The sequence below is a fragment of the Rhineura floridana genome, chromosome 3, assembly GCF_030035675.1.
Source record: "Rhineura floridana isolate rRhiFlo1 chromosome 3, rRhiFlo1.hap2, whole genome shotgun sequence".
Classification (NCBI taxonomy): Eukaryota; Metazoa; Chordata; class Lepidosauria; order Squamata; family Rhineuridae; genus Rhineura; species Rhineura floridana.
The window spans coordinates 60774162-60914951 of record NC_084482.1 but is presented as its reverse complement, the minus strand read 5'-3'; the positions used below and the strand labels follow the sequence as shown (position 1 = coordinate 60914951).

At 42.0% G+C, this 140790-nt stretch overlaps 3 protein-coding genes across 13 annotated transcripts; 1 reads left to right on the top strand and 2 right to left on the bottom strand.

The window, feature by feature from the left end:
- Positions 1-8463: 8463 nt before the first annotated feature.
- On the top strand, positions 8464-15147 carry LOC133382149 (uncharacterized). 5 transcript variants are annotated; one of them, XM_061621821.1, is made up of 2 exons: positions 8464-8539; positions 14148-15147. In XM_061621821.1, the coding sequence occupies exon 2, from the start codon at positions 14156-14158 to the stop codon at positions 15134-15136; it is 981 nt and encodes a 326-aa protein (XP_061477805.1). In that variant the 5' UTR covers positions 8464-8539; positions 14148-14155; the 3' UTR covers positions 15137-15147. The 5 variants fall into 5 exon arrangements, with proteins under 5 accessions (XP_061477805.1, XP_061477803.1, XP_061477800.1 ...); XM_061621819.1 differs by lacking the exon at positions 8464-8539 and adding an exon at positions 11573-11644; XM_061621816.1 differs by lacking the exon at positions 8464-8539 and adding an exon at positions 12167-12286.
- Positions 15148-20017: 4870 nt separating this feature from the next.
- On the bottom strand, positions 20018-99624 carry LLGL2 (LLGL scribble cell polarity complex component 2). Of its 6 annotated transcripts, none has more exons than XM_061616164.1 (26): positions 99461-99624; positions 82609-82712; positions 69033-69130; positions 67743-67824; positions 59963-60084; positions 58618-58776; positions 56963-57125; positions 56021-56153; positions 55134-55188; positions 54753-54907; positions 46475-46692; positions 44738-44805; positions 42528-42681; positions 42290-42394; positions 36274-36566; positions 34744-34882; positions 34214-34364; positions 32734-32850; positions 29145-29311; positions 28098-28359; positions 27271-27424; positions 25892-25935; positions 24798-24845; positions 22684-22726; positions 21935-21996; positions 20018-20779 (listed from the first exon to the last, which is right to left on the bottom strand). In XM_061616164.1, the coding sequence occupies exons 2-26, from the start codon at positions 82681-82683 to the stop codon at positions 20772-20774; spliced, it is 3075 nt and encodes a 1024-aa protein (XP_061472148.1). In that variant the 5' UTR covers positions 82684-82712; positions 99461-99624; the 3' UTR covers positions 20018-20771. The 6 variants fall into 6 exon arrangements, with proteins under 6 accessions (XP_061472148.1, XP_061472147.1, XP_061472153.1 ...); XM_061616163.1 differs by having other exon boundaries at positions 99500-99624; XM_061616169.1 differs by having other exon boundaries at positions 20018-20776; positions 99500-99624.
- Positions 99625-109747: 10123 nt separating this feature from the next.
- Positions 109748-124953, bottom strand: TSEN54 (tRNA splicing endonuclease subunit 54). Of its 2 annotated transcripts, none has more exons than XM_061616161.1 (11): positions 124554-124953; positions 122415-122609; positions 121207-121270; positions 120217-120300; positions 119088-119186; positions 116946-116998; positions 116494-116592; positions 115429-116078; positions 112512-112572; positions 111455-111571; positions 109748-110949 (listed from the first exon to the last, which is right to left on the bottom strand). In XM_061616161.1, exons 1-11 carry the CDS (start codon positions 124592-124594, stop codon positions 110799-110801), a joined length of 1614 nt encoding a protein of 537 aa, XP_061472145.1. In that variant the 5' UTR covers positions 124595-124953; the 3' UTR covers positions 109748-110798. The 2 variants fall into 2 exon arrangements, with proteins under 2 accessions (XP_061472145.1, XP_061472146.1); XM_061616162.1 differs by having other exon boundaries at positions 122445-122609.
- Positions 124954-140790: the final 15837 nt, after the last annotated feature.

Here is a 140790-nt window from a genome sequence, read left to right as displayed (position 1 = left end):
GAGGAGGGGGTGATGCTTCCCCCCTCACCGCGCACACGCAGACAGCTGAAAAGACAGGAGAGAAGGGGGGGAAGGCGGGCAGTACCTGAGGGGCAGCTAAGGAGGAGCGAAAGATTGCGTGCCCGTTTGGCCCCTTCTTAAAGAACAGGCGGGAAGAAGTCCCTTGCTCTGTCAACTTTCTCCCAATGCCGCAGGACCTGTATCCCTGTATTGCTTCATGAGAAAACGCAGTCTTTGTTTGGACATTACCCTAATAAAACATGAATTAACTACAGCCGTTGGTCTGGTTCCTGAGTCACATCCTGGGCCTGACAATACCTCGGCACAATCATTAACCAAAATGGAGACAATAGTCAAGAAATCAGAAGACTGGGGAGGGCAGCTGTGAGAGAAGTAGAAAAGGTCCTCAAATGTAAAGATGTATCACTGAACACTAAAGTCAGGATCATTCATAGTATTTCCGATCTCTATGTATGGATGTGAAAGTTGGACAGTGAAAAAAGCGGATAAGAGAAAAATCAACTCGTCTGAAATGTGGTGTTGGATAAGAGCTTTGCATATACCATGGACTGCAAAAAAGACAAATAATTGGGTGTTAGAACAAATTAAACCAGAGCTGTCACTAGAAGCTAAAATGATGAAACTGAGGTTATCATACTTTGGACACATAATGAGAAGACATGATTCATTAGAAAAGATAATAATGCTTGGAAAAACAGAAGGAAGTAGAAAAAGAGGAAGACCAAACGAGATGGATTGATTCCATGAAGGAAGCCACAGACCTGAACTTACAAGATCTGAACAGGGTGGTTCATGACAGATGCTATTGGAGGTCACTGATTCATAGGGTCGCCATAAGTCGTAGTCGACTTGGAGGCACATAACAACAACAACATGAAGAGGGTTTTCATGGTAAGCAGTATTCAAAGGTGGTTTACCACTGCCTTCAGCTCCCTTACTAACAGGAAAAGCCTACTGGATGAGATTTGAAAATGGCAATGTGGCAAAGAGGAATGTTTGCCTCCTAAACTAAGTGGCAACAGCTCTAATTTCTGCTACAGTTAAAACAATGAAAGTAAAATAACTCAAAATAACAAATGCTAATGACAAAAGGACAAATCTTTTATTTTGCCTTGAATGTCAGGTTTCATTGTCTAGTTTTATGAACTGGTGTGGGGAATCACATTTTTCTTTCTTTCTTTCTTTCTTTCTTTCTTTCTTTCTTTCTTTCTTTCTTTCTTTCTTTCTTTCTTTCTCTCGCTCACACACACCACCACCATCACCATCCTAACACTTGAAATTCTTTACCAACACCTGTATTTGAGGGATTTGAGATCATCTACCTGTATTAACATTAGACAAGTTAACTGAATGTGTATGAGGTTTGGTCTTTTTTCCCCAGCACTAGCTTCAGCTCACTCCCAGGGAAGATGAAAGGTATCACCATCATGAGAAATGGAAGAAAGTGGCAAGAAATCTGGGATAAGGTTTGGGAAGGGGGAGGGTAGTGGGTCATTTCCCTGGTTCTGCTAAATTCTGGCTTACAAACAGGCACTGTAGAATAGACATGGCCACTGACTGGAAACGGGAATTTTAGGGAAGATGGAAGGAGAGTGCATGGAGGACTAGATTTGGAAAAAAACAAAGCATGACAAAATACCTGCGTATATCTTGGTCTTGACAGCTTTTATTATTTGGCATGAACAGCCTTTTCACTCTCTTCTACTATAGAATCAGCTTGGATTTTACATACCTGGTATGGATGCATCAGCCTGAGGACTGCAAGAAAGCCCTTGACTGTTCCTTTGGCCATTTGGCTTAGAAAATTCATTTTGCAATTTAGAATCTGGCTGGATAGATATCATTGTTTTCTTACTTGATTGATTACATGACTGTAGCTGTGATCCACTATTGCCCAAGCTCCCAAGAGAAGTACTTTTTGGCTTCACCAATTGATGAACCCTGGGAAATACAACGGCAAACTTGGCATCAGTAATATTGTTTTTCTCTTCCTCAGACAGTCCATTGGAATTCATCAGCAAAGGTTTTAGGAAGTCTTCCTTACAAGGAAAATTATTTGAAGACCTTCCTCCTTTTTCCAAGTCTTTGTCCATGACTGTATCTTCATCTCCAGGTTGATCATATTCTAATAAGGAACATGAAGATCCTTTTTTACACAAGTTCTTCATTTGCTCTCCTGTTGTGTCATAGAAAGCCCTGCTACATCTCTTAGTTAGCCCAACTGTGCCAACAATTCGGATAGCTAGTCTTCTCCTGAATCCAAATGATTTGTTGCTCTTCTTCTTCTTGCCAAGCTTCTTGAAGAGCCATCCTGAGATGTCAACTGCACGCACTGCACTTAAGAAACGATCTTTCAAGCTGGCTTTCTTGGGAGGTTTATGGCTAATCCAATGGGTTACTTTCCTAAATGCTGAAAGGGTTTGCAGAGATCTGGATCTTGTTTGCTTAGATATTAAGTCTTTTCCAGCAGCATCTTTGCCAGTTTGTTCCTCTACCGCCTCCTTTTCCTCTCTTGTTTCCAGGGTCTGATGTGATGCCATTTTTACATTTCCAATTACTTTTCCAACTTTCTTTTTCTTCTCAATGGAAAGCTTTTTGGTGTTAAAGTTTGAGCTTGAAGCAGCAGAAAGACTTGATCTTGATTCTTTATTCTCATTAGCTCTAGAAACCATTTTGTCATTTCTTATGGTACACTTTTTCAGATGAATGCTTTGTGTCTTTTTCAAACCAGAGCCAATTTCTGCAGCCTTAGGACAAAGGTTGCTGTCGCTTGTCAAAAGTTTGGTACTAGCAACCTTGTGCCTGCTCTTTAGGTTTAGAAGAATTTGGGACTGTGAAGTCAGATGACTGTATCTCTTTGCAAACAAAGCAGCTGCATCCACTCTTGCATCTAGGCTTGTTTGGTCTTCTAAACACATGCCTTGTTTGGATGAATTCAGCTTATTATGAAATTGACATTTGTGCTTTATTAGTTGTGGTGAGGCTGTGGTTTCAGCTCTGGTCATGTTGTCATTGACACTCACATTGTCCTCTGCCTGGTGGTTCTCTTGAAAATTTTTGTTCGAGCCAACCTTGAGGGTCTTTGATCTCACAGTACCAGGGAATGGTCTTTCCTTGTTGCTACTTTTGCTTTTTGCAAAGCTGCTCATCTCAATTTTATCCTCTTCACTTCCAGGTCTACTTTGCTCATAGTTGGAGTCTTCTTTGCCACTTTTCTTTTTTGACAGATTTTCATGTTCCTCATCATCACTCTCTTCCGCTGTGGAGCTTCCACTGCTCTTGTCTGAATCACCACTTGGTTCATCACTATCTCTTGGTGTAGCTTTTCTCACCATAGATCTTTTACCCTTTTCATCTATCTCAGAATGACTTTCTTCATCCTGAGCTTCTAGTCTTTCAACAACAATCTCTGAATGTCCTTCACTTTCATTGGTTGGTTTGTGAGGTTGTTGGCAGTCTCTTCTTTTGCCTGTCAACTGATTTCCCTCAATATCTGAGAACCATTTCTTACAACAGAGCTCTTCAGCATCATCTTCCAAACAGCTTTGTCTATGCTCTCTGACTCTGAACGTGTCCTTTCTAGTCTCTTTATCTCCTGTTCTTTGGTTCCAATTGTATTTATCTTGGGAGTCTGATGAACAAGATGAACCTTCTGAAGCCACAGGACTTGCTTTGGAAACTATTTTGGCCAACTTCCTAGTATGAGTCTTCTTACACCCTTCACTTTTTCCTCTGGCAGTCTTATCACTGGCTTTACAGTGAGGCTTCCTCTTATACTTTTCTCTGCTTTCAACATAATTTCTTCTCTGGCCTGATTCTTGCTTCTTCCAAAAGGGACCTTCTCCATTTTCTATTGTGATGAATTCAGTATCAGGGATATTTTTTCCCTTGCTTGGTTGCTCCTTACATTTCCTTTTCAAAGTCTGTTTCTCCTTGTCTTCAGATTCACAGCTTTTGACGCTGGCATTGTGCCATTGTCCTGAAATCTGATCATGTTGCCTTGTGTCCCTTCTTCTGTTCTTCTCTCCCTTCCACATTAACTGCTCCCCATGTCTTCTATCAGAATGACCTTCTTTGACCTTGGACTCTCTCTTCTCTTTTCCTGCTTTCTTGAAGCTACTCTTCCTTCCTTCATTCAGCCTTCTCACTTCTTTCTTGCCCTTTGCTGGGCCTGGCACTGAGACAACAGGCACCCTATCCTCATCAGAGGACGTGTCTTCAGAATTAGTTTGCTCATTGCTCTTTCTTTTCTTCTGCCTTCTGTCTTGGCTTTTTGACTCTTCAACATGCATTTTCTTTTTCTGAGAAACATGTGCTGTTATCTTCTGGGTGTCATCCTTGGTTTTCTGTTCTCTGGATGTTTTGTGCTCTGCCTTAGGTCTGGAAGGTGCCATTCATCCTATATGTGTAAGCGCATCATCTATGAAGGGGGAAAATGCCATTTTCTTTGTGTAATCAGTGTGCAAGTAAAAAATCCTTATCCATGGATCACCTACAGAAGGAATAGTCAATTTCTTATTCCCTTAGGGCCACTCTGTTCTCCACTAGTCTAGGAGCTGGAAGAATATTTTGTCACATTACCCAACTCCTCTGCTGGTGGGGGAGGCTCAATTACAAAATGGATGTCACACAGCAGTAAGGGCATCACAATTATGGAAGTGCTGCTGTGGCACGACTATGACAATAAAAACAAAACTGACACAGAAATGTTACAATGAAGTGTGGAATCTTTCTCACACATGCACACAACCTTAAAAACAAATTTATTTCCCTTCCAAGTGAAACTGCAAACAAAACCTTTGCCAGTCCTGGTGGTGGGGCTTTAATCTCCATATCTACTGCAGCCTACCCTGAGCTTTTTGTGGGATAGATAGCTAGGCTATGAATGTAAAAAATGAGATGGCTAGCCTGTGGCCTTCCAGATGTTGTTAGACTACCTCCCTTCAGCCCCAGCCAGCTTGGCCAATGTTTAGGGATGATGGGAGTTGTAGTCCAACATCTGGAGGGCCACAGGTTGGCCACCCCTGTAATAAATAAATAAGAGTGGCACAATTTGGCACACCTCTGCTCAACCCACATTGAGAAATTGTGATGACATACAAAATGGCAGTTTCTGTTCTTGTTAAATAAGGCAGAAAATACAGGCTGGGAGTTGCCTAGCACAATGGGTTGCATTCAACATAGTGCTAAGCAGATCTTTCCAGCAGTGCAAGGATTTCTCCTGGTGTGACAGAATGATCTCCCCCTCTCTTCCTCCAGCATGCCCCCTAAAACTGTTCTGGGGTTCCCTCAACCCTCCAGAGCAGATGTGGGGACAGCACAAGGCATGGGCAGAGGGAGGAGAGAGGGGAATTCACATTGAATTTTTAGTTGAATACCGCCTATTATCTCACTATAATGAAATATGTTAAACTAAATGGTCAACAAGTACAGAGTAAAATTAAGTGCCAAGTATCCATTGATTTGTTCTCATCAGGAAATCAGTGGCTATCACCCACCACCGTGAAGTGTTTACAAAGCAAGGATGGATACTGGGAAGTATGAATTGTGGTCTAAGCTCAGCAAAACAATACTGTGCACTCAGCAAAGCAGAAGCATAATACAGACCAAGTATCAGATTCTGTTTCAACATGCCAGATATGAGAAAGCATATCAAAAATTATTAGAAATCAAAGAAAATTTTAAATCAGAAAACTTGGTTTAATAGATATAATTTATACTGATTTTGTTACTGTTTACACAGGAATTTGTTTCATTTCGTCCTTTGTTCTTGTTTAAAAGGCAGTGGCCTCAAAAATTCTTTGTAATTTTTTTTAAATTAATAGACAAAAAAGTTTTTAAAAGATAAGGAACTTGAGATCCTAAGAAAACAGTAAGAAACTGCAATGTGCTAGCTTTTGAGTATATTGAACATTTTCACCTGCAAAATAAGTGAAATTCTGCAATATAAGGATTACTAAGAATTAAATGCTGTCTTAATCTTGCATGTATGGGAGCAATGCAAGTCCTCCAAAAACACTTGGCCTATGGTAATCTTACGTTAATGAAGGTTGGTCCAATATAATTATTTTATTTTGCATCCATCATAGTTTGAATCAGCTCTGAATACAAGTCAGCTTTTAATATTTTAGAAGACTACATTTTCAGGTTTCCAGTCCAAAATCAGTTAATCTTTTTTCATTTTTAGTTTAGTCTAATTGACCTTATCCAACTTACCAGTCTCCTCTTACCCAGTTCTAATAATGGGATTAGCAGTGATGAGATCAGGAAAAAGTAATTGTCTTGTATAGCCTAATGCTTTAATGAGCGTGTTCCTTAATTCTTCAGCTGTCTGTAGAAGCCCAGTCTGATATGCCCAAGCACATCCACTTTAATAGCAAGCTTGGGTTCAACCAGGATGCCTATGCAGTGAGGGAACGGGGAATATGAAGGCATGAATAATTCAGGATTTCCAATGGCATGGCTGAACTCTTCAACCAATAACGGCACCAGATGGCTAGCAGTGGCATTGGGAAAATAGAGACAATGGACTCTAGTGAAGAATGTGCTAGATTCAGACACAATAGTAAAACGTGAAGCTCTGAAAGACACCTGCATTGCTGCTGGGACTAACCATTATGAGTTTATAGACTGTAAGTTTTAAAATGCAGCTTTTAAAGCAGACTTTAACTCACCATGAAAAAAATGGCCAAGAGTCCTCTGACACCTTAAAAAGTAATGAATTAATTTTGGTGTGATCTTTCATGGACCAGAGCCCACTTTGTCAGTCATAGATGGTACTGCATACACACATGGAGACAGAAGAAAAGATGGAAATGTTTTTACAAAGTAAATCCAGAAAGACTAAAAAAACCAAGAGATAGATGTGACCCATCATTATTACAATCAAAGTCTCTTCAAAAAGATCCTGTTAGAGTGGGTCCAACTGGTAATTAATTGGCAAAACAAGATGAAGAACTTTTAGAGGTACACATTGAATTATTTTCTGAAGCTCCATCTGAAGCCCAGTCTCTTTCTGTTCAGTCCAAGCCTGATCGTGCCCAATCTGCATATTAATTCCATACCAGCAATTTCAGGCTGGGGCATCTTTTTGAAAGTTTTCTGCTAAAGCATCAAAACTTCCATGCATTAAAAAAAACAAAAACAGAGCAATGTTTTGTTCCAGCTGTTACTGCTGTATTGGACATTTGGGAGGGGGACCTCCCACGATTTTTCTATTAGGAGGATAAAAACAAAGAGCCTTGGGACACCATAAAACCTAACAAATGTATTATGGCATAAGGTTTTGTGGACTAGACTATACCATAACAAATTTACTAGTCTTTAAGATGCCATATGACTTTTTGGTGCAAGAGACAAACACGGCTATGCCTCTGACAATTGTTAGGAAGAGGTGAACGCTGGTCCCCAAAAGCACTAGGAGTAAAATATCTTGACCTCAATAAACGGATAGATGGCAGTCTTGCTACCTGGGTTGGGGACATACCTGCACTGCAGGAGATATTGCTCCCTTTATTTCTACTTAAAACAACAATTAAATGATGTGAATTGTACTTTCACTGTTGACTTTCTGGCAGATTATACAATGGGAGGCACACATATCTAACTGCATGGGGAAAGACCATGAAATCGACCAGGTATTTGTTGTGGAAGAAGGCCTTGCTGTAATCCAGACACTACTAGAAGCCTTGGGGGGGGGTGTCCCTTATCTCCCCTCACAGCTACATGCTTGCTTACTTAGGTGATCCTGAACCCTGTGCAGTCTTTCAGAGTGTCATTTAATCTGGTTTATGAGCAGCAGAGGTAGTTAAATCCTGAGCAGAAAAGCAAATCCAAACTGTTTTTATTCAAATCAAAATGCAACCCTCTCCTCTAGCCTTTCCATTTGGAGAACTGAAAAGATTCAAAGTAGAAAAGGTGGGCTGTTATATTTCCTTGTATTTGATAGCTTCCTTTTTTTCTAGTGGAGCAAATCTGAACCCTGAAGTTTATCTGTCTCAGATGAGGTAGGATTCTGCTCATTGTACTAGAAGTTTGGTGCCGACCATGCCATGCATGCGCTTAGTAAAGTTCACAGGGCCAGGTTGCCAAGCCTATTCGCCTTGCTCACTGCACACCTACAACTTATTTCGTCTTTAAGCAGCTACCCCATTTCTCAAAGAAAGATCCTACTTGCTTGAGGGAGGGGAAGAGGTAAAGAATAGCTGATTTGTTTCTTTTTTGTTGTTTTGTTTAAAAAGACAAGATAGCCCCCCCCCCCAAAAAAAACCCATCGTTAGAGTCGTTAAGATAAGGCATTGGATGCTTCAGAGACGCTTTGTGCATATTGGGTGGGGCCTGTATTTTTTTTGCCAAACAAGGTTACTTTGCCAACATCCGCTGGGGGGGGGGCAAGGGGGTAAAAAAAAGCTGATGTCGACTTGCACTTTCCCTCTCTTATCTTTTCAAACCAGGAGAGGTGGATCTCACTTGTTTGCTAGCCCTCCAAAGAAACCAACAGGCGGCTGAGAAGAAACAGGTTAGTTCACTATCTCCTTTTATTGTTTGTTTGTTTGTTTGTTTGCATGTCCTATTGTATTTAAAGAAGAGCAGGTAATTCATCTGAAATAGGCACCCACCCTCGGCCCATTTACTTGAGTTTCCAAATTCTTGGTACGGCCCAACGTTTCCCATCAAAATCTTGTACCTTTAGATATGAACCCAATATAGAGAAGAAAAAGGGGGGGGAAACAACTGGACAGCTACCATATGAAGGCTGCAATCCTATACTCGCTTACTTGGGAGGGAGTAAGCCCCATTGAACTCAGTGGTTCTTAGTTCTGTGTAAATATATATAAGATTGCGCTACAAGAAGCAAAGGCGTTTTGTGGCCACTTCCCGTCCACCACTTTAGCCACCTTCGTTTGCCCTGAAATTGAATTATTCTACTGCACGCACACAGACCGTCTTTTACGCATTCATTGGAATTGGGGTTAGCAAGTGAACTTAGCTTAAACTCTTAACATGTATTAAATCCGAAGTTGTGCAGAATCTAGAAGTGGCCTTGCTCCTGTACAGGCGGTTTGTCATCCATGTTAGACGGATAGACCGATGGGCAGGAAATGTAGGAGAGACGGGGAAGGCGGTGCGTTTCCGCCGAGCGCCCCCTAAAGACTGGCTTCTTTGAACGACAGTAGGCAAAGAGGTGACGGTGGCCGCACGGAACCCTATTTTATCCTTATTTCAAGTTTCAATGTGGTGGCTGTTGTTTTCAAAAAAGGGTAGACGCATTGAAGCTACCATAGCTGGGACTTTGTTCACCTAGTCAAACCAGAAGTCCCCACCCCGGTGTTCTTTACGATTCTACCTCTTTTGAGGACCCCCTGAAAAATTAAATGGATGTGGGATTGGCTTTCCCCCTCCCCCTTGGGCCCTTGTGAGGAACGTTTTAAAGATCTAAGGTCACAGCCACTCCACACTTTCCTAAGGCTCCTTTGGAGGTGTGCGTTTCCCCACCACCCTCCACGCGCTTGTTATGGCCTCGGGCAGAGTTGCAAGCTGATGTTCGTATTAGCGCCTGGTCCGTGCTTCTCTCAGATAAGGGAAGAGATTGAATGCCCTCCGCTGCAAACTTTCCCTCAAAGGCTGTCGGAGAGGCTGAGAACTCTAGGTCGTATTTTGTTTGTACCAGTTTTAAAAACCAGAACCACGAATGAGGATTGAGCGCAAAAATATGGACATTTAAACCGCGGCCAAAAAAAATTTTTTTTAAATGGCAAGCGCAACTTTTCCTATCCTAGAGCAAATTTGCCAGCGATGGTCACGGAGCCAGAATGAGAGTCAGATTTTGCTTTAGTTTACACAGGCTCAGCAATTTGTACATTAATGTGGCATCGATAGTCAGATGATTGATCTTCAACCGTATTCGCAGGCCTGTTTTAATTAGCTGGGTGGTGGTGGTGGCGTTGCAGGTGCTATCGCCGTTCCCAACCTCCACACAATTCAATTGAAGGTCGGACAGACGTCCTGTGGCGGCCGGGCCGAGAGTGGGGCGGGGCCTGCCACCGCGATACAGCTCTCTCTCCGCAACCCCCACCGTCGTTCATTCATTGTAATCCAATTGATGACAACCTTTTGTTTTGCAAATGAGAGCGTGGAGACTGGGAAAAGTGAGAAATCGTTTAGGCAGGCTTCCGTAATCCCCCGCCCACGTTAATATTTGAAATTAGGTGTGAAAAAGGGTTTCCGCGGAGGGCAACGGGTCGAAAGCTATGCTTTACCTTAAAGCTCCTCGGATGACCTTGAGCCAGTCACGTTCCCTCAGCCTAAATCAGTAAAGTTTTCAGCTTGTGTTCTTTGATGGAAATACTGTAGGATAAACTGGAAACTTTGCTGGGCCCAAACAGTACTATAACTTTTCTCCAGCAATACACAGCAGGGTGTTTATTAACTGTTTAGGTGTGCAGGGCAGGTTGCAGTTCCTGTGATTGCCTTTGTACATTTTACAGATAGGGAAACTGAGGCTGGTGGTGATGGGAATTGATTTTTCCAAAGCTACCCAGGGAGTCTATAACTCTGATATGCACTCTATTTATGTAGCCCCACAGCCCAAATGAACAGAATCTGCTAAATAATGTACAGTGTACTGAGGAATTCTCTAAATCTATCCGCAACCTAGGCTAGATTTATATGATAGATGATATCCTTAAAAAAAAACACCAGTTGTGAATTCTGTTAAACCGTTGTGATCAGGCTCTTGATTTCTGGCATAGTTAGAGTAGAGAGTATTGCTCAAAATTGAGTCAGGCCTCAGATGTCATACTCTAGTCTAGTTAGACTATCTTTCATAAGCCAATGCAATTTAGGTCCTGGAACTTGAGAACTATCCTCAAGGTGTTCCAAACCCAAATGAAATGCACAGGTTCCTGGGGTTGGCAGAGAGCAGAAGTAAAAAGAAACATGGTAGTCTTTTGCAAAACCAGAGGTTAATTTGGGGTGCTGTAATGGGTAAAAAGAATAAACTGAAACCAAATTGTATAGTATCACCTAGTGGTTGGAGGGAATGTAACCATCAAAATGCAAAATCAGTCTTCAGTAGGTGGAATATTTACGACCTCTGGTTGTCAATTCTACCCTGAATGAAAACCAAAGGTAGCTATGTTGATCCATAAAAAAAAGATGCTAGATCCAACTGTTGGTCAATACCTTTATTGGGACCAACTAAAATATGACAAAAGTGTGGTATTGTTTTCAGTTCTCTACGGCATAGTATGCTCTGTTTTTCTTTTCTTTTTTAGTATTGTTTGCTAACTCAGATTCAGATTGATTTAGGGCATTGCCACAGGAAAATTTTCTGGGAAGTCAACATGACTGCCTAGACTCAACTTCAATATTCCCCCTTGCCTTCTCACAAACAGCTGATTCCAGCTAAGTACCACTATGTTTCCGTCAAACATAGATGCTTTCTGAAATATATCCACTGCTAGTTTATTTTTTAAAAAATGAGGTGCTGGTACTCATGTCCTGATAAAAGGGCTGTGGCTGTTAGCACAAAATGGCTGTCATGGGCAGCAAAAAAAGAGGTGACTGTACTCTGTCCCAGTGAGAACCATCACACCAAAAGCACAGAATTGCAACAGAATTGGTGGGCAGAATGTTAGAGTTTAGCAGAGGCTCAATCTGCATGTTCCAAACGAAAAACACATACATGTACTGTGTACCATACAACTTGCAGACTATTTGTGAACTGTTTACTACTCTAAGTGTAATACCTATAAAGTTTCTGATTAAGGAGGGATGGAAGGAAGGTGGTTTATAGAACTATGGAAGTTGGGTTGCCACCTTTTTTCAGCAGGACTCCTTTGCTTTCAAGAACTGCTGAGTCCTGCATGTCTTACAGCTCTTAAACATAGAAGCTGGGGGGGGGGGCAAGCCTAAGAAGGTGGCAAGATTATGCTTTCTGAAGGCTGATGGGAGCTGGAGTTCAAAAGCATTGCAGAGCCACAGGTTCCTCATCTCTGGCTTAGCCTTAGAATCTCATTTCTAAACATTAACTTCAGTTAATAATTGTACTATTCTTCCCATATATATATATTATATATATTTAGCCTGCTTCTCCCTTTCTGTGCTTTACTCCCCACTGACCCCTGCTGGCTGCCCACAGCTTTAGAGTGATAATGCTACTCTTAAAAGAGATCCAATCACATATTCCTCCAAGAGAACCTGAGGCGGATTGCTAAAATATTCATGTCCAGGGAGAGAAAACCAGAGCAATTAAGCAACACAGGTTGGAAAAACAGTTCCCTTTAATATTTCACTGGCTCTTTGTTGCCTAATTGTCTGCTACCCTGCGAGGCTCCTGTTGTAATGGAAGCCATGTCTCCCATTCTCCCCCCACCCCAAATCAAAGGGTCAGGCAGCTCAGTTGAGGTGTTGTTTGGCCACGGAGGTTAGGAGCTCATGTTGCCCATTAAATAGTAAAGCTCTGCTCCTAGGAGTCATCTGCATACAACTCTTCTTTATTGATATAACAACGACATAAACCTGCAGAGCTGTTTGGGTGACTTGGTTAGGCTCTCTTCTATTTTCTGTTCTGCCTTCCGAACATTCGCACAAATAATGTGAAAGTGTCACATATGTAAATGCTGTAAACAGAGTCTTAGGACAAGATGACAGGAAATGGAAACGGAGGTTAGAAATGGGGGGGGGCACTAGAACTACTAAAGTGCTACCTGAGGGCTTAATCCTGAAGCAAACACAGTTGATTTACTCCCAAAAAAGCACATAGAGATTTTCAACTAACAGGATTAAATGTAACAAATGAATAGCACAACTCAAGGGTACAAAATGAGATCCTCTTCAGATTGGAACCTTATATGGCATGGCACAAAGGGATGTGGCATGCAGTGGAACATGGAAACCAGGAGACCACAGACTCTTATTCAGGCATTAAACACTGCAGCCCCCTGTGATGATGGGAGGACATCTGATCCAAAAGGGCACCCGTAGGACTTGGAACCAAGATCTAGTTTGAGGCAGTCGGCTCTGTTCTAGAGAAATCAAAAAGAGGAGGCCAAAGACAAGACGTTTGATATTGGTACAGTACAGAAAGCGATTTGCTTGTCTTATAATCTTACAAGCTGTTATCCCCTGATGAAGGCCTGTAGATAACAGGCTGAAACGTGTTGGGTTTTATCAAAAATAAAAGTTCCCATTTTCCAGCATCTTGGTCTTTGACCTCCTCTTTTTGATTTCTCATTTGGATGCTAGCCACCCTCTGCTTATTCTCTGTTCTAGAGCACACTTTTTTAAATAAACTTGCATCCAGTGACTATAAGCAAAGGAGGTGAGCACCAAAGTTCTGCTCAGTTGCCTAACTTCCCCCACCCAAGACCACTGTAAACGTTAAAACAACTGTGGGGAGCCCAGTTAACTATGACAATTGTTTCTGTCCCCCCCCCAATTTATGTTACACTTAGAAACACCTAAGACTTGCAACTCAGCCATTATGTTGCAAGTCATTTTTGTATCCCTCTCCAAAGGCTGCCATGAGGGGCATGGATATACAGTGGGTTGTAATGACCTCCAAACAGTGGTAATTGTTATGGGCTGCATTAGTGGGGTTGGTTGATCCAGGGAAGCCATTTTTAGTGACAGCTCCACAGTAGCTGACGTGCCGCGACCGTTATTTTATGATGGTAAAATGAAAGCTCTTAGTAACATATAAATTGTGCAGTGAGAGTCTGAGACACAGTATTGCTACTGTAAACACACACTGGGTACTCTAAACTTGCCAGCTGCAGCTTTGACAGGGGACCAGGTCACATATAAATGATAGTACACCATGGATTTGTGAACCAGTGTTGCAGCAGCTGTCCAGGTTACTGACATCAGACTGCTTATGACATCGGAAAACCTGATACCACTTGCCCCAACTGCTATGGCTGTCATGGCTTAGGCCAAGAAGCTTGCCTGAGACTTGTGAGATCTAGAATGTGTGGTTGCCTGGCAACACTACAGCTATTCCTACTGGTCAGTTCAGAGACCCAAAGGGGAAAAAGACACTAGATATTATCACCCCAAAGCAAATTGCACAATAGAAAGTTACTTGATTTAACTTTTCGTCCATCTCACTCTTTAAATCTCAGATATTTACATGGAAACAGCAGCTATGCAAGAGGAGAAAGCCATGCTCCTGAGTGACATAGGAGGGCCAAAATCCTGCAGGGAGAAGTTTCTTCGAGCATGGAATGAAAAGCTGAAACTCCAGCTACGTCCCACCTTGTCCTCTCAAATGCCAGAGCGTCAGTCAGCAATTCATACTCCAAATCAGGAGAAATGGACAAAGGACAAGTCCCTGTCACACTTACTCAAGAGGGCTTCAGGACAACCCAGTGAAAATGCCATTTACTACTTGATGGTGATGCCTGCTTCTGAGGCGCAATTGCACACAAGTCCAGCGAGTTGCTGGACAACTGGACACTGTCCCCAGCAGCTGCCTACAGGTCTAGATCCTGTAGACAAGAAACTGGCAAGTAACCCCTTGGATTTGGAAACAAATCCTGAAGAGGAATTCCTCCAGATCTGTGTTTCAGATTTGCTGCTGGAGTCCTCCATGAAGAAGAGGCCAAGGCTGCTGCCACCTAACAGAAAGATGCATGTGGAAGTGTTGTGGAAGAAACAGGAACTGCACCTTCGGCAAGAGTATGAGAGAAGTCCTGTCCCCCTGCAATACAATCACCTGATAGATACCATGGCGTTGACCAATCCTGATGACCTTACTGAGGTAGAGTCTTTCTATCGTAGATTCACTCCCGGGCTGAAACAACCGGGCTCTTGCAGGAGCACTAGACCATTTCACCCACAGGTGGAGTGTCACTCACCTCCCAGCACCACAGAAGCTTCCACCTGCCAACAGGGTGCCAGAAGAACTGCCAAGATGAGGTACAAGCTACATCGGCAGTTGAGTCTAAAGAGAAGTGCTCCCCTAGCTGACCTCACGATGGCAACCAAACAATCCTTGAACACGTCTCAAAATGGCCACCTCCCACCAAAGAAGCGATACACTCAAGGCTGCCTCAAAGAGATGTGCTGCAATATCGGCAATGTATTAGGAACGGGCAGTACTCAGGCTTAGAGGGGGAATCCTTCCCAATTATATATGTATATTAATTAGTATCACACCTATAGAGGTGTTTTATAAGTTTCTTTTGTATTTTTCAAATAAACTCTTTTTAACATTTGTAATTAAAGATATAGTCTGTACTTCCTGGTGTATTTTCACAATTTTATCCACACGCACTAAAGGACAAGCTCTTATTCACCCAGACACCTAGGTCAGAAGCATGTACTTAGGCAAAGTAGATCGACAAGTCTAATGTAGGGATGAGGAGTCTGTGACCCTCCATTTATTGGCCTCCAACTACTATCATCCCTGAACACTGGCCATGTTGACTGGGGCTGTTGGGAGTTGGAATACTACAACAGCTGGAGGGCCACAGGCTCCCCATTCCTAATGTAATCCTTTTCCTTATGGATATACAGGAGGAAAATCTGAAAGCAGAATCCCATGCAATTGCCCCACAAGAAATGGAGGAGGGGAAGGTGCAAGGTGGTTGCAGAGTTGTTCTTGCTCTGAATCAATTAACCCTTTTTGAAACAAGCTAAAATCCAGATTTTAGATTTTTTCCCTCCTGTGGTAGAATACAGAACTGACTGCTTACGGCAATTTTACCCACTTGTTATCAAAAGCTCCTGGGGGCTGATTTTCTATGTTTGCTTACATAGTACACAATGTACAGAAATGGTGCTGTGTGTGTCTAAACAGTTAACAGCTGCAATGTGGTGCATGTGCCATGCAGAAGCTGTTTCCAGGAACTCCCATGTAGAGTAGACCCCAAGTTACAAAGATGTGCCCAACAGAGTGAGGGCAAGGGAGATTAATATTGTAGAAATGCAGTTACTATCTAAAGTTGGTTGCAGAATGAGGGTTAAGAGCAGGGGTTGCTAGCCTTTTTGGACCAATGGGCGCATTTGCAAACCAGGAAACTTGTGGACACCATACATACACCACAAGCCAAGCACACACTACAACCTATTCTATTGGCTACAGTAGAGTGTTTCTTTCAAGCCTAGTTTCAGCAGGTGGAGGGGACCCACTGGGCACCGGTGAAGGCCTCTGCAGGCACATGTGCTCCTACAGGTGCCACATTGGTGACCCCTGATTAAGAGGGTAAGCAAAAGCCCAAACATAACTTGTTGATTGTGAAGAGGGATTCAAAGGCAAAGAGAGCTGACATCACACACAGTTACACGGAGAGTGTCCTAGAGAGAGCAACAAAGGCAGAATCATGATACAGCTGGAGGAAAGACCACCACAGATTTAAAAGGCAAAGAGAATGTGTTTGTGTTAAGATACCAAAGTGGAAATGGAAGCCAATGATGGATCCAAGGAGAGGTTTTCACACGCAGAATGGGAGCAGTGGATTATTTTGGATAGAGGTACGAGGGCTGAGATGTGAAACAAGCGGGCCAGAAAGATAAAGGCTGCACCAGTCAAAGTGGGACATGGTTTTGTGAACATGGGAGTTATAGAGGGAGAAAGGGAACTGGATCAGTTTGCCATGGACCTCTACCATTTTGTAGTCTGTCTCTTCATATTGCTGCAAGCCACTAAAAAGAAATGGCCAGCAGAAACAAGTGTGACAGCTTCCTCCCAGCCATCCTGGGTCCTGTGTTGCCCTTTATCAGCCTAAAAACCTTCCTTGGGTCTCCCTAAAGCCTCTAAGGGTAGCATAGTCTATGGCTTCTAGGTGTGGGAGCGTTTAAAATAAACCGAGACCACAACAAAATTTATGAAACAAAATCTAAAGTTTACTAAGACAAAATAATTTTTTAAAAAGGAACTACATGAAAATGTTACAGAAAAACCAATATATCCTGAATGAAGCAAAAGACAGAGTTAAATGCAATCTTCTTTTCCTGGGTCCAATGACATACCCTGGCCTGCATCCATATTTTTTGTTATCCTGCCTGCCCTCCTTGTTCTCTGTAGGACCCCACCCACCTTGTTGACTGGTGTACAAAAACTTTTGAAGTCTACTGAGTTCCTTCTTGAACTGAACCCTTCCAGGCTAGTTACCAATCAGAGGCTCCGCATAGCAGATTACAGGCACCAAGATGTTTGTAGCTTTAATTTCTCCACCCTCATACAGGAGGCTGCCGTCTCTCACACATACACAAAGGAAATGCCTTCTCATTTGAGCCCCAGGACAGGTCAGGTATAGCAAGCTAACCCTATAATCCCCAAATGAACAGACAAAATTTGCATTTTTATATAATGCACAGCAGTCCATAAAAGCAAAGTCCATATGGAACTGACTGCCTAGGGAGGTGGTGGGATCCCCTTCGCTGGAAGTCTTCAAGCAGAGGCTGGACAGCTATCTGCGGGAGATGCTCTAGCTGTGAATTTCCTGCTGTGAGCAGGGGGTTGGACTCGATGGCCTATAAGGCCCCTTCCAACTTTATGATTCTATATAAACTGTTCATTTCAGCAAAGTCTAATTCCTTCACACAGGAAGGAATGCCCTGAGCTGTACTGTATAGCTATACACAAGGCATGTCTAACTGCATAACTACTTTTATTGGAGTAAGCTTCCATGACCAACAATAAATATTGTATTTATTCAGGGCATTTTAATCCTACTTTTCCTCCAAGAGTTCAGGATGGTACACATGGTTCCCTTTCTCCAATGTTATCCTCACAACAAGCCTAAGTGTTAGGTCAGGCTGAGAAAGACTGGATGACCATGGTCTGGTCACTTAAAGCTTCAGATTTAAATCTGGATCTTGTCCCTTTTAGTTTAATAATTCAAGCAACACACCAAACACACATTTACACAAATTCCAATTTTAACTACTTCTGCTATTCATTCCAGCAAATACTGTGTTGATGCAAAACCCTGTTATGACCACTTGCGGTCAACTTACTAGTGTGTATCTGCTAGGATTACAGCTCCCCAGAATCATATATGACCAGTGAAGAAAACAAATCACAAATTGTGCTAAGTGGTCTTTTACAGGAAGTCAGAGCACATCATGCAAATTATACAGTATAAAGGAATTACAACACAAGCATAGAGCTGTATCGGATTTCTGTTGCCACCACATTTGTGTTCTAGCAGTGTTCATGCCGGGGAAACAGGAATAAAAGTGTTCCTAGCCAGTACTATTCCCATTTAAAACTTGCCATACCAAGGCAATTTGGGAAAGCGCTGACAAGAGTTAACTGGCTCATTTCCCTTTGATCAGGGATAGGGAACCTGTGGCCCTCCAGATGTTGTTGAACTCCTCTAACTCCCATCAGGCCCAGCCAGCAAGGCCAATGGTCAGAGGTGTTGGGAATTGTAGTCTAGAACATCTGCAGGGCCACAGGTTCCCCAGCCTAGCAGTGAGACAGTATGGTTTTCTTGCAGATAATAGATAAGATATGCATGGACGTCATGTGGTTCCAACAAAAAATGGGTGCAATCCAACATTGTGTGGACTTTCACTAGCACACTGGAAGTTCACTTTTCTCGATTGCTTTTTGAACCTCCCAAATCTGCTCCAGAAGGTCCCTCAACTCTCTGCATGCTCTTAGAACATCTGTTCCAGACAGTTGCAAGGAGGTGATGCCATATTGTTTGAACAGAAATCTGTTCTGCCCACAGGATAAAACAATGAAACCAGAAATGTAGCTCACTACAGGAACCAACTTGGGAAACTGCTTCAGTTACACTTGTGGCTCAGAACTACAGAATCATAGGAGATTATGGTACAAAGTTCAAATAGATGGAATAACAAGGCATCCATGTAATGTTTTTCTGGGTTTATACTATATAGGATTATTCCAAAACCTTTCTGAAGACATCCTGTGGGATGATTTTGGCCAACATGCTGTTTTTCTGCTCATCCCATCTTCTCATTATAGGAAGAGGACTTGATCTTTATTCTGCTGAGGATCTATCCAGTTGGATGGGCCTTCTCCTCCCCAATTTCTCCTCTTGAACAATAGTGGGACACAAGAAGGTGTAGGGAAAGCTATCCGAGTTCAGATTTTCTTCAGAAATCAAAGTTCTGAAGAGCTGTATAGTCTTGTGAGGTAGTTTATTCTTCTCATTTCACAAATTGGAAATGGATAAATTACCTGCCCAAGATTCTCTTACGACTGCATACATACCATACATTTAAAACACAGGACTTCCTCCAAAGAATCTTGGGAACTGTAGTTTGTGAAGGGTGCTGGGAATTGTAGCTCTGTGAGGAGCAAGCTACAAGTTCCAGGACTTCTTTTTTGCGGGGGGGATATGTGCTTTTAATGTATGGTATGTACACAGCCTTAGTCCATGCCAACTGAAAATGAACCCAGCTGTAATCTCTGTAGCAGCACACTAGCCCCTTCAGGAGTTAACCACCATATATAAAGAGAAGAATTTTCAGCAAAGTCTATTTGGCTACAGCCCCTAAAAGAGGTTTCACCTTGCCCTGTAGCAATGGTTTGCTTGCTTAAACAAAGGTTTGTTAAAAATTATTTGTGTCGTTATCACATATACTCCATTACCTCCTAATCTCGATGTTATATTATGTTTTTGATAATTTGCATAGATCATATTCCTTTATTTTGAGTTTTATTATGTTAGGAAGGTGCAGTAAACTGGACTAGATGATCTTCCAGTGGATTCTGTCAACTTTCTCAATCTAGGAGGTAGAGGGGCTATTAGACAATTCTACTGAAAACATGTTGAGGCTTATGCTTAGAGTGGTCTATAACATCCCCTCCAGGCGTGATCCGTTTGTCTTTCAGTCCTATAGCATGTGGGGAACTCATAGCATACAGGATGAGTTTCACATGGAAATTTGTGAAGGTCTGATGTAAATGACCTTTGAATTAAGGAAAGCATCACATGTATCTAAGTGAAGTGGATCACTTCCCATGCTGCAGCTGCAGCATACATTCAAGAGGATATAAAAATGAGAGAAATAGAAAGTTTCTTGGTCACAATAAAAAGCACATAAAGGTATTGGTTTATTTCAAGACAGTTCAATGTAGTGCCCATACACAAATCAAGTTAAATTTTATTATTTTTTCCTGATTTGATCAGCTACAAAGGTAAGATCCTACCTGAGTCTGCCAGACTATTTAACAGTACTGTAAAAAGGCAACCCCCCTTGCAATTTTCTCATTGAAAAAAAGTTACAGCAGCCACAGGGATCTAAAGTGACATATATTATTTCATTCAAGATTTTTTTTTAAAAAAGCACGCTTCTAAAATATCTCTAATAAACAAACACCCATTATGATTTCTTAAAAATGTACAAAAAATAATCTTATACAGAGGTAACAGTATTTATTTTAAAAAAAACTCTGCACCAAAGGCAGTGATATTTATAATTTAAAACCCATCCCAGTAGAAATTGTTTTTAAAAAAGAAACTGTGCAAACAACTGAAGAACTGCAAAACATATCCAGAGGCTTGAAGGGGAACAGGCCAAGAGAACCATAGCAGCCTCAGTGGAAGGCTGGCATGTCAAAGAGAAAATGAGGGCTTCAGGCGAGGCACAGTGAAGTGGATGACAAGGAGGCAAGTGGTCAAGCAAGATTCAGCCCTGCAGTTTCATCCAAGGCCATGGTCAGTGGATGCATCTTTCCAGGGGACAGCAGACCGATCGTCAGTAGTGTTATGGCACTCTTTCCAAATGTCAGACATCATGGCGACATTGCCAGAGCATAATCATTCTGCTAGGAAGAGAAAATGGCAGTTTCTTATTTTTCACAATGGAAGAGGCTGTTTCTGTATTATCTATTATCTAATCCATACCTCGCTTTTGTACACCACCCTGGAATTCCTTTCCATATGTGTGTGTATGTATGTGCATGCCTACATGCCTTGCAGGACCCAAATATAAAATTGAAACACAAACATTTTTACTGCTTTGAAAGTGCCAGTCGCACAAAACCATGACATTTAGCATCCTGAAGTAATGACTTTGGACAATTGTGTAATCTCTGCAGATGTCCCTACCCCCTACTCTATCATTGGTGGAAGCTGGCAGAGGAACACCCTGCATGATGGCCCCCAACTTTGACAGGTTCTACTACAGAATCTGGCACAAGTGGGAGGGAAATTGGATGCAGGAATGCCTGTGTCCAAGCAGATCTAATTTTCTCCAGTCTTTGCCAGAATTGTTTCACTATTCATAGTTAACTGTGAAAATGAATCCAAACTGAATAGTCCATTGTGCTTGCAGAAAGTGGTGCTTTTTGGTATATAGACCTTTGAAGGGGAAGAAATTAGGTCAGTCAAAAGGCTGCATTAGTAACTTTTATGTAGTGAACTCTGGCCAGGTTTCCAGCTATAACCAGCATTAAAGAGTTAAAATTGCAGAGTGCAAGAGAAAAGTGGGGACTAAATTGGCCAGGCATTTTTATGGTTTTTTTGCAGTGATGAGCAGGAATGGTAGAGACAGAAAAAGACCCTAAAAACGTGTTGGCAGCCACCATCTTAGAACCACCACTATAAGGCTGAATTAAGACACCAAAGCAGACCCCCAACATTGAAGTTTTGAGGATAGTTTCAGTTTCGAGAGAAAAAGAGGCTGAGCTAACACTTTACTAAGGTTAGTTATCAAACCAGGATCAGATTCTGGTTTGGTCAACAAACTATGATTTGCAGAAGCCACTGTTTCCCATATTCAGACAAAGTAAAAAACTGATTTATTACAACCTGTGGACAGTAGCACCCAATCTCCTATTCTCATGTGCAAGTGGAGCAGGAAGCATGTGGGTCCAAGGCCCCACTGTTATATATTCTCATAACAAACCATATTTTGTTATCTCTGAATGTATCTGACTTCCTATAGCAGTTTTTTAAAGAGTAAAGATATGCCCACATACCTCCTCCATTACTAAGTCTGTGTCCTAATTGAATTCTCCTTGAATTTCTGTCGCCGTAACTTCTGCAAAGATAAAGTCACCATATGGAAATCATTATGAGACAGATCACTTGAACCATTTTAGTTCTGGACACCATAATCTGCATATGCCCAAGGCAGTTTCTCCCCACCCCCTTCTATTTCCCCATTAAACCCCAAAAGCCAGTAGAACATGATAATCAGTATTTCATGGAGTCAGAATAAGCAGTTCTTCTTTTGCCAGAGTAGATTTGCATCTTCAGTGCCACAAAGTCAATCCATGGGAACACCATGGGGCCCAGTTCTCACACTCCTTCAACACCAGCTGACTTTGTATTCTGGTTAGATATGCATCTCTTCCTAGCCTACAAGTCCTAAAAATGAAGGGTTTTTTCACCAACTTAATATGTCCTGACCTAGTCACAAGACTGGGGTAGTGGGTATCTTTAACTCGAGCTGGGTGAAAAGATCTTAATTAGAAAGCAAGTATTATCTCCCAGCTCCTCATATCAGAACTTTTACATCCAGAAGTACAAGATCTGTTCAATAGAACATATAGAAGATTAAAGATTTGAGGATGTATAGGAAGCCCTTGAAGAAAGAACACAGTACTGAATGTTAGGTTTGCTAAACATATATTCTCAGATGTTTTCTGTCATCTCCCTTCTGTCACAGGAACATACAGTAACCGTTGTAACTTTCCAATAGAAGCCTGGGTGTAGGGACACTCACCCTCTTCCACCTTCCAGGGTGCTTTGGATTTCTTTCAGAACTTCTGTAAGGAAAAAAAGCAGTCATGAGAAATAAGTGCAAATATCCCTCTCAAGTTCTACTAATGATTCAAGAATGAATTATACTTCTTCTGCACCTCACTTTGGAACAGTTTATTTTAAGCCCCATCTTCCCAAAGACTGAGGCAACAGAACTTTTAAAGACAAATGTTTTAATGATCGATTTCATTTTCTTTTGCTGGAATATTCATGCTTCATTAATTTTATTTCTTGCTCTTATGGCTTGTAACTGTAGTTTTATGTTTTTATGACTAAGCTGCCCAGAGAACTGTGTTACTGGGTAGCATGCAAGTACCACAAACAAACAAACTTTAGTAATTCCCACAGAGCTGACAGAACTTAAGAGAACATAATAAGAACCTGCTAGATCAGGCCAGTGACCCATCTAGTCCAGTATTCTATTCACACCAACCAGAAGCCTGTGGGAAACCTGGACCTGAGTGCAAGAGCACTCTCCCCTCCTGTGGTTTTCAGCAGCAGATATTCAGAAGTATACTGCCTCCAGCTATGGAGATGTTATTGTTAATAAATGTCATCTTACTGATGTTGTTGTGTTAAGTCCACCATCTAATATACCAGTTTTGTGTCTCAAATATATTTGTTCTTAAAACAAATTGAAAGTTGAGCCGTAACGTTTTTGGGTGACTGAATTTAGTTAAACACTGTTGCACTAAATAATTGCACCAGTGTGCCAAGAGTGACACCAAACTTAGACAGATTTCACAGATATGATTCCAGCTTGCTCCATTGTACCTCAACAAGATTATTATGTGGCAAAAAAAGCTCACAAGCTTCAAGCAGCTAGAATGTGAGAGAGAAAATGCTTGAAAGAAAAGGAATTGCATATTTAGGTCTCAGGTCTGGCTTTCCCCTTAAGGCTTTGTTTAGTGAAGTCATGAACTTAGAGACACATAGCTCGCACTTTTGATTGCACAAACATCTAAACATGATTCAACTGGCTCAGAACGTCTATGAGTCTGCTCATATGACTATCTGGCATTATGTGGAACAGTAGCAAGCGTCCTCATGTGTTGATATCCAGCCTGTGGTGAGCCAGTTATGCACATCCCCAAGCTCAACTTTGCCACACCATAGAAAACTCTTGAACACCATTTGTAGAGTCATGCCAAAAGGGAAACCTGTGCATGGTGGCAGATGTGTGGAAATGGTTCACCATAGGCTGAAGCCAACATGAGCAAGGTATTTCTTTGGGTAATCATGTGCCCAAATGGTCACATGAATGGTTTCTAGGTATCTCTATTTGGAGCCATGTCTTCCCCATGAACCCTACACAGGTGGCTGAATTAAGTGATATACTAAGTTGCAACGCTAAAACATTGGCTGCTTCCACACCAGGCATTTATTGTGGAATAGTCATGCTTTGTTCACTCACTTTTTACAGGGCATTTGCATGACACTGTGTTCATGATCAGGACTGCAGTGAGGGGAGGGAGTTATTTAACTCTTCCCATAACATATAAAGGTCCCAGTGAAAATTTCACCCCTCAAGCATTCGAGGCTGGGGAAAGAGGAATGCCCACTTGGCTACAGAGACATCTACTACTCCACTTCCATCTTAAAGCAGAATAGCAATAATTGGGTGCCGGTAAATTGCCCATGTCTGGAGGCACCAAACAACACAATAAGGACAACATTTGTACGCATAGTGAGTTTACTTACTAATAACCACAACCCTTTTAACAAGCAAAACACTTTTGGAATCTTTTGTGTTTGCGCTCACAAACAATCCTATGTGGTAGATCACAATTTATTCCCATGTTACACATATGGAAGTGACATTAGAATAGCAATTGACAAATCAGGTCTCCTGGTGTAATATCCACTGAACTCTGAAAGTCTGCTGGAAACTGATCCACTAAGCACTGAAGAGCAATTCTCAGATGCCAATGGGCAACTGTGCACAAATCCACAGTGGTGTATGGCTGTTGGTATTAAAAAAAACCAGCCAGAAGTGAATAAGGAGTCTCAGGCCTATTCCCACACAAAGTCCATCTCGCTACCCCTATTGCACAAAGAAAATAATGTCTGTCTCACTCTCATCATTGAGCAGGGCGTGTTCCATCAGTCTGCCATGCATCCTTTCTGAAAGGCAATTCACAGATATGTTAAGGTAGCCAATTTCCACAGTACAGCCCCCCCCGAAAACACACAAAACCCTCCAGAAAAAATAGACATTAAATCTATTATGCTTGGCACATCCATTCTTCGAAGTTGTTAAAAGCCAAGTGCCGCCTTCTAAGGCAATTCTGACAATCCCTCACTCCTCTGAGTAATGAAGGTCACAATCCAGTCTTTCTCATAAGAGCCTATTTTAAAATTTGAAGCCAATATTGAAATAGCTGTACCAAATATACCTCAACACCAGAAAGCGGCTAGCATATAAAACCAGGAGAATAAGAGGAAGGAAAACCAAAATGCCTTTAGGCTGAAACGCGTTGGGCTTGGATTACAAATAAACTTATTTTTCTAGCATTTTGGTTTTCCTTCCTCATATTCCCCAAATATACCTCCACCACCCTTTGCTCCTGCAGCATAAAAAGCCATCTTCCATGTAAAAGTCTCTCGTCTAGAAAGAAAAGCAAGCAGAAAATCCCAAAAGATGGGTGCATTCTGAACTAGCCCTCTAGTTGAAGATCTTAACTTGCCAAGTTCACATGGAAAAAGGTGGTCCTTCACATAAATACCCTAGTCTCAAGCTTAGCGCTTTAGAGGCCATAGCCAGCATGTGCCCAGAAACAGACCAGTAGTCCATGAAGCTCTTAAGTACTGCAAACACATGATCCCTCCCTATCGAAAAGAGTCTACAGCCTTTGAGCTGTATCCTGAGCCAATTTGAGATTCTGAACTGTCTTCATTTTAGTTATTACATTTGTATCCCATCTTTCCTTCAAGGTGTTCAAGGTGGTGTACATGGTTCTCCCCTCCCCATTTTATTCTCACAACAACCCTGTGAGATAGGTTAGGCTGAGAAGCAGTGACTGGTCCGAGATCACTAGTGAGCTTCATGGCAGAATGAGGATTCAAACCCTGGTCTCCCAGGTCCAATATCTTAACTATTACATCATACTATTACTAAACAAGAAGCACTAGATCAGAAATTTAACTCTGAGCTTTAACTTTTTGCTTACCATCTCCACCTGGATCACCAAAACTCCACCCTGATTCCCTGCTACTGCAGAAGATAGGAAGAGCCAATAAGACAAATAAGAAAATTAGCATAGCAGCACCTACACTTGGAACTCTCTGCCTATTGACATTAGGCAGGTGCCTTTGCTGCATTCTTTTCAGTGCCTGCTTAAAACATTTCTGTTTAGGCAAACTTACCCAGGCACGAAGATGCTTATGTGTTTAAACCTGTTTAGTTTACTGCTGTTTAATTATTTTTAAAAATGTTTTTAATTACTTGTTTTTAAATGTTTTATTGATAATTTTAATGTTTTTGTAAACTGCTTAGATGTTTTTCACAATCAAGTGGTATATAAATTTGTTAAATATAAATAAATAAAAGAATTCTGACCATGGACTTCGCAAGTCAGATGCAACTAGTTGACTCCTAGGTTTATCCCACTAAGCTCAATTTTATTTAGATTGCAGCATCTATAAAAAGAATACCTGGAAATTATCATAGGCACACAGATATGTGTTCTTGGTTCACGGTGCACTACTTTGATGGGTACATACTGACTCTATAAAACTTTCGATATTATGCCACTTCAGACTTTAGGTGGAGGCTCATGTGATTGAATTTTCATTTTAAAAATTCCCTGCACATAGAAAGCTAGCATGTCAAGAAGAAGAAGAAGTTTAAAAAACATTCTACCTAATATGCTAACTTTCAATGTGCAGGGATTTAAAAATATACATGGAGGAATATTCCCTCATGGGAATCCCCCATCTATAGTCTGAACTGGTATAGTCTAGGCAGAGGTTTACCACATGTGATTAGAAGGTAGTTTTTGCAAGTAGCTAGAAGTGACCTATACCAGTGCCCTCAGCATTTGCTGCTACCTTTTGTCCTTCCCACTTGGCTCACACAAAAAATGATTACACAGCTAGATGACTGCATGTTCTACCCAGCTCAGGGGGTTATTTTGTGATGATTCACTCCACAGGTGCAGGAATCTCAGCACCAGTATGTACGGCAATATGGAACAAGCATTTCTGAAATTACTTCTCTTTTCAACAATGGCAATGAATGGAGGGTGGCAGGCAAGCAAAACCTTGCCAGTACATTGGGATGGTATTAGCGGGCAAGCAGAGACATTGTCAGATTATGTAGGTGTCTATAGCGGCAGGCAGCAGCCCCAACCCAAACCGTATCCAGAGTGACCATGAATTTCCTTTGTTGCAGCCTTCCCATAGTTAATTGAGTGACATATTCCATTAAACACACACACACACACAACAGTACAAAGCAGAATGTTACACCCTTTGTATCAACCACTCTTTTAGAATGCACAAAATGCCTAGCTAACTAGGTGAATGGAAACTTTGTAGGGATTCATACTTGGATATCCTTGAAGCCTTCTCCATGCTAGGTGTGTTGTGTACATGGCTGTTGCCTGTGTTTTCAGGTAATTTTACTACACATCGTGGTTCGACCAGCCACTTTGGGGATAGGGAAAACCTCTCAAACTCTGATGGAGAGATGAGATAGAACCCTGCAGGGGAAGATGAAGAAATTGCAAGTTAAGCATGCACAGATGCAGAAAAAGTGCCAAAATATGAAAATAGTGAGTTTCTCAAAAGGCATTTTTACAGGTCTTATCACTCAGAAGACTAAGCTTAAGACTGCAGTCCTACACACAGTTATTTGGAAACAAGGGCAATTGAAAAAAGTGGAATTAATTTCAGAGTAAACAAAGAATTGGGCTGCATGAGCACCTTCCAAAGTCAAAGTTTGGTGCTTGTGATTGGCTTTTAAAGTGATCGCATGTGGTATTTAATGTTTCTCAGATGGATCCCCAGGACCCCTTATGCATGGACAGATCCTAATACGTATACGCACATCTGATCCTCATGGAGTGCACTCTTGTAACCCTTCTGAAAACCTGGTTTTAAATTAATGCGTACAAATATAAAGAAGGAGGAGTCCTAAGGGTGTAACAGGGCCTCTCACAAGGAAACTAGTCAAAGAATAATTGGGGGTTCATTGCACAAGCTGATAAAGCTTTTGCCTGACTTGAATATTCCCACCCCTCACTTATGCATAGAAGGACAAAGGAATTTCTCCCCTTCCCTGCCCCACATTTTTCAATTTTGGACAATAAATAAAAAGGTTCCCAAGACCTAATATAGCAGAGCTTGGTAACCTGTGGACAACCAAGTTGTTACCTTGCCCATATCTGGTGAAGACACAGGAGGCGATGCCACTCACATCCTCCTTGCGGATACAGGGATAGCGCACCTGTATTTTGAGTGCAGGCAGGGAGATAATCTGGATGTCTCCCAGGTTTGTCAGAATAGCCAGGTCATTCTCACTGTACTCGGTCTTATTGCTGACGAAGTTGGCAACTGTCACCTTCCGCACCCGACAGCCTTCCAGGGCTGTCAATTTGAGTTTCAGTTTGGAGCTGACTTTGGGCAATGTGAAAACCTGCCAGTGTAAACAAGCTAGATGATAAACCCTTCATTCAGACTAGAGCCACCTCACCCAACCTCCAGTCAACCTGTAATGGGTTTCCTGCCAGCATGTGGCAAGGGAGCATGCTTAAGTCTAGTTGCCAAAAGGAAGCTGTGTAGTCTCCCTCCTTCAGCAGCAAACAAGCCTGGATTTCTGACAGCACAGTGAGAGAGGGAATAGCTAACCCTTGCTGCCTCTCACTGCGCTCCCATAAGGGATTTGCAAGCAATGAGGTTCTTTCACATGGCCAGGATAGATCAAGTCTAATGATCACTGCTTGCAAGCATCTATCCTCCGATACACAAACATCAGCAAAGAGTTGGTTTGTAGGCAGGATCCCTGAACAAAGTCCTCCTTTCTTAACCTGACTGCCACTTTCTAGGGAAACACCTATGGGCAAACATCAAATTATACAGGGAGTGTATGTAGCTGAAGAGCATCAAACACAGGGTTAGTAACAAAGATGACTATGATCTGCTCAGATGGGAAGAAGAAAAAAGGCAGGAATCTTTGCCACACACAAAACAAGCTTCCAAATTTACAGCATGCTTCCCCCACCCCCTTTCAAAGCACCGTTCAGTAGATGGGATAACTGAATATCACTCAAAAGCAAGCAAGTTCCAGTAAGGAACTTGAGGAAATAAATTCCCAGAAGTTTTCTGACTGCTATATTCCAATAGGCAAGGATTATGCGTGCACACGCTCACACACACACACCCCACACACACCCCACAGAGAGAGAGAGAGAGTATTGTTACCTTAAGCTGTTCTTCTGACACCACGAGAAGCTGATGGCTACCTTGCATGTTGGGGCTCTTGGAAAGGTCATGTGCTACTTCCAGCGGCTCTGGAAGAGGAGTGCTCTGGCCATCCAGAACAACAATTCCAACAACAGGAGCTCTGTGCATGAGTTGGATCTCTTTAGCTGGAGAGCAAAAGAAAGCACCCACCAAATAAAGAAGTTGAATCCAAGAACAAGCAAACTGCTGTACAATGCACACTTCCTCCTTGCAGAACACAATTACCGTGTCTAGTTGTCTGCCACCTTTTGCTTGGGGTCTGTAGCCCTTTAATACAAGGACTAGTTTCTGGACTCACAGAGCACAGCAGAAGAAATACCGGGAGGAATCCAGTGTTTTACGAATGGAGTTCTGTTCACACAGAGACAGCATTGGATATAACTCATTGTGGTTAGAGTTTCAGATTAGGAATGGGGAGATCCAGGTTCAAATCCCCCCATAGCCCTAAAGCTCACTGGCTGGCTTTGGGCCAATCACTGCCTTTCAGTCTAATCTACCTTATAGGGTGGTTGTGAGAATAAGGAGCAGAGGAACTACATATGCTGGTTTGAGGCTCGTTGGAAGAAGGGCTGGATACAAATATAACACATACACTTTAAAAAGTGGATGAGTTTAGAAAGGTGAGGCAGGAGACTGATAACATTTAAGAAGTGCTATAACGCAGAAACAGCTGTTATTTCCTGAAGGAGAAGACAAAGAGCAATAGAATTAACATTGTATGAAGCAAGGTTAGGTATTAAAGGCAGGGGTGGGCAAAATGTAGATTGGGATCTACTGGTCGATCTCTGGGTGATTAGCAGCAATCAATGAGCGTTTGACTCCCAATTGTTTAACAGCGAACACAAAGTGGGTTTTTCCAGCTAAGCAAGACTGCTGAAATTAAGAAGAGAGTGAACTTGTGTGAAACTACTGTGAGCTCAGTACCATTCCAGTACTGAAAACAAATTCCTAAGCTGAGAATGTACTCAATTGTGCCCTTTTAAAAAATTCTAACTGTATGTCTTTTGCACCTGACTGTGGTTGGTGGATCTTGGATTCTTGTAAAAGACAAAAAAGATCTAAAGTCTGCCTACCCATGTATTAGATAGAGGTTAAATTGTGACTAATGGCACATAATGCTCAGAGGGAAGCTGCTAAATCACCTTCCTTAGAAGCATAAGGAAAATCTACATAACCATCTGACAGACATGATTCAGGAAAGAATTCCATCTCATATGTCTGGCTAGGTTATCCTTCTGACTTTTAACACCTACTCTGCTTAGGAGGAAAGTTTTCTAGATTTCTATGACCAGTGACAAATGTTTCAAACAGGACTTCAGCTTGTTTTACAGTGACTTAAGAACTATTATTATTATTATAAAAATATTTCTATCCCGTCCTTCTACCCTACAATAGGGCACTCAGGGCAGCTCACAATAAAAACATACACAATAAAATCACAAAAACATTAAAACATAAAAATACATAATACAATTAAGAAATATAGAGGAGTGATATTGAAAAGGACTAAAGAGGTAAAATATTAAAAAGGGGGGAAATAAAATCAGTTACAGGCTCTATCTTCAGTCCCTCCCAAAGGCTATCCGGAACAAAATGGTTTTCAGAAGCTTCCAGAAAACCATCAGGGAGGGAGTAGAGTGGGCTTCTTGGGGGAGAGTGTTACAGAGCTTGGTGCCTATGGCTGAAAAGGCTCTCTCTCACGTGCCTGCCAGTCTGACATCTTTCATTCCAGGCACACAGAGGAGACCAGAGGCATCTGATCTTAAATCACAGGCAGGTACATATGGGCGTAAGTAGTCCCTCAGGTACATTGGTCCAAGGCAGTTTCGGGCTTTAAAGGTCAGAACCATCACTCTGAATTGGGCCCGGAAACAAATTGGGAGCCAGTGGAATCGATACAGCACAGGGGTGATATGCTCCCTGGATCACAATCCAGTTAACATTCTGGCTGCTGCATTTTGAACCAACTGCAATTTCCAAACTGTTTTCAAGGGCAGCCCCACATTGAGTGTGTTACAGTAATCAAGCCTCACTGTCGCCAATGCATGTGTCACTGTGGGCAGGTCAACTGTTTCCAGGAATGGGTGCAGCTGGTAGACCAGTTTGAGCTGGTCAAAAGCACTCCTGGCTACTGCAGCCACCTGATATTCATGAAGCAGGGCAGGATCCAGGAGGACTCCCTAACTGAGGACCTGCTCCTTCAAAGGGAGTGCAACCCCATCCAGAACAGGTTGCAGCCCTATCACTGGCACAGTTTTCCCCTTCACCAGCAACACTTCCATCTTGTCTGGATTAAGTTTCAGTTTGTTAGCCCACATCCAGCCCTTCACAGCCTTCAGGCACTGGTTTAGGATGAGCACTCCCATCCTGCTTTAGAATGAGCACTTCCTGCCTGCAATCAGATGGTAGGGAAAGACAGTTGTGTGTCATCAGCATATTAATGACATTGAACTCTAGATCCCCGGATGACCTCTCCCAGTGGTTTCTTGTAGATCTTAAAGAGCATGAAAGACCATGCTTGCGGGCTTCCCCCAGGCACCTGGTTGGCCACTGTGAGAACAGGATGCTGGACTAGATGGGCCACTGGCCCGATCCAGCAGGCTCTTCTTATGTTCTTATGTTCTTATGTTCTTAAATGGTCCCTGTAGGCCAGTGGCCAGGGGGTCAAACAGCAGTCTCCCAGCCCGACTTTCTGGAACCTGTCCATCAGGTAGGACTTGAGCCACCATAAAACAGTGCCCCCAATCCCATCCCAGCTAGATGGCTCAGAAGGATACCATGGTCGATGGTATCAAGAGCCACCGAGAGGTCCAAAAGCACCAACAGGGATGCACTCCCCCTGTCTGATGCCCAGCATAGGTCATCAAGCAGGGTGACCAAGGCAGTCTCTGTCCCATGACCAGGCCTGAAACCTGATTGGAAATAGTCTAGATAATCAGATTCATCCAGGAAAGCTTGGAGCTAAGCAGCCGCTACCTTCTCAATCACCTTTCCCCAAAAGAGGAGATTAGAGACTGGGTGGAAGTTGTTAAGATCCGAAGGGTTTAATGCATAGAAGTTAAAATGAATTCAGAATTTTTGTCCAAGGTCACATCAGCATTATTTTTTATGTAGGTATGCATGAACTAGTCTGTTTCCTTCAGGACACCACATTTACCTACCACAAATGCTTCTCCTAAAATCATCGCATCTGTTACCTGAGGGCTGGTATGGTAGGACAGACAATTCTGGTTTTGCTCTTCCAGAAGGCATACCCTGCTTCCAACACCCGACTCCGCAGCCAGCGCCAAGGCCCTGTCAAGATCTCAAGAGTCTAGAGCCTGAAGCTGGTGGCCTTCCAGATGTTATTTTACTTCAACTCCCATCAGCCCTAGCCAGCATGGCCAGAATCCAGGGATTATGGGAACTGGAGTTCAGCAACATCTGGAGGGCCACAGGCTCCCCATCCCTGCTTTATCACCAGGGCATTTCACAAATGTACCTTCAAACCTACGTTTAGGGACTGCCCTCTTATCTAAATTTAAATTCATCTGAGCTTTTCAGTCACCTTGCTCTGCTCTGACAGGCTCATCCATTCTTCTCTCGGCTGGAGGAACACGCAGGCAGAAGGCATAGACTGTGCCCCCATTAGTCCCGGCCCATAAGGAGGGGCAGTGCCGGGAACCTGGAACAGAGGAAAGAGAGACCATGAGCAGAATCCTCACACACAGCCAAATGAGGGAAAGCAAGACCATCCCTTATGTACTAGACTCAACTGGTTTCACCTACCCACAACTCTGCTTCAGCATGTGCATTAATTTGTGGATGTGATTTTTTTTAAAGTACACAGTATTATCAGACTGAATAAAGCATAGCATAATGCAAGGGCTTAAGAGAAACCTGCATAGCTATGACAGATGTGGACAATTTCCACATGTTTCTAGCCTTTATGGTGATGGAAAGAAAAGTGAAAATGTGGAAGCAGCCACTAAACTCATGGCAGGGGGGAAGGGAGAAGAGATTAAACCAGCCTGGACCAAGATTTGCATGTATGAGGAGCCCTGCGGGACCTATCTAGTCCAGCACCCTGATTCACACAGTGGCCAACTAGATGATTTCGGGAAGCCCACAAGGAAAACTTGAGGGGAATGGCCCACTCCCCACTGTTTTTCAGCAACTGATAATTCAGGAATATGCTACCTCTGAACCTGGGAGGTAGCATATTGCCATTATGCCTATAGCTTTTGATAGCCTTTATTCCCCATCAATTTGTACACACCCTTTTTAAAGCCATCTAAGCTGGTGGCCATCAGATCATGTTGCAGAAGCAAATTCCATAGTTTAACTATGTGCCAAATGAAAAAGTTCTTCCTTTTGTCTCCCGCTATTGAGCTGCATTGTTGGACCCCAGATTCTTGTATGACAAGAAAGGGAGAAAAACTCTCTCTATCCACTTTCTACATGCCATGCATAATTTTATAAACTACAATTAATTCACCACCCTTTTTACTTGTTTCAGAGTAAAGAGCTTCATATATTGTAACTAAGCTTTCTGTTTGTCCCCTCGAGCACTAGTATTCCCTTTTCATCAATGCCTTTTCCAATCCATTATCCAAAAAAATTCTGCAAAATCAGGGATTTTGCCTCTCAAGTAAACAACAAATGTTGCTCTGTATGCACTTATGTTGCCTGCATGTGACATTTAGTGCAGAAATGGATGCCTTGAGTATATCCAGCATATTAAAAATTACATTCACTGAAAGGGTGCTTTTCAGCCAACTGTTTGGAGACTAGGAACAAATTTAAAGTAGAACAGACATATCTATTTGGGAGCTGCAACTTTTTAAACAGCCAAACTAGAAGTGACTCAGTTCCCTTTCGGTTAAGAGGAGGCAACTGACAGTGACGAAGGCAAATGGCTCTGCATGTACCAGTGTGGCTTGCATTATTTCAGTCCAAGCGCTGTGCAGCCCATCATATCTCATTTCTTTCCATTCTCAGCAGAGGAGCACACGGCAAGCCCAAAGTGAGAAGCTGGTCTTACTCACTGTCTCTTAAGAAGGTGTCAGCAAAATACAAGGTGCGCACAAAGCCAGTGAAGGAGTCCTCTGCTGACCGCGCTTCAATCTTCCGCTGGACAGGAGCTAGTTCTATCTCCTGTAATGCATCATGGTCATGTCTGGAAATTCCCTCTTGTACCTTCCCACAAAAGGAAACAAGAAATAAGCGAGCAAACCCTTTTCATCAATTTACCATCTCTCTAGTGGGCAGATCATGACATTTAGATAACAAAGTGACCCTCTCTTTTGATCCAGCATGAGTATTAGCTGGCACCAGAAGGCAGCTTTATAAGAAGTCAAGCAACTGCATTCCAAATCTTTTGCACCTCTTTATGCAACAGAAGGAAGCCAGCACAATTTTCCCCTCTAGCTGCCTGCATCTCCTCCTCACATGACATATCAATACCATGAGTAGCAAGACAGATACAATACTGTAATGAAGTGGCTGTTCTATACTCATGAGGCACCAAAGCAAGGCTTTACTGAATACATGAAGCCAGAACAGCACATCAACTCACCTCAGCAGTTCGCCGCTTTCTGTTTGATACCCTGCTCCTTCGCATCCGTCGGAAGGACTGGCGGAGGGACTTCTTTAAGGATTTCACTCTGGAAAGAGGGCCCTCCAAGGCCAGTTGGTCACTGGGATGCAGGGTACACCTAGGATGAAACACACAAGACTGGTTCAGTTCCCGTTTTTAACCAGCTGTTATTGGACAACTTATTGGACAGTCATACACAGGAAGCCCAATAAGAGTCACTACATTTTGCAGCATAATGATGTGAAATGCTGTGCACAGGCAACTGTAGAGGCCTTTTGTTGCTTTATATCAGGGATGGGACCCTGTGGCTCTTCAGATGTTTGTTGGACTACATTTCCCATATTCCCCAGGGAATGCTGACTGGGGCTGATGGGAACTGGGAGCCGATGTTGCTGATGTAAAGCAACAAAGGACATTGCTGGTGCCCAGAGTTCTAAAACTTATTACTCAAGGGAAGCTAGCATTCAGAAAGTCAGAACTGTGCTAAACTGCATACTTTATATTGTTCACAGTATCCATTTTTGGGGAACGTTGAAAATTACTAAAGTGTGCCAGATTACCAGAAGACCCTAAAGGTATTCAAACAGCAAAATTCATTTAAGTGTTTCTAAACAGCCATGAGAACTAGACGTGAAATCTGCTGCTTTTTCAAAAAAAGTGATACGTGAAAGAATTCTAATTATACCATTATTTAGGATTTGCATAGCACTTCAACTGGGTTATTCTTGGCAATCCTTATCTCTCTGTAGGATACACCAGTATTAATAACTTCACAGAAATGTCCTCTACCCTTGTAGCATTCATGCGGAAAGTCTTTTCCCCATAATGATCAGGGGGAAGAGAGAGAGTAGCCTCCCCTTTGCCCCCAAAGCAACTGGGGTGTGTGTGACAGAGAGATGAACCTTGGACTTCCATGAGACGCCTGTCTGAGCTCAACTGTGTTGACTAAACTGTGCTCAGGAAACAACCTACCTTTGCCTTAAGGCTATCACTTGTATGCCGCCCTCTTCTGCCAGGAACGAGTCAGTTATTTTTGTGTGGTTTAAGGGACAGGCAGAGAGTTTATTTATTTAAGCTATTTACAAGCTGCACTTTTCATAGAAGTACATCAAGGCGACTCAAGGGGGAGGGTTTTCTCCCCCACCTGGGGATATTTCCAAATATGTTCTCCCACAAGTAGGGGCCTACTCTGGCCCCCTCTCTTGTCATTTGGGTGCACAAGGTGTCCATGCACTGGGGATACACTTTACTAATGAGGAGGAGCCACAGTAGATTTACGACTGAGGCAGAGAGAAAATGGTTTGCTTAAGTGACTTCTTGGCTAAATTGAGATTTTATCCAAGGACTTCCAGCTCATTGCTTGAGTTCTTAATTACTATGCCACACCAGTCAGACAGGAAATCCCTGTTGAAGCACATGGCTCTTGAGAAGTACTTGAAGTTATATGCAAGATTTTCACCTAAATCCTACAATTCTATTTCCCCCCCAAACATTCAGGAAGTGACTTACTTGACAAAGACTAGCCTCTTCTGCTGATGGTCAAAGAGCCCAAAGCCATGACTTGTACCAAAGGCCACAAGTTTCCATTCTGAGTGAAGGGCCAGTGACGTGACTACAGCTGGCGGTTGGCACTGGACCAAGACAAATGGCTGGAATCCCGGCTCAAACCGAACAGGCCCCTCTCTGGTTTTGAGTCTTTCGTGACCCTTCCACCTATAGCCTTCCTGGTCCTGGAGGAGGTCTGCTTCCGCATGGTCAACCACTTGTTCTGCTTCTTCATCATTTAGTTCCATTACAAGGACCTGGGGGTGGGGGGGGCAGAGAGAGGAGGTCATTCAGGACTGTGTTTTGAAATCTCGGCATTGCAAAACCACACAGTTTGTGCATGTGCAGTCCAGGACAGGTGCACTTCCTCCTTTTGGCTTTTGCTATTAAAGCTTTGAGGAACAGTTTTGCGTTTAATCCATATCCTCACTTGTTTTTAAATGTTATTTAAGCAACAGGGGAATTCTAGTTGTCAAATTCACTTTTTGATGAGTCTTAACACCTTCCTGTAGTGTAATATACTTTGAAGTTAAAAAAGGCAAAGAGAAAAGGGATGGAAGCCTTTAGGCAGCATGTTGTTATGTAATTATACAATACAGGCATTTACCAAGTGGCCATTGTAGCCCACTGTACATGTTATTAGCATTTTAAATGTATTTATACCATAGGTTTCAGGATAAATACTTACAAAGCAGCTTACAAAAGCAACATACACATCATATAATCCAGCTGTGGGAAACTGAGTTCTCTGAAATCTGGTAGGCCATTCTGACAAGCAGGCAGGGTCCTGCCCACCTGTCAACCTTCTGACATCAAGTGCCAATTTTTTGTTTTGTAGCATAGCAAGCCGCATGACAAAAGAAAATCCAAGCCATGCAAGTCATGAAGTTACTGCCTATCAGCTGACAGGCAGTGACTCCAAGCCTGATGTCTGCAGGGATTTGCCGTGCTACTGGGTTCCCCATAGGGCACTCAGTTGTGTGTCTGGATAGCCTGCTGAAGTTCCCACTTGGGACAGGGATCAGCTGCACTACCAGATCCTCATGGGGAAGTCAACAGCACAGCCACCCTAGCTGGCTTACTCTTATTGCTAGTCAGCTGATCAGTAGTGACAGTAGGCCTCCCTTGGCTATGCATAATTGGTGGTACAAGTTGAGGCTCTCAATTGTGCATTGGCAGTTACATCTCTACCTGCCCCACATGTCATGTGTGAGGCAGGTGGCATGGTTTGGGGAAAATGGCCTCATGAGCCAAATTGAGACCCATCCTGAGCCAAATTTGGCCCATGGGCCAGAGGTTCCCCACCCTGATATAATCAGTTAAAGTAGTAAGCTTAAAATATCATAAAACATAAAAACAGTACATGTAAATTATGCCATGGAGCTACTTGGTAAAAATCAGTCATCTAATGTTTTTGCCTGCAGCAAGGCAAAATCCATCCACTGCTTTTATTATTTCTGATCTAATGCCAATGTTTGACTCTCTGCCATAGTCTGACAGGATATTTTGGATGACCAGCCTACTACCAAGCAGTTACATGCACACCATAGTAAGTGACCCACTTGGCTAACGATAATCTCCCCATTTACCCATCTAACCATTCAAAGAACAATAAAATAGTAATAATTCAGAAAGTCATTCAGGTCATGACAGGCTGTTACTTTCTCATCACAGGTGGGTGGAGCAAGTTGCTAGGCTTGCGGGGAAGCAGCTAGTTTCAGTCCAATGTGAACTGTCATTTGAGGCCAATACCTACATGACTCAAGCAGGAGATTTTTCTTTAAAGTAGCATGGCTCCCACAAGCCCAGTGGGAAACTACTCAGAGGAGTGTGTTTAGGATGAAAACTAACAGATACCAAAAACTGGTTTACATTATTTACTAGAGGCTCTGCCCTTCATGCTTTGCGTGCCAATCTCCTCTGCCCCAGGTCGCCAAGGCACCTCCCCCCACTCTCCACCCATTCTCACCCACCCTTCTTCCCCCCTCCATGGCCTGGAGGAAAAGGAGGCTCCACAATAGCGATACTGAGGCTTCCCATGAAGCAGCTCCATGCCCAGGCTGCCGCCCGCTCTCCAGTTGGCTCATCCGGCTGCTTGCTTTCCCCACCACCACACAGCTCAGTGCGGTTTGGTCATATTACAATTTGCAGCACCAGTGTCTGCGGCAGAGCAAGCTGCCGAGTGATGCTTAGACTTACAAAAATATAGAGAGATTACCTGCCCTTCACTATAAGGTGCCAGGACAGGTCAGAGCAATTTTATAATACAATATTAAAGATGATTTCATAGAGCTCAATGTTAGCAAAGCTAAAAAGAAGAGAGGGTGGGCACATAATGAAGAGCCCAAGAGCAACCATTTTATAACGTGAATACTCGGTGAAAAGTTTTTCACTTCACAATGGAGGACACGCATGTATATTTTTTCTTTTGTTGTTATAGCTGAGCTTCTCTAACTGATATAAATGTGGTAGAGCACCCGTGAACCAAATATGTTCCATCACGTCTATGCATTGGCCTTCCATAGTCTACACAGAGGTTTTCAATAGACCAACGGTACTGGGGCAGAAACTGTATGGATCCACTAGACATGGTTGATCAAAATGTTTTCCATGGAAAGGGCTACTTCAACCCGAATTTATTATTTATTTATTTATTATTTCAATTTATATACTGCCCTTAGCAGAATAGCTCTCAGGGCGGTGAACAAACAAGATAAAATACAATATATCATAGTAAAAAATCACAAAAACATGTACAAACAAGCAACAGAAAGCACAACAAAAACAAAATACAACACAAATTAAAAAGGATACATGTTAAAAGTAGAAAGATTAAGAAAATTAAAAGATTAAAATGCCTGGGAGCATAAAAAGGTCTTTACCTGGCGCCGGAAAGATAGAAGTGTAGGCGCCAGGCGTACCTCTTCGGGGAGGTTGTTCCACAACTCAGGGGCGACCACAGAAAAGGCCCTAGATCTAGTAACCACCCTCCGGGCTTCCCGATGAGCTGGTACCCGGAGGAGGGCCTTAGATTCTGAACGAAGTGAACGGGTAGGTTCATAGCGAGAGAGGCGTTCCACAAGGTAATTCAAAACCAAGGATGCTCCCTGGTGCTGTTTGATAGGGAAGTAAAGAGCAGAGAGGGGGGAAAGCAGCAGGCTGGAAGCTAACCCAAAGATTCTGCATTGCCAACACAGCCCACTGACTAGTGAAAGGGTTTATCTAGTACCAGCTTACGCAACTTACAATTTTTCTCAACCTGTTCCATTATACGGATGTTGCGTTCTGCTGTTACGCGTATATTCCTACTATTATCAAAATCCAGCTAGCTCAAACAGCACAAGAATTCAGAGAGCAAATAGATTCAAACTCAAAACCCAAAGGTGAATAAGAGAAGCAGTCTTGAGTGGCTGCCCACAGCTGGCAGCTACATCATTGTAAATTATACAAAATAAAGGATGGAGAAACTTACAATGTGTGCTCTAAGGTAAGGCAAGGTTAAAACAAGAGTTTTGGTGTGCTGGAGGATGGCAGTGGCCCCTTCCTTGCATGCACTGGAGGGTGAACATGGGCTCACATCTATTTTTAAGCCAGGGATACCACAAAGAGCATGTTACGCTATCTGAACATGTACAGAATACTTCCACCTCCCACACTCCTGAATCCACTATGGTTATTGAAAAGTTATTCCAGATCAGGACTTCCCAGGAGGATCCCTACGCCTGTGCAGCCTCTGAGACGGGCTCCCGTCTTGGATGAAACTTATCCAGTTTAAATTCAGTCAGAAGGCTCTTTTCTGACTGGGAATAATTTCTTCCGGTTAAAGAAGAAACGTGAGATTTCCCACATAGCTTTGTTTTGATTGTTGGAGTCTGGAATTCGTCAGAATTGTCTGTCTTCCAGCAGCTCAGACAGAGCGAGGATTTTTATGCTAGCTCAGCTGGATAAGTGACCCGTTTTTTTTTATATACGGATTAACAGGCAAACATCCTCCTGTCTACATTCATCATTTTCTTATCTATACAGCTAAAGAGATTTGTCAAAGTAACAGCAATTGAGATAACCTAGGTGAGGTAAGACTTTCCTTTTTTTGTTCGCGGAGCTAGGGGGGAAGAAAATATAAATAGCTTATCTTTTTTTATTGCAAAAAGCTGACATGGAAAATGGCATTCTAAAGATTACAACGGGCGAGAGATTTCTGATTGGAGGAGATAAGAAATCTTTTTGATCTATGGCTGGGACTATTTTTTCTGATCTACTTTTTTTTTGATGAATCTGCTCATTCTCTCTGCTACTAGCTATTTCGACGCTGTGAACTAAAGCTGTTCTTACACTTTCAGGCAGATAAGAGATAAGGGCTGTCTAGCGTGTGACGTTAGTTTGTTGGAAAAATTAACTCCTTTGTAACTGGTTAAAGAAATAAGCTGCTCTTTGTTTGGGACATTGAAAATTGAAGGAGTTTTGTTCCTTTGGCTTTAAGAATGACAATTAAGAAGACCATGGATGTACAAGAAGGGACTTTATCTCTAGACATGTTTCAGAAAATAATGAATGGGATTAACTCAATAAAACAAGAACTGAGAAATAATAGACAAGCGTGGAGAATTGAATTTTACGAAATGAGACAGGAGCTGAAAGAAACTCAGGATTCTATGAGAAAGGAGAATAAAGATAGATCTGGAAAACAAAAAAAAGATGAAAGAGAAATTAAAGGCAAGGTTCAAACTATGGAGATTGGCTTAATTATGGACATGAAAAAAGATTTGGATTTCCTGGCTGTGATGGATCCTGGAGACAAATATTACAGTTTGGAATTCAGCGCTGTCCCTGAAGGAATTGAAGAGATTGGAGATAAAGATATTATCGGTTCAAAAAAATTCTTGGACTGGAAGGATCTGATGGAACTTGAAATGGAGAAAGTTAACAGAATTAATCCCTGTCTTGTGTCAATGGAAAAACCTTCAAGAGATGTACTAGTGTATCACGTGGAAAAGAGGAACAGAGATGCGGCTTTGCAACAATACTTCAGTGATACGTTTGGATTTGATGGCAAGAAAATATCTGTGATGGAGGAAATTCCTATCAGACTTTTATTATATGACTATGACAGCAAGATTTTTGGGTGCGTAAAGATGGAAGATGGAAGATGGACCCAATATGGATAATGACAGAAGAGCGATTTAAAATCACTGGACTTAGTAGATTTGATGAGTTGGATTAATTGGCATGTTTATTTAGTAAAAAAAATTGATTGACATATATCTCAAGGATTGGAAACTTCTCTGACTTTTTGTGGAAGATTAAAATGATATGATGTTAATGAGATTTGAAACCAACTAAGATAACTGTTGGAGGAAGGTGATTTTATAATCTATTAAGAGATAGGTCTGTTACATATTATAGATTTATAGTTGAATTATAGTGTTTTGAAATTACTGGATTTAGTAGATTTGATGAGCTGGATTAATTGGCATGTTTATTTAGAAAAAAAATTGATTGATATATATCTCAAGGATTGGAAACTTCTCTTTGACTTTTTGTGGAATATTAAAATGATATGATGTTAATGAGATTTGAAACCAACTAAGATAACCGCTGGAGGAAGGTGATTTTATAATCTATTAAGAGATAGGTTTGTTATATATTATAGATTTATAGCTGAACTATGACAAATCAGAAGTCAATATTTTTATATATATGTATTTTTTTGTATTGTATTAGTTATTGATTTGTGTTGTTTTCTTTTTGTATTATTTTGGTTTTGAAAATTAGAATAAAAATTAATTGAAAAAAAAAAAAGAAAAGTTATTCCAGATCAGAAGGCCCAGCATCTGAGCAAATCTGAGCTCCTGCATTTCCCAGTTGAGGGAAATAAGATAAAGTACTGACACATCTACGCTGCAAAGAAGTGTGTCTGTCTATGCTGCTGAATGGAGTGCATCCAACAGCCCATTCAAATCCTTTTGATGCATTTCAGTACCTGCCCTGCTGTTCCTGCTACAGCCAAGTAACCACTGTATTTGCACAGGAAGATCTTCTGGATCCCAAGCCTAGGGTCATCACTGTAAGGGTCAAAGGAGCCAACCTAGTGGGGCAGGGAGGCAAGAAAGAAAAGATCACATGAACTCTAAGTAAGATGTGCAACATTGCAGTTTCTTCGCAACTCTGTACAGCAGCCTTGGCTTCAGAAAGCTTCAGCTGATCTAAAACGACCTCACCTTGCGCAGAGGCGGCCATTCATCTTCTCCCATCTGGTTCATATTGTCATTGGGATCGGCATCTGTGAGGAACACCCTCACCGTACTCAGTTTATATAGGAGGTTCAGACAAACGCCTGATGCATTCCAGAATCGCACTGTGCCATCCTCATGCCTGACAGGAAAAAGAAATTAAAGGGCAAGCAGATACTTACCCACATCACTACCTAATTTCCAGGTATGATAACACACTGAATCTTTATCTGTCACTTAATCCAGTCAAATCCTACTGAAATAATTTTTTAAATATAGATATTAAAGAGCTATCCTAATTTTCCACTGGCTATTAGATCCAGCTAGCAGTTTACAAAACCTTCTTCCTTCATGATACCCTTTCTATGCTGACTTGTCTACTGGAGAAGTCACATGCACCAAAGACGTTTCTGAAGTATACTCAGAGTGCATGGATTGTTCACATGCATGGCTAGTGACTGCCTTCTGAGCTTCACTACTGCCGAGTACAAAGGGAGAATAATATATACCCAGAACCACAACCACCATTCCCCTGTGGCTGCAGATTGCAGGGAAAATCAGTAATGGTGGGCAACACATCTTTCAGGGAAGCTGACCTTATTAGCTTACTGAGGAATCCCGAGAGACTGAATACCATCAAGGCAGTTAATGGCTTTCCACATTTGTTTCCACACATTCAGTATATTAGTTTTTTTTATTAAGAACTAGTATTACAGCAAATATAACAAAAACAGGAAAGCACACAATATTCTTTTACAATGACAAATTATAAATATTGTGACAGGTAGCGCTCATTTTTAGTAAAGGTACAGCATTCTCCTCAGGTTTATTATACCACTAAATATGAACCACTAAATAATAAAAGTGGCCCAGTTTTCAATCCATTTATCACCAATTGTCTCCCTTCTCTTACTCTCAACTATGGTAAAATTAAATTAAAGTATTTTTTTATCAGACTGGGGGAGTTTTGTTCACTGTAAAAGGCTTTTTCTAGGTTATCCAACTGAGGCAGCAATCCAATATGTGTCTACTCAGAAGTAAGCTCCATTGGGTTCAATGGAACTTACTCCCAGGTAAGTGTACTGAACTGCAGCAGTGAAGTAAATAAAAGGATCATGCATTGCAGTAAGCTTTTAGAATTAATCTGACAGGAATAATCTGAATGGACATGATTTGTATAGAAATGGGTTTGCATAACATAATCAGATACATGTGGCGAGCCACCTCTCCATCAGTGGCCATTCCACTTGGCTACCTCATAGGGAGGGGCAAGGCAGCAACACCCACTCCATCAATTTAGCTGAGACCAATTGCCATTTTGGCTCCTCCCTTCTGAGAACATTCTTCCATGGTGACCATTCTGCCTGGTTGTTACTTAACAGCATGAAACAGTTAACACCTTAATTGACTTTTCTTCCTTCCTTCCCCCCTTTTGTATCATGCCTCTTAGTTTGTTAGCCATTATTTTGAAACTGTAAACCACTTAAAGTTCTAGGGTGGTATACAAATGTACCAATTAAGTAACACAAAAATCCACAATGCTACATTTGAGGCACCACACAGCTTCTTGCTTGGGTGAACATGCAATTTTCCCCACATCACTGCTGATCACAACACCAAGCAACATTTCAAAAATTAGTTTGGATCCCACTGGGTTTCATGAAGTCTGGTGAAGGGCTCTAACATTCAATCATCTCTCCACAGCATCAGTACATTTGGTTCTCAGGAACATCAAGTATTCCATCTCCTGTATGTTAATATTATCCTTTGAGCATGGCTGGCAGGTTGCCTGGACCATTAATTGGGAGAATTTTACCAGGGAACTTGACAAGAATCCTCCACAGGCCTTGCAGGAGTATTAATGTATTTCTGAAATTCTAGTTGAAAAGCAGCAATAAAGACATATTTCGTGTGCAGACCATGACATACAGAGGGACATCATCCCCTGCCGTTCACTGGATGTAAGACTTTTTAAATGTATATACAGAAATATATAACTGATTCAGAAGCGTCAGTTATCTATGAAGTGTCAATACTAACTTCAAAATGGTCAACAGTTTACTGGCTGTTGCACAAGTGACGACCCTTACCTTATATTGGCCAACAGTTAAAGGCTGACAAAGCAGAGGTGGTAACAGATTGCCAAGTCAGGGCCCCCAAAAGTTAACCTAAGGGAGGATTTCTGTTTTTATACTTACCCAGTAAGCAGTAAATCCCGCTGGAGAGGATCTGGAGCCTTGCTGGTGCCTCCGCTAATTGGCCACGGCTAGGAAAACAGAAATTATAATAGGGGTTCACATTAAATGGATGCAAGTCCATATACAGTGAAGAGGCAGAGGGAGCAGGAAAGCATTCAACACCAAATCTACACAGAGTAGGCTCTTCTTGGATTAAGGTGAGACATAAATTCTTAAGGTTTTACTAGCCAATTTCCTTTTGCTAAGATTTAATAAAAGGTTGGAGGGAATCCCTTAACCTACATTTCCTCTGTAAGCAGCAGCAGCAGCTGCAGCAAACTCAGAATATTTGCAAGCCCTAACTGTTGGAGCATTCTAAAACTGGGCCCACATTTACTGTAAATTCAGCAGGGTACAGAACAATTGTCTTATGCTTCAAGTGTCCTGAATTCTCCGTCATGTACACAAACATGCCCTATTTATTTATTTATAACTTATTGAATTTCTACCCCGCCCCTCCTCCTGAAGGAGCCCAGGGCTGCAAACTTAACAGAACAATTTAACAAAAAGAAAAAAAAAAAGATGTCTACATCTAGATGCGAGTGCAGAGCCAGAGCCCATTGTAACTGAGGGATCTAGAAATCCATGTTAGGGTGAGGAACATAGAAGCTGCCTTATATCAAGTCAGATGACGGAGCCATCTAGCTATGCTGACCGGCCACGGCTCTCTGGGGTTTCAGACAAGGGCCTTTTCCAGCCCTGCCTGGAGATGCAAGGACTGAACCTGGAACCTTCTGCAGGCAAAACAGGTGCTCTACCACTGAACTACACAGCCCCTCCCCTGTCATTCCCAAATTAAAATTATTACATTCTGAAATTCTGTAATAAATTATGCAAATAAATTGACAATATAATTCAGCATGTATAATTGGAGTGACATGATTTAATTCTATTTTCTGCACACAGAGAAAGGAGGGTTTGATGTTCATAGACTACTAGAATAGAAAAGTCGTGCAAAGGGAAAGGGATTGAAGAAAGAGGGAGAAGACGATTAGAAGCTACTCAAGCCAAATCCATTCCCCTCTTCCTTCACAGTAACCTTCTAATAGACCACTTTGTGTCCACGTCTTCAGATAAAACAGAGCACAAGCTCATCTTTCCCCCTTCCCTGTTATCTGAGCACTAGTAAAGAATATTCTTTAACATTGTAGCAGGGATGCTTACAGAGGCCTTGCAGGAATTCTTTTATTCCATGTTATAAAATGTATTCTAAATTCTCCTACAATGCCACAGTCAAGAGAGTCAAAGCAATGTAGCAGTTAGAGTGCTGGACTGGGACCTGAGAACCAGGATTCAAATTCCTACTAAGCCATGAAGCTCAGTGGGTGACTTCGGGCCAATCATTGCCTGTTAGCCGAACCTATGCCACAGGGTTGTCATAAGGATAAAATGGGAGAAGGCAAGCCACATATGCCATTTTGAGCTGCTTGGAGGAAAGGTAGTGTATAAATGCAATAAACAGAACAAGCAAGCACATTCTGGTCTGGGGGCATAGTTATCTCCAAGTACTCAGGATGGAATCAAAATTTCAGCATTGAAGCTGTGTCATTCCTTTTTCTCATATTCCTTTAAAAGCAGGAACCTTCTGCCTCCAAAGTGGGATTTCAGACACAGCATGAAATCCAGTATTAATATGACAAAGTGTCATCTGTTCACTTCAAAACCCATTCCAGCTCTACAGATGCATGCAATTCGTACCATATTAGAGAACTGAGAGTTCTGTTTGTTCCCGGCACTGATTATCCTTTCCCACAACTTTAGAGGGATGTTGGAGACATGGTGGGAACATGTGATGGCCGAGCAGTGAAGAGATGCAAGATATGGAGGTTGGACAGATGGCCAGCCTGCAGACGTCAAGTCTATGACTACCAGTTCTTCCTCAGCAAGCACCAGCAGTGCAGATGGGTCATCAAACTCTGCAGGAAAGGAATCAATATATAACACTTCTTCCACTGGGAGAGAGGCAGCAGGGAGGGGAGGAAACAACCATAAAGTACTTTTATCAACTGATACGAACACAAGTAGCAAGGTCTATCTATGCCTAGGACAGGGCAATATTAATCACAATAATATTGAAATCATCACATAATTCTTTCCCTTCCTACCCTTGCCTCTATTTTCACCCTTCCTGTTTTCCTGGGTCTAGTTTCAATTGCAAATCAATTCAAATCAAATCAAATTCAATTTCAGTTGCTTGGGACAGAAGCCAGTCATATCTGTTCTTTGTAAAATGTCAGGTATGTAGATGGCACTATATAAATAATCTATTGGATTTATTAATTAATTTTCTATCCTGCCCTTCCTCTCAAAGGAGTCCAGGGCGGCAAACAACCAAGCAGCAAAACAGAATTAAAAATAAAATAAAAACATATTTGAAACATTAAACACATTAAGAACATCTTAAAACATTTTTTTTAAAAAAGAAGTCACATGATGAGCAATGCTTCAGGGCTCAAGCCAAAGTGTTGATTGTGGCCTTTAAGCCCTTCACAGCTTGCAACAAGGTTACGAGAAGGGCCGCTGGTCTTTCTAAGCACCCATACGTTAAGGTCTTAAATGGCAGGTGACTCTTGGAGGGGGGGTTACTCAGTGGTTCACCCCAACTGTGGAATATTCTCCCAAGAGAGCCTTGACTAATGCCAAGTCTGATGTCATTTTGACAACAGGCAAAGGGTTTTTAAAAAAATTTTCCCAGGGTTTTTTAATCCTCTGTGCATTGCTTTCATGCTGCTTTGATTTTTTGTTTTGACTCCTGCTTCCTTTATACCATTCTTTTATATTATGGTGTTTTGATGTCTGCTTTCATGTTTATTTTACTGAACGGTTAACTTTTTGGAAGCTGCCCTGGAAACCTGTTGAAGGGCAGGGTATTAATTCATTTAAAAACAAACAAAGCATGTCTCTGAAGCCCAGTCCTCAAGTGTTTTATTATGCTTTCCAATCCTGTGGTGAAAGCAATGATACCTCACTTAGTAGGACTACATGTGTGCTTTATCCAAGGTTATCTGTGGAGTAAAAAATGTCACATGAAATGACCAAGAGACTTAGAAACCTATTAGATGATGCAACTAAGTGGGCTGAGGGGCTTTATTTTCACTTGTAGCTCTTTAACGGGCTGAAGACAGATGGCATTGTGCATGCTCAGCAATGATTCAGTTTATCTGTTTCAATAGTTAATAAAAAGTTTTTTTAAAGGCAATCACCCGGTTAGTTCTGAGTGAGACCATTTCTAGGAACGTAGGCCAATCCAACAAACTAAGCTGCTTAAAAAGTAGCAGTGTTGCTGATTCTAAGAACAGTTGATCTGTTTGGGAACACAAAGAATTTCATTACAAATTGAAAGCTGCTTCTGCAGCTGCTCCAGAAACTCATCATTTTGGAAAGCTAAATACTGTGATGTGTTACAGTCTCGCTGATTATCTTGTGTACTCCTCTATCTGAGCTTAGCAAAAGGTGGTTCTTCAAACATATGCAAATAGTATCTCTGCCACAAAACGGTAATAATGCATTTTAAGCAAAGAGTATTACAGTAATTTGAAAAGGGCATAGGCAGTTTGGCAAGCAACTGTCTGCTCAAGTTACTGCATACTGTTGGTAGCCTGTGTTTCCAGAAGACTGTTCCTTAAAACAAAAGTAGTCCCCCTCTTAAACCACCCTTGTGGTTTTATCATTTCAGTATTTGCAATGTTAAAACCACATGTTATAACAGAGTAGGACTGCACAGATTAAACCAACTAATATATTCCAATAGTCTAAAACATATGTTCCAATTTCTCAGGAAGCAGATTATTATACAGCCACAAAAGTGGCTGTATACTATAGCCAGGATGGATTTTTTGCATTTCGCAATGTTAAATCGAAAATACCCCCCATGCTGTTCTGATGCTTCCCATAAGATCATTTCAAAACAAAACCTTACAAAACGTATAGTCTTGAACTCAGAAACACTTGCTTAACAACCCTCTAAATTTTTATGGCGATACACAAAACAGTCAGAGAGAAGTGTAAAAAGACAGAGAAAACCAGATCCCGTTTGGACTTCTTTCTGTCAGAGTTCTCATAATCTGTTGAAATTAATTTAAAATCAGCCATATTCACAGAGTACCTGTAATCCTATTCCTGACCTTGCCCCATACTCTGACCTTCATCTTCTGCAGTTAATGCCTGGCTGATTTTTAATTAATTTAAGAAACTTAGCATTGAACTCAATGATAAGGCCGGGCATGCTTAGTAAGAACCAACTGTCAGTGTTCTAAAACCCAGACTCAGAGCTGCTTGGCTTGCCTTGCCTAATCAGGGGGCCACACCCACACCAGACTTAGATTTCATTTGAGACAGTCATGGCTTCCCCCAAAGAATCCTGGGAAGTATCGTTTATGAAGGGTGCTGCGAGGAGACTCCTATTTCCCTGACAGAGCTCCAGTGGCCAGAGTGGTTTAACAGTCAGCCGCTCTGACTGAAGGTCTGTGAAGGGAACAGGGCGTCTCCTAGCAACTCTGCACCCTTCACTTATTACACTTCTTAGGATTCTTTGGGAGAAGCCATGACTGTCTAAAGGGAAATAAAGGTCTGTTGTGGATGTGGCCAGGGACAGCTTTGGTTTAAATGTGGGTGGGAGGCTACATGTGCCTGCTGTAGAATAAAAAGGTGAGGGAAACCCTGAAGAAGATACTGTTCACAATGTTTTCCTTTTGGAAAGTAAAGGGGCTTCCCTTCTGCCCAGTGCCTACCCACCAAATCTCCTCCCCCCTCCCCTTCCTGCCCCCTAGGTCAGTTTCACCTAAGCATAATTGTATAGGAGTTAATCCCACTGAACTCAAAAAGCATGCAAATGGTCAAACCTCCCCTCCCCTCCTCCTCCCTCCTATCCCCTCCCCTTTCCTTCAGCCCTCCCTTTCCCCCTCCTCCTCCTTCTCCTCCAACCTCCCCCATGGTCAGTTTTACCTATCCTAGGACTACGACCTGGGAGATCAGAGTTCAAATCCCCACACAGCCATCAAGCTTACTGGGTGACCTTGGGACAGTCACTGCCTCTCAGCCTCAGAGGAAGACAACGGTAAACCATCCCTGAAAACCCTATTCATAGGCTCGCCATAAGTAGGAATCGACTTGAAGGCAGTCCATTTCCTTTTCAAACATGATTGCATGGGAGTAAATCCCCGTGAACTCAATAAGCATGCAAATGATCAAACCTGCCCTCCCATCCTCCTCCCTCTCATCTTCTCCCATTTGCCCCTTCCTTCCCCCTTACTTCATCCCTTCCCCTCCCCTCCCAATCCCCGCCTTCCCCCCTCTTCTGCTCCCCTCTCTCCCCTTCCTCTTTCCCTCTACTCTCCCACCCCCTCCTCCTCCCCCATGGTCACTTTTACCTATCCTAGCCGTGAGCACATGGGAGTAAATCCCACTTAACTCAATAAGCATGCAAATGATCAGAACTGCCTTTCCCCTTCTTCCCCTCTCCTATCCCTTCTTCCTCTTCTCCCCTCTTCCTTCTTCTCCTGCCCACTCCAGGCCTCCCTCCCCATGGTCAGTTTTACCTATCCTAAGCATGATTGCATGGGAGTAAACCCCACTGAACTCAACAAACATGTAAATGATCAAACCTCCTTGAGTGGTGGCAATCAGCCCAAATAACAGAAACAAGACACGTGCTGTGCTGATCTTGTTTTAGCAGGGTGGAAGCAACAATATTAAGATAGTTGATATAGTTCAGAAAGTCACTTTAAATATGTTTGATTTACTTTGCAATTTTAGTGAAGTTTCCTATAGTAAATCATTTTCTTTTGCTTCTGTTTCTGAGAATATGTGAAGTACAGCAACACTAAAAATAGCTCCAAAAACAATTGTGGAATAATGGCACTGACTGTTCTGCAGAACAGTTTCCAATGGACATAAGCGTGTCTCAGTTTGCACAAGATAAAACAGTGGGAGGTGAAATATATTCTAGCAAAATTCTAGGTGTGCTCTATGTTTTTAATTGACCATGCCCACCTTTCCTTAAGTGGAGTGGATTAAGCAGAGCACGCTGAAAGCCTGCATCTTGGGCAGGCCAAGTTTGTTTTTTCCAACAGCTGGAGTCATTGCTTAAATAGCAACATATTGTAATCCGTCTGATTTTACATCAAACCGCATTTTCAGATTCAACTGTTAATGTGTCCAAAATAGAAATACAGCATAACCTCCAGTTTGAAACACCAAAGGCTATCTTCACCATCATATGACATTGACCAATAAAAAGGCTGTGAAATTAATAAAAATAAATTTGACACAGATTTCTAGGATGAATAATGAGAGAAGTATAATTTTCTAGGTTAGATTCTCTGTAGAAACAGTAGTAAGAGAGAAGAGAAGCAACGTAAGAACACCAACATACATACAAAAATGTAATTCTCCATCTTTGGAGATGGCAGGTGTTGCCACCACTCACCATATGCTCAGAGGCACATGTTACCCAATTTTTCCAAGCTACACAAGGAAGTGGATTAGACTGTGAAAGACCAACCCAAATTGTGTTTGCATTTTGACAAATTTGTAGGGCATACAATATCTCAGAGAGGAGGTCAAGTCTCCTGCACCCCTGGTGCATTCACTATAGCTGCCCAATTTCCCTGCTTTTTAAAGTTTGATAGAAATATCTGTGGGCTATAGGCATATTCTTAAACCGCAAGGGTTTTTTTGCCTATTAGCGAATGTAAAAAAATAAATTTTATTGCATATAGCCAATAAGCCGGTGCAACATAGACAGAGAAAGGGGAAACATAAAACAAACAAGGTTAAAATCATCTATACAGGATAAATATTTAAAACCATAAAACAAAGGCAAGACTCCATACAAATTTAAACAGTTTTAACAAGTGCTGCTCTTATCTTTTTGGCGGCCAATGCAAAGTTGGCTACAGAAATTATAATATGCTTTTGTGAGGCCGACAATAAACTAATTACTAGTTTATCAAAGGGGATCCCCTCGTTCAAACTTATGAAAGAAGCTATGAACTTCTCTCTCGGGAGATGATATAAGGGACAAATAATCATATAGTGAACTAGATCTTCAGGAACCATACAGCTGTTGATACAATAACGTTCCGCATGCGGGGTGCCAGCATACCTGCCTTCGAGGAAAGCAGTGGGCATTGTTTGGAATCTCAGTTCAGTAAAGGCCCTGCGAAGAGGGGCGCAAGTCAAGATGTCAAAATAAGGAGCCAGAACATGGTTGGGTTTAATATAGGAAAACCAAGGGGAAAAGGAAGCGACTACTATCGAGGCTCTATCTTGTTGAGCATCATAATCAAAAATTCTATTGCGCAGCTCAATTAGCGAATGTGTTAATAGAAATACTTGGAAAACCTGTTGATGAACCACCATATTAAGAAAAGGATTCTCCCTTCTCTCACATACAGGAGAATCTCTCTTATGATGCGTGCTCCTATGTGGCATAGCAGGCACAATCTAATACAAAGAAAGTATGCTTTTGTCTTTAAAAGTATTGCTTATGTTCATAAGCAAATTTAGCCCATCAATGAATAGACACACTCATTTGATTAACAGACTAGGACTGCAATCCTACACATACCAGTTTGGGAGCAAGTTCCATTGAAAATAGTGGGACTTCTAAATAAACATCCAAAGGATTGGGCTTATACATTTCTAATCAGGAGATAACCTTTGTAAAGAGATGAACACTTTGTTCTTTGGAAGAAAAGATTCTTCAGGTTCCATTGCCATTGATACTTTCTCCATTGCTTATGGGCATTGTGATCCCCACAGAACTGGAATTCCTGAACTGCCTTTGTGCCTAAGGTGAGGTGCAAATTATATGAGGTGGTGGTGGCTAGAGCAATCAAGTGACCTCCATGCATCTACCGTACATGTTTATCTTTGTTTTCTATGGAACACTACAATAGGATGGGTGGTGGAGACGGAGAGAAGTAGTTTTCACTTTTAAGTTTTTATCCCACCCTATGCTGAAGACAACCTACTTAGAACACCCCATCACTTGCCAAATTTCAAGCACCAACTGCTTTGCAAGTTGATGTAGCTAGCAAAGCATTATAAATCACAGATGTTTTTATTAGAAGTCATCATGTAGCAATATTGCGCAGTCTTAAAGAACGACTCCCAATGGTGCATTTACTGAGGCAGAGACACCAGTGTACACTACACATACATTGCAACCTAGTTATAAATAGCAAACAGTTGCAAAAGATTGCTGCTTTTCCCTTTAAGTCTCAATGAAACAGCACCTCGGAAAGATGGATGCCCTGCTTTCATGCAATTAAAGAGAAAAGGCAGCAAATTATACACGCGTGCATCATTCACAATCGACATGACACAAGGCATTTTTGAACTGTGTCACCAGTTACATACTGTATTGTAAGACACCACCCCAAATAATCAACTTTGAAAGCATCCTACCCAGAGTATGAACACTGAATAAATGGAATAGCTTCCCAACACCAGCAGTGCAATTACACAAGCATTAGACATTAACAGAAGTGGATTTGATACACAATGAGTGACCCACTCTCAAATGCTACTCAGTGAACTAAGAAGCATGTGAGGTGAGCCGAGGCAGATTCCCCTTAGGTTTAGGCAGTCAGCCACAGGAAAGCTGGCCAGCCACAGAAACCTCAGACCACTGAACAACTTCCTGGAGTAAGTGTACAGCATTTATTGCTTCCTTCTTCAGTTCCCGTATGCATTGTAAGCATGGCCAGTGTGAGCAGCTGTGCAACTCAGACAATCACTAGGACACCAAACTTGCAGGAACTCCACTTGCACTGCCTCTCTTATCCTGCAGCAATAACCCTAGTAGGAGAGTTTGCTTCACTTGCAGGTGGATCTCCCTAGGAGTACCTCCTCCCTCTGCACAGGAATGCAACATGGCACCTACTGTTCTTTCTGTCTGATGGCAGTTGAAGAAAAGGCATGATTGGAGGTACAAGTTGGAGAAAGGTACCTAAATCACATGTCTATTTTCTTTCTTTTCCTTTAAGGCTTCCTTACATTATAATTCAAGGAGGGATGCCATGGACAAGCAATGGTGAGAGGCTCAGGGCTTCAGAAGCTTGTCAAAACTAAAAATAAAGCTCACTAGTCTGCAAAGCCACCTTGGAGCTTTGCATCCACAGATGTTGTTGGACTCCCAACTTATTCGTCCATGCCTTTGGAATCTGATGATGTTGATGCTGGTTGAGGTGTGGCTTAGTGTTGCTGTTTTGGTAATGGATATATGATTTTACCCATTTATATTACTGCTTAAATTATTTTTATTTTCCTTTATTATTACATTAATATCCCACCTATACTCTAAGGAGCTCAAGGTAGCATGTGTGGTTCTCATTCTCCATTTTTATCCTCACAATACCCCTTTGACATAGATTTGGCTCAGAGACTGTGACTGGCCCAAGGTCACCCAGCAAGCCTCATGGCTGAGTGGGGATTCGAACCCTAGTTTCCCAATTCCTAGCCCAACACTCTTAGCCACTACAGCACTACTGGCTCTCAATATAAAATATTAGTATTATATACATTTATAGTGTATCCTGTGTTATAAGGCAAGGGATATAAAATAATCAGCCCTAGGCAGCATGTTCTTTGGTCAGGGATGATGCAAGTTGTAGTCCAACAATATCTGGATTACTTGCTCTAGCACTATGAAACAGTGCCCTGTTTCCATGAAAGATTTACAGTTATCACTTTAAGTTGTGAAAACTACAATTGCTATCAGGATTCTCTATGTTTCTATGAAAACACTTCACACTCTTGGCCTTGAAAACGTGGAGCCTATGAATACAAAATTTTGTTCCATTTACTAGTTTACAAAAAAATTCAACACACACAGCTACTATTCTACAGGATCACCTGAAACTGGGCATTAATAATCTACACATTTGGTACTTCATCTCCAAGCAACACCCAGAATTGGGTCAAATGTACATCCACTCAAACACCTGAGGAATCAAAATCTTCAACATACCTGCAAATGGATCTGCACTGGCAATGACAAAGAAGTCTATCACCCGTGATGTGAAGTCGAAGGCTATTTGCCGATTGCCATAAATAACAGAAATGCTGTGCCTGTCACCATAGCTTGCCCGTGGCATCCCTCCTTGAAATATAATGTAAGGAAGCCTTAAAATAAAAGAAAACAGACGTGATTTAGAGAGTGAGAGCGAATTCTGAATGGTTCAAAAGAGCAATGAATGTTTGCAGGGTTCAGACTGAAAACAGGCAGGGGACTTTTGCTGACATCTCAGCCTGCTGCAGGTTTCTAGCAAGCAGCAGTTCTTACTACTAAAAGGTCACTCTAGAATCTTTAGAGAATGGGCATTATTGTTATATCTGCCAAAGTACCTACCCACTCTTTGTTGTTTGCCAGTAAATCTTGGAAATGGCCTTGCAAGGAAAAGGGCCTAGAAGGGCAGATGTGTAAAGAAGATATCATGTTTCAAATACATACTTATTTTATTTTTGTTACTTTATTATTTATTTTTTATAATTTATTCATTATGAACATTTATGAAGCCATTTCACAATACAACAAATTGTATAAAAAAAATTTCAAATCCAATACAGATACTTGAGTTGAAAATCGACACAACCATGGAAAGTAGCTGGAAATGTTTTTGTATCATCAATGAAGCTGACACAGCAAGACAACATACCCTTGATTTTCCCATATAAGGGGGAAAGTACTAATTATGTAACTTTGATATCTGGACAACTTCATCTTGTTAACCGTATGGACATTGCAATTAGAAGCGCTATGAATGCCCACATTTCACTATAACCTGGCTAGAGGAATTAGTTATACTAACACAGACCACTCACATTCTTAAAACATCCCTAACAGATTTCCAGTAGAAAGCTAACCACTTTCCGTCTGACTTCTGTAGCTCCAACAGCTGTAAAGCCACCATCACTTTAGCAAGACTTTGGTCCTCAGGTGTCATCACTTCATTGCACCCTTCCAAGGCACTGCTCAAGTTCACAGTATTGAGATTCTAAATAAGGCCTACACAAAATATTGCCATATATTGTGGTCTGCCCAAATGCTTAACAATTCCCTTGTTTTGCATCCTCAGGCAGGCACACAAGATGCTTGAACTTCACATGGACCCCCATTTATAGCTGGTAGGCAGCATTTAGCTTGGTGGGTCCCATTTTACACATATTTGCTGCTCTGAACATGTCAAATTATGTACGATCCCAAAGGCATGCATTTCCAGCCACCCACATACTGACCATAAGGCACTTTGCTTTCCAAGGGCTCAGGCTGCCTGTCATCACTTGAAACAGGCCACTGGGCATAACTCCCATCATAATGGCAGCTGATGATCTGATGGCCATTCCTCTGCCAGAAGAGGTTTTCCAGTTGCTAGGGAGAAACAACTTAATCATTTTGGTTCAGTTCAGAAAAAATACTACACCAAGAACTGTGTGTGTGTGTTCGTTCTACTAGTCACAGAACTCAGTATCCTGATAATTATTGAGGTGGTGGGGAGGGTTGCATGCATGTCTCAGAGAGTAGAAGTAGTATTTTAGCCCTCACGGTTATGGGGAAACAAAAAAACAAAAAGCACTCATAGTGCCTGGTGAAGGGCCAGAAACTAAAAGGTGGCCTTTGGCAAGTCTGTCTTCCCCCGCACAGAACTTGTCCCCTCTTGCTTCATTGGCCTGCAAACCTGCCTTCCTTAAGCTCAAAATACAAGACTGCTGTTCCATCAAAGTAACTCTTGTCCCTTTCGTTCAAACATAAAGCTAGAATTGGATTCTCTGTTACAGAATTTGTTTTTTTGTGGGTGGGGTGCAGATTACACAAAGTCATGGATACAATCTTATTCTAAGGACAGAAGATTCACAGCTAACTAAGGGGCTAACTACATGTGTCCCTTTGTGTCTGCAACCCAGAGGGGATTTTGCATGAATAAACTGCAGTTGGGGAAAGGGTTAAACATCCTCCCCCATGCATGTCTCTTCCACCTCCCTAGTGTTTTTTTAAAAAATGGTTCCATGGCTCCATTACTGCATGTTACACACAATACACAATTAATTCTCCAAATAGACCTCCTTTTTTTTAATACAGTTTTCTCTGTACCTTGCTGTATATTCCAGGAATAAAGAGCTTTCTTGGCTGTGACCCAGAGCCTCCAAGTACCTGATTTCTGTGTCCCAGAGTATTAGTACCTGATTGCCAAGGAAATGGTGTGTTGCTTTGTTATGTATCAAGTCCCAGAGGACAATGAGGCCCCTGCTGTATCCAATCAAGATCTGATTGGTGTTCTGAGGATGTTCCTGTAAGGCTTCCACCAATTCAAGGGACCTTCTATTGCGATAATCCTCTGGTACCCTGTGAGAAAATGCAAACATGTTAAGTATCATGAAAGCCAACACATCAACTGAAATATGGAAGGACAGAAAGGAAACAGTTGGAAATTCTATAGGGAAACTCTCTTCCTTTGCACTACCATGTCAGGGATCAACTTAGGCATCCCGGACAATAGTCTGGCCACAGCCTCCTCCTGTAAGTACCAGAGCCTCAGTCCCAACACCCAACCATCCTGCCTCACCAACCACCGTATCTGCCACGACAGCCCTAATGGCAATCTGGTAATTCATGTCTTTGATTCCATTCATGAATTACTTCCCATAAAATATCTCAAAAAGATTTCTCACCTGCACCTCCATCCCACTTCACCCCCTTGGGAATATGGAGCTGAAATGCAATGGTTTGTCACTGTTGTTACAAAACAGGTAAATAATTCCACTCACTCTGATGTTCCTTAAGCAAAGGAAGTGACCATTTGAGCTGTAGCAACAACATTGCTGTAGCTCAGCCCTCCCCAACCTAATGTTGCTGGACTCCAACTCTCATCAGACCCAGACAGTATGACGAATGGTGAGAGATTATGGGAGCTGGAGTTCACAACCTCATAGAGGCTGAGGAAGCCTACTATAGCTATTATGAGGTATAAAAAGGTTATTAAAGGTAAAGGTGTCCCGCACTTATAGTGCGAGTCATTTCTGACTCTTAGGGTGACGTCTTGCAACGTTTACTAGGCAGACCGTATATATGGGGTGGGATTGCCAGTTCCTTCCCCGGCCTTTCTTTACCCCCCAGCATATGCCGGGTACTCATTTTACCGACCATGGATGGATGGAAGGCTGAGTGGACCTCGACCCCTTTTACGGAGATTCGACTTCCTCCTTCCACTGGAATCGAACTCCGGCTGTGAGCAGAGTTTCGGCTGCGTTACCGCCGCTTACCACTCTGCGCCATGGAGGATCTTAAAAAAAGGTTATTATGAAGTATAAAAAGAAAAATGCCTTTAAATCTTTAAATTGCAAAGGCTGAATCTGGAAAATATTAAAAACCCAACAGACCTTTGAACCTTACTATGACTTCTGCACTCCCACCTTGTCCCAGCCACACCCACAGAGAAATAAAAAAAAGATGCCCCAAGCCAGTAGGGTGTGCTGCTCCTGTTTACTAGTTCAGGGCAAGCCCCCAGGACAACGAGAGCCATTTGTCTACGCAGACAGACCAGCATGGAACATCAGAATTAAGAACCTGCTGTGTAGCCAAAACTACAATCAAGTCCCAGGAACAAGAATGAGTTCAAGTCAAACTATGTAGGCAGAGACTTTAATACATTCCCAAAGCAACCATGGAGGTGGCAACAATACCAGTTCTTCAGGTCAATATGTTAAGTGACGGCCCTAAATGATTGTGCTGTTCAAGAGTCTTGCAGGACGTTTATTCTCATCTATACTTAACGTACACTTAGCATAACATCACCAAATCTCCACTAAAATAGCATAACACCAGTGTCCCAGTTTACCGTTGCAGCACAACCTCTGGACTGATGGTCCGGTCTTCTAGCACTCTGAACGATGGGATCTCCACCACAAACACATTACCACTCTCAGTGCCGAGATAAAGAAGTTCCTGTGAGGAATGTGCGAGGATTGCTGTTACCTGGGTAGCACTTGGAGGGGAACTGCAAGTGGAGGGAAAAAAGAAGCTGGTAAATTACAACTGAGTGAGATTAGTTGCCCAACCAACATGGATACACAATCATACATAGACTCTTGATCCAACATCTGTTTGTAAGGTCTCCAGAAATCATTACTCAAGACCAGAGACTGACGTATAAATTCTCATCCCACAATTCTCAAGGGGGGGGGGGAGAGAAGGCTGATACAAAAAATGTTAATGTATACCGTTGGTATGGGAATAGAAACTTGCTATTAAGTCATCCCATAAACCTACAGGAACAAGCAGATAGATTATTCAAATGAATATAGTTCTGATGCAATAAAAGCAATATTATAAGCAATGTTTAAAGACAAAACAAATGAATGGATTATGTGCTAAACATTATATAACTGAAAACTAAACTTTAAGTTAATCAACAAGTCAGTTTTTAGCAGTCAAGTGTGCATGCTCCCCCCATCTCCTTCAAGATCACAATGGCCAAACTTTCTCCAAGATTGAGGGACACAAATCCCTTGTCATGACATTTAAATAAGTTCCAAGAATACTATTTCAACAACAGAAACTTTGGGGCAGTTTATAGCTTTGAGCACAGTCTGTTGCTCACTCAGTTTCTCCCCTTCCTTAACTGAGCCATACCATAGTTTTATTTATTTATTATTTGATTTATATTTCGCCCTTCCTCCAAGCAGGAGGGTGGTTCAGATGTAACAGAAAACTATGCATTGCTCAACAAGGAAGGTAAGAAAAATCTGAGCTTACAAGGAGGAAGGAGGGAGAAGGAATGTACAAGTTTTAGCACATTCCTAATCCTACATGATATGGATAGAGAATATTACTTCTGAATGAACCCTTAAAGTAAAGCCTTCCCCAACTTTTGGGTCCACCAATATCTGTGGATCCAAACTCCCTTTAGCCCCAGCCAGAATAGTCAATGGTCAGGAATAAAGGGAACTGTAGTCCAGCAACATCTGGGGACCCAAAGGTTGGAAAAGTCTGCCTTAGTATTTTGAAAGCCATTTAAAACACACACAACCGCCCATTTAAAAATGAAAAATCAGCTTTCCAGAGTGCACAGAACTAGTAAAAGAAAGAAAGCATCCGCTTGAAAGATAAAAAATGACAAAAAACTGTCTGTCAGATTGCATCTCCCAGCCAGCTTTTGGTGGAGGACAAAGTATTCCAATTACCCAGGAGGCCCTCGGAGGGTGAAGTGTCTTTCTTCCTGCAGCTCAGATGCATAGCTGCTGTGGGACTGTTTCAGGCTCCATAAATGCAGGCTGTTGTCATCTAGCAGCGTCACTAAGCGACACTGAAAATTAGACACACAAAAGAATGAGTGAACAACCTTTAGCATAGCACAGAGCGCAGCAACACTTTAAGCAGCATATAATTCAGTGATTATTTTTATTATGCCACAATGCAGGACCAATCTAGAATTAAATTTTAACCAGAACAGGATAAACTCATACAGAAACAAAGCTGTCATGGGACTTCTAGGTTACAACGAAGCTCCTTATAGGGCTAAAATAGCTATGCCAAAAGATAGCTGTTAGAGTATCTGCCAGCCCTATTAATAAGAAGCTGAGATATTCAATAGAAAAGAATGCATCTGAAAAAGTGGGCTTGAGTCCACAAAAACTGATGCTACAACAAAATTGTTGGCCTCTCATAAGGTGCCACAGAACTCTGATTGCTTTTGCTGCAAGAAACTAACACAGCTACACCTCTGGATTTTTTTTATATATATAAAAACAGGCAGCGTATTTCAGCACAGGACCAGGTGACATTAAACCACTAAATGAGGTAGTTACAGAAAAAAACTCAGCAATAAGGCAACGTAACCAAAGCTAAATCAAAATTCACTAATAGGCAAAAAACCTTGTGGTATAAGAACATACCTATAGCCAACAGATATTTCTATCAATCTTTAAAAAGAAGGAAAATTAGGCAGCTATAGTGAATGCATCAGGGAAGCAGGAGACCTGACCTCCTCTCTGAGATATTGCACTGCCCTACAAGTTTGGAAAAATGCAAACACAATTTGGGTTGGTCTTTCACAGTCCAACCCACTTCCTGTGCAGCTTGGAAGAATTGGGTAACGTGCCTCTGAGCATATGGTGAATTGGTGGCAACACCTGCCATCTCCAAAGATGGAGAATTACATTTTTGTATGTATGTTGGTGTTCTTACGTTGCTTCTCTTCTCTCTTACTACTGTTTCTACAGAGAATCTAACCTAGAAAATTATACTTCTCTCATTATTCATCCTAGAAATCTGTGTCAAATTTATTTTTATTAATTTCACAGCCTTTTTATTGGTCAATGTCATGATGGTGAAGATAGCCTTTGGTGTTTCAAACTGGAGGTTATGCTCTATCTCTATTTTGGACACATTAACAGTTGAATCTGAAAATGCAGTTTGATGTAAAATCAGACGGATTACAATATGTTGCTATTTAAGCAATGACTCTAGCTGTTGGAAAAAACAAACTTGGCCTGCCCAAGATGCATGCTTTCAGCCTGCTCTGCTTAATCCACTCCACTTAAGGAAAGGTGGACATGGTCAATTAAAAACATAGAGCACACCTAGAATTTTGCTAGAATATATTTCACCTCCCACTGTTTTATCTTGTGCAAATTGAGACACTCCTCATGTCCATTGGAAACTATTCTGCAGAACAGTCAGTGCCATTATTCCACAATTGTTTTTGGAGCTATTTTTAGTGTTGCAAAGTGTTGCTGTACTTCACATATACACAGAAACAGAAGCAAAAGAAAATGATTTACTATAGGAAACTTCACTAAAATTGCAAAGTAAATCAAACATATTTAAAGTGACTTTCTGAACTATATCAACTGTCTTAATATTGTTGCTTCCTCCCTGCTAAAACAAGATCAGCACAGGACACGTCTTGTTTCTGTTATTTGGGCTGATTGCAGGTGTTACCACTACTCACCATATGCTCAGAGGCACATGTTACCAAACTCTTCCAAGCTACACAGGAAGTGGACTGGACTGTGAAAGACCAACCCAAATTGTGTTTGCATTTTTACAAATGTGTAGGGCAGTTCAATATCTCAGAGATGAGGTCAGGTCTCCTGCTCCCCTGGTGCATTCACTATAGCTGCCCAATTTCCCTGCTTTTTAAAGTTTGATAGAAATATCTATTGGTTATAGATACGTTCTTAAACCACTAGGTTTTTTGCCTATTAGCGAATTTCCCTGCTTTTTAATCTGGGAAGTAATAGATGGGATCCTGTGCAAGTTTGCTGAGACTTGATCATTTGCATGCATATTCAGTTCAGTGGGATTTACTCCTGTGCAATCATGGCTAGGAAAGGTAAAACTCACCATGGGGGAAGAGGAGGGGGAGGGGAGAGCAGAGGGAAAGAGGAAGGGTGGAAAGGGGAGCAGAAGGTGGGGATGGGGAAGGAGGGGATGGGGAGGGGCAGAAGGGAGGTGATGGGAGGGAGGAGGAGAGGGCAGGTTTGATCATTTGCATGTTTGTTGAGTTCAATGGGATTTACTCCCATGCAATCATGCTTGAAAATGAAATGGACTGCCTTCAAGTCGATTCTGACTTATGACGAGCCTATGAATAGGATTTTCATGGTTTGTTGTTGTTACGTGCCTTCAAGTCGACTACGACTTATGGCGACCCTATGAATCAGCAACCTTCAAGAGCATCTGTCGTGAGCCACCCTGTTCACATCTTGTAAGTTCAGGTCTGTGGCTTCCTTTATGGAATCAATCCATCTCGTTTGGCTTTCCTCTTTTTCTACTCCCTTCTGTTTTCCCCAGCATTATTGTCTTTTCTAGTGCATCATGTCTTCTCATTATGTGTCCAAAGTATGACAACCTCAGTTTCATCATTTTAGCTTCTAGTGACAGTTCTGGTTTAATTTGTTCTAATACCCAATTATTCATCTTTTTCGCAGTCCATGGTATGCACAAAGCTCTCCTCCAGCGCTACATTTCAAATGAGTTGATTTCTCTCTTATCAACTTTTTTCACTGTTGAACTTTTACACCCATACATAGAGATTGGGAATACCATGGTCTGAATGATCCTGACTTTAGTGATCAGTGACACATCTCTGTATTTGAGGACCTTTTCTAATTCTCTCATAGCTGCCCTCCCCAGTCCTAGCCTTCTTTTAATTTGTTGACTATTGTCTCCATTTTGGTTAATGACTGTGCTAAGATATTGATAATCCTTGACAAGTTCAATGTCCTTGTTGTCAACTTTAAAGTTACATAAATCTTCTGTTGTCACTACTTTAGTCTTCTTGATGTTCAGCTGTAGTCCTGCTTTTGTGCTTTCCTCTTTAACTTTCAGCAGCATTCATTTTAAATCATTACTGGTTTCTGCTAATAGTATGGTATTGTCTGCATATCTTAAATTATTGCTATTTCTCCCTCCCATTTTCACACCTCCTTCATCTTTGTCAATCCCACTTTCCGTGTATGTTCTGCGTATAGATTATATAAATAGGGTGATAAAATGCACCCCTGTCTCACACCCTTTCCAATGGGGAACCAATCGGTTTCTCCATATTCTGTCCTTGCAGTATCCTCTTGTCCAGAGTGTAGGTTGTGCATCAGGACAATCAGATGCTGTGGCACTCCCATTTCTTTTAAAGCATTCCATAGTGTTTCATGATCTACACAGTCAAAGGCTTTGCTGTAATCTAGAAAGCACAGGGTGATTTTCTTCTGAAATTCCTTGGTCCGTTCCATTATCCAATGTATGTTTGCGATATGATCTCTGGTGCCTCTTCCCTTTCTAAATCCAGCGTGGATGTCTGGCATTTCTTGCTCCATATATGGTAAGAGCCTTTGTTGTAGAATCTTGAGCATTACTTTACTTGCATGAGTTATTAAGGCAATCGTTTGATAATTACTGCATTCCCTGGGATCCCCTTTCTTTGGAACTGGGATGTTTTCATGGTAGGCGGTGGTAAATGGTATTCAGTGGTGGTTGACCATTGCCGTCCTCTGAGGCTGAGAGGAAGTGATTGGCTCAAGGTCACCCAGTGAGATGCATGGCTATGTGGGGATTTGAACCCTGGTCTCCCAGGTCGTAGTCCTAGGATAGGTAAACCTGACCATGGGGGAGGAGGAGGAGGGGAGGTTTGATCATTTGCATGCTTTTCGAGTTCAGTGCGATTTACTCCTGTGCAATCATGCTTAGGATAGGTGAAACTGACCTGGGGAGGGGCAGGGAGGGAGGGGAAGGGCAGGGAAGAGGAGAAGGGGAGGAGATTGTATGGGTGGGCACTGGGCAGAGGGGAAGCCCCTTTCCTTTCCAAAAGCAAACACTGCAAACAGTATCATTCTTTTTCAGCATTTCCCCCACCTTTTTATTCTACAGCAGGCAATGTAGTCTCCTACCCAAATTTAAACCAAAGCTGTCCCTGGCCACATCCACAACAGACCTTTATTTCCCTTTAGACAGTCATGGCTTCTCCCAAAGAATCCTTGGAAATATAGTTACTGAAGGGTGCTGAGAGTTGCTAGGAGATGCCCTGTTCCCCTCACAGAGCTTCAATCAGAGCGGCTGACTGTTGAACCACTCTGGCCACTGGAGCTCTGTCTGGGGAATAGGAGTCTCCTCTCAGCACCCTTCATAAACTATACTTCCCAGGATTCTTTGGGGGGGAATCTATGTCTACAATGAAAGAATTTGTTGTGAAATGAACTTATGGGCAACATCAGAATGGCATGGGGGGTATTTTCAATTTAACATCGTGGAATGCAAAAAATCCAAGCTGCCTATTGTATAGTATCAAAACAATCTTCAAAACCTTGCAATTTGGATTCAAACATCAAAATTAGATCCAAGTATATGACATACAACTTTCAAGTACTAATGCAAGTTTGCAAATTATACTACATGACTTATACGGATAAGTTGTATGTTTAGATATAGTTTAAATCAATGTTTTTGAAGAACAAATTTCAGAACCTATGTGGCATCAAAACCCAACTGGTTTGATGCTTTTGTCTATTCAAAAGGATGTTTCTAATTGATTAAACAATGAACACATGTAATAACCACAGAGGGCATTTTCAACTAACATCTTGTCAGCGCAAGGATTTCTGCTTGTGCAATGGAACTTCCCCCCTTCTCCATACGCCCTTCACAAATCTGCTTCAGTGGGTTGGGGGAACCCCTATAACGGATTTAGGGGGTGAGTGGGGGGAAGTTCCATTGTGCAAGCAGAAATCCTTGCACTGATTATTTACATAGCACTACTTTGGGTATAACCCAGAGTCTGCTGTCAAGTACTACTGAACGTTGGATGCTATTGCAAAATGAGATTCAGATACTAATATAGTGACCATCCTCTGAACATCCAGCAAACACTTATGAGAATTTGCGGAGGAGAGCTGATGGGGGGAGGGTGTAATTTCAGCTCCAGTGAATATTGCAAGGGGTGTTAATCATGCAAATCAAGTGAGCCTGAATATATTTGCTTACTTTTTTGTTAAGAACATGCCTCTTGTAACACATAACTTCCCCAGCAATTGGCCTACTCTACCTTCTCCAACCATGACCTTTCTATCCAGCTATATTATTTTCTATGCTTGAAAATACTCCCCCCTCACCATTTATACCACTCCTTTAGCACCTCTCTTACATCCACTTAGCAAAACCTTTCCTGAATCATCATAGCATCAGCCATTACTCTCTGTTTAAATCGATCTATGTTCCAGGGCCAGTTCCAGAGAGTAGCAAGGCTGAGCATTTGCCAGGGCCCCAAGACCAGCAGAGGACCCAACACTGTCATCATTTCCACTTTCCACAGAGTATTCAAGAAGATCAAATGCAGTCTAAGAATTCTATGTTTGCAAGTCCTGCTTTTTCGGGAAGGAGGGGGAAGCACTGATGATGCTATGCTCCAGAGCCCCCAAAATCTTGAAACTGGCCCTGCCCTGGCCTTTCCTTTTGTTTTGTTCACTTAACATAGATATAAGTGGCCTAAGCAGAGCCTTGGCTATTTCTGGGCTCATCACGATGTTAAACATTCTCCAGTTCATGACCCAGAGATGCCTGAATGATTCTGAAGTATGTGTTCAATATATGCAAGCTTTGCCTTGCTAATTTCTTGTAGTTTTGAGTGAAACACATCCCCACCCTTTCAAGAAGCGAGTGACATATTCTGCGACTCACTCTCATCTTGCATTCTTTTTGTCTGACTTCATTCTAAAGGAGTGGTGCCCCAGATTTGTTACAAGCCCAACCCTAGCCAATATTTAGGTATTTAAAATAAAGCACTCTATCTGCTGAAACCACACCTAGTACAACAGGTAACATTTCCCATGGGTATTTTGACAGGTCCAGAGGTTGCCAATGAATAAGGGAGGAGTATGCTAAAAATGCTTGCAACCACAGAATTCTTCCTTCCTAATCTTAGAGCAAAGCCTTTAAAAAAATCCCAAAGTTCTTTTAGAGCTGCAGGATGATCAAATTGGGAGTCTATACTCATAGAAGTGTGCTACCTAGAAATCAGTTTCCAGGAGAGAGGACAAGCTTAGCTATAGCTTCTATGGAAATGACACCTTCAACAGATTTCTGAAGTTACAAGTAGCAGAAGGGGCCTCTTCATATTTGTATTCATTTATCCTACATGGAGAACCATCTCTCTATGTAAGAGCATACCTATTTTTATTTTGCTGGAAGTACAGATTGTGCTACTGCACACCATAGCAGCTTAAGCTGGGTACTTATGGCAAAATTACATTTGTGCTGTATATAATATGCAATTGCATGTACAGTTTTTACCGTACACCGAGACGACCCATGCAGGAGAGATGCCAAGTACTAATCAAGCTTCCATTCCTCTCCAGCATGATCAAAAGGCTGTCTGACTAAGGAAGGATTTGGGGCTTATTTTGATGAGCAGGAGGTGATCCAGCAGCATTCTTGAAAGATATTCAGACTGCTTCTATAGGAAATTGAATGACGAGGGTTTGCGACTGCTAGATGCAGGACTAGTTGGTGTGCTCTTCTCCCTCCAGATGTTCGCTCCTTTGCCCAATAGATATATCTAGTTTTAAGCTGTGCCAAACTGTAGAGACAACGGTGTTAAGTCTATTAAAGGAAAAATAACCTATAATACTTTAAAGAAGAACACATTTATTGTTGCATAAACTTAAGTTCTAGTCAACAAAAGCTTATGCCCTAATAAATGCATTAATCTTTAAAGGACACTGTCTGAATTGTGCACAGCAATTTCCTGGCTGCAACAATGATTCTCTATCACTTTTCTTTTCCCTTTTATTCCAGGGTTGCTACAGGATGGAGGTGGCAGCCTGAAGTACATTTAGGGTGGCTCACTTACAAATGACTTCTCAAAGTCCACTGCCCAAAGATTGCATCAGGCAGTGTTAGATCTGGTCAGGTATCTTACTATCTCAACATCTAAGGAGAAAACCCATTAAACTGGAATATTCTCTCTATCCAGCTGGTAGATTTAACATTTAAGAAGTCTGGGTTTGTTTTTTTACAAGAAATAACTGTGAATCCCTAGGCCAGAGAAGACATAATAGCACTGAACTATCAGGCACATCAATGTTGAAAGCAGCAGGCATAAAAATGTTTTGCCCTTTGATATTGAGGAATTTGATAAGGAACTGCAGACTGTTGAGGGGAGGGGCATCTGTCCTCCTTTGCAATTACATCTATAAGTTCAGAGAGTTTAGTGTGTAGTGGGGGAGGGGTTTCCTTAAGGAGGTGCTCCTTGACTAAATTTGCCATGATGCTCAAAAGTAAAAACAAAAATTAAAACATTCAGAAGTTCTGAATTCTTTGCCAAAATGCCATGTTATTGTGTTTTCACATTATGTTGGGCTAGTGGTAAAGTTCATCTCAGCTCCTGCAATCTATGGACAAGACCCTAGATGTTTGAAATCCTATTTTGTCATATAAAGCACAGAATTTAGTTACCTGAATTCTACTCACCTGACCAGGAATGAAATGTATTTGCATGACTGTGTTGGTCTCTTCATGCAAGCCCATGAACTCAACCCCTGGAGTGCCATAGCTGAATGACTGATTGAGGTCAACAGTATTTAAGAGGACAATGATTTTTGCTACCCTCACCTTGTGGCAAATTAGTTCTATCCTACAGTAATTTTGATGTCTCCACATAAAGCACTAGTATTGGGTTGAAGTCACCCCTGGCAATTCCTCATGAGCCTGCAACTATAAAGAACTATTACCATGGTTTAGAAGAGGGACATGCCATAAACAAACACAGCATTTTAAGGTTAATTTAGCTAGGAGGCAAGTGTACTCTGGGCACATGCTTGCTGAATCATTCGCTAGTAGCAGATAGGAAGGCAAGAGTTGTCTGGAAACATTAGTGGATTACTTTAATGTGCACATATCTACCCAATTTTAAATTTAAATACTTGGAGAGCCCACCCATGTGAATGTGTGGCAGGTTTGGCAACTAGACAAGATGGAATGACTGGAGCCCATCTATTCTCAGACTCTGGATGTCGTAGCTCCCATTTAATCCATACTCAGGAGATAGATGGCCCATTCCTAGCTGGCAAGAGCCTCCCTGAAGAGAAGTCTTCCTGGAAACAACAATGTAACTGGAAAGGATTCAGATTCTCTTGCAGTGATGGAGCAAGAATTCACTCCCTCCACTCTTGGTGGCTCAGTATCACTGGAATCAGAGTTGTATTCATACATATGCTGTACTGAGGCTGGATGAAAGGGAAGCAACTTCAAAGTGCTGTTTCTTAGTCCAGTATTTTAGGACTACCAAGACAGGAAAGCCTAAGATTTATTTATGACTCAAAACTCAAACCACAAATATTGTACTGTACTAAAAATGAACTCTTCCTGTGCATCAGAATATTTAAAACAGACTTGAAATGTGGGTGATGAAACCATTTATCTACAGACATTTATCTACACACACCACTTTCCACTAGATCCAATCAGCTTGAGAGTCACTTCCACAGTAGTTTAGTACATTTCACAAGAGCAGAACATCAGAGGCCTCATTATCAAAGACTTAATTGATCAGATCAGCTTGGTTCAAATCTTACCTCTACCACAAACCCACTAGGCAGCCTAAAACAAGTCAGTATGTCTCAGCAATATGGAGATAGTGCAATTGTTAGGATTATAGAGATAACATATGGGAAGTGCTTTGAATGACACACTATCACACATTTGACATACCTACTGCTGCTGAAAGCCATTATGCAGCTCAGGAACCAATCAAAAGGATACAGTTTGATGGCTCCTGACCGGGTCCCAATAGCCATAAGATTGAGGAAACAGCTGTAGCGCAGCGCACTGGGCTGATGAGGGAAGCCATGTTCAACTGTCTGGTGGAAATGCAAACAAAGAAAACAGTTACTGTACTCATAGAAGCAGCTTATGCCAAACAATAAGTACTTACTCACATAGAAACAATCACTGTTTTCCTTTGTCATAATATATCTTAATCCTGAAGTCAGACAATATAAACAAAGTGCTTTTCACATGAAATTTGGCAGAACCAGAGGGGGGTTGTGTGTGAATAATTCTTATTACATTACTGAAGGCTCAGCTCTAGGACATGATTTAAGGAATAACTTTTAAACCCTTTTAGAAAGGTACTAAAAGTACAGAGCCTTTAAATGTCCACTATGTGTTCCAACAACCAAGGCTTTAGCATGAGCGGAAGAGAGAGAAAGAGATTGGTCTCAAGCTGCTTTGAGATGTTTCCTGAACTCTCATTTTCACTTTCTTTGTGTGAATGTCTGTAAGTGATCAACCATATCATGCACAAAACAGTCTCTAATATTTGCTAAAACAAAGCCACAGTCTCCTTACATGGCACTTCCTCTGCTCTGTAGATGTAGCTAGCCACAAAAGCTGACACCTACTGCTGGAAGGTCTGCTGTAGCAGTCAGATCAATAGCCCATAAAAACCTTTCCCGACAACATCACTCTAGAATTGCAGGCAGAAGTGTCTCAAGACAAAAGAAACTCCCAAAACAAGCACACAAAGACCCAGATGAGTAGGAACAGACAGTATGTTTTATTTCAGAAGCATTTTAAGACTCTCCCTCTCAGGAAGTGGTCCTAACAAAGTAAACAGAGGCAGCTGGTCCTCTGAATGTTGTTGTACACTTTTTGCTGTATTGCTTCCTCTTGCTGCTTCAAAGCTCTCTCTGCACTGCTACTGAAACCCCTTTAACAAGAGATGGCAAGGACTGAGCCCCAGATTGCGTATTTGCAAAGCGTATGCTGTACTAATGAGTGATGTCCTTTCTCTGGCTGGTATTTCTGAGAAGCCATCAAAGGAAGAGATAAAGTGTTTGGACCCCTTTTGAACATTAAGAATGTGTTTAAAACCCACATATACACACTCCTTAGGGAGAGAAACTATTTGAGTGTTGAGATAAAGTCAGCACACCCTCAGCAAAAGCATCTTCTTAGTACCGGACAAGAGCAGCTGAGCAAGCGTTGTGGATGTGAAGAGGAACTGATCTACAGATCATACATAACAACAGGGATGAGGAACTTGTGTCCCTCTAGATATTGTTGGGACTTTAACCACCGTTAGCCCTGAATATTGACAGTGCTGGCTGGGTCTAATGGGAGCCGCTAGGTTAAAATGGAGGCCTTTATCAAAGGCAGAGAAAGGAAACCTGCGGCCCTCCAGTTGTTATTGGACTGCAGCTCCCATCATCCATGACCACTGGCCACCATTGCTGAGGCTGAGGGGAACTGGAATCCAACCATGTCATCTGGAGGGACACAGGTTCTCCAAACCTGCGTAAGAGGAACACTTGTTCAATTTTCCACATGCCATTTGGGTGCTCGAAGAAAACCCAGAGCACAACCCTTAAACAAGATGGAGGAACACTGTTTAAGTTATTCACAGCCACCTACTACAGTTGGGAAGACTCCATTGCCTTATTCAAAAGAACTCTTTTCCTTCCCCAAATGTGGCAGGGCACAGACAGCTGAGCCACTCCTAGTATTATAGCCAAAGCTGCTAGCTTAAGAAGGGCTTGGCATCCTGGACTAGAGGAATGCCTCATCACTACCTACTGATAGTAGCAAGCTCTGCCAGGGTTCCCATCTGGGGACCACGGCTCTAACATGTGCGCACTGCACTCCTGTCACAGTTAAAGAGTCACAATGTACTTTATGGCCCTATTGTGGCTTCCTGAACTCATCAGCCTTTCTAGATGTTCACACAAAGGAAAGCCCTGAACCCTGGTGACAAACCCTGGTGTCAGTGACAAACCAAAAACCCTTGCAGCCATAAACTGCCAGTTTGCAAAGGGAATATTAGACCGCTTTAGTGGTACAGAGAAACATATGCATTATTCTGACATTAAACAAAGGGCAAAGTGTAGACAGAAGAAAAAATGAGACATTTGTTTCTGCAGCAGGCTAGCTTGCTTTTCAACGACAAGTGATTTTTAAAGGTATGGGAATAGTACCAGAGCATTTGCTTTGGCATCAGCTTTCTGTTCATATCCTACACGTGCTAGTTTACAGACAAAGGAGGAGACAAGCACAACTGCCAAGCCCCTCCCACAGTACTCTTGCATGGCCTGTGAAACCCTGGCTTTCCTTCAAAAAGGAAAAAAATGTTGAAGGTCAGCTTGAAAGACAGGATAAGTAGTAAGATGATTCCACAACATACTCTAGAAGGGAGCCATATTAGTCTGCTACAGCAAATATACACACAAGAGCCTTGCGGCACTTTAGAGATTTACTGTGGCATAAGGTTTTAAAGACTACAGCCCATTTGTTAGTTGCATGAAGTGTTATCCTCAGTTGGCTTGAGAGAGAAAATGTAAATAGCGGGGCCAAAAGATCATGAGTACACTCTGCAATATCTCTGTGCACAGCCAAACAAGCACAGTGATCCTACACAATTGCAGCAATTAGTGATAACAGATCTTCCTAGCTTTGCTATGCTCATTTGACTAGTGGGAGAGAAAATCCTGATCCTGGTTGTATTCATTTATGGAATGTATTCATTCAGGGCTTAAACTTAAATTATAGTTCAGCATTTTCACACTGTAGTCTCTCTTTCAAGGAGTTTGTTGTTGTTGCTGGAGAAGGAGAATGCACTGCTGACCTGAAAGCCTTCAGAGTGTCCTGGGAGACTGTAATGTTATCCCACCAGTTTCTTACTATTACCATGTTTGCATCAGATTTATGTCCTTTTACTCTTTTGCAGAACGACTTGTTCTATGTAGACAGCAGAAGAACATTGTTGGTAGATAATGACATACTCCCATTGGAGGATGAGCAGATCAATGGGAAATGTTATGGCTGTAATTATTAGGCCTTGTAATAGTGTTGTCCAAGTGCATAAAAGGACAAAGCTGGCTTCTGCAGGGCCTATCCATTGGTCTGGTTTTTCTACTATTCTGTGGCTCAGCAGTGCTGATGAGTAGCTAAAATGGGCCATTAAAAAGGGGGGCAGGCCCAACACCTGAGAGATATTGTCTAGATGGGTTGTAATCCTGGGCATAGCCCAGGATTAAGAAGAGGTGGTGGTGGTCTTGGTTTATTCACTGGCCAGAATGCCTTGTCTGGTTGTAGTAGGGAACTTCAGGTTAATGTAATCCAAGAATGAAGTATCAAACCTGGAGCATGAGGGGAAGAGTGCTCAGTCCCAGGGCTTCTTCCTGGCTCATATACAATGGATTATATAAGGGAATGGGAGATAATCTGAACTGGACCAGTTTCTCTTCTAGGTTTATCTTCATGTAGGCTACTTCATTAGGTCCTCCACAACCTGTTTCTTCACTTCACTGTCTAGACATTGTAGTTTTAGAAATGACTGTTCATTGGGCTTAGTTTCTAGTCTCCTCCTTGTTGCCCTCCTCTGAACCTGTTCTAGTTTGTCTGCATCCTTCTTGAAGTGCAGTGTCCAAAACTGGACACAGTACTCAAGAATAATACTTCTGTTAATGCAGCCTAAAATAGCATTTGCCTTTTTTGCAGCTACATTGCACTGTTGGCTCATATTCAGCTTGGAATCAACTACAATCCCAAGATTCTTCCTAGCATATAGTATTGCTGAGCCAAGTATCCCCCAACTTATAACTGTGCATTTAGTTTCTTTTTCCTAGGTTTAGAACTTTGCACTTATCCCTGTTAAATTTCATGCTGTTGTTTTCAGCCCAATACTCAAGTCTATCAAGATCCCTTTGAATTTTGTTTCTGTCTTCCAAGGTATTAGCTCTCCCTTCCAATTTTGTATCATCTGCAAATGTGATAAGCATTCCCTGCACCTCATCCAAGTCATTAATAAAAATGTTGAAGAGCATTGGGCCCAGGACCAAGCCCTGCAGTACCCTGCTTGTTACCTCTCCCCAGTTTGAGAAAGAACCATTGATAAGCACTCTGAGTACAATTCTGCAGCCAACTGTGGATCCACCTGATAGTTGTTCCATCCAGCCCACATTTAGATAGCTTGCTAATCAGAATATCATGGAGCACTTTATCAGAAGCTTTGCTGAATCAAGATATATTATGTCCACAGCATTCCCACAGTCTACAAGGGAGGTTACCCAATCAAAAAATGAGATAAGATTAGTTTGGCAGCATTTGTTTTGATAAATCCATGTTGGCTTCTAGTAATCACTGTATTGTTTTCAAGGTATTTGCAGACTGACTGCTTTATAATCTGCTCCAGAATTTTTCCAGAGATTGATGTCAGGCTGACTGTTCTGAAGTTCCCAGGTTCCTCCTTCTTGATGATACAGACAACATTAGCCTTCCCTCCAGTAATCCGGCACTTCATCCATCCTCCATGATTTCGCAAAGATAATGGACAATGGTTCTGAGAGTTCTTCAGCCAGTTCCTTCAACACTCTAGAGATTTGAACTCATTCAAAGTGATTAGCTACCCTGCACCTTTCGGTTTGGGGAAGAACACAGAACTAGGTAAAGTGGCCTGAATCCCAAGAACATCTCTTCACTGGGAGGCTCTTCTGCTTTTACAAGGGGGTGTGTGTGTTGCAATTTCCCTTCTCCTTCCAGCGCTGCATCGTTCATACACTATTTGAAGGATCATCTAACCCCTCGAGGGGGGGGGTTGGCAGTGCAAAGGTAGAGGGGGTTAGCACAACCAGAACTAGATTCACATTTTTTCCATCCCACCTAACACTAGTTTCTTCTTAGCTGCATTCACATTGAACATTACTTTCTAGCTTTTTATAACATTGCAAATATGATCACTGATTATGGTGAATGAGACTGATTACCATGATTTACTTGTACGTATTATGTTGTATGCAAGTGCATTCATCTCACATTTTAAAAGAATGTGTTAAAAATGCATGCCTAGCTGTATTTTACATCACATGCACTAACAGACCAGAGGAGCAGGTGTATTTTGAGTGAAGGTGGGGGGGAGGAGAGAAGAGAGAACAATGGATGTCTTGTAACAGTGCCTTAGCCGAGAGACAGAGACAGAGGCTGACTAAAGTGATCAACAGCAACCTTCACTTTAACAGCCCTTTTGTTTTCCTTTTGGATCAGGTGGAAAGTGTAGAACATGGAAACAGATATTTAGGTTGGGGGTTCAGGATGCAATAAACAGCAGTAGTAAGCCAACTAACCCCTAGCATAAGCATGAAAAGATTAGGTTGGCAGCTGTTTCTCTCACTCCCCGCGCAACACTGGCATCAATGATCATTTTAAAACTGCAAGGGGAACAGCTGCTTTGCCCACTCCTTTTTTTAGGGAAAAAAAGGAACAGAAGTCTAGCGAGTGGTGAATCAGATTTTCACAACTGCTTAGTCAATGAGACCGTCTGTGTTTACATCAATTAACAGGGCAGGTTGGAAGACACAGAGAAAGTACGGAACCCCTCTTAAGTATGAATTAAGTGGAATGCTTCTGTTGGGTAAAACACAGGTGAACCAGCCTGTCTGGCAGCTGAACTTTGCCAATCAGCGAACTTACCACCACCAGTTGAGACATGCCTGCCCCACAGAACTTTACATGAGCCAAACTAAGAGGGAGGTACCATTCCTCTTTCTTTCTTTCTTTCTTTCTTTCTTTTTGAGGAGTTTCATCCTACGCTGCCCATTGGTCTAACAGAAGATTTCTGCAATAGGTAGCCACAGGTGTTTCCTCAGTTCCCCCAGGCAGTTTCCTCAATTAGACATTTGCCACTGGTTTTGTTGCTGGGGAACATGTATCTCATTAGCAAGGCATTCACTTGTCACAGTGCTCCCTGTAATGCAAACGTGCCATTTCAAGCAGCACAACAGAGCCATACTAGTGAGTAGATGCAGCCGCAAATAGGTCCACTCTGGTCTTCAAGCAGCAAGCTGGCTGGAACTCCTCCCACCAATGGATATGCTTGGCAGGCATGCCTTCGGCCTGGGATTCCAAGCAAACAGATTTGGCAAGTAGTTTCTAGAACAGCAGTTTATTTCTTGGAAGTGAAACTGACTAGGTGAGGTTTCCCAATCACTGAAGTTTACACCAACCAACCCCCCCCCCCCCGCACAAAAAACTGACTCCTTTTTATAACTGCATTTGTCCTCTCTTGAAGGGGGGGGGAATTGGCTGAACCAAAAACAGCTCAACAATTATTTTCAAAATATTTGTCTGCCAAGCCTTAATATAGACACATTTTAAGAGGAGGAAACGGAACACAACATTAACAACACAAAATAAGAAGCAATTAAAGGCCAGCACATTCAGAAAAGTAAGGCTCAGAAGTCTGTTTTTAAAAACAGACACCTCTGACAAACACTTAAAGATGTTTAAAATTAAACCCAACTCAAAAGCCATAATTTACCATTTCTTTTTAAAGTATTCATACCTGCTTTAATTTTTGTTTTGTTTTTATTTGCATGAACTTCAAGCTATCTCAGCATGAAAGAAGCTTTAACAAAGCTACAACGAGAAGCTAAGGAGTGAGGAAGGGCTCCAGCCTGTCTAACAGCATGCAGCCGTTTGCCTTCCTACCAACAGAAAGGCATGACTAAGCGCCTCAGCCCTACCATCGATACTGCAGCCTGGGGCACAATACTTGCAAGTCACTTCTGTGGTACTTTTCGCCATGTGGACTGTAAATACAGAAGGAGGAACAGACAGGAACCTATTGAGATTGTGTGAAGCAAAACTCAGAAATGACAACACTGGAGTGGACACAACCTCTGAGGCAAACAGGGGTCCAATGTGGAATATTTCCCATGGAACTTGGGTTTTTTGTTACTGTTGTAGTAGTAGCAGAAAGCAGGTTGCAACATCAAGAAGAGAGACTGGAAGAGCTGGTTTGCTTTGGTCAATTCTTAAAGAATAAACTCGACAATTTTTAATCCCATGGGGAAAAAAGAAACTTTTACAATAATTGAGGTAGTTTTAAATGGAGGTTGGACACCACTCTGAGTGGCCAGCTGAACAAGCGTAATGAAAATGAAATGCGTGTGTATGTAGGAGCTGCATTTATACATTAAGGCGGCATTTCATATATTAGCTTTTTTTTAAAAAGCAAGATGACTTGACATTCAGCAAGTTTGAAGGCTTATATTTAGAACAGCAAAAAAGAGGCAGAGAATGTTGGGTGCATAACTGAAGGCACTAGAACTGGATGAGAAGTGGGAAATGGCCTCAATACGACCACCAATGCAATAAGTAAGAGGTCATGCCATTTTGTGGAGTGGGGAAAGCTTCCATTTCAAAGCATTCCTTTGCTGCTGCAATGGTAATCCGTGTAGCCACAGTCACAGAATCTACCAGTTCTAACATTTGGATCTGATGTAATTCATAAGGCGTGAAGGCTCAATATTACATTGTTTATCCGTTGAAAACCACCAAGGGCTTGTTCCCGTGTAATACTACCGCACTGTATAATGTTTAAGTGTTCAAAGCACTTCGCATGCATTATAGTTTTAAAACTAACCAAGGAAAACCCATGGTATTATCCCCCATACTGCAGATGGTGGGACTCAAGCCAAGAGAGTTGTTTGTCTAAAGCCACCTTGTAAGTTCTTGGCAGAGGCAAAATTCGAACTAGGGACTTTCTGATTCACAGCTCAGTCTCTCTGAACACATATTGTATACCTGCATATGTATCCATTCCTGACTATGGATTTCATAGTTCCTGCCTTGCCATCATGAATCCCAGCCCTTATTGCACTGCCTCTATCTACTGCTCAGGAGTAAGAAGGCAGGGGGTTAAGGCATAAAAAATCAGAAGGGAGAAAAATGGGAGACATGACACCACTATTGACTTCAGGCAGGTGTCTTTACTGTATTTTCTGGTGCCTGCTTAAAACTTTGTTTTGGCAAGCCTATCTAAATGCATAGGTAATTATGTGTTTTCATATTTTTTTGGTCTCTTGCTGTTTAATTTGTTTTTTAAATGTTTTAGTTGTTGTTATGTGTCTTCAAGTCAGTTACGACTTACGGCAACCCTATGAATCGGCGACCTCCAACAGCATCTGTCATGAACCACTTCAGATCTTGTAAGTTCAGGTCTGTGGCTTCCTTTATGGAATCCATCTATCTCTTGTTTGGCCTTCCTCTTTATCTACTCCCTTCTGTTTTTCCCAGCATTATTGTCTTTTCTAGTGAATCATGTCTTCTTATGATGTGTCCAAAGTATGATAACCTCAGTTTCATCATTTTAGCTTCTAATGATAGTTCTGGTTTAATTTGTTCTAACACCCAATTATTTGTCTTTTTCGTAGTCCATGGTCCTATCAGGGTTGCTATACTGGCATACTCCCTTTCCCCTGCCACATGGCCAGCTAACAGGCTGTCCTGTCACAAGGAATCCAGAGGAGGGGAGGGGAGGAGAGAGATAGAGGGTAACAGGCAAAGACAACACTGCCACCAGATACCTGCTTCTGTCCTGTCTCCCACGACAAGGCCATCTAACACCAACTGCCCTATGAGAATGAACACCAGAACACTAGCACCTGCTTTTTTGTTTACAAGTGTGGGGTTCTTGGTGTATCATTGTACGTTGTGAGCCACTTTGAGGGCTACAGCTGAAAAGCAAAATCTACTTCCAAAGAAAAAATACTTCAATTCTTTAGCAATCAAGAAATTCTGTTTTCCACCCAGTGCTGTAGACAAGCATGTCATAGACCATTATTTTAGAAGCCACTTCCCTCATCATGCCATTCAGTATACACAGAGACACCGCTTTTGATCTACTGCATGAACAAATATCCCAGAAGGAAAAAAAATCTCAGAAACTATTAAGACCAGCTTGTGGTTATATTAGCATGCCACATTGTCAACCAAATCTGCACAATCCCTCAGCAGAGGACAGGTAAACTCACAGCTTCCATATCAGCCAAGATTCTACTCATGCTTCCCAGTAATTAAAAAAAAAAGATTATTACATACCTGAACAGGGACAGGGCTCCTGTATGATGAACATGTATGCTCTCTGTGGTCACAAAAGTTGCCAATATCTGTATTGACAAAGTGAGTCCCTGAGGTCATAGATTTTGCTTAGAAATGCCAAAAACTTGGCTATAGCTACATGGGTGGATCAGAATGCATGGCAAAGGGGGAGAAGGCAGAGTATTCCACCAATTTGGGATAGCTGGTTTCTCTCCCTACATTAGGAGGGACTTCTGGTGGGGCAGTGGGTGGTGGGTAGGAAGAGGTACAAGCCTTAAAAGCCAGTTGTTTCAGTTAGAAAAGGCACCACTTTCTCTGTAAACTTCCCTGACACACCTCAACCTCATATTTGTACAATGAGCCTGGGATGAATAAGCAATCTCTGTTATGAGAGCTCTTCCCAAGTCCAAGTTGGCACTGGGATTGGTGCAGCGATACGTGCATGATTTGGGTGAGGGAACATGAGGAAGATGGCGGCAATGCTCCTTCTTCCCTTGATGCCTCTTTTCCCTCCCACCTATCTAACAAGTGAAGCCACTCAAGGTAGGGCTGTTATTTTGGGAACTAAGACAGGTTTGCTTTTATAACCAAAGCGGAGTTAAAGATGGTAAATTAAATCCAAGTCACCACAAGGGCTTCCTCACTGTGAAAATAGGGCCAAATTGGTGGTTCTCAAGTCTAGGACACAGTTTTAAGCACCTGCATAACTTCACCTTCAGGAGGGGCACAAGGATATGGCTTTAATGATTTACATAAAGAATGGATAGTTGTGCTCAGGGCTGTGGGGTCGGAGTCGTGGAGTCGGGAGCAATTTTGGGTGGAGTCGGAGTCGGTAGAAATGTACCAACTCCGATTCCAACTCCTTCATAAATGGCAAATGTATATTAACTAGTAATAACAAATTTACTGTAGTAAAATGGTAGCATAAGGCATTTCATCACCACCACGTGAATCCAGAGCTTGGAAAAGTTACTTTTTAAAACTACAACTCCCATCAGCCCCAGGGATTGGGCTCGTGGGAGTTGTAGTTCAAAAAAGTAACTTTTCCAAGCTCTGGATTCACGTGGTGGTGATGAAATGCCTTGTGCTGCCATTTTACTACAGTAAATTTGTTATTACTAGTTAATATACATTTGCCATTTATGAAGGAGTTGGAGTCGGACAGTAGAAAAATAGAGGAGTCGGAGTTGAAGGTCTGGCGTACCGACTCCACAGCCCTGGTTGTGGTCTCTCACATTTTGGTCCATTTGCAAGATCATAACAATAACTTTTACACTTATGCCAAAGGACACATTGTTGAGCCTTCCAAATTCAATCCCCCCCACACACCACGAGTTCTCACAACAATAGAAGACATTCTTCTAGACTCCCTTAACCAGTAGTGTAGTGGCAAATTCAGAAGCGCAGGGTCCCTTCATGATAGTTACAGCCACACCCCCTTCTAAGAATATACAACCTTCCAGGATTATAGAATAATCTTCCCAGGCTTGAATACTGCTTCCTGCCTCTCTGTCACGGTCACCATTGACTGTCCTTTCTCACTATCAGAAATATTGCTTAAATTACTGGATCCAGTGTCTATACACATTTGTCTCCTGCTGCTACCAAACTGCTTGATGAAGCAGATGGGATGCTATCATCAGGATTCACTGACTCTCCTTCTGCAATTACAGATTCTCACTCTCCATAGCTTGGCTTTTTGAAGTAGGCATTATTAGGGACTGTTTTCACTCTGATTACCTCCAATTTGCAGGAAACAACAAGGAAGTAATTTGGAAGTGGCTAGCTTCTCAGTGGCTAACACATTCTCCTTTCAAGCTGATTGGTTTGTAGGACGCTGAGATTTAGGGACCCTGTTGGGACCTGGGACCCTGTTGGGACCTGGGACCCTGTTGGGACCTGGGACCCTGTTGGGACCTGGGACCCTGTTGGGACCTGGGACCCTGTTGGGACCTGGGACCCTGTTGGGACCTGGGACCCTGTTGGGACCTGGGACCCTGTTGGGACCTGGGACCCTGTTGGGACCTGGGACCCTGTTGGGACCTGGCTCCCAAAAAAGTAAGGGTTCTAAGACCCCATGAGACCCTGGACGATTACTTTCCCTCCCTTAACATAACTAGTCCTTTGATGTTCAATCACATTTTGCTTTCTCAGCCCCTTTTCATTCAGCTAGTAATTCATATCTCCTTTGGATACAGGATTTGCAGCTTGGAAACATAGTAAAAAAAATTGAATGAGACAAGAACAAAGGCTTCTAAGGAACATGTGTGCATGCAGGCACACCCCAAACCTCACTGATCTGAAATTTAAAGAGAAGATTCTCATCATTGTTTGATAAACTTCAGAAAATAAAATTCTTATGAGTGATGTGTGCCTATACAAATTATTACATTACTCTACACTGCAAGGTGAACATGTTCCCAAAATAGGAGATAATGGGCTTTTCAACCACCTTGTCTAAGAAACACTGGAAATCTGAATACAAGATTCAATATGCCTTAAATAATCAGGTTCCAGAATTTTCCAGTGGAAATGTCAATTAATTTGACTGTGTTTTATGCTGTTTAAAATGGTCCTTCACTAGGTAAAAGTAAACATTCCATTTAAGCACGCTACTGAGATAAGTGTCTTCTCTTAATGGAACACAAGCAGTTAATTCAGAACAGGAAAGTTGATACCTGCTCTAGAGAGATATGGGTAAATGGTTAACCCAGGCAAGGCATTCTAGTAGTGCCAAGTATTTAATCTTACCTTGAAAAACACCAGAATGTCTATTAAAGGCTAGTGACATCATTGTTATAAATTGTTCCATCTCCCCATTTCATGGGGCACTTTTAAAGGAGAACTTTTAGAAAGCAGGGGGATACATTCAGTCATACATATGTGAGAAACATCTGCCTTTTTTTTTTTAAGTAAGTTGCCCTCCTTCCCTGCCACCAACTCTTATCACTTTGGTGAATACACACAGCATATAGTGGAGAAATTGAAAATAAGATTGCGAACAGGGCACTCAATGAAAAAGTTTGGTCACAGATTTCAATTTAAGCAGCTGAGTAATACAAAAAAGTGCTCATATATACATGGTTCCCACACACCTGGTTCATGCTTAACCAACAAAAGCATTAAAAACAGTCCCTAGGTTGATGTAACGTGGGTTCAGATGTCAACATTGTACCTTTCAACATGCCAGTTGCGTATAGTCCAAGAATTCCTAGGCAAGATATTCATGGGTGCTATTTTGATTGCAGTTTTGGGGTCCACTATGACAGCGCTTAAGCAACACATGAAAAAAGGACTCCAACAAAGAAGCTCCTCAAGCTATTTTCCTCAAACATAGAACATTTTGGAGGCCAAAACAAAGCGTCAGCCTTTGAAAGGCTTGAGATGTTTTTACTGCTTATACAAAGAACAAAACCATTCAGTGCAGAACTTATAAGAGAAAACTGTCTGTGGCAATGCAGAGCTTATGGGAAAAAAGGAACCTGATAGAGTAATCAAGTCATCTTAGTTGTCCCCAGCATTTACAAGAGACTCACACCCGCCATGTCCAACCATGGTTGCCACTACCACTACTTGGCAATCAAGCCCTACATTCTCTACGTCCATTCTTTTCATCACCGTTCATTTATCCTCATTATGCTTACTTTTCATGAATGCCAAGATACACGAATGCTAACTGCACACTTACAAAGTAAGTTAACAGAATCTGTAGAATACGGTATGCATCGCACAAATTCTATAAATGCTTTACTACTTCCAAACAGCTAGTTGCACCATTTGCGATAGAAAATTAGAAGAAGCAAATGCTAGGAATTAGAGAAGCTGACCGTCAGTTAACAGAGATCCATTTACAGTTATTGTGGTTTAGCAATTAATATTCTGGCAAGTAACACGCATACTGCCAAAGGGTGAAGACAACAGTTTTTACTGCAATACTTGCCAGCACACAGAGACTGTTTTCAATTTTTCAAAGGAGTATATTCTAACACTCCTCCCAACCACATGCAAACATATGGAAGTGCATATACGCCTGGAGTTGTACATTGCCCCTTACATGTTTATCTAACAGCAGCACTATAACCAAACGAAAATAGCTCCAATTTAACTCCTCAAAAGAGAAACAAATATTGCTCGACAAGATATAAAGGCCTTCTGTCTTAAAAAAACAAATCAAGGTTATAAGATCTGAATGTCCTTCTGGAACTCAGGAAATAATGTTAGTTTAAGATGCATACTCACCTAAAAAGTGCATTGTGTCAGGGGCTGGTAAGTCCAGCTTCAATTTACCAAATATTTGTTAAATTTCATACTCTGAGCTAACCCAAAGGCAGATTAAGATTGTCCTTGGTGAATGAGTCAAGTGCTCCCTCACCTTCCACCCTTCAGCCTGCCCAGACAGGCTGCTCCTTAGAAGTACTCACTCTAGTTTCGTCTTAGGCTGCATTCATGGCCCACAACATACCTTGTTAAACTGGAAAAGGTCACGCTTGAGCCTCTCTCTTACTGGGTCATGTCCAGGTCTCAAAAACCTTCTCATTTTCCTCTTTAACCGCTCGGCATCAAGACCTAATGAAGAGCAAAAATATTTGTAAGGAGGTTTTGAATATCACTTGCAACCTATCTAAAATATTCCACACAAACAAAACTGAAGAAGTTTACATCTTGCCCTTCTCAGGTCTTTTTCTCTGACTGGCAGTGGACAAGAGAGCGCACTAGAAGTCAGGTAACAGTTAAAGTATACGCACGGCAGGTGACTGTTTAAAAAGAAATCCGTTCTAGAGACTCTCCAACTTCACAGAGTGGTTGGCAACCCTGACTGGTATCTGCTTTCACACCAGTCTCATATTAAATGAAGGGGGGGGAAGAGTTCAACTATTCTCATGAGAATAGTTTAAAGAAGACTAGGTTTACTCTGCACCAAAGGAAAGATACTGCACCATGTCACATGGACAAGGCCACACTCTTACGCTCCATGTTATTTTGAAGACACACCAACAACAACCAGGATTAGGATCTAGAGTACCCTCAACATCTAAGCAGGCAGTGAAAAGGATAGAGAAGGGGTGAGGAACCTCAGGGATGGGGACTAAATCTGGTCCTTGGGGCTCTCTCTTGGTCACACCCCTCTCCCAAGCTACAGCCCTCCGCTCAAGTGCTTGTGTGTGGCTGGAATGTGTCCTTGGACTGTGATCTTGTGTGCACATCCAGAAACCTGACTTGAATGGGTAGAATGCAGCCAGTTGTATAAAAGTAAGAGCATGTCTGTTGCTGCACCCACTTTTGCCTCTGACCCCACCTCCCACTGGTATGCTACCCCTAGAAAGTCACTCAAGAGGGAATGCAACCCCTTGGGCAGAAGAAAAGGGTTTCCCACCTTTCCTGGGGTGGAAAACTAACCTCCCAGCTTTTGCGCTCCTTTATCTGACTGCATTGTTAAATATGTAAAGAATAATAATCTTGAGAACCACAGACTTTGGGACTTCACCATCATGCCCAGAAGAGCTCTAGAGAACCAGAAAGCTTGCTCACTATGTTGTCACATTTCAGTGGTCTTAATAAAGGGATTATCCTACTGTGATTCTGTTATTTTTTTTCCCTAATGGACCAACACAGCTACCTACTGTGATGCTGAGTATGCTTCCTCAGAACCTATGCAACCTGTACTTTTATTTTGCATACTCAGACCTGGCTAGAATGTTAACTTTTTTTACTGAATATTTTGGTACGACTTGAAAATGGAAATGGACTGCCTTCAAGTCGATCCCGACTTATGGTGACCCTATGAATAGGGTTTTAATGGTAAGCAGTATTCAGAGGGGGTTTACCATTGCCTCCCTCTGAGGCTAGTCCTCCCCAGCTGGCTAGGGCCTGCTCAGCTTGCCACACCTGCACAAGCCAGTCCCTTCCTTGTCCGCAACTGCCAGCTGGGGGGCAACTGGGCTCCTTGGGACCATGCAGCTTGCCCACGGCTGCACCGGTGGCAGGGCACATAACCCCTGAGCCACTCACTGTGGGGGTGATCTTTAGCTGGCCCTTGACACCCAGGAGACACAAGTGGGGATTTGAACTTGCAGACTCTGGACTCCCAGCCAGGCTCTCCTCCCCACTGTGCTATACCAGCTCTGGTAAGACTTAGATGGTTATAAAAAGGTGGAGGTCAGGCCAGGAGCCGTGGGACTACAAGAGACTAAGCTTTGTTCAGGAGACACAAATTCTATCTTCTGATCCTTTCAGAGGGGCTGGATTAATTACTGAAACTATGAAAGCCTAGAGGTTTTAGCTGAAATTCCAATCCAAAACAGGCATTTGCATTCTACTGAAATCATCTGTCACTGCATGCAGGATTGTAGCCTTTATTAAAAAGAAAGCAAGTGGAAAACAAAGTTTTATGGAAGTCAAACATTCTGGGCAACACACAGTTGCACTTGCAACTCTAGGCAGCTCCACACATTACACTGAGGCTGCCTGCAGTAGCTGTAGTGTATGAAACTGACCTCTGTTTATGGCTACTACACTGAGAAAAACATTCAATGGTTCTCAGCAGGTGCAGCGTTAAGGCAACAGATCTGGTATGTAGATGGGTTAATTGTTAATATGTTTTTATCAAAACCGCAAGCCTCTGCTTAAAGAAGGTCGTACAGGAGAGGCAACAACTGATGCAAAAGCTATAACTGCCTTAAGGTTTCTGCACCGCTTCATATACCTCTGCAAAAGCTAAGAAAAGATCCTAAAAACAGAAATGAATAGCCCAAAGCTGTTGGACTAACAATAGCATTCAGAGTAGGTATACAGAGCCTAGAGCTCAACGGCCTTCACTCACAGAGCAAGGAGTGAAACAGACCTAGAAGAAAGCAGACATTAAGAGAAGTAGGGCCAAGGTATTTGAAGGAGCAAGAAGTTAAGGAAGGGATGCATAAGGGGGTGGGGAGTCTGAAAATCCAGGAGAACAGAAGGAAACCTGCAAGCCACACAGCTCTGTCTACATCTGAGAGAAAACCCACTTGCAAAAGAAACTTAACTCTTGCATAGAAATTACAGATGTCATACCACCCATCTTGCCGTTCATATTTTGGTCAGTAACTGTATCCAATAGTTCTTGAATTATTTGTTCAATATGACAAATGTAAACAACTTTAAGGCTCTATCCACAGCAGGAAAGTGGCAGTGGGAGGGTATTAGAAATTCTTCTGCACTCTTGAAGTGTCTGTACACGACGCACAGAGTGAAAAGAGAGAGGGAATGAAAGCGTTGTTAGCAGGAATTGGCCCTAACTGCAGTCTCTTCCATTCCAGGCAGGATGGGAAAATGGGGGGGGGGGAGAAGAAATGGATGGAGTAACTGAATGACCTGGCAAGAGCAGCCTGTGCCTCCTCTGGCAGCCGGTCCACTGGGCAAAGGGGAAGGAACAGAGAAAGTGGATAGCCCGGCCCACATTTGGCTCCAGCCCTACTCACTGCTGGCTCCATCCACACCCATGCAGCAGCCAACAACAACAACAACAGTGCCTCACTGCTGCGGTGGGCAAACGTTGCATGGTTTGTGCATAATGGAACCATTCCCGGTTCTATCAAGCCATGTGCGTGTCCTTTCAGCTGGAGTAAGAACATGAGAAGAAGCCTTCTGGATCAGGCCAAAGGCCCATCTGATCCAGCCTCCTGTTCTCACAATGGCCAACCAGATGCTTATGGGACACCCAAAAGCAGAACCTGACTGCAACAGCACTCTCCCCACTTGCGATTCCCAGCGACCGATATTCAGAGCCATACTGCCTCAGAAAGTAGAAGTAGAGCACACCCATCACAGCTAGCAGCCATTGTACAGCTGCATCTGAACTAAGTAGGAGTTGAGTTTTTAAATGCTGAACATATGAAGCCACTTTATAACAGAGTCAGATTATCAGTTTCTCTCACCCAATATCATCTACCCTAACTGAGATCCAAGGACTGTGTACAACCGTGCTATCAGCTGGAGATACAAAGGACTAAACCTAGGACTCTCAGGATGCAAGGCATATATGCTTTAGCCCCTCCATACTGAAGCTTTCAAAAAGCACCCAACATCAAAATAATAACATAAGAAAACATGATGGTCTGCCATGGGACAAATCAACTGGAACAGTAGTCTGTGGCACAAAACAGGTAAGAATTTCAGCTTTACCCCCGCAAACACATCTAACAGTTGCCTTCTTTTGAACTGTAAGCCATTTTTTAATTTCAGGATGGAAAGATGAACTCTAAATGTTGAAAACAAGAACAAGTTAGCTCTACATAGGCTCATTTAAATGTAAATGAACTGCCTCCAAGTCGATTCCAACTTATGGCGACCCTATGAATAGGGTTTTCATGAGGATGAGGCAGTGACTGGCCCAAGATCACCCAGTGAGCTTCATGGCTATGTGGGGATTTGAACCCTGGTCTCCCAGGTCGTAGTCCAGCACCTTAACCACTACACCACACTGCCTCTCGTCAAATAGGCTCATTTAGTAACAGGTAATTTAGTACAAACTAGGCATCCGAGCAGGATGCATTTAAAAAAACAACTCTCCAAAACTCAATGTTATTCCAAATGTGAAGTGTTCCATTTTAGAAATGAGTAGCAATCTCATATATTTGCAAGCATCTCCTTACTTCTCATAGTACTACTTAGAAGTAGTAACATTTTATTACTGTTTTGTATTATGGGACACTATAAAGATCACTTCACTAGGAAGGCCACTTAGCACACACACTCCGATATGAAATTCTTGGATTGCAGCAAAGGTCTTAGCAGGCTGGGATGTTTCTACTTTATGCTTATATAAACAAGTGGGTTCATTCTCTCTGCATTCCAACCAGTAATGAGGTCACCACCCGCATGTCAAGTCATAAATCAAACTATTCCTTCATGAGTTTTACTATATCCACCACCAGAATCACCACTACACCAGAGTGAATGGATAGCCAAATTAAGGGATAGAAATGGCATTGAGCATATTTTACATCCAATGAGATTGACCTGTTGCCAAAGGGACACAGCTTAGTGGTACAGCAAGCAGAAGGCCACAGGTTCAATCCCTGGCATCTCCAGGTATAGCTGGAAAAGAGTCATGCCTGAAACCCTAGAGAGCTGCTAACAGCCATTAGGCAGTTCTAAACTAGATTGACCAACAGTCTGACTTGGCATAAGGCACCTTCCTATGTAGAAGAATATGAATGCCAACTAGTCCAGCGTTTGCCACAGCTACACATCCCACCCTCTAGAATAGGTGTATCCAATGTGGTGCCCTTCAGTTGTTGTTGGACTATAATGCTCATGATCCCTGACCATTGTCCATGCTGGCCGAGAACTATTGGAGCTGCAGTCCATCATCATCTAGAAGGCACCACGTTGGCTACCTCTGATCCAGACTGCACAAGAAAATAACAAATTGAGAGATGGCAGGTGTGGTGTTAATCTCAGGATCACTTCCTACTTGGGTTTTTTCTTAAATATTAGTCAATTTAATTTATACAAGAACAGAGATGCCATCCATTGTAAAAATTATGCCAGTGCCAATTTTGCCACAGTGCAGTAGAATTGATACTTTGATGTTCTTTACCATGGATGATATACATTTTTTCCTATGAAGAGATCCTCTCAAGCAGCCCTCATGGGCTCAGAATTTGTTCACAAAATTCCACTACATCAACAATATCCTCCACCCTCCCATCTGCCAGGCCCAGTACATGCAGTAGGGCTGCACACACAGCTTAAGGTAAAATACAAATGGCTCTACTCCCCTCCTTGTAGCATAAGTTGCTCAAAACATCTCCTTACACAAGCACGGTCATCATATCAGTGGTATTATGTAGTTGTGCAGCTGTTGTTAATAGTTTAGAATATAGAGACTGAGGAAGGTTTCTTTTCCCAGAGTATAACATCTAATACACCATATTTATGGAAAAATCAGCACAACACTCATACACTAGGGCAGGGATGAAAAACCTGAGGCTCTCCAGATAATGTTGGGCTACAGTTCTCCCCATCTCTCACCACTGGCAATGCTGGCTGGGGCTGATGCTGGAAGTCCCACAACATCTGGAGGGCCACAGGTTTCCCATCCCTAATTCAGAAGGGTTCTTATACAGTAGCTTGTGATAGATAAGATCCCTAGTGTGCATTAAAGCAGTACAGTTTAGCAGATGGAATGAGAGCCATGACTTATCCAGCGAAAGTGTAATGGATAAGACTGGAGTGTTTGACTAGAAACAGGAAAAGCCAAGTTCAAACTGCACCTCAGCCATGAAGTCCTCACCAGTAACTCTTTCATCATAACCTACCTCAGAGTGCTTTGTGTAAAAGATAAGGGAAAGTACGATGAACACCACCATAAGCTCCTTGAAGAAAGGTGGGATATAAATATAACAATCCAAATATTCATGCATATATGGATTGCACATAAGCATGAGCCGAATATTGCTCAAAAACCAATTTTACACTTCATCACTAAGGGTGGTAGGTTTGTTTCTGCTGCAGTGGAGATTTTAAAGACTAAACTAATTTCACAACTCCTCTATGGAGTTGTAGTGTGGGTCACAGACCTGCATCCCTCTATCAAAAAGGTCCAGTCTTTATTTCTGCGATCTGTTCTAGGTGCCCCAAAACTTGTAGCTGGCTCAGTTTTCAATCTGGATGTGGGCGTGGGCCTATGGACACAAGCCTGGCTTGGAGGCATGCTTTGTTATTGGATCCAATTGCTATACAGGGGAGCTGTGGATTCATATGTTCATCTGACACTGGAGGACTCGTACATCTCTCTATGGAAAAAAGCTCTGTCACAAAAGATCTCACTTGACCTTTCTATTATAGAAGTGCGTAGGCTTAACAGCTTGCACACTAAATTTTTGGTCACGCAGAAAATCCTGGATATTGACAGACAATGTATAGGAATACCTCGCATTAACGTACTCAATGGGACCATAGCGAGTACCTAAACCGAAAATGTCCTTAAAGTGAAGCACTACCTTTTACAGTAAAACTTTTTTTTACCTCTCCTTCATGCGGAGCCTCAAAGCCCCATGCTAAAGCCTCTGCTGCTGCGCTGCTGCGCCTTTCAGCTGATCGCGACCGTGCCTCCCAGCTGATTTGCAGTGGGGCGATTGCGTCTATTTCCACCCCCACGCACCGTTAAGTGTCCATAAGTGCGAAGCGAGCATACATAAACAGGAGCATGGTGGAGTATGGCGTATGTCCGTAAAAGCGAGTGTAAGTTAAGTGAAGGTCCGTATAGCGGGGTAATCCTGTATGATAGCCCTGTTAAACCGCTTCTGCTCCCCATAGCCCCAGGACTAAAAGTTCCCCCTAGCAAACTATCTGTGCCAAAGTATAGGAGAGCATTTTTTCTGGCTCCAGTTAATGCTATGCCCTCTATAATGATGGAAGGACTTTTCCAAGGCACACCTCACAATCAGAGACTGTGTCCATGTGGTTCAGGTGCTGTGGAGTCTATAGCGCATGTGCTTTTGTACTGTAATTTTTATAAGGATGCGAGGGACAGGCTGCTGCATCCCATTTTGGAAAGGTTTCCTGGTCGAGCTGATGGAGTTCTTTTGAAAGTATATTTAAACTGTAATAGTCCCTATGTCATTTTAAATATTGCCAAATTTCTAAGCATTGTTATTAACACTAGGGCTAAAATGCCTGCTGATTAGCAGTTTATACAGCAACTGGTTTTAATGTTAGTTCAACTGTTTGTAATACTCACTGGATCAATAAACATATTCAACAATATAACAACCCAAATATTCATGCATTTATGGGTTGCACATAAGCAACCCATGAGAAAATTTCCAAGGCTTCTGTCAAATGGCAGCTCTCCCAGCAACTAGGAAACCAACAAAAGCAATGTCTCAAAGAAGAATGAGAACTTCCTAACATGGGGACTAAGTATAATGACATACATATATATGTCATGTGTGTACACACATATACACATACATATATACTGCACAGCCCATATTGATCACTTTAAGTCTTACCTGCAGTGACCAAAACAGGTACTGGCAGAGCATGAAGGCATCAGGCATGATAATTCAGTATGTCCCTCCCAATAGTCCAATGGCTGCTTTAAAAAAGGCATCTGGAAGCCTCAGAGCAGAAAAGTACGGTCCAGTTTTTCGCAAGTGCTTTTCACCTTTCGCTCCCTCTGAGCTGGGAGCTGTATATACCTTCCACTTCAGCAAGTTGTATTCATAACCATTAGCCCTTGAACAAATTATTTGACTCAGACTTCACAGCCCCTTTTGTAGCTTCCTAATCTCTTTGAGTACGGAGATCCCAACAGGAACAAAAATAGCAACTACTTGGTGCGTTAGCTTGTCAGGGCAAGGAACCCTTGGCAAATACAATTAGCAGGGACAGGTGTGAAGGAAAGGGTGTCCAGTTGTCTGCCATGGAAACAACTGCAAGCAGGAAAACAAACCAAAAAAAAAAAAAAAGAGGAAAGGAAGTAAATAAAGATACTCATAAACGTGGTTTATGTGGTCAAAGGACCCTAAACCTCTATAATTGCAGATAGGCAGGAGAGAGAGATGGTGCTTTCAATGTGCTGCTAAAATGAGTGAGTGAGGTCTCACGGTCCAATCTTGGGAAAGCAGATCTACCCTCCATTATAGGACCACTACAAAACAGAAAGCTCATGCAGATTACTACACCCAACTTCCTTTCAATTTAACCTGAATTTTAAAGACACTGTAAACACAACACACAGTTAAATTGCATTAAATACAATACCCACAACACTAATGTACATTTCTTCCTTTATTGTGGTATTGGGGTGAGATAGGGATGAAACAAATATTAAACTCAAAGTCTTCTTTCCATTCTGGGAAAATCTTAAACAGTTGAGAAACAATTCAAGGCACTTCAAGGCAGCTTCAAGTCTCAGATATCACTTTTTTCATTGGCCACAATCCCCCTCAAAATTCATCATGTCCATGATTGGGGCTAGGCCACAAAATCAGGCAGCTACTATTCCCCGGGGGGGGGGGCTGTTAAGCTTGTGCTGGGAGGAAACAAACTACAATCCCTGGCTTAGTGTTAGGTCATATCCGCACCATACATTTAAAGCACATTTGTACTACTTTAAAGTACACTTATACTACTTTAAGAGTCATGGCTAGGAACTGTAGCTCTGGGAGATGTCTCCTTAAAAGTGTCAGCAAATAACAGTTCCCAGGATATTTTGGGGAAGACCATGACTGGTTGAAGTGGTATGCTTTAACTGCACAGTGTGGATGCGTCTGAACCAAGGACTGTTGCTTGTTTTGCCTCCAACAAACCATAGTTTAATAGCAAAAGTTAGTTCTTGGCTTACTGATCATGGCTTGCTGAAGCAAAACATACCACAATGCCGGGTTCAACCAGGAATTGTGGCATGAGGAAGAATAGTGTAGAATGCGCCAGGTCCTCCCATCCCATCACCATCCTTGCTGCCCTGCACAATTGGAGGCAACTATCTGAAGAGGACAACCTGTTCTACTCATGTAGGCTGTCTGCACAATTGAGAACCCTCGTTTTCCAGAGTTCTGAATCACATGAGAACCCACGTGAACAGGCTGCCCTCTCAGGGCCAGCACCAGACCAGCGTGGGCTCCCGGCTCCCACCTCCCCCCCCGCATGTGCGGACACTTAAATATGCAGTCGCACCACTCTTGCACTGCTGTGTTAGCATCCATGTATGCCATCACCTGTGGTATAGTGGTTACGACCTGGGAGACCAGGGTTTGAATCCCCACACAGCCATGAAGCTCACAGGGTGACCTTGGGCCAGTCACTGTCTCTCAGCCTCAGAGGAAGGCAATGGTAAACCACCTCTGAGTACCGCTTACCAAGAAAGCCCTATTCACAGGGTCGCCATAAGTCGGAATTGACTTGAAGGCAGTCCATTTCATTTTTCACGCCATCACCCAAGCTGGCAGCAAGGCATGTTGACGCCCCTGCAACCATGTGGGGTGATGGCAGGCATGCGTGCACAGCATGCTTTATACAGCGACACAAGAGGTAGCGCAACCAGGTGTATTTAAGTGCATGTCGGCTGCATGCACGTGATGTTGCCTGGGGGAGCGGAGCTCCCACTCCACAGCACTGTCCAGTCACAGCCTGCTACCCAATGCTTGCAGTGATTGTGGAGCAGAAGCTTCACCCTCCTAGTTCCAGCTGCAGGGGCCCTCAGCCAATGCCTGACCTGGCTGCCCGCTGGTGCCAGGCCCGTCCCCTCTGCAGAAATTATCCTTCCAACTCATGGACAGTGATAGGAACAGCAACCAGGGTGGCAGCGGGGGGCAGTTAGCATGCTCGTCTGCACTCTTCCTCATCGCATGAGGGACTGGAACACCTGGAAAGAGTTAAAAAACTGAACACTCTAACAAGGCATGAGCAAATTAAAAAGGTCTTCACATAGAACTGGAAGAGATAGCAAACTTGCCTCCAGGCAAAGTTTCCTACTAAGCACATTCTGGAGCTAGGGAACCATTACTGAGGAGGCCCTCTCCCTGTTTACCACCTGCCTCAGTCCTAAGATGTGGGAGACGCAGAAGGGGGCCTCTGCCAAATTTAATACCTGGGCAGGTTCATGAAGGAGCAAATGGACTTTAAGATACTAGGCTGAAACAACAGGAGAGTACATCAGTATTCTGGCATAAGCTTTGGTGAGTTCAAGGTCAAGCACAATAAAGGTTACTCCAATATACCAACACAGCCTATAATTTATCCTGCGTTGACATTTTAACCAGTTGTCCCAATTAGTTAGTTGCATATTACAACTTGATTATCATTTGGGTGCTTTCACAGTTTCCCCCCAGACAGTGACACAAGAAAAACCCTGCTGGATCAAGCCAAATATTATTTAGCCCAGAATACTGTCCTTACAGTGTCTGAACACATCCCCCTGAAAACTTCACAAGGAGGACACGGGTGCAGTTGCACTCTTCTGGCTAATGATTCTTAGCAACTAGTACTCAGGGGCATAGTGCCTCTGATGTACAAGGTAGTTCATAGCCCTAATAACTAATAGCCATTGATAGCCTTATCCTCCCATGAATTTGTCTAAGCCTCTTTTGAAAGCCATCCAAGTTGGTGGCCATCATTACACCATGTGGGAATAAATTCCATCATTCAACATGCTATGTGAAGAAGTACTTCCTTTTGTCTGTTCTGAGTCTTCAAATATTCAGCGTCATTGGATCCCTTGGCGTTAGTACTAACAGAGTGAGAATAAAACCTCTCTATCAACTGTGTTCAAACCATGCATACTTTTAACCCTGAACACATTTTGTTGCAGTGATTTAAGCATCCAATGTATTACAAAAACATGCCAAATACTTACTTGACACAGCTGAAGTGGCCAATAGCTTACAAGAAATGTATAATTTCACACTGCTGACTTGGATGGATGGATGAGTGCTACATCATCACAGAACAAGTATGATCAAGTGTTTTCTCTGAGGCCTCTTAGCAGGATATAAAGATGTTAGAGTTTCAAGACTGTTTTGATTAAAGGGATCAAGAACATCAGGGATGGTGATTAAGCTCAGCCAAGTTCAACAATTTAAGTATATTATTTCTAAAGGTCTAATTTGGAAAATAATCCTATGACGGCACAGCCCTGGCAATTGTAAGCCACGTGACAAATTACGAAGAGAGTCAAGAGCAGCATTTCAGAGTGTATGCCAAAAAAAGGTAACACCATAGCATGCTCTTTTTTTTTGGTAGGGGAGTAATTTTTAGTAGATTCTTTCTTCAAAAAGGTCATCAGCAGAGAAGATACTTCAGACAGTATATGAAGAGTAACCTATCAGATTGTTAAGATGCCCTTTCTGTTTTGGTCCAGGGCCTTACCTCTAGGACTTGGATGTATTTGCTAGGATGGCTTTTTACCCATCACAGTACTGGGGAAAATAAAGCTGAGGTGCTAGGTGTCTCAGGGCCAAATTGCATATTATGCGCAGTCACAGGTTCCATTTTTTTTAATTAAAAAGCAAATTCTGAGGTTGCCCTCAGAAAAAGAAGAGTAGCTGATTAATCCATTCTACCATTTCTGCATCCACAACAAGCTCCTTTCTCACACACCTACTCTCAATCAGAGGATTACTGCAGAGAAAGGAGGGGTTAAGCAACATGTGTAGTTTGGCCCACAGATTTCTAGAACTTTCCCACTGGTGCCCAGAATATGAAACTTTTCCAGCCATGCTGCCTGTAGGCCAGGCTGCTAGTAGCAGAAATACAGGTTTGACAAGGGATCAAGAGAGAGACTTCACCACATTTGTCCCTCCCTGCGGCTATGGTCATCTGTAAGCCATGCAAGCTTACAGTAGACCTATTGAACAAAAAGTCCAGAAGTTGTGTTAAACAGTTCACACAGCAAGAGCCAAGATTGTTATTCTCACTTTAATTAACAATGACACTGATTGACACAATCAGAGAGAGAGAGAGAGTGCCTTTTTCTAATGCTATATTTTCCAGTGGTTTTCATTTAAAGAGGGACAATATGCAAGACCGTCCAGGTGGGACGTGGTTTATGCTATCTTGAACGGAAAGAAACTGGATGTTTAGGATTTCTTCCTCTGTGTCATCCCCAGCCCCCAAGTGTACCTTCCTAGATAAGTAACAAAAATCATGCAAAATATTCAAAGAAGACTAGTAAACATTATTCTAAACGTCACCAAGGAGCCTTTATGCAATGACAGGACTAAAAGGCAATTCATCTCCATATTTTGTAGCCTCTTACAAATCTTTGATCCTCGTTTATTGCAGTCACCTTTTCTGCCTCTTAACTAAAAAGCCCAAAATTTAAATTTGACAGAGACATAGTGTAATTGACAAAAAGTCCAAAGAAAGTTAACACTCGCACTGTGACAATTTAAGCCAATGATTGTAACTAGAGTTTAAACAGAATGTTGCATAAACGTTGGAGTGCAGCAAGTTTTCAGGAATTCAGAGTGCAGCTTTTGAAAAGTAGATTTCTCCATGCATATTTGAATACTCTCTCCAAAATTTGCTTCAGCTTTAGATAGTTCTATGAAATCCAGCAAAGTCACATTAAAAATTATAAACATATGCCAACGAAGTATCATATGTGAGAATATGTGACTACATTCTAAAGTATATATGAGCTTCCATTCACAGTTATGAATAAAGCTTGCAATTCTAAACACAGAAAATTCAGAAGGCAAGCCCCCTCAAATTCCATGGAACTTCAGAGTAAGCCTGTTTAGGACTGAGTTAAAAGATGCATAGGGCTCTTTCCATTACCCCAAGCAGACAACAGGAAAATCTTTGCTATGTGCAAACCAGTTTTGCTGGAACACATTTTCTATCTGAAAGCAGAATAGTCATCCAAGTTTCATAGTTTACCAGTTTGGCCTGAAACCCCTGAAATAACAAATGGAACGTACTCAAATACTAAAATCCATAGCAATCCAAATATTTACACAACACTCAAATATTACAATTTGACATGTCAGACTTCAGTTTTAAAACTGGATTTCAAGGCTTGAAGAGATCAAATATAGAGAGTGATAAAGTAAAGATGATAGAGATAAACTGATTTTGTAGGAAACTAATCATTTGGCAGCAGTTAACCCAATGTGCTTTTGCATGTTGTCTAAGATGCCTGTCAAAACAGAGGTCACACCTTACAAATTCCAAGTTGTATCTAACAGAGTCCTCTCATTAGTGCAAAGATTTCCTCTCCCTCTTGAGAACCCCCCCTCCATTTGTTCTGGATTTTCTCCCCAATCCTCCGGAGTAGATTTGGTGGGGTGGGGGGCACATGATAAGAGGAGAGAGAGTCCCCCTACACAGGCAGAAGTCCTTGAGCTAAAGGGATGACTTCATTGGATACAACCATATTTAATTAACCTGTACGAAAGGGAAATTACACAGCATAAAAGCAAGTAGACATGAAGAGGGCACAGCAAGCTGAACAGAAGTTACAAATTAGAAATACCAAAGCAAGATTAGCCTAACAACTAAAATGTCACTCCTAATGGCAGGAAAGATGCCTATAAGCAAAACCAAAACAAAACCCCAAAATAAACTTCATGTTGCTTACTAAATTTATTACTATACATGCCTTGGGAAACAGGGACACCTATTACGTTCCTCCCTCTCATAAAACACTACTAAGTCATTTCATTGCCAGAGGCTAACTTCTCATGGTTGAGCTATACAAGACACCAGTAAAAATCATATTGTGAATAATTCCACAGTAACACATTTTAAACTATTCAAGTTATACCATACACCAATTACTGCAGGGAAAATGCATGAAAAAAGGCAACAGCAAGCATTCAAAAATCACTTAATTCCTCCTGAAAGTGGTGTAATAGATGTCAATATTTTCCGTTTCCCACTCCATGTTGGTTGATTCAGATTAGAGAGAGAGAGAGAGCATATATCACATGAGAATGTTCTCATAATCAGACAAAATCAGACTGTCCTTCCTTTTAATCATATAGTGTAAATGAAAAAGATCATCCTAGATAAACTTAGCCAATACATACTGAAGCCTCAAAATGACCATTTCAAAAATACTATACCCACCAGTGACACAGCTTCAGTGTAAAGTCCTGTTAGGAACCTTTACAGAAGCAAACAGAGTAAATGTTAACATGGTAATACATGGGAGAGTTTTCCATGACCAAAAGCTGCTCACATGCCTCTGATGAAGAAATGGCAACTAGTTTCCATTGGTGTTATACCACCTACTAATGCCTGTAAGGCAGAGACGGGGAATCTGGGACTTTCCAGAAGTTTACCTAACTACCATCAGCTCCAACCAGCATGATCAAAGGTCAGGGATGACAGGGCCACAGGTGAAGTTCCCCATCCTTGCTGCAAGGGAACAAGATTCTAAGTGCCTCTCAGTTTACACTTGATGGTGTACTAACAGTGGCATTCATCCTATAGGTTTATCAAGTGTAATAACTGCTGATTTACCCTTCTGGAAATATACCCAACCACCCAGACCCTAAGCATGTTTACTCAGAAGACAGTCCCATTGCTGTAATTGTGTACCCTCAAGAGATCTACTGAATGGTCTGGGAGCACCTGATGCTGCAACACAGCTAAACCTAAGCAGGAACAGACCTCAATAGCAAACCACACAGATCATCATACAAGGGTAGAATAAAAATATTAAATTGTGCATGCTCTGGACCACAATCTCTCATTTAAGATGAAACCACATATTAAATACAGTACAATAACCAGGCAGCAGCTGCTTGATTAGCTACTGCTTGAGCATACCTGTGGCAAAAAAAATATTTTAACAGAAGCATCAACAATACATACACTCTTATTTCCTACACAGAACGAGATCACATAAGGAACTTTAACAGGTGAAGCATCCTACTGCTCCTGAAACATTATGTTGTACAGGAAACTACTTAGGCCTTCAATATTAACACAAGTTTTACCATGAACAGCAGACAGGTAACTATCCTCAGGTGCCAGTTTCGGTAACAGAATAGGAACAAACACCTATAGGATCACTTGTCCTACCTCAAAGATAATGACATTTTTCACTTTAGCACAGCAAAAGGTGGAGAGCAGAGGAGGGGAATGCAGCCATTTGTCTGCAATAATACGCCATTGTCTGGGCCTGGAATGAAATCCTGCTGAAATACCATTAGCGAGACAACCTCAAAGAGATTTATTTAACAACAAAATTATCTCAAAGGGCTCCAGTTTCCACTGAAACTACCCAGATTTAATGAGGCCTGGTAACTTTTCCCAGCCTCCAAAGCAGCTACTATTTCAGGTGCAACTGTTAGCAATACTTTATTGTTTGAAGAATCCAGCTTGTCTTGGAAGCCACAGCTAGTCTTGGGCTCTAAATTAAACTACAGGGGGAAACAGGTAGGAAAGGAGTTTCTCAGCTATGGAAGCCTTTACTACTCTTTTACCCTGTTAAGTGTCCAATGCGCTTGGCCTTAGGGCACACAACAAGGCCATTCTCAGCAATAACACTTGACAAGGCAAGCCTCTTTATTAGCTAGGGAGTTGTGCTCCTATTGCTAAAGATTGCATGGAGGTTTCGGTTTGCCTCAAGCATATCTGCAGGGGCATTCATTACTTCAGTTCTCCATAACAGAGGATCCGCCATCTTAGATTTCCTAAATTAACTCTCAGAGCCAATCTTTAGCCTATACCAGGGATGGCAAGCATGTGGCCCTCCAGACACTGTTGGACTACAACTCCCATCATCCCTCACCATTGACTATGCTAGCTAGGGCTGATGGAAGTTAAGAGTCTATCTGGAGGGTCACATTTTCTTCCCAGAATGTATTCAATTGAATCAACAGCACCATCCTGACCTTCAAAGAAAAGGAAAAGAAGAGCAAGAATAATCTTGACAGGTCACACCTGCTACCAAAGAAATAAAAAGCCACCTGGAATCAACAATAGGAATGGGGGAGGTCAAGCACCAAACAAGCCCCCTCCCACAGGTTTTCCAACTGCATTGTAATTCTACAGTTCTGTAGTCCCAAAGCACCTGTACAAACAACATGGCCTGCCAAGAAGTATCACCACTGAAACAAACGTAAGCCTTTTTGAAATACCTTCAATTACTACTAAGGTAGCAGGTCCATGCTGACATCAGAATCAGAAGAACAAAAAAGAAATCTCTACAACTTGCTTCAACACTGCTGAGAATTAAAGCCCGCCTCCGTGCCAGACCTCAATGCCGCCAACCACCAAACTAACAGCTAACTCTAGTCAAAGCTCAAACTCCATCACATGTCCCACATATGGCGACCACCTCCCCATACTTCTAGCAGGCACAACCTCCCCGACACACACGCACAAAGGTTCTCTTTCCCTAAACAGGATCACATCACTCTCAAGGCCAAACACCCCTAAAGTCATCCCTCAGATAATAACCCCTGACGCGGAGCGTTCCCCCGCCAAGCATTTGGTCATCCCCCTTCATCGATTATCCCAATCCGCCAGCCCATTGCAATGCCCCCTGCTTTCATCCCCCCGAGCCGAGCCCCTTAGCCATACCAACCAAGACACTCCCCAATGTGGCCCTTATCTCTAGAATCAATGAAAAAAGGTCAGAACAGAACAAGCTCTTACGTGCGCCCCCCTCCCCGGTCTAACGACCAGCTCACCTTCCAGCCCGGGGTCAAAACCTCAACTCCACCCTTCACCGGTCCGAGCGAGCTTCTCTTCTCCCCCACCTCGGAAAAGAAAGCCCCCTTACCTGCCGTCCCCTCCCCCCTTCATTTGCAGCCGCAGCCCCAGCCGCAGCCCCAGCCCCGTTTTCCCCGCCCAGGCCCCGCACTCACCAGGGGCGGGTGAGCCACGCTAAAGCCAGGCTGCCTTACCGAGCAAGTTCCCCCGACGCGCCCCAGCTCCTCTTTGCGCGGCCGCTGCCACCTCTCCTTCCTGGATACCTCCGGGAGGGGGCGTGCCCGCCGGATATGCAAATTACAAAAGGGGCACGGTCAGCGCGGTGCCTCTCCAACCCCTCCCCTCCCTCGTGAATAATTTATTGTATTCACCGCTACCCTCCTAGCCAATCGGGAATCAGTGAGCCTCTGTCTGCACCCTACTCACTTTGCGTCCGGCCAATAGAAATGGGTAGGGTGGGGTTGGTGAATCAAGATCAAAGTATGCTATGAATATTGTGGTTCTTAAAACGCCGTGGTCACGCCCCATATTCGCCGAGTTCTGGGCGTACCTATTTTATACCCGTAGTGGAAGGCGACGGTGTGCAAGGGAAATACAAAGGGCACTGAACAAATACGTTTATGGGTGTTCCTTTTCTAGTGCGCTTAAGATAGATCCTTGGATGCTAGATTGTCATAACTGCTGTTCTCTGCTACCTTAATCCATAACAAGTATATGCTATTTTTAATAACAAAATCTGCATTTGATCAGATTACATTTCCTCCAATCTGACTACATTTTCTCGAGCAGGTGAGGCAAGAACGGGTTCTTATTCCAATCAGAGAAGAGATCCTGGCCCCGAAAAATAAAACAGGCGCTGAGTGAACAGTAATTAGAACTGGAACATGATGTTGGACTTAGAATCATAGAGTTGAAAGGGGCCTATAAGGCCATCAAGTCCAACCCCCTGCTCAGTGCAGGAATCCCAATTAAAGCATGCCTGACAGGTGGCTGTCCAGCTGCCTCTTGAAGGCCTCTAGTGTTGGAGAGCCCACCACCTCCATAGCTAACTTCTCTACAGGAAGTTTTTCCTGATCTTCAGCCGAAATCTGGCTTCCTGCAATGTAAACCCATTATTCCATGTCCTGCACTCTGGGATGATATCGAGATCCTGGCCCTCCACTGTGTTGCAACCTTTCAAGTACTGGAACAGTGTTATATCTCTCCTCAGTCTTCTCTTCTCAAGGCTAAATATGCCTAGTTCTTTCAGTCTCTCCTCATTGGGCTTTGTTTCTAGTCCCCTGATCAACCACACTGCCCTCCTCTGAACCCCTTCCAGTTTGTCTTCATCCTTCTTAAAGTGTGGTGTCAAGAACTGAACGATGATCCCAGGAAACTTTTAATTTGGATTCCAAATTTTCAATCTAGTCACTGCCTCTGTCTTTATGATAGCTCTCCCCTCTCCGTATAATAAAAGGTAACTATTAATCTGAGGGCTTGATCTTATTAATGTTCATGACAGTTCTAATTATGATCTGGGCCAAAGATCCTTTGTTTCCTCTTATATGTCATATCCATGCACAATACTTGTGAGAACTCCTACAAGTAATCCTGTTAGTCTGTTGTAGCAGGAACAGAACCTTATGCCACAATATATCTGTTGGGCTGCAATCCAATACACACTTACTATTGAACCCAAGGGAGCTTACTTCTGAGTATTGGATTGCAGTCTTAGTCTTTCAGCTGCCACAAGACTGTTTTTAATATTTCTGATAGTAATTGAGTTTATACTGTTTGCTATATAGTAGTGCTTGGTAGTGAGAGCACCAAGCTGAATCTAACCAAGAAATGAAAAGCAATAAACAAGCCTTAAGGCTATAATCTTATGCCCATTTTACATGAGAGGAATTCTACTGAACATTTGATTTGTGTGGCTTTTTAAATTTATATATTTATATTAAACATTTTCATTGTAGTAAATCTAATTTTTAAAAAACAGCAATAAAAACATTCTACTAGGGAATGTTGGAGAGGAAAACAGAAACGAAGTATATATACATTAAACACCTTCAGTAGAAAAGACAATAATGCTGGGAAAAACAGAAGGGAGTAGAAAAAGAGGAAGGCCAAACAAGAGATGGATTGATTCCATATAGGAAGCCACAGACCTGAACTTGCAAGATCTGAACAGGGTGGTTTATAACAGATGCTATTGGAGGTCCCTGATTCATAGGGTTGCCGTAAGTCGTAATCGACTTGAAGGCACATAACAACATATCAGAAAATATCGCACTGTAAATTAAAGCTACTGTCATAATTAGTCTTGGAGGGGGTCCTTTAACAGAATCTAACCAGTTTCTTTAATATTACTACTAAAGGGGAAGTATAAACTATTATTTCATTATCTATTTCTCTCACATGTGCCACAGTTGTATATTGGATGCTGGTGGAGCCTGACCATGTTAGTTTGTTTTTTTTAAAAGAAGCATTAATAACACTTATGGTTTACAAGGGACTTTGGGACAGAAGTCAAAGGCCCCACTCAGAATAAGCAAGATGGCTCCTAAACACACAATGATTTGCACATTTTGAAGTAATGAAGTACGACACATTAGCAAGGGTCACTAGCTTCTTTGATTCTGTGGATACATTTGCAAACCAGATAAAGTCTCAAGGGCATCAAACACACAAACACACTGCAACCTATTATGTTGGCTACAATGAAATGTTTCTGTCAAAACTAGTTTCAGTGGGTGGGTGAGGAGGAGACTCAAGTGCCAGGGAAGGCCTGTGCTGGCACATGTGCACCTGCAGGAGCATGTTGGCGACCCCTAATCTAAAGAGAAGGGCCCTGTAAACCCATTAAATCCAGAGTCTGAAATTACCTAACTGCACCACCCCTTACCAAGAATTAAATTACACTGAACTCAGTGGGAGTTCCTCCCAAGTAAATACATTTAAAATCAGGTTGCAAGCTTTGGAAAAAGAAGGCATAATCTAAATAAAAATTCATGATCTAGCAGTTGTAATTGCAAACTTTTGTATGCATTTTTAATTGGTAGGCATACAGCCTACCATAAAAACAACCTCACTAAAATACTGGTTCATATCCAACAGTGCTGTTCTACTAGCGCAGCAGACTTCTGCTTGGGCAATAGAACTTTCCCCTCCTCTCCCTTGCAGCTCCCTTCCGTATACCCTCAAAATCTGCTCCAGGTCAAGGACCCTACAAAGCAGATTATGAGGGTGTGCAGGGAGAGGAAAGGAAAGTCCCATTGCATGAGTGCAAATCCCCGCATGGAGCATTGGGTACCCCATTGTTTACTATTAAACAAGAAGAAAAAAACCGAAGGAACAGTTTCAGATAAAGGTATACTTTTACTAGTATTGCTTTGAAGTTACTGTGTTTCTGCAGTTCTCCTGCTCCTTAGAGAATATACAGTCCTGAGCCCCTTCGACTTCCGATGTAATTGTCACACTGCAGCAAACAGGTTCCTTTACTTTATTGTTCTGAATTGCCCAAGTCAATTGCCTTGTGATTAAGTTACGATGTCATGAGTCAGAAGCTGGGAGCCGCACTGTGCACCAACAGGACCTGGGCAAAACCTGCAGAAGAAAAAGTCAGTGAACAGATTTAGCTTCAGCTGAATGACAGAGATTGTGAATTCAACCCCAGGGGATGTTCTGCATCTTTCATCTTGTTTCCCCCCCCCCCCAGCAAACAACTCTGGTACTGTCAGGCCTGGTTACAAGGGAGACTGAAACTAAGTGTAGGGAGTCACCTTGTCTCAGTCAACATTTTATGACATTGTTCTGCAGCAGAGAACATGTTATTAAGCAGCAAATAACTGGAAGCGCCAGAACTGCTACATATTTTTTCTCTCCCCCCCCCCCGTTTTTATCTTTTTGTCCATGTCGCTAAAGGTAAGCAGTCTCAGAAATGCCATTCTGTCACCAAAATGAAAATTAATTAGCATTTGGTTTGGTAAGACACAATATTAGTGGCTTCTGCTGGACCAGCTCTAAGAAATGGATGTTCTTCTGCTATATTTCAAGGTAGAGATATTTGTATTTTCTTACTAAGCTGTCATGAAATCAATTTCTGATCTGCTCAATATGATGCATTCTCAGATATGATTTAAAAAAAATAAGGATAAAATGAACACTGAATGAGCGGCAGAATTATTACCTCCCTCTGTCTTCATACAGCATGAGCAATGTAGTTTTTCTTTTTACAAGAAAATGTTGGAAGGCCAAGTGCCTCTTTGCTACAACTGTAACAGCAATACTCATGCACACATGTATATATAGCTGTGCTGGGGTACTTGGTCCTTTGTATAAAACAAAACAAAAATATCCACACAGGTCATTTTTGATGTACAGCGCAAGCATCCACTGCTTGCTGTAACCTAGGGAATCTCATTAACATCCCAGCTTAGGTGATGTCTCACAGCAGGAGTCACCAACCAGGCGCTCATGAGCCACAAATGCCTGTACAGGCCTTTTCTGGCAACCATAGGACCACCAATTGGGCTTGAAAGAAACATTCTGATGTATGCAGTAGGTCGCGGTGCATGCTTAGTTGCAGTCCATGGCAATCAGCGAATGGCAATGGGGGCAGGACTGTGAAATCCGGAAGCCCCTAGTCATGGACCAGCACATGGGCGGTGGATACAGACTCAGTCGTCCTGGCTCAAGGACCGAGGCAGTTGAGTAGTTTGGCAGCTGTATCCACGACTGAGTAGTCCTATTCAGGATCCACTCTGCTCACCCCATATGGGGAGGGGGCTAGAAAAGGTGCCCTAAACATAGTCTGCCTCATCTCTCTCCCTGACTGGATCATCGCATCCAGTAGGGTCACCACTTAGCGGTCGCAAAAGACAAATGAATTTTGGAATGTGGAATATACAGACATTGCTGGACGATACAGATAGTGAATGTCCTAAACGCAGGACTGCCATCATTGCGAGGGAGTTGAGAGGTTTAATATTGACATAGCAGCAATCCAAGAAACTCGAAGAGCAGGAGAGGGACAATTGAAGGAAGAAAAAGGTTACACCTTCTTCTGGAAAGGACTGCCTGAACAAGAACGACAAATACATGGAGTAGGCTTTGCTATTAAAAATGATCTTGTGACGCTCGTGTCAGAAGTTCCTACTGGCATTAATGAATGACTCTCAACTCTCCAATTAAAACTCGCCAAAAACCAGCAGGCAACTATTCTAAGTGCTTATGCACCAACATTAGATGCTGATGAAGACATCAAGGAAAATTTTTATACCCAGCTGGACACCATCTTATCAGAGATACCTGGGTGATTTCAGTGCAAGAGTTGGGCGTGATTTTGATTTATGGCCAGAAACCACTGGGAAAGAAAGTTGGCAATAGCAACCTGAATGGCACTCTACTTCTGACTAAATGTGCAGAACATAATCTTGTTATCACAAACACACTCTTTTGCCAGAAAGATAACTTTAAAACATAATGGAAGCACCCTTGGTCGAAGCACTGGCATCTCCTGGATTACATAATTATCCGTGCCAGAGATCGTTGTGATGTACTTCTCACCAGGGCCATGACGAGTGCTGATGACTGCTGGACAGATCACTAATCAATTTGATCCACTATGGCTATTAATATTGTTCCTCAACGTAGGCTCCAAGGAAGAAAACCAAGGCGTAAAATTAACATCCACACCCTTCAAGATCCTATTAAGCGAGCTTCCTTTCAAACAACTCTCAAGAAACATCTACCTACGGAACTCTCTGAAAACGTTGAGGAACACTGGATTAAACTGAAGACTTCCATTATTGCAGCATGTGAACAAACTATTGGATACCAAACTAAGAAACATCAGGACTGGTTTGATGAGAATGATAGTGAGATTGAACATATCATTGACAAGAAAAGGAAAGCCTTCCAGATATGGCAAAAAGACATTAACTGTGCTGCTAAGAAAAACATCTATGCCAGTGCAAAGGCTAAGGTCCAAAGAAGAACCAGAGAACTTAAGAATGCCTGGTGGATAAAGAAAGCTCAAGAAACCCAGCATTTTGCAGATGCTGATGATGCACGGGGCTTTTTTTAATGCCACAAAGGCCATCTATGGACCAACAAATTATGGTACAAATCCCTTACGTTCAATAGATGGTACCAAACTTCTAAAGGACAAAGAGTCTATTGCACTGCGTTGGAAAGAGCATTACCATGACCTCTTTAATAGCAACTCTATTGTGGCTGATGAGGTCTTCGCACAAATCCCACAATAACAAATTAGAGATGAGCTTGCAGTATCCCCTAATTTGGATGAAGTCAGTAAAGCCATTAATCAAATGAAGAATAACAAAGCTAGTGGACCTGATGGCATTCCTGCTGAAGTCTTTAAAGAAGGTGGGCCTGAATTTACACAACAACTTCATAAGCTCATCAAAAAAATCTGGATGAGGGAGGAGATCCCGGAAGACTTTAGGGATGCCTTAATTATCACTCTTTTCAAGAAGGGTGATAGAACAGATTGTGGGAACTACCGAGGCATCTCTCTTCTAGCTACTGCAGGTAAAATCCTTGCAAGGATCCTCACAAATCGCCTCCTACCTATCTCAGAAGACATCCTCCCTGAATCCCAAAATGGTTTCCGCCCTTCCAGGGGGACAGTGGACATGATCTTCACTGCACGACAGCTTCAAGAAAAATGCAGGGAGCAAAACTGACCTCTGTATATGACGTTTATTGATCTGACTAAGGCCTTTGATACTGTAAATCGAACTGCTCTCTGGACCATCCTTCTGAAAATTGGATGCCCTGATAAATTTGTGAATATTTTGCGACTCCTCCATGACAACATGACGGCAACAATTTTGGATAACAATGGCTCTCAAAGTGATCCATTCAAAGTGGGATCAGGCATCAAAGATGTGTCATTGCTCCGACCTTATTTGCTATTTTCATTGCCATGATTCTACACCTTGTTGAGGGGAAACTTCCCACTGGTGTGGAAATCACATATCGAACAGATGGAAAGCTTTTTAATCTCAGTAGGCTGAAAGCAAAAAGTAAGGTAATTACAACCTCTGTCATAGAACTTCAATATGCCGATGATAATGTAGTCTCCGCACATTCAGAGGAAGATCTTCAAACTATCCTAAATGTCTTTGCAGAAGCATATGAAAAGCTTGGCCTCTCGCTTAACATCAAAAAAACCAGTGCTTCATCAGCAAGTGCGAACCAATCCCTCTGTAGCACCATCAATCCAGCTTAAAGGTGCGATGCTGGAGAATGTCGATCACTTTTCTTATCTTGGTGGTCATCTCTCTGTAAAAGCTGACATCGACGCTGAAATTCAGCATCATCTGAGCTCTGCGAGTGCTGCATTCTCCCGAATGAAGCGCAGAGTGTTCGAGGATCGGGATATTTGCAGGGAGACCAAAATGCTTATTTACAAAGGCATTGTACTATCGACCTTACTGTACGCCTGTGAAACATGGACCATCTATAAATGCCACTCCCAACTTCTTGAAAGATTCCACCAACACTGCCTCTGGAAAATTCTGCAAATTACTTGGGAAGATAGGTGGACTAATGTTAGCATATTGGAAGAAGCAAAGACCACCAGTGTTGAAACAATGATCCTCCAACATCAACTTCGCTGGACCCGCCATGTTGTTCGAATGCCTGATCACAGTCTTCCAAAGCAGCTACTTTACTCCCAACGTAAGGATGGAAAATGGAATATCGGTGGACAGCAAAAGATGTTTAAAGATGTTCTCAAAGCTAATCTAAAAAAAATGTAACATAAGCATCGAGAACTGGGAAGCCTTGGCCCATGAGTGTCCCAATTGGAGGTTGGCGATTATCAAAGGTGCTATGGACTTTGAAGAAGCACGAGTACAGGGTGAAAGGGACAAACGAGCTAAGCGGAAGGCACGTCAAGCAAATCCTCATCGTGACCATCTTCCATCTGGAAACCTACATCCTCACTGTGGGAGGCTGTGTGGATCCAGAATTGGCCTCCACAGTCACTTACGGACCCACTGTTAAAGACCTTATCTTGGAAGACAATCTTACTCGGCCACGAGTGATCGCCAATGAGGTGTGGTCTCCCCAACCTTCTGCAGCAGCTTTTGGGGGGGGGCTGCAGGGGAGAGGAGGGGGAAGTTCCACTGTGCAAGCAGAAGTCTGCTGCATGAGCAGAAGAGTAGCACTGGATACAATCCATACAGTTTTATAACAAAACTGTTTTAACTTTTTATAGGGGCTTTTAATGGGATAGTGGTTACTAGTACTAGTTTGAGGTATGCCAACTTCTGTTATGTTGGGCTGAATTAAAGAAACACTTAACTGCAGGTGACTCTCAACAGTTTTGCTTTTTAGCATGCATTGTACTCATGGATGAGAAACTTAGCTTATGTTAAGTATAAAACTATTGAAGCTTCTATTATAAGTTCAGGATTCTCATTCCTTTGTCCCATCCAAAACATACACAAGTCTTCTCCTGGAAGTAAACTCTGAGTAGTTTCTTTCCTTCAGAGTATATTCAAATAAGCAATTAGCAAAAATAGAGGAGTGGATATCTTACACATATCTTGGACTTGTCCTACATTTATAAACGTCTGGGAAGAAGTAATGAGGATTAGAAATAAGATTATATTGCTACCAACAATTTCATCATCAGAATGTGCTTTCATGGGATATCCGAAAGGCACAGCAAATTCAGATTTGGAACTTGCACCAACTAAAATAACTGCAGCCAGATTAGTCATAGCAAGAAATCAGATCAGCCAGCTGACATTTTGCAATGGTATAAAAAACACACGAGTTAAAGCATTGTTGACAAAACTTAAGAAAAAGCTACTGATGGACTTGCACCACAGAAATGTACTGAAATGTTAAATACCAAGATAATATCCAGCCTATTTTTTTGACATTCTGCTTAAAATATAATAGCAACCAAGGATACCTAATGTGTATACAATGCCCTTTAAACCTTAACTGACTTTTTATATGAATACATGACAGTATGGAATTTGTACTTTGTGTTTACATATATAGAGGATATTTTTTCTTTTGTAATTCTTATTTTTTGCAATCAAAAAGAAAAGTAAACGTAGTAACTGGGCCAAATCACCTTTCCAGGTAGCAACCACTTGATTTGGCTTCAGTCCCATAGAAAGCCAGTGGTGTCTCTAACCTAAGTTACTGAGGGCTGGCAGAACTGCAAAAACCCTGAGCAACAGAGATCAGAGGCTGACAGCAGCAAGTCTGCTTTGCCGAATTGCAAGTGACTGAATTAAGCAGTTTCAGGGCAGTCCCCCCTCCCCCTTTTTTACTTTCTTTTATGAGATCTGTAGCAGCTACAGCAGGGAGTCTGCTATAGTTCTGATAGGAGAAATGCGTGCAGCGAAGAGGGGTTGGTTGAATTTCCCTTTCTGTGAATTATCTTTAGGCCACCAACTGTTGCTAAAGGAATAATTTAATTAACAATTGAGATAACAGCAGATTTGGAGCATGAAGTTACTCTACTAGCACTAGGTTAGGGACATTGTTCCTTATCTATGCATATGTGTGAAGTACTAGTCCACTGAAGGTGGTTAGGGTAATATCCATCAGTTATAGTTTTGTCACATATTGTCTTGGAGGCCAGAAGCGGGGATAGTTATGATCTGCATATTTCAGCAAGTCACCTTTAAGAATTGCAGACCTTGGCATCATCATAACCCAAGTTTGTTTCTTTCCATAATAGTTATCACCCTGCAGTGGTTTCATACCAGAGCCATCGAACCCATAGAAACTAAAACCAGCAAATCTTCCATGAATCCATTGTCATTACTTCCAAGTGAACATGATTAGGCTCGGGCTTGAAAGGATGGTCTGACGGCAATCTAACCCAGTCTCTGTAGCAAAGCAGGGTGCTCCACGCTCCCTCCCACAACTTAATTCATGTAATGCAAAGAGGGTGCCAGCCATAACTGAACAGCTATACAAGCAAGGGATCATTTTCAGCAAGCCATCTAGATGGATGGAGCAAATGAGTTTTATTAGAATTCAGGAAAAGGTTTAATGACTAATGTTGACATCATATAAACCTGATGGCATTTTGGTTATGTTAGAATGGTTACTGTTTCCTGTTACAGCATACACATTGGAAACTTTGGTTGGTCTTTGTCTAGCCTCATGCTGAAATACTAGGATAGCTCTGATCATACATCTGGTGTTCTTTCTTCCCTTCAACCCTTCAAACCCAGAAGTGTTTGCTTGCCTCTCTCTGCCTTAGGCAAAAAATTGCAGTGCATTCTGGGATATCATTTGGGAATTCATTTGTTAGCAAATGCTGACAGTAGCAAATTGCCAGCAAATAAGAAAGCCCCGAAGTATTTGGCATAAATACATGAACTGCTGTCAGTCACATTCTGCCTAGGAGAAGCATACCGTATGAAACCAATCCAAACAGACCACACACCACTGTCTTAACACACAAAAAGAGTTATTTTATTGCTTTAATTTCCACACTCGGCAATCACCCAAAACTGCCTCTAAAATTTCTTAGTAAAAAAACCCAGTCCCTTCATTTTTTGATATTACTCCTTTCTGGCTCCAACTACCGTAGCAAGTTCACAGCACAGAAAAAGACAGAAATTTGGTATCTGAAGAAAAAAAATCTCCATGGTAGCAAAGGTTATAAATAAACTTAGTGATACAGACAGTAATTCTCAACGTGGAACATCAAGCTGCATCCAGAAGAGGGGCTGGAAAGCAGAAGCACGGCAGTCTGGTCATGATGACTCAAGCCCCGAGTAATTGAAGGTTCACTCACTTTGTGGAAATATCACACACAAACAAGTGGTGGTGTATTTCCATGGATTCTGCAAGATCTCAGCATTTTGCAGTTTCCTTTCCTCTGGTAGATCACTGCGGTTGAAGGGAAAAAAATGTGTCCAGCAACAGGAGACTATCCTCAGGTTTTCACTGGCTGCTCTGCGACTAGAAAAAATAATCAGGTAATAATGCAGGGACAGCCAACATGGTGCCCTCTAGATGTTGGACTAAATCTCCCATCTGTCCCAGCCATCAAAGGCAATATTCAGGGGGGGCTGTATTCCAACAAGATCAGGAAGGCACTACGTTGGCTACCCCTGCAATAATGGCTTGTTCCATGTTACTTGGTGGATCACTGATACTGAATGTCAGCTTTTATTGTTTATATGTGCCATACCTTCCAGCTGGTGTAAACTAGATTATTCTTTATGGAAACGCTCTCCTGGCACCAAATAAAGAACAAAACAAAATGCAGTTGTGGGTTTCTGCCCAGAATTTTTTGTTTTGTTTTAACTGCTCTTTGCTTTTATGAATGAGCAGGTTCTTGCTGCATGAAATCTGCATTCATTGGTGACCCGATGTAGACAGTCAGAGATTCTATATAGTATTCAAGTGAATAAATCAGAAGTCAAGTCCTGAGTAATATTTTCTATAAAACACAAACCAGTCCCAAATATGTTTTGCCATGTGGCAACAGCAATATCAGTGATGAACATCAATAGGCAGCTTGAACTCCTTAAAAGAGTAGAAAGTGATGTCTCCATTGTCTACTAGTGCAAAGACCACTGGGACGTCTCCACTTTGGTAAGAAAGCTGCTTCACTGCCCTCAGGGACGGGATTGGCTCATCAAACCTACAGAAGGGAAGAATGCTTATATTTCTCAATAGTAAATACACTTCCTGAAAAGCCACATCCTTGTAATATAACTTGGAAGCAGGTTAGGAATTCTGAAATCCTCACATGGCCTCCACAATCCAGCTCCTGCCCCATATCACTACTAACAGGACAGTCCCTGTGTATCTTTTGGGTTGATGGAAGTACACAACAGAATCACATACACACAAATGCCCCAGGACAGCAGCAGGAAGTTGCCCAGCTGGCACAATCTCCTCTCTCAATGCAGGCATCATCTGTGACCGACTGAAAGAGTTCTTGTCCCCACTTTCCCAGCATCAGCATTCCTTTCAAGTACTTTAAATTACTGAGCTACAGTACTCTTAAAAAACCACAAGAGCTACAAACATCCCTTTTTGAATGAAGGCTTAGGGTCTCTCCGTTAACTGAACTGTAAGCTAAATTCTGTAAAAGATTTGAATATACAGTTTTGCTAATCATTACGCTGATAACCGCCTAGTACCTCCGAACACACATCCGGACATATGGCTTCCCAGGGTTGTTCTTCTTAAAGCTAGAAGCTGCATCTGCTTGGTACACATCAAAATCTATCTTCATGTCTCTGGAATTGTTCTGCAGTCTGTTGAGAAGATTAAAAAGCATCAAAGTTCTCCTGTACCCGCAGAGAAGTACCAGAGAAGAGGGGAAAAAGGAGAGTAAATCTTGAGGTACAGCACATTTTGTCAGAATCTGGAATGAAATCAAGAAAAGGGGTACCATAAACTTTTGGGGTGTTGAGTTAATTAGAGGGATTTGAAAGTGGATGTCATTGAGACAGGGAACTGAGCAAGGTGCTAAAGACTCTTGATTACGAATTCAGAATCTGATCTACAAATTTTTGATACTTTCACAATCATTACAAATATATTTCCAACTTGCTTCTTCAACCATGTAAGCTAGACATTTATTTTTAAAGAGCGGTGTTTCCTCGGGGCTCTGACATCTGTGTCCCAAACCACAACATATACCTCTAACTTGATTTATGTAGTCACACACTCCAGAATTACAAAGCTTCTCCATTAGGCACAGAACTGTAAGTTCTAGGACTTCAGATTTTAAGATTTCAGGCATCTCCATTACCTGAAACTTAGGAGCAAGAGCATCCCACAGAGGATTCATCTGCTGGAAAGTATTAAAAGGCAAGCAGATAAGTCTGAACTGAACTTGCAACTGATATTATCCCAGTTCTATGACTGGAAGAAGCAGCTATATTAAGGTACATTGCACTTTGCCGTGATGCTGCTGATTAGTTACAGTCTTGCTCTAGAATTTGGTTGGAATTTAACTGCTTTGTTGCTGGACTGGGCCATTCCTGCTACATAGTCAGTCTGAACATTAGTCCTTCACTAAGCATGTGCCTGGCATATAATTTATAATATTGTTCTAAACTTGTGAGCCTCCATAGAATATGTTACAATTAAAAAGTGGGACTAAAATATTTTAAAGAAGATAGTTATTTACACCTAGGGAGACACAGGGAGATTAAAAGCATTCAGCCAGCGTTCTAGTTTGATACTTACCGAGATGCCTCATCCAGGATTTGGGAGGACTGGAACACACTGATCTGTTGGAGGACATTGGCTAGTGGGGAGAAAGCAAGAGGTTTGGATTAGGGGCATGTGATCTTCAAAGAATTTATCTGCACTGATTAGCTGACTATTCAGGCATTCTGAACACTACCCTCTTTAACAAGGCTGCAAGCATCTTCCTGTTCTTCTACCCAGAGAATCTGCTACTGAGAATAGTCGTGCGCAAAGAGAACCAAAATTATGTGGCAACAAAATGCATGTTCGGGGTATAGATAGAGTATGCACGTATGTATTATTTCCAGGTAGTCAGGGAGTGGTGGCAGGCACAGAAAGGGAGTTGGTGAAGGCAATATAAAGAAGGGTGAAAGGACTAGCAGTCATTCACTGGATCACTGAGCCTGTGGATACTCATGCATTGTCAATTACTTCTCTGTATATATGAGAACTAGCTGCTTTAAAAGAAAGGAGGGGAAAGGCCCTAAGACATGCCGAATTCTATGCCACTCTGCTTAGCAAGTGCAAAATGCATTTAATCTGCCCTTTAATATATTAATATTGCATGTAAAGCAAATATATGAGCCATTCATCCAAAAGGCAATCTGTCCAAAAGCCCTTTAATCCAAAAGGTATGTTCTTGGTATGTCTTTCCTTAGTAGTGCCTTTCCATGCCAGCTTATGATCCCCTCCCCCGCTAATCTTTTTCTCATTTGTGTTCATCATCAACATAACATTCCTCAATATGCTTCACTTGCAGGATATTGCCATTTTTTTTCACCACTGAAAGAGAAATGTTATGTAGAAGGTAGCTGTGGATTTTTCACCTGGTAATATGTTTTTAACCCTCTTTAAAAGAGGTTTTAAAAGCTTTTTTAAAAAAAATGTTTTTAAAGTTGTATTGTTTTGGTGTATTTTAAGGTCTGTTTTATGATGTTTTGATGTGTTTTTAGCACTTCTGTTTGCCGCCCTGTGCTCCTGCTGGGAGGAAGGGCGGGATATAAATCAAATAATAAATAAATAAATATAGTGATTTGCACTGGGGCAAAAAATCCTAATTTCCCATATACATTCATGAGGTCTGAAGTGGTGGTGGTTGACCAGGAATGAGACTTTGGGACAGCTTGGTGAAGATGTCGACCTAGTGTTGGCAGCTGTGAAAAAGGCCAATTTCCATGTTAGGGATCATTAGGAAAGAGATTGAAAATAAAACTGCAAATATCATACCTATGATGCAACCACGTGGAATACTGTGTACAGTTCTGGTCGCCTCACCTCAAAAAGGATAGTGTAGAGTTGGAAAAGGTTCAGAAAAGGGCAACCAAAATGATGAGGATAGTGTAGAGCTGGAAAAGGTTCAGAAAAGGGCAACCAAAATGATGAAGGGGCTGGAGCAATTTTACTATGATGAAAAGTTACAACATTTGGGGCTTTCTAAATTTAGAAAAAAGGAAAGGGGTAAGGATATGATACAGGTATGTAAGATTATGCATGGTGTGAGGAAAGTGGACAGTCATTTTTCTCCCTCTTTCATAATACTTGAAGCTGGAGCTACCCAATGAAGCTGAATGTTGGGAAATTTAAGGAAGTACTTCATACAATGTATAGTTAAATTATGGAATTTGCTATGACAAATATAGCGATGGCCACCAACTTTTATGGTTTCAAAGAGGTTTCAACAAATTAATGGAGGATAAGGCTATGACTACTTGTCACAATGGCTATATTACCTCCTGTATGAGAGGCATGAGGGATCACAAGTCAGAGAGTGCTATTGCTTTCATTACGCTTGTGGGCTTCCTATAAGCATAGGGTTGGACACTGTGAGAAGAGAATGCTGGACTAGATGGGACTTTGGTGTGATCCAGCAGGTTCTTCTTATGTCCTTGTGGTATACTGGAAACATGATCATCATGGTTTAGGTTAGAGAAAAGGTGAGCGAGAAGCGACAAGATAAAGGTATATAAAATTATGCATGGTATGGAGAAAGTGGACAGAGAAAAGTTTTCCTCCCTCTCCCACAGGACACCATTCAAAGTTCTACTATTGAAATGGCTCCCATAACACAGATGGCTTTGTAAAATTAGACAAATTCACAGAGGATAAGCCATGATGGCTGTGTTCTACCTCCACTGTCGGAGGTAGTATGCCTCTGAATACCAGTTGTCAAGTGGGGACAGTGCTGTTGTGCTTGTGTCCTGCTTGTGGGTTTCCCATAGGCATCTGGTTGGCCACTGAGAGAACAGGATGCTGGAGTAGATGGGCCTCTGGTCTGATCCAGCAAGGCTCTTATGTGAGGAGAGGGTTGTTTTCCCCCCCACACAAAAGAGACCTCTTGGAATCCTCTCCTAAGAGTTGTTCTTGCACTATTAGAATGCAGCTATTTACCTAAAGCAAGTGTAGAGAACCTTTGGCCCTCCAGATGTTGCTGAACTACAACTCCCATAAGCTCCTGAAATCATTGCTAATGGCCAAGGACACTGGGAGTTGTAGTTCAGCAACATCTGGAGGGCCAAAGATTCCCCACACCTAACCTAAAGCAGCTAACAACACAATCCTAACCAGATCAATTCAGAAGTAAGTCCTATTGAATTCAATGGGGCTTACTCCCAAGTAAGTGGGGTTTAGGGTTGCAATCTTAGATACTTGCATTTATTTAATTACATTTTATCCAGCTTTCCCCAAAACTCCTTTGCTGAATCTTGGTCCCATCTGAGAACAAAGAAACCTTTCTGTTAGAGGACGCCTAACTAAGTTCCAAACCACAGTGTTTACATCACTGATCTATTTAGATGAACTTGATGAACTTGAGCACAGTTGAACTTAGCTTTTTGGACAAGGAACAGGAATTCTAGGCCACCTTCCTAGTTTTAAAAAGAGACAAAGCTTCTCTCTTTGTCAGAAGTCACAATACCTGTTGAAAGACCTTGGTTTGGCTTCACAAGTGGGGTGACTGCCTGTTCCCAGAGGTGTGCAGGGCAGTTCCATTCCTGCCACTCTCTCCTCTCTTTCAGAAGTGCCTTATACTCTTGCCATGTGGAGCAGCGCTGGACTTCTTTATCCTCATTGACACTGCTTTTGTACCTGCGCTCCCACTTCAGCTGCTCCCGCTCCTTGCGCGTCAACCTCTCTTGCTTCTGGTTGAGCTTCCTGCACCAACAGGCCACATCAACCTCCGGTGCCATTACATTCTCTGGGAGGAGCCTCTTATCAGGCTCTGCCAGGAGGGTGTGCGGGCAATCAGCACCCATGTTGGGGAATATAATGGTGGTGTAATCCCAGCGGGAGGGATGGACACTGTCGTAGCTCCCACGAAAGGTCTTGCTAGATCTTTCACTGTGATCTTGAGCACAAGCTGGAGTTTCATTACATTCTTTTGTGACACTGGAAGATGGGGCTGGCTCCCCAGCTGCAATGTTAGGATCCAAAGCTTTTGTTCTTTCCTCGGATGAATCATCCAAGGCTGGGTGGCTGGAACTCTCGTGATGCCTCCTGGCCTTTTTGGGCGATTCTTTGCATTCCTGCGATTTCTCAGATGCCTTGGATTTTTTGTCTTGTTGCAACCTAACCAAAGACAAAAGGGGATTAACACATGGGTATCCTCCTTTACCACGTTATCTTTGGACTATCCCAAAATCCTAAGAACACATCATTGGAAGGAATCCTTCAGGCCACTCACTATCTGATGCAGGGAATGTTCTATCTAGTTCTTGCATTTTTAAATTGAAGTATATAGCCATTATGGTACAGATGTAGTTGGATTCCCAACTCCCATCATCCCCAGCCAGCATGGCCAATGATCAGGGATTATGGGAGCAAAACTACAGGTTCCCCACTCCTGCATTGTGGCAAGAGACAAATATGAAGCTGTGGTGGGGAAAAACAAAAGGAGAACTGATACATTTCTCAGTATTCAACAACATGTCCACCTAGGGCTAACCAGTCAGGGGCACCACTGCTAGTATCGGCATGGTTTTACCAAGGGCTGGAGCTCCTTTTCCTCTTACGGCGGCTTCTCTCTGTACTCTGGTAGTGGCTATCGAAGTTCAGCTGCCTCTCATAAGGTGTTGGAACAGTGCTGAAGAGGTAAAAAAGGATCAGAAATCAGAACATCCCATTCATCACTAGCTGTGAAAATCTTTTTAGCAATGCAGAAATGGCCATAAGAAACTTCCCTTCCTCCTGGATATAACTCTTCAAGCTTATTAATCCACAGACCCATTTCAAATCAAAAAGGGACAGAAGGCAAAGTTCACATATAGGTCTCATGACAGACACAAAGGATGGAGAAGATATATATCACTCTTGGAAGATGGTGATGTTTAAAGTGGGGTGGGGAGAGAAGGAACAAATATGCAATGTCAAGAAAGTGCTAAGGGAAAATCTTAGGGAGGGTGTTGCAGGCAGGGAAGACTGCTGTCAAACAATTACCTGGGACAGAATCTCAGAACGATGTAACCCAGTCTCTTCAAGTGACTGAACACCTTATAATAGAGACAAGAAGCAAGGTGACTATCTTAGAGAGAACTTTGACTCTATGTTCTTTCAAGATCAAATTTGTTTAGACATTATTTCTGAATGAGAGCCATTCCATATGTTTCATACTGGCACACGCTGCAGTTGCTGCTATCACCTCTCTAGTATGGGCTTCTGAATCAGATCCATGTTGCTAAATACGTAAATTTTGTCATGCAAGCATGTCATTTTTCAAACACATTACCCCCCCCCAAAAAAAACAAACACAAACCTGTGGAGTAATCCTGATCATTTTGCTTTGCAGCCTTCACAGGAAAAGTGAAGGACATTAATGCTTTCACATCCCAAACGCTTAAGAATTTACAATGAGAATAGTTCAGAGCCCATGCGGTAACATATTTTGAGAAGCCAGAGGTGCTTGTTTTTCTCATCTAACCATAAAACGGACACAAATGTCACAAATTCCCAGTTCATTTATACCATCATATACCTCCAGGTCCTTTAAGATTCCCAGGGTTAACTTCCCTTATCCTTCCCAGGATGATCAGGGGACTAGAAACAAAGCCCTATGAGGAGAGACTGAAAGAACTGGGCATGTTTAGCCTGGAGAAGAGAAGACTGAGGGGAGATATGATAGCACTCTTCAAGTACTTGAAAGGTTGTCACATAGAGGAGAGCCAGGATCTCTTCTCAATCGTCCCAGAGTGCAGGACATGGAATAATGGGCTCAAGTTACAGGAGGTTACAGGAAACAGTTGATATTTCAACTGAACATCAGGAAAAACTTCCTAACTGTTAGAGCGGTACAACAATGGAACCAATTACTTAGGGAGGTGGTGGGCTCTCCAACACTGGAGGCATTCAAGAGGCAGCTGGACAGCCACCTGTCAGGTATGATTTAAGTTGGATTCCTGTGCTGAGCTGGGGGTTGGACTCGATGGCCTTATAGGCCACTTCCAACTCTACTATTCTATTATTATGGAAAAGAAAAAAAGAGAGGATAACAGAGCTGGAAAATATGCCATGTAATACTATGGAAACCCTGCACTGATGTCCCCCACATGCTGTTTTCTTTCTTTTTTTCAGTTTACAAAAATTATTCTAAAAAATAACTATAGAGCAATCAGGTATCATAACAGATATTAATGTTTATAGCATTTAGAGATCATTGAAGCATGAAAAACACTTTATAGTCTCTTATTGTCCCTTAGCAGGGCTGAGATCAAAGTCGTCATTACTCCCATACTCCCATCTAAACTGACTTAGACCAACCAGCAAGTCCATGGATGAACTGGAACAACGCTGGACTCCCCATTCAGAATTCTACACATCACCACTGCCCCAATTTTGTCAGGATGGTACAGCAGTGTCTAGGGTGGCTGGCAACCTGAAGCAGACAAAGCAGATGGCCCACCATGACACCCTAGGGCTAGGTTGACTAACAAGTGTCAGATTCTTGTTTTTTCTTTGTTTCTTTTGGAGAATTATATCTATCATTATTTTTTACTTAATCATAACACAGAAATGTACATCCAGTGATTATCTGTTTTTTTACGTATATCGATTCATAACTTTCATAAGTACATTGACTCACTCACTACCCTTTCCATGTGCCCATTTTTTAATAGTGTGCCCCCTCCCCAGACATCACTTAGAAGAGATCACTAGACTCCTTGCAAGAATGGCTGGCATTACTAAAGTTATGGAGCTTCAACTACTAAATTCTATGTCACTACCAAAATTGTTTAATAAGCAATCAAGCCCAAAACTTTGATACTATATTGACACATATCCTTTCATACAAGAGTACATGCATCTGCTAATTATATTGCAGTAACTAATTTGGTGCAGAACTATTTGCTTTAGAATTGCAGGCAACTCCCAATCACTGGGGAACAAGAGACGTGCCTTCCGTTACTGAAGAACTTAATGCTTCTCTAACCCAGGTTGATAGGGTTCCAAATGTGGTTCTATGCTTGCTGTAGAACTCTTGACGTATTCGTTCATTTAGATTCACTGTATACGTACAAGGCTGGGCTTCTCCTGGTTTTCCACCAGATTTAATAGCAGCAGCTGAACCCAAATCTTGAAACGCACCTGGTACATCAGCAGGCTCACTGACTTCTGAGATAGCAGATTCTCATAGGCTTCCTGGACTGACAAAGGCAAGTCTCTGTAGAACAGCTGAACAGATCCCTATAAGACAGGAGCTTAAAATTTAAGAATTATAATATGCCTAAAACCAACTTTGTGGGGACCACACCCTTCCCTTCCCTGCAGCTTCAGAAGCCATCCTACCCATTTTTACTCAGAGCTCTGTACATTACCATTTCTTCCCCTTAACCAGAGAGAATGGCCCACTTGATGTAGTTAACATCTATCACACTCTGGGTGTGCTGACCCCTGCGGATTTCCCCAAATGCAGGAAACTCGACAGCATAATTGATGTAGTTAACATCTATCACAAGGATGTTTGGGGACCTGGTCCAATCCCAACACATGTACACTGGTGCTTAAAGATGCATACGCACACATACACGTTGTCAATACTTAATTTTTTTCCATGAGAAGAATAAGGGCAGCTTTTCTCAACCTTGGCTCTTCAGATATTGTTGGGACTACCACCCTCGTCATCCCTTACCATTGGCCATGCTGGCTGGGGGCAATGAGAGATGGAGTCCAACAACATCTGGAGACCTAAGACTTGAGGAGGCTGCACTAGTGTAACAGTAGCTGCCCTGTGCCCGTGCCAAGAATATTGGGGGCAACCAAACAAAGGAAACAACAGAAAACAATGGAACAAACAGTGGCAAAGGTATATTTAACACCCCTCATTTTTAAGTATCATGAAATCACGAAGAAAGGATGCCAGCTATATTCTGAGTGTGCAAGGTCATCATCTCCGTACTGCAGCTATGGTGGAATATGGTGGAATATGGTGTTAATACAAGGCATGGCATTTTAAGTTAATTCCTCTTTGTACTGCATAATTATGTCTGTGCACATTCAGCATTCTCTCCCCCTTTCCTCATTCTAATCCTGTGCTCTCCAGATCAATCTGCGTATTTGCTAATTTTCTTACGTTATTCTGTGGCAGGTGGCTTCATAGAATTTGGAAAGCTTTTTGCAAGGTGCAGCAGGGCAAAGGAGGAGGGGAGGCAGATGTACAGCACTTAATCAAAAAATAAATCATAATGTCATAAGCCTCCAAGCCTGATGTACTTACACATTCCAGGAGATACAGGGCTTCCTCTGGCTGCAGGCACTGCTTTCCGAGCTCTGCAAACCCCATTGTTTGCCAGAATTTCCCCTGGCAACAAAAAACAAGTGTCAAATACACAAGTCCTGGTCCTTCAAAACAGTTTTCAGCACTGTGAGGCAAGCCCAGAAAGGCTGGATCTATTTAAGCAAAATATTCCACGCTGCCTTCTAATTTGTGATATAGTCACAGCCTCTCCTTCAGGCTTATGGCTATATGTAGTAGGAGAACCTGGTCAGTTGGCCTATAACTTGAATTACAGGGGGGGCTCGGGGGAGGCACTTCCTATCTTTTGTGAAGGCCCTTGTTAGCTATTGTTTTAGAAGACTACAGTAGGACATGATCTGCCCTCCAAACCTCTATTTAAGAACACCCATAGCTCACCTGCCTAGACCTCCTTGTAGCTATGTGGCTGGCTGAAGAGGGCTTTATGGTTTCTAGCTGTGCATTACTTTGCTTACTCAGACTATCTATCCACGTTCCATTCTGCAATTGCAAGGGAAGCTAGGGTTGGCCTGATCTCCTTAGCTTCTGGTTAGAACATTACAGGGAGACATGATTTGGCTTAAACTGGAGGAGCCAGGGATGAGGCTTGCAGATGTCATGAAGCACATACCCCAATCTCCCCACTCCGTAATTTGAACTCCAGCCCCATCAGAGAAGCTGCTATACAGGAGAGTAGCAGATTGCAAAATTAGCCCTAAACAGTGCCATAGCTGCTCCAAAGCCAAAAATTGCAAAAGCAATTTGTACACTGAACAGCGCTAGAAAGACAAGATGCAAAGAGAAGATAGCAAAGTCATATCACACGAGGCCTAGAACCCAACCCAAAGTCAACATTGCATGATAGATTCTGATCTGAAGCTGGGCTCTGAATCTGAAGTGACAGTAAGTAGTTTAAAAAATGGCAAAAAATGACAGCATTGGGGTGGTGTGGGGACAGAGATTGACACTTACAGCAGGGGATTTCAGTTCTACGATACCTTCCTGAGGCTTCCACTCAGCTTTCACCAGACTTCCCCTACAAAAAGAGATTTAAATAAAATTGTATCTGTTACCTTATCTGAAAAAGGGTTAAGAAACGATTTTAGTCTTAACACAAACTTTTGAAAATAGATCAAGAAAATAATAGATCTAGGAAGAAAGGTTTCACTTGTGCCTGGATCACAACATAATGAGAGGACCCCCCTTGTTTCTTCACCCTGAATCTGAATTTAGAATAGGTTCAGTTATTTCATTGTATATATATTTCAGCCTCCCAGTTCTTGCAACAGGGGCTGCAAATGGTAATCAACCACAGAGGTAACCAGAAGACTTACTGCCCTAAAATGCCTTTAAAAAATGCCTTCAAATGACATGTGAAGCTGTCTTACTCCCATGCAGACCAGTGGTCTAATTAGCTTGGGACCAGCATATCTGATGGACTGCTCCACCCATACGGACATGCCCACCCACAGAGCTCAAAGTCCAAGACCTTGTTTCCTTCAGACGTATCACTGGCTGGGGCACAAGACATAACATTTTCAGTTGCAGCTCCTTGCTGCCAAGTAACCTTCCTAGACAGGTGTGGTTGGTCCTCTCCCTTGTGGCTTTTAGGCAACAGCTAATCTACATGCACACACATATATGTATATTTATTTATTTATTACATTTATACCCTGCCTTTCTTTTCATAATAGAAACCCAAGGCAGCTTACATATGATTCCTAAGCAGTCTCTTATCCAGGCACTGACCTCTCCTGACCCTGCTTAGCTTCAGCAGGGTGCTGGCCTCATATGCTTTCAGACCATAGCCTGTGTGATTTCATCTGTTTTTGCCGATTTTCTAAATGATTTTTAATGACTTTTTTAATCACCATTTTAATAGTTGCTTTTATTGTTATATTTTACAGCTAACTTATATTTGTATGTTTTAATTGTTGCTTTTTGGGTTACACCTTATTGCCAACTTATATTTGTAGATTTTGTGGGAGTGGGTCACCTTGGGGACCCTTTTGAGATCCGAAAGGTGAATTAGAAATAATTTTCTTAATAAAATAAAATAAAATAAGAACTTGATCCTTCTGACCCAATACAGTCTTCTCTAACCAACAGTGGCTCTCCAGCCCTACTACTACTGGAGACCTTTTTTAAACTAGAGACGCTAAGAACTTAATCAGGCAAACCTCTGCACTACTACTACTACTACAACATACAACCGCTCCACACGTTCTTCCTCCAAAAGCTGCCAGTGCTCTTCCCGGCACTGTTGCAGCCTCTCCTCTTGTTCTTCTGATCCATCGGGGATGAAATCCTTCTGGCCATGTGAGCGCTGAGGGACCTTGTGATCACGTGCGCGAGCTGCCAGCAGCTCTGCTGGGCTATAATAGAAACAAAACAACAAAAATGTGGAACCATTCAATACCCAGCACTATCAACATAGAACAGCACTGCAGGATCAGACAAAAGGTCTATCTAGTCTAGCATCCTGTTCCCCACAGCGGTCAACTATGGGAAAGGTCCAAAAGGTCAATGTCTATTGCAGCTTTCACCAACCTGGTGCCCTCCAGATATTTTGGATTACAACTCCCATCAGCCCCAGTCAGCCAGAAGCCCAGTCACCAGGTTGGCAAAGGCTGGGCTAAGGGATCACCTCTGTCCATATGCTTGCTGACATTCTCAAAGAGCTCTATAAGATTACTAAGATGAGACCTATCTTTGCAGAAGCCATGCTGGTTCTGTTTCAAAAAGTCTTGTGCTTCAAAACACTTGATAAGTTTAACCACCACATTTATCTGGAACAGACATTAAGCTAACAGGCCCGTAATTGTCCAGATCCCTTTTTAAAAATTGGTGGTACATTATCATGATTCACTTCCCAATCCTCTGATCTTAGGGACAAACGGCATATTTTTGTTAGGAGACCAGTGATTTTACATTTGAGTTATTTAACAATTTTCAAGGGGATACCATCCAAACCTAGTGATTTGTTAATTTTCAATTTGTCAAGCAGGCGTAAAACTTCACATCCTGTCGCTGACACGTGCCTCACTTCTTGAGACTCCCTTCCTGAAAATGTCAGTCTATGTTTACTTTCTCTGTACGCAGAACATATCATACGGAAAGTGGGATTGGACCAAGATGAAGAAGGTGAGAAAATTGGAGGGAGAAATAGCAATAATTTAAGATATGCAGACAATACCATACTACTAGCAGAAACCAGTAATGATTTGAAACGAATGCTGATGAAAGTTAAAGAGGAAAGCACAAAAGCAGGACTACAGCTGAATGTCAAAAAGACGAAAGTAATAACAGAAGATTTAAGTAACTTTAAAGTTGGCAATGAGGACATTGAACTTGTCAAGGATTATCAATACCTCGGCACAGTCATTAACCAAAATGGAGACAATCAGAAAACGGCTAGGACTGGGGAGGGCAGCTATGAGAGAAGTAGAAAAGGTCCTCAAATGCAAAGATGTATCACTGAACACCAAAGTCAGGATCATTCAGACCATGGTATTCTCTATGTATGGATGTGAAAGTTGGACAGTGAAAAAGGCAGAGAAGAGAAAAATCAACTCATTTGAAATGTGATGCTAGAGGAGAGCTTTGTGCATACCATGGACTGCACAAAAGACAAATAAATGGGTGTTAGAACAAATTAAACCAGAACTGTCACTAGAAGCTAAAATGATGAAACTGAGGCCACATCATGAGAAGACATGATTCACTAGAAAAGACAATAACGCTGGGAAAAACAGAAGGGAGTAGAAAAAGAGGAAAGCCAAACAAGAGATGGATTGATTCCATAAAGGAAGCCACAGACCTGAACTTGCAAGATCTGAACAGGGTGGTTCATGACAGATGCTGTTGGAGGTCACTGATTCATAGGGTCGCCATTAAGTCGTAATCGACTTGAAGGCACATAACAACAACAATAACAACAACAAATGTTTACTTTCAGCACCGAAACAAACACAAGCCTCCTTCTGCAAAAGGAGCGTCCAAAACAGGCCACACTACAGACCAGAGGAGAACAGATACAGCCTGACTAGAGAATAGAGTGGAAATGTTAGTTCCCGAGATCTGGACTCTAAGCGCCTATGAAGGCACCTAAGGTCGCATTAGCTTATTTTACTATTAGCTTTCCCTACTACCCTGTTCTCTGGTAGAGCCTTGCTTTTCAACACGCACTTCCGGCTTTGCCTCAACAGAAGGCCGGGTCCACGTGCCCGCTTACCACGAGGAAAGTGGGAGCCCCAAGCAGGGACTATGCGGCCCCTTTAAGCTCGTTCGCTCGCCCCCCTCCGTCCCTCTATAATTACCTGAGCAAACGGCGACTCGACAGAGGATGTTCAGGATCCATCGAGAGCGCCCTGTTAACTCCTCCCACCTGGGCCTCAGCCGCTTCCTCACTTTCTCCTGGGTCCTAGCGCCAAAATGCGTTCAGCATAGATAATCCTCGCTCCGGGTCTCCAAAGCCATCGCTTTTCAGTGGCATGGAACGCGCAGTAGCGCGGCTCACACCCACAGACGTACATGGAACGAGGTGCAATGCTGAGCGCGCGCGCGCGACTCTCAGACAAACGCGCGAGCACAGGGAAGGAGGAGGCGGGTTTTCATCGAGCCCGATCTGGATTGGGCGGCAGTGGCGGACCCTTGCTTTTCCTTTAAGCTGGCAACGTTTAGAACAGTCCCCCCCCAAAAGTAACATATAGCTTAACCCGCGTACCCCGCTTCTGCAGCCACTTGTGGGACTTTAACGGTTCCACAAGCAAATGAAAAGTTTCTCAGCAGTGCATCTGGATGGAAATGGCTGCATTTGTTGAATGCACACGTGCTGGGTTCTTCTCCCCCGCTCCCCCCCCCGAGGATCGATGCCTTTTGCAGCTTCGTGGGAAGAAATTCAGCAGGTAGTTTTCTCTTTCACTGCATTCAGGGTCACCTCAAGCAAAAGGGCTGCCGTTGAGAAAAGGGGGTGCATAATTGCTTCCGCAGCTATTGATCATGCTGTCCCAACAGACATAGCTGACGTAAAGGTGTCTGCGGGGTGGAATTCTAAATGGGTGGAATGCGTTGCCAATGACCTGCAGTAACAATTCATAGTCCTTCCCCACCCCTGAAATATTTCTGCGGACACTCTTAAGCTGATACCTTCAAGAAATGGGGTGCTAAAAGTCTATTCCAACTTGCCAAGCCACTCCCACCACAATTTCTCTTGCTCCGCCCAGCCGAAGATCCTCCCACCTGTTCTGCTCCAGTATCGCCCATAGGCACCCTGCCTATCCGATGCGACTGTTCAATGGAATACAGTATACAACATGTTCAGAGGCAGTGTACAACCAGATGCTGGAGATAAACATTGTGAGCTGTTGGTGTCAGGTTGTCTGGAAAAGCTAACCACTGCCTATGTGGTGAATTGCATAACTGCAGCCTTAAAGGGATTCTTTTCTAGATTTATATTTGCTCCACTCACCCATTTCAAGTAAACTTTAAAGCCCTCCACATATATTATCACAGTAATCTTTACAACAGTCCTGTACAGTACATAAGCATTAATATCCTCATGTTACCCACAGGGGTTGCAGGCTGAACACTGCCTAAGGCCATCCAATCAATTCAGAGCTGAGCTGAGCGGAGCCAAAAATTGAATTGAACCTTTCCAGCCCATGCTTTTAATCATTATCCTATATCCCTTTTCTTTAATGGCAACAATGTAATGGGTGCTGGAAAAAAATACTGAAAATAATGAGCTACACTTGCCAACCTTTTCCCAGCAGAGATTCTACGTTATCTATCGATCTAACATCTTTACTGAATTTTTGAGGCAGAAAATAAAAAACAAAAGATACATAGTAGTACATTGTCACTGTAATTTAAAGTCTCAAGTCCAGTATATGTACATGTGTTTTCTGTATTTTTTCAGGAATCATCCCATAAATCCTATTTTGTTTTGTTGCTGTCAAGAGCTTCTACATCTTTTAACAGCTTTATGGCCCTAGAAATTTGACAGGTCAATACCCAACATTGCTAGGAATAGCTTTTCTTGTATTTCTGGGTGTTAAAGCTGTAAAAATTGTGATATCTTAAAGATTAGCACATTTATTCATGCATAAGCTTTTGTAAATCAGAGCCCACTTCATCAGAAGCATGAAATATAGCAGGGGTCCCCAAACTATGGTCCATGGGGCTTAATTCAGGTGGTCCACAGCCTGTCTCTGAATTTGTGGTTGAAAATGGGAGAAAGCACATCAATTGCATTAAATATTCATACTGATTTTTAATTGTATTTTATTTATTCTGTGGCATTCAAATTGTAATACAATAAAATACAATGTATAAGAAATAAAAGCAATAAAAATACAATTAAAATCATACAGCATCTAGTGCACCACTTTACCATTGTTATACAAGGCAGAAAAACCATTAAGCGTCTGTCAAGGCCCTCAGCAATTATCAAGTGGCCTATGGGGGGAAAAAGTTTGGGACCCATTTGAATATAGGGCGGCCTGGTGAAAAAGAAGGCAGGGCTGCTGCACCTTTAATAGCTGTGTATAAGAGGGAATTTCAGCAGGTTTGGTTTGTCATACAAGCGACACCTGCTGAACGTCCCTCTTGGGGGCTTCTGCTGGGAGGAAGGACGGGATATAAATTTAATAAATAATAATAACAATAATAATTATTAGAGGTGCAAGATGCCTGACCACTTTTGCATCTCCTCCACTCTTACTCCAATGTTATCCTAGTTGTCAAGTGTGTGTAAATGAGAAAATGTCAAGAGTGAGGTCAGAAAAGAATGAAATGCAAGATGACTGTGATAGTTCTGCTAAAGCTTTAATCAATTCATTGTTTGTTCACAAAGTGGTGTTGAAAAGAACAAACACGTCTTAGCATAGGTAAGCCAATTAACCATGGCAGTGATAAAAAAAAACCCCCACCAACCCTTGATTATCTTGATTCAGGCCATATTTGTTAGTTTTTAAGATGCCACAGGTCTCTCTGCTATTTTGGCTGCCCCCCTAAAAGCCATAAAAGGCACAATTACCCTGCCAGGTGAAGTATTGGTAATGCTTTGTAGAACATATAGTGTTCTGGCATAAGGGACATCTATTATATTCTGTGAAACTCTGATGTTCTGGGGAAAAGGGATTTTCATTAAAGCCAGGCATGTATGTTAACCATCATCAGCTGGATGTTTTCAGATTTGGCCTCTTCTGAAGTGTTGCATCTTAACAATGAGCTGCCATGCTTGTAAGTTCTGATACTCTTTGTGACACATTTTTGCTCTTTAAAATGGCAATGCAGACAGTATTGACAATGAAACACTGAAAGCATGTCAGGACTAGTGGTAGCTGCTCTTTATACTCTCTCCCCCTCTTGCAGGCCACATACTTTTAGCAAAGCAATATGGGAAGGAGGCACACCTGAGCATGTTTAATAAAATTAAGGTATCAGGTTGCAATATATCTATAGTGCCAGTTGTAATACATCCATCATGAATACTCCTACATGGGCCAAGTATGAAAACAGTCCCATGGATCCATGTGAAACAGATGCAGAAATGCACCAGTATTCTCCATCCATCCAGTCACCACTGGGGATTGTGCATCTGCATGTTTTATTTGTGCATTTAATAGCCACAAGGTGATTTAAGGCCATTCAGAGCCAGGCCTTTAGAATGAGAAAGATTTAGAAGAGTTGGACCATTTTTGTAGCAAAGTATACTTCATCATGCTTTCATTAAAGTCAATGGCAAATGTCCCAGAATTCCCCAGTGGTATGATTACATTACGTAACATTGCAGAGTTTACTTCCAACAACCCAAAGGTTGCCAATTCTCAAATCACATAGGGTAGTTTCAAACACACACTTGCCATTTCTGAAAGGAGTGATTAATGCCCACCACCAAAAAAATGCATGTTTGGAAGGCCCATTAATGACAGTTTCCAGTTACGTGCAGAAAATATGTGTCCAATTCATTAATGTGTCCAGTTCATCTTTTCCTTGTGTGTTATTCATGGATGGGTTGTTGCCAGAAGTATTCCTTTTTCAGTACAATCCTATACTTGTCAACTCGGAAGTACATCACTCTGGAGCAGTTCCAAAAGTCTGCAGAATAACTTTGGAACCATTTATTTGAAGACTGTAGCCAAATCTATCACACTACAGTTAAAAATGTTCAGGCTAAATAGACAGACTGGAAATGTGCAAAAAACACAAAATCAACATCTGGGCAGTATTCTCTGTGAGCTTAAAAAAGGAAAGGGGTTACTATAGAATGGCTAATTATTATTCCAAAGTAATCTCTTAACCCTGCTCATAAGCTTTCAATAATTCAACAGCTTTAGAAAGAAGATGGTAAATCATATACTATGTAAATTAAAATGTTACATAGCCACTGATGGCAAATGTATCTCTGCTAGTTGAGGTTGGGAATCAAATATCCAGGTTTATACAGGCTTAAATGCAGCAAGCCTTAGATTCATCAAAGGATTCAACAGTGCAATCATTTTCAAATGGAAAACTTGATATTTTTATATAGCTCCATTTTTAAATGAGATAGGACCATAAGCTCACACATAGATTGATTTTGAATACAAGCTCTGCTATTGTTGGGCATTCCACCAGCCCCACCACCAATGTGTGTGTGCGCACGCGCTTAATGCCTGCAAGGGGAGGCCCTTCTGTATAGCTCTACTAGCAAAGCTTCCACACAGCTGGGAATGCCAATCACGCAGGAAGCTGTGAAAGCCTTTCTGCATACAGCTCAACACATAAAGGCTTTCTCTTTGTAGATAACTATGTCCACAACATGTGGAAGTTGGGGGCACATGAGACATGCAATGGGAGGTGGGGGTTAGGCCAGAACGACAGAACTCACATATTCAGTCAGTGCATAAACAGGGCTTGCATCACCACTGGGCTTGCATCACCATTTTTTTTTACCAGCCGTGTTCCTGTACCTTAAACAGTGCCTGGCATGCAGAAATTAAGGACCATAGTAGATATCATGGAGGCAGATTGTTTGCTTACAACCAGCTATGCCCCAAATCACATATAAATGTAAGGGGGGAGGATATCCAAGTTTTACAGAAAAAGCAGGGGGACATAGTGGGGAGTTGCCAAGCTCTCTGCCTGTAACTTACCTCTAAGGTGGCCAGAAGCACGCCAAATTACACCTGCTGTAATTCCCTCTTCCATACAACTATTAAAAGTTCAGGAACCCTGTCCTCTTTTTTATCTGGCCACCCTAACCTCTCATCTGTCTGTCTCTGGTGCTTTTCTTCACAGCAAAGCTCCAATACCAGAAATGAGCTTGGCTGGAAGAAAAATGCTTTGAGGCAGAGGTATGGGAAGTAAGGCTGCAGGTGCAGGGAGGGTTCATTTGGCCCCTTTCCTGGAGAAATTGATGTGTTCATTCTTTTGTTACCTCTGGGATAGATTACTGTAATACACTCTATATGGGGTTGCCCTTGAAGACAGTTCAGTTTGTTTCACAACACAGCTGCCAGGGTTCTGGCAGTGGGTGCGCAATTGAATCATATTACTCTGATTCTTCACCAGCTTCACAGATTACTACATTGGTTCCACACTCAATTCAAGGTGCTGGTTTTGTCCTTTAAAACAGGGATGGGGGACCCTGCAGCCCTCTAGATGCTATGGAATCTCCACACCAACTTAAGAGGGCAACCAGGTTGAAAAGAGGACAGGTTTCCTTCATCTGTAATAGTTGTGCAGAAGAGGGAATTTCAACATTTCCCCCTTCCTTCACAGCTATAAGAGACAAAAGAATCCTGTCCTACTTAGAATTAAGAAAAAGTGGTGCACGTGGTTCCACAAAATGGTTGTAGTGAGTCATTTCAGAGGACAAGAGGGTAAAACAAAGAGTGATGACTGTGTGTATCTGTATCTACACTAAGTCTCTATGGCTTTGTTCTTTCTGTAGGTGGTGCTGTTTCTTCTAACTTAGCACAAAGTAGAGCAAACATACTAGGGATGACATGCAGTGATACCACTGATTCCCACCAGAAGAAGTGGGTTGTTGGGGTTCCTTACAGGTTGTTCATTGCTTGCGTTCTGGGTTCCAGGTTACTAGCAGTGGGATGGTGAAGTTGAAGGATCTAAAGAAGAGGGCAGGTTAAAAGATGAAATCAACAGGTAAGTCCTCCAACTAGGATGCAATGTCACTGGATGAAACCACTCTCCCATACCAAAGAGTCTTGTAGCACCTTAAAGATGAACAAATTTATTACAACATTAGCTTTTGTGGGTTACACTTCACATTCAACTATAGTCCATAAAGTTTATCTTTATTTTCTTACATTGTTATCCTGCCTCTCTTCCATCTTGGAACCCAAAGTGATTTACATGTGGTTCCCAGGCAGTCACCCATCTAGGCACTGATCAGACCCAGACCCATTTAGCTTCCACAAGATGGTGATCTCATGTGCCTTCAAACAAACCCTGGGACTGAGGCTCATACCATAATAAATTTGTTAGTCCTAAGGTGCTATGTATAGATTATCCAAAATGTAACATGAGATAGTGCTGGAATATGAGACCCCTAGGTCAGATGGCACTCAACGAGCTACTGGGGAAGAACAAAGGACAAGTACGAGTAGTGCTGTGACTAATGATGCCACTGTGTCAAAGCCGAATGGAAGCCCAGAGGCTGATGTGCACAGATGCGAAAGGAGAGTCCGGAGTTGTACAACTTACACAATAGGAACATGGAATGTGAGAAGCATGAACCAAGGAAAGTTAGATATTGTCAAACAAGAAATGGAATGAATCAGCATTATAATGCTTGGCATGAGTGAATTAAAATGGACAGGAATGGAACATTTTCAATCAGGCAACTACAAAATATTTTATGCAGGAAATGAGAAATTAATAAGAAACAGGGTTGCTTTATGTAGTGCTAATTTCCTGAAGCCATCTTGATGTGTAACCAAAGAGGTTTAGTATGGCATGCCCCATTCCCCCTGTCCCATAATTCATGTCTCATACCCTTGATTTATTGGGGTGCTTATTGCTTTTGCACACTGTCATTGCATAGTACTGGAGTCTGGAGAGCTCACAGCACAGGCTTTCTGACATTGTTTATAACAAGCTGAGAAAGATGTTTTTCACTCTGCCTATGTTCAAAAACGGCTTGGGAAAAGTTGTTCAATTAACCAAAACAATCAAAATGAGCTTGTCTCATACCCCTGCTTGCCCAGGTAGGATTGTTTATGGCTTTCCCAGGCTGAGAAGGGACAGTGAGCTTAATTGGTTTACAAATGTAAACAAGAGTCAGAGCAAGACTCTTGTTAGTCAAAATAAAGCAGCTATGCACGTGGAGGGAAAGCTGAGAATGAAGGTCACAGCTACATTCTCACCCCAGACTGTAGCAAATACAGTGTCGGAAGAGATAAACAAAAGTCACCTGTGTGAGACCCCAGCAACCTGGGTGCTGGGAAGATAATGATCTCATAGGTATAAGGTGCCCCCTCCCAGAGGGTCTTGGGTATAAATAAAGGACCCCTAGATCAAGGAGATTAAGCCTCAAGGGGTCTTGAAAGCCGCATCAGGACAGGAAGCGGAGACTCAAGCAAGAATCCTCGCTGTGGCTGATGCATGAGGCTTCCAGCCAAAAAGGCAAATGTAAGATAAGGGCAAAGGTAGGGGGGAGGAAGCTCCCCATTAGCCATTAGTTTCGTTTTAGTGTTCTATTGCCTGTAAGCACCAGCAGCTGTACGACAGCTCAGTGTAAGCAGCTTTGCTTTAACAAATTATTTAACTTCTTCACCACCAGTGTATTCATTGCCTTCTGAGATTTCGAACTAATTTGCTTGGTGCCTGCCCAGTCTAGGCATTTGGCAATACACTTTAGTAGTGAGAAGTGATGTAGCAAAAGCAATTAAGAGCTACAACGCAAGGGCTGAGTGAGTGATATCAATGAGATTAAATGGAAAACCTATTAGCATAATCATCATCCAAGTCTACGATTCAACAGCAAACACAAAAGAAGAGGAATTGGAGAGATTTTACACAGAAGTACAGGAAGAAATCGATCACACACCAAAACAAGATGTGCTGATAATCATGGGGGACTAGAATGCAAAAGTACGGAACAGAGAAGAACTAGAAATTGTGGGGAAATGGGGCTTAGGAGATAGAAATGAAGCAGGAGAAAGACTTATTGAATTCTGTGAAGCCAGTAATTTATTTCTTGCAAACACATTTTTTGAGCAACTAAAAAGATAACTGTACACATGGACATCACCAAATGGTCAGTATATAAGAATCAAATTGATTATATAATTGATAGCAGAAGGTGGAGAAGTTCCATATTTTCTGCGAAAACAAGACTAGGAGCAGACGGCGGTACAGATCATGGACTAGTAATATCAAAAATCAGAGTAAAGTTTAAGAACAACAACAAAGCAAGCATAATGCCAAAATACAATTTAAATAACATCCCAGAAGAATATAAAGATCAAATAACGAACAGATTTGAGGCTTTAAACTTAGTTCATAGAGAACCAGAAGGACCATGGACTGAAGCAGAGACATTATCAGGGAAGGATGCAAAAAGACAATACCTCTAGTTAAAAAGAGAGAAGGACCTCAATGGATGACTGAAAAAATCTTAAAATGATTAAAGAAAGAAGGAAAGCAAAAGCAAGAGGAAATAGAAACACGGTCAGAACCCTAAATGCAATAATACAGCGACTAGTACGTAGGTTCAAAGAGAACTATTACAATAATTATTGTAAAGAAATAGAAGAGGACAACAAAAAGGGTAGAACAAGAGCCCTACACCAAAAAGGTAGAGAAATTAAAGAGAAATTTAAACCAAGAGTAGGGACGTTGCATAATCAACAGGGGAACACACTGACTGACCAAGATGAAATAAAAGGAAGATGGAATTAATACACTGAAGAACTATATAAAAGAGATGCAAAGATGACAGATTCATTCATGGAGGAACCGTATGATGAAGAACCAGAAAGTTTAGAATGTAATGTGAAAACTGCTCTTAAAATACTTGAAAGAAATCACCAGGAACAGATGGCATACCAATAGAGTTGCTACAAGTTACTGAGATTTGCTACAAGTTATTGAGACTGAATCTGTCCAAAGTTTGACAAAGATTTGTCAACAAATATGGAAAACTAAACAATGGCCCATAGACTGGAAGCGTTCAGTATATATTCCAATCCCAAAGAAAGGGGGTCCCAGGGAATGCAGTAATTATCGAACTATTGCCTTAATATCCCATGCAAGTAAAGTAATGCTCAAGATTCTACAACAAAGGCTCTTACCATATATGCAGCAAGAAATGCCAGATGTCCAAGGTGGATTTAGAAAAGGAAGAGGTAATAGAGAGATTATATCATAAACATATGTTGGATAATGGAACGGACCAAGGAATTTCAGAATAAAATCACCCTGTGCTTTATAGATTACAGCAAAGCCTTTGATTGTGTAGATCATGAAAAACTATGGAATGCTTTAAAAGAAATGGGAGTGCCACAGCATCTGATTGTCCTGATGCGCAACCTATACTCTAGACAAGAGGCTACTGTAAGGACAGAATAAGGAGAAACCGATTGGTTTCCAATCGGAAAAAGTATGAGACAGGGGTGTATTTTATCACCCTATTTGTTTAATCTATATGCAGAACATATACGGAAAGTGGGATTGGACCAAGATGAAGAAGGTGAGAAAATTGGACGGAGAAATAGCAATAATTTAAGATATGCAGACAACACCATACTACTAGCAGAAACCGGTAATGATTTGAAATGAATGCTGTTGAAAGTTACACGAGGAAAACACAAAAGTAGGACGACAGCTGAACGTCAAGAAGACTAAAGTAATGACAACGGAAGATTTATGTAACTTTAAAGTTGATGAGTACATTGAATTTGGCAAGGATTATCAATACCTTGGCACAGTTATTAACCAAAATGGAGACAATAGTCAAGAAATCAGAAGAAGGCTAGGATTGGGGAGGGCAGCTATGAGAGAACTAGAAAAGGTCCTCAAGTGCAAAGATGTATCATTGAAGTCAGGATCATTCAGACCAGGGTATTCCTGATCTCTATGTATGGATATGAAAGTTGGGCAATGAAAAAAGTGGGTAAGAGAAAAATAATTTGAAATGTGGTGTTGGAGGAGAGCTTTGCAGATACCATGAACCGCGAAAAGGACAAATAATTGGGTGTCAGAACAAATTAAACCAGAGCTATCATTAGAAGCTAAAATGATGAAACTGAGGTTATCATACTTTGGACACATCATGAGAAGACATGATTCACTAGAAAAGACAATAATACTGGGAAAAACAGAAGGGAGTAGAAAAAGAGGCCAAACAAGAGATGGATTGATTCCATAAAGGAAGCCACAGACCTGAACTTACAAGATCTGAAAAGGGTGGTTCCCGACAGATGCTGTTGGAGGTCGCTGATTCATAGGGTCGCCATTAAGTCGTAATCGACTTGAAGGCACATAACAACAACAACAACAAATGTTTACTTTCAGCACCGAAACAAACACAAGCCTCCTTCTGCAAAAGGAGCGTCCAAAACAGGCCACACTAGGATCATCACAAGTCATAATCAACTTGAAGGTACATAACAACAACAACAAATGTACTACAAGACTCTGTTTTTGCTGCAACTGACTAACATGGCAACCCCTCCAGAAATTCTTTCATACCAGCGGCCCAAACTTTTTTCTATTTCAAGATCCATTCATCAGGTTAAAAGCAACGGCAGTGGCATATCTTCATGCCACTTCCTTCTGGTCAGTCAGGGACTACAAGCATCTCCACATAGGAATGGGAAAGACGTCCTGTCTGAGACGCAGGAAAGCCACTGGGCTATGGCCTTTATACATGCTAGGAAAAAAAATGTATCCTGTAATGTCTGAAGGGCAGCTTTCTAAAATATACTACAGACAATTCTGGGCTAGACAGACCAATCATCTGACTCAGCATAAGCCAGTTTCCTCTATTCTTGCTGCTACAGAGCTTTAAATAGGCAGCGCTTCCCTGGGTGTCACATATTTGCTTTGTGCCCCCCAAGCTCTACAAATGTAATAAAATTATTAAACCCTCATGAAAGATGGCTATAAGGCTCAGTATTTTCTGAAAAAAGGATGCTAAGAGCCTTGGGTGGGATGGATCAGAAATATACTCCCTTCTTATAACTGATTAGTTGGAACAGTAATGAATTCGTTTTCCTCCAGGCTTTTTCATTGTAATTATTAAACAGCCTTGAAAAGCTACTAACACTGTTTCAAGGTCCCTATTATTCTGACAAATAAATCAGAGCTAGTGAATAAGTAGGAAAAGCTGCAAGAGGTCATACACTGATGGTGATCAATAGATCCCACTTTAATTAGAACACCACAATGCATGGACAAGTAAGTGATCTCAGTTTTATCATGGATGAGAGAAAATTGTTTGTTTTCTCCTTCGCAGGTATGAAAGAAAGCACTGATATTTCCTGGGATAATGGTAGGTGTGCACAGAGGATTCCCCCTCCCAATTAAAAAAAGGCTGAAACACTGAATACATGCAATGCTTCAATCTTTAAAAATGAGAAAAGCTGTGCTGAAACAGACTTTCTGCACCATCAACAAAGTGTTCCCTTACCTGGCTGCATTTCATCTGTTGCCCAACATTCCCACAGGCCCAATCCATAGTCTAGTGTCAACAGCACAATAATAATAATAATCTGAGAACTCAACGCTACAGAATCTGGTTGCATTGTGCCCACTGTTCATTCAGTCAGTTCATCTTGTAAATGCCATGGCCAGAAGACCTTTGGTAACCTGGGGAACTCAGGAAATTAGAAAGCACCTTGTATCCACACTGTATGTTGTGCCTTATAGCTATGGTGGGAGGGCTACTGTAGTATGTGGCTAACCTGTATGGTCAGCAAAAAAAGTGCACTGGATGACTTATGGTAAGTTACTCCTCAGCCAAACTGAATTCATTCTTTCCCATATTAGCCTTCCCTGATGGTGTGTTGAGGTCATCAACTAAGCCTTGCTTTGGGTGGCATAGCATAGAGCAGCCTTTCCTAACCTGGTGCCCTCCAGATGTTTAAGTTACCAACCTGGTGCCCTCAAAGGAGGGAAATGTGAGGTGATTGAAAAGTAGTCTGAATCGTATGAAATGGGAAACACCATGCAAGAATAGAGTGTTACTGAATCAAACAGGTTTATTGTCTTCTGAGTTCATTTGCTTCTGGTCCAGGATACCAAATGCACATAGACTGAATTGCATGAAAACAATACTGATTTGTAAAAGTGATCCTTAGTGCCATCCCTAGAGGGCTTTGAAGTCCTAGGATGGTGCAATGGGAAAAAACACAAGGTGGAATTCTCCCTCCCCCCTGCACAACTTTTAAAGATACAGAAGACCTCTTGGTTGCCAGGCCCAGCCTCCAAGAGGTCTTCTGTATCTTTAAAAGTTGTGCAGGGGGAAGGGAGAATTCCGTGGTTTTTCCCATTACAGTGTTGCAAGAACACCTGCACTTGGCTGACTTTCTCTTCTCCTAAAGATACAAGATCAGTCTCAAGCCCTGAACCTGGCAACCGTAGTTTGCATATATATCACTGCTTTTATTATGTAGGAAACTAATACTGATTTCCCCCCCCCCAAAAAAAATGTTCTGCAATGACCTGCTCATTTGGACAATAAACTGTTATATGGGGTCCATGTATTTTTACATCTCCAGTTTGTGTGTGTGTGAATATGGAGTCTTCCCAACAACCCTATGAGGTAAGATTGCTAATTGGAAACCAAGGCAGATCACAACAAGAAATAAATCCCTTTATAATGCAATAACCATAAAAACAAGTATAAACACTTGCAAAATAGCTTAAAGTGGCATGATTCTGAATTTTGGGTTGGATGAGTGTTCCTTATCACTTGAGGCTGCAGTTCTGTCCACGCTTCCCTGTTTGAGTAAGCCCCACTGAATACATTGGGATTTGCTGCTGTGTGAACAACCATAGAACTGCACTACAAATATCTTTACAGGTTGTGTAAATAATAAACATCTTTGACAGTCATGCTTATATAAACATTTCTTCATTTAAAGCACATGACTTCCCCTAAAGAATCCTGGGAAGTGTAGTTTCCCCCTCATAGTTATAGTTCCCACCACACTTAACAAACTATAGTTCCCATTATTCTGTGGTGTGATTCATGTGCTTCATATGTGTGTTGAATGTGCTTTAAATGAATAGCGTGGATCTGCCCTAGGTATGATATGCATTCATTAGTGAATTGAAAAGAACAATTTTAAAAGATACGTTTTTAAACAAGGCTGTAGCTCAGTGGGAGGGCATATGCTTTGCAAGCAAAGGTTGGAAACTCAATTTCTTGAAAAACTACTGTTTTCTGCCTTACTCATAGGAATTTTGTTGTGGTTGGTATTTTTTGCATTTAGAAAATCATCACTGCCTTTTATTTTATTTTTCTGTTTGCATTTCATTTACCTTTAACCTCACTCCCTTACATCCATAGAAGCAACAACAGTGGTTCCATGTGCTCAGCTCAACCCCCTTAAGCCCACTGATGATGCTCCTTGTTGGTTGCATGACTGTTTCTTTCTTGCCCAATAGTGGTAAAAGAGAATTCACATATTTGGGAGTGTGGCTGCAATTGTTGTTCCCAAGCTGCTACCTGTGAAGGTAGACCAAACCATGTGTGTTTTCTCTGTCTTAATTATTGCTCACTAGAATTGGGTTGGCTGTCAAATTGAGTTTATAGCAGCCCACAGGGTAAACAGAAAAGGGTAGAGAGTCCTCTTACTCTTACTCATTTCTCAGGCCTCTTTCTGAAGTGGAGGGTAAAATCTGTAAAAACGTTTGGAGTATCCATGTTAAAAAGTAGGGGCAGGGCATTGCAGGCAGGGTTTTGTTTTCCTTAATAAAATATATCTGGATATCTTTGCAGTGGATCCCTAGTCAAGGTTTACCAACAGCACAATCCAAAGTATATCTACTCATAAGTAAGTCCTGTTGAGTTCTATGGGGCTTTGTCCCTTAGTAAGTTTAGAATTACAGCCTTTGGGGGCATCCATCTTTACTTTTGAGTGCTCCCATCTAATGTCTCCACAACACTAGGCTCCTTTCTTCCTACAATGGCCTTCTGGTGACTGGCCTGACCTGAGGGCACTTAAATCCTTTCCAGAAGCAAGTAGGCTAGATTAAATGTTCCCTAGTAGGGTTGCCAGGCTCAGGGCCCAAGACTGATCCTGTATCTTTAGGGGAAGAGAAAGTCAGCCAAGTGCAGGTGTTCTTGCAACACTGTAATGGGAAAAACCACAAGGTGGAATTCTTTCTCCCCCCCACCTTGTGGTTTTTCCCATTACAGTGTTGCAAGAACACCTGCACTTGGCTGACTTTCTCTTCTCCTAAAGATACAGGATCAGTCTCAGGCCCTGAACCTGGCAACCCTCTTTTAGCTAAGATTTCTATCTGAATTTCCAATCAGAGAAATGTTTTTGTTTGAATTGTATGCCCCAAGCAACTGTGGCTTATGCTTAATGTATGATGTTTATTATGACATCACTAAGCCTTCCCCAAAATCTCAGGGTTTGGGATGCTTCTGACCTGGCAACCCTAATATGACATGTTTATTGCAGTCAAGACCAGGCAGATCACTAAGCTAAACTGCTAATTATGATGATGTACAGAATTCCTCATCTTCATGTTTTACAACCAGAAGGGGATTGGTTTTAAATTCTGATCACATCTAAGACAGGGAGAATCCCACTTCACTCAGACACTGCCACAACACAGCCTCTTGCTTGAGGAATGACCTTTTTTTCCCTTAATAAAATATCTCTCTGTCCAGTCTAATTGCAGAGATGGAAACAGTATGAGCTGTCAGTTTTAGTCCCTGAAGAGATGGAGTATCATATTTGTTTTTCATCTGCTGGAAATTAGGAAGCAGGAGACAGTGGAGATGAATATGGACACATCCACATCTTTTGTAAAGCACACACTGTCCTTGCGTGAAGGGTCTTTTCGGGAAGACAGGGAGAGGTAAACCCATGAACTTAGCACACTAGTAAGAAAAATACTGGTGCAAAGGGCTTGCAAAATCTCAAACATTTAATTTTACTGCTGTTACTAATTAGCAAAATGCCTGCCATTATCAAGAACAGGGCATATGTTGCAGGGAGGACCTACATAATACAGGGATTAGGTACAGGTGGGAAATAGCACCTTTCATGGACCAAATCAGATCTTTGTGCGATTTGTGCAAGCTACCCGTTGTTGGGAGTGTGTGTGTTTGTGTGTGTAGGTTTTTTTAAAAAAATTTAAAAATAAATAAAAATAGGTCTGTCTTTTGCCCCCTATCATGTATTTCCTAGCTATTAAGGGAAATAATCTAACAAATAGTTCCCATGGAAACTCTCCACAGGGCTATGAATACTCTTTTGGCAAGTCTGAGGCCAGGTATTGCCTCGGGACAGCCCAGGCTGATAGCCTTTCCCACAGAAACCTGATAAGAAATCTGTACAGCTGTAAAATCTCTTACAAGTTCCTGGTAAACATTCATAAGAAAAGTAGATTGCTTTTGAGTGCTGTATTTTAAACCTCATCTGTCAAAAGGCTGAGGGCCTCCATTTGTTAATAACAGGGGAAATACTGTTGCAGTGCAGTAACATTCAAATAATACAAAAAGCAGATAATAACTGTGCCTGGCCATAAGAAAAATTTATAGATCCTTATTGAGGCAGTACCTTTATGTGACCTAAAACAGGCATTGCCCCAAGGTGAACTCTACAGTTTCATATCAAAATTCTCCAAAATAACTACAAAAAAACAGCTGCAAATGATTAAGAATACCACTGCTCTTTGACAGTGGTGACTATCCAACAGAAAAAACAGAATGCATGATATAGACCTTCACAAGGGTGTGGATGTAAATATCAGCCAGCCAGGGCTAAAGTGCTCTCTGTTAATCCAGTTCACTTGCTTCTTTTTTCCTCCCAGATGGACAGAGCTATATTCCGCAAGGGTTTTCTGCAATGAGAGTCTTGTATAAAAACAGTGAGAACTGGCAGCTCCTTTGGTATAATAATGCATGGAACATAGATGCTTAGTATAGAGCTTACTTACTGTACTAAGCAGACTAATTGGGCAGTAATCGGAGGGGTCATCCTGTTGTCCCTTTTTATATATTGTGATGATAATGGCCAAGCCCCAGTCAGTTGGTATTTGTGCTGACCGATCTATACATGTAAAAAGTGAAGACAGGACTGGGCCCCAACAGACTATATTGTTTGTTATTAGCTCTGATGGAATACAATAAATCCCAGGAGCCTTTCCAGGTTTGAGTAGAGCACCTAATTTTTTTATTTCTAATATTGAGACTGGCTGCCATGAAGGAGCGTCTGCCAAATTAATCATTGGGGTTACTGCAGGGTCTAGCCCTGCTGAGTAGAGGGCACTAAAATGGGTTTCCTATGTCTTGGCAGACACAAGACAGGTCATCCTAGGAGGTTCTAACTGAAGCCCACTCCTTACAATGCACCAAAT

What these genes read in the sequence shown, in the direction of transcription:
- LOC133382149 (XM_061621816.1), top strand. Translation starts at nt 12,247, where the DNA reads ATGTCCAGGGAGAGAAAACCAGAGCAATTAAGCAACACAG. An exon ending in AGAGCAATTAAGCAACACAG is followed by an intron (nt 12,287 to 14,147) that starts GTTGGAAAAACA and finishes TTTAAATCTCAG; the next exon opens with ATATTTACATGGAAACAGCA.
- LLGL2 (XM_061616164.1), bottom strand. Translation starts at nt 82,683, where the DNA reads ATGAGAAGGTTTTTGAGACCTGGACATGACCCAGTAAGAGAGAGGCTC. An exon ending in GGAAAGCAAAGTGCCTTATG is followed by an intron (nt 55,189 to 56,020) that starts GTCAGTATGTGG and finishes CTGCCCTTCTAG; the next exon opens with GCCCTTTTCCTTGCAAGGCC. An exon ending in ACTCTCAGTTCTCTAATATG is followed by an intron (nt 44,806 to 46,474) that starts GTACGAATTGCA and finishes CTGTTTTCCTAG; the next exon opens with CCGTGGCCAATTAGCGGAGG.
- TSEN54 (XM_061616161.1), bottom strand. Translation starts at nt 124,594, where the DNA reads ATGGATCCTGAACATCCTCTGTCGAGTCGCCGTTTGCTCAG. An exon ending in AAAAGGAGCTCCAGCCCTTG is followed by an intron (nt 116,079 to 116,493) that starts GTAAAACCATGC and finishes GTCTTTGGTTAG; the next exon opens with GTTGCAACAAGACAAAAAAT. An exon ending in GTCCGGATGTGTGTTCGGAG is followed by an intron (nt 110,950 to 111,454) that starts GTACTAGGCGGT and finishes TCCCTTCTGTAG; the next exon opens with GTTTGATGAGCCAATCCCGT.